Raw genomic sequence first — 144,179 nt, 5'->3', positions numbered from 1 at the left:
CTCTAACTTTCTTGGAATCTGCATATACTATATATTGGTTAAAAAAAAGAGATTTATAGTGACTTATGATAGTACAATGCTCTGTTCTGAAACCAACTTGTGTTTCCATACTCATGTGGAGTAGATAAGTTTTAAAACCAGTGTGTTGTTTCTTATATGATGGCTGCTTAAGTGCAGTTTAGTAATATGTCAACACATGCTGAAATCCCTAGTTTTGGTTTGGGTCGAGATATTTAACCTTGCTGTTTGGTTCAAGAAAATCAGGCATTTACGCATTCTGTTTGTTTACCTAAATGTTTTTTTATCCAACTGATGGTTCCTGAAGAGTTTAAGTTGAACAAGATTTTTAGATGAGTTTCAAAGTTGTTTGAATGGGATCTTTGTTAGCAAAGTGAACCTGCTGGTTTTTGCTAGTCTTCCTTGTTTAATTTAGGAATCAGTCTATTTTATTTGGTGTTTAGAGTAATTAGTAGCTTTTTATTGGGTTATAATATGTGCTTGAGTTTGATAGCTTCATTTGTGTGTTGCTATTACAGTGCTTTGTTATGTTTACTTTGACTAGTATACTTTGAGCCCAGGGTTTAATTGGTGTTGCTGGGCTGATAATGCTATGTTGATTTGAGTTCTGAATAGCATAGTTTTGTGTTAGCTTATCATGGTGCTTCTCTGCCATCCATGTATGTTCATCTTGACTTAGGACTCGTTAATATGGCATCACTTCTTTGAGTAGCATCTAAGTAGGTTTCTCCTGAGTTTTGTGTTAGTATTAAGGATCTGCTGCCTTGCATACCTCGAATGTCTACATGTTTGCATTATGAAAATATGTCCAGGCCGTGCATGCCCAATCATTATGCCTTATCACTTATTAATAATATAACCAGTGCTCCACGACTCCCCACTTAATCGTCTGTGGCTGTCTAAGTGTACAATACCCATCTAATAACTTCAAGGTCCACTGTATCTACTTGATTGACTACCTTGGTGACATAATACGATTCTGTGCTGCTCATTGTTTGTTGTATGGTCGATTGGTTGAAATATTTTCCATATACTTATAAGTGCTTTAATGCTGTTAAGGCAGTGAGGTTGTATACCTATGTATTCTTAAGGTTATTCATGAAAATACATTAATCGGGAGATTAGTTGGTCATTATGGATTAAGCTTGAACCCTCCCCGGTGTTAGCCATGCCTGGGATTCCTGGAAATCCCTTGGAACTTGTGCAACATTGGGAAGACGGGGGCAAAAACTTTCCAATATTAACCCTCTAAGCCTCCTTATGAATGTATATATGCAGTATACTCAAATATACATAGTATATGTACAAATCACCGATCTTTTTTTTGAATTTACATTATATATGTTTAGCTTTATTTATTGATTACGTACTAATCCCTTTTTTTCTTTCATTCTTATGCATGACACTCTCATACGAGTCCAAGGGACTCGTCTTCTCCCGCATTCGGAGTTGGGCTAAAGCCCAACGTGATCTCTCTCGTGTCAGCCCACTATCCGCAACACAGAAAAAAGGGCCAAAGCCCATGTGGCAGAAAGCCGACTGCAGCAATGTTAAGATGGGCTGAGCCCATTAAATTATATTTGCTCCTCTACTTTATTTTGTGCATTTAAATTTGTATCGTATGACTAACACTTTACTTTGTTTTGTTTTCTTAGCTTAGATGAACCTTAGCGGAATTAGTGGGGATAGTTTTAGTAACAATGGGTAGTTAATTTAAGGGAAAAACTAATAGTTAATTCTACCGCTTTCGTTCTCTGCTTTTTATTTTTTTTAAATTTTTTATAGTACCTATAATATTTACTTTTATTAAAACAATTGATTTTCAAGGGCGTGAAGCCGTGAACACAGATTTTGAATTAAGATGATGTTTTTATTCTTACTATCTTGGACATTTTAAAACGTTACTGATACGCAAATACGGACTCAAGTATATTTTATAAACAACTTTTCAAGTTTGAATCAATCACGCATATTTTTAGCTAAGCATAGTTAATAATAAAAAGGAGAAAGAAAACTCACGTCCTTTTGCATCATATTTATAAAAATAAATCTAGATTTTGTTTACATCGCTATATTCACATAACGTAATTTTATCCAAGGCTCCAATTGGCCGAATCTTTTTTTAAAAGCTATTACTTATACGTAATTCTTTATTTGAAATTCACGCAAGGCGTGGTGGAAATATTTTTATAAAATGATATTAAAATGTATGATTTTTGATACTCGGCCTTTTGAAAATAATTATTTCCTTATGCAAGTTTAGAAACACATTATATTGGCAAAGTCTTCTCTATTTTGAATTATGTATATGCATTTTACGAGATATCATTCTTAAAATTACTTATAAGATATTATTTATTATATTTTTCGATATTAACCTAAGTTTGGTCGGTAACCGTAATTAACGGATTCTAAAGGATGCCTAACCCCTTCCCTTTAGGATAATCAAGAGCCCTTACCTAGAATCGTATTAGTTAAGCGGACCATTAACGGAGGTTTAGTTTTAGCTTTACCTTAGTTAATAAATTAGGTGTCCTAATTCACCTCTAAAATTAATTAGGTGGCGATTCCTTAAGTTAAATAAATTTAGGAATCATCAATATATTGTACTCTACTTTGACCCGTTTAAAATGGGGTATAACATGTACCATAAGCAAATCCGTGGTAACTAGCATTTGGTGAGAAGGATCCACCTGCAGTGCTTGATGTGTTTGTGCCATGTCCATTTCTATCCCTGGGTGATGCAAGCTCAAGATTTAGAAAATCTGCATCCTTGGTTGTTGGCCGTCCAAGCTCTGCTTCAAAACCTTTTAGAAAGTGTTTTGCTCCAATTAGTTTCCTGTTAGATGCCTTAGCTGGATCGAATTTAGTACCAGACTGCAATGGCCCTTCCATCTTGAAGGTATTGGCCCTAGGCCTTTGTCATTGAATGCTTCACTTTCTGGCCATATTCCTGCATTTTGCGTGAATAAGTTATCTTAGAGTTGTGAAAATATATTAAGTGACTTTGTACTGCATTTGGCACTTTTTTACCAATACTATGCAATAATCTTTCCTTCTACTATACTAATTACTGTCTTTATGAATGCACTAATGAAAGGATTGTTTTTCCTTTTGACACCACATAAAGAATCAGGAAAAAATAAAGAAAGAGTAAAACCTGAATCAAGGACACCTATGATGATACCATCTCCCATGTTGGCTTGATGAAGGAGGTTTGTTGGAGGAGAAGATGTGGACAGGCCAAGGTGATCCTAACTTCTTGTTGTGTGCAACTTGTAAAAGTGATTTGGAACTACATGGAGCACATCAGGTAATTCTGCAACAGATCAACGAGGGGAATGCGTCACGAGAATGCAATTGAATTCATTGTTAATTAGCTTTTATGTGCCAATCAGAACCGAGACACCAAATTTAACCAACAACTATTTCATTCAGGGGCGGAGCTACAGTTATTTGCAGGTTCGGCAGAACCCAATAGCTTTGATCCAAACATTGTATTTCTGTTAAAGATCCACTCAATATGTATAAATAATTTATCAGAACCCAATATGCTGTCTTTTTTTGGAATCCAGAAGCCATAAACTTCAATTCCTGGCTCTCCCTATTGTTAGTTAACAAACTTTAAAAAATCCTACTTTAATATCTCGAGTAGAGAGATTGCAAAGTATTACAATTTACCTGCAATCTTTTGGGCTTGGGATTTCGTTAACTTGGCTGCAAAGCCGGAGAAACCATGTTTGTAACTATAGATGATTGAATCTCGTGCAGCTTCTTGACTTCATGAGGAGAAAACATAAAGTTGTGAAGGAGTAATTAATAGTCTGCATAAATTAGTTAGGAGTTTCAAGTATAGAGGAGACCAAAGAAAATCAATATGTTTATCTTTCTTAGTTACCTTTTCAGTACTGAAGTAAGTAATTGATGGTGAGCTGATGTTGCGAGTTCAACATCATTGTGTTTCCTTCTTCCCATATAAACGATATGAACCTACATTTAACAATTATTTCAGATATAAGTTTTAGAGCGAAACAAAATACTAATGTGTTTATAAATTAAATTGCAGAATAGAGTGTTCTAATATCTACTCACATTGCTATCAGCATTTGCTTGAATGCCTAAGAAGTCTGACCAGTTGAAGAGAAGGAGTAGAGCAGTGAAAGCCAATTTATATGGAAGAAAGTTGTTGATGCTCATTTTGTGCTATGTCAATGGTGTATAGGCTTAGTTAAAGTGAGGGATAATCTTTGCCATTGATCTCCACTATTTATGGCGATTCGATAGACGGAAACGAGCAATTTGGGATCTGAACATGACGTGTTCTTCTTGATGTCACGATCTAAAATATAGAGGCATCATGAAAAGTTAGCTCAATTATGCCTTGGGCAAGAACAAAAGTTAAAAAGCACGCAGCACAAAGAATATTATATTATCATCATTAGCAGGTGGTAATATATTACGTCCAATGAATTATAGGAGTAACCTGGGACTGAAGATATGCTGATTATGAAGAGCATTAAGTAATGTTTGGAATGTATCATGTTTGAATTATATCTATTAAACAGTAGAAATGACACCTAAGTAGTGGTGTCATTTCCATTAATTTTATAGCTGCTACTCGTGACTGGTTTTACTGGTGCAAATAGCTCTATTAAAGTCACTTGGGTATTTTTTTTTTCCAATAAAACTATCAATATTATGCCAATTATCCCAAAAAGTCACTCTGGCTGGAAATACCATTTCTCTCACCGGAATATTACATCGTTTCTTAACATCAATTCTTCTAGCTAGTATCAATGATCCTTCTGTTTCACTGAGATCAAAGCAGGCGAATCCTCAAGAAGTCCCAATTTTTCTTTTATCGAGCTTAAAGTCATGAAAGTTTCAGCTTATTTAAGTTTCTTAGTGGTCAGTAGTAACTTTCTTGAAAGAAAAGTAGGTCAAACAATTACATATGGAAAAGGTAGGTCCAACAAATTCCATTAAACGGAAATTTTGTAGGATTTTTAGTCTGATGTTCCCTCTTAAATTCAGCATTTGCCCAACTAATTTAAATCTCGGTTTGGCCCCTAAGACCTGAAATCTTCACTGCCTATCAAGTGCCACTGTCCCTCTGTATTTATTAAGTACTATACTTTTTGAAGAGTAAAAATAAATAGCTTATGTTGTAGCAGGATATCCCTAATACATTGATTTAAAATCTTGATAGGTTCTCTTTGATTTAATTTCTGACGATATAAGAATTTCACTTGAAGAGATCAAACAACAATCAAGTGGTGAAAAATATTAGATACATCATAGGATAGGATGATTTGGTGAAGGGTTACAATACAGCATTGTTCTCACTCATTGGAAGGCAAAGTTTACACTAGTTGGATAATGGCCGTGTTAAGCATGGACCCAATAACTCGTCAAAATGTAATTCAAAGTAAATAATCGATTCCACTTTACTTGGTCTAGTAATTAATCTACGTGACTGCACTATTGATATTTTATACGATTGTTCCTGTTTTTATATTTTTGGATCTCTGGGGTCATTGTAACGGAGATTCTTCTTTTTCTATAGGTTATAGTAAAGCGAAGATAAAAAGATTCATCTAGCATAGAAGCTCAATTGTGAGTCCACTGCTTCATACATAGATAACGAAAGTGCGTTGAGATAAATTAGCAAACTCTTGCATCCATCCTTAACTCTAGCCAACAAGTTTTGGGAACTCTGTTCTCACAGATATAGGGCTTCTTATTCGGTGCACCTCGTCAGTCCAAGTTAAACTCCAAAAATAATAGCCTGTGGTGTATTTGTGAGTGGTTGAAATGGTGAGAGTGAAAGAGATTTTCTTGGTGTTGGAGTTGAATATCAAAGTTTTAGGCTTTACTTTTATGGTAATGCCAGTGGAGACTCAATGATGGACTTATATTTGGAGTTCATTGGTCCGACGTTGGTGACGGTTCTGCTAATAGTAACTGTATATGTGAGACTTGGTATTGTTAAAGAAGGAAGATTGAAATCAAGAATCAAAGGCACTTTGAGTGCACAAGTAACATATCCGTTAATGATGCTACCGATGGCAGTAGTGTTATAGTCCATTGGGCACAAATAATTAAAAACATAGTCAGACTCTCCCATATCATAGACATGGCCAGGATCTTTCGCGCCATTTGCATTCACGAGTCCCCCATCGAAATCAAACGGATCGGCGATCTTATTCGTATTTCCCTCAGCTAGAATTGGTTCCCTAGAATGAGGGTACGTTTGCCATGCTGCATGCACAATATTCAGACTTATGGTAAGAAAATGTCATTGCTAAGACATGTTGATTTAGAAGGACCGAAAGATAAATAGAGTATATTGGATCTGCAAAGACCTGTTGTGACAAGTGCAGACTTGATAGCAACTGGAGTCCAGTGTGGATGCAGTGACTTGAGCAAGGCGACAATGCCAGAAATGTGTGGAGCTGCCATGGACGTTCCTGATTTAAACTCGTATGGAGTTTCTTCAGGAGGAATAGCAGCCAATATATTGACTCCCGGAGCTGCTATATCTGGCTGTAACATCAGATATTAACTTAGAAATATGATGCAATATTTAGAAAGTGCAAGTAGCACATATCAAGGATAAAATGAGATTAAATCTCTTGGAATGGTCTGGTCATGTCCAAGTCGATCTCCAAATGCATCGGTTTGTAGATGCAAAACCATGGTAAGGGTGTTGAAAGAGAACAAGGTAGACCTAAAATTACGTAGAAGGAAGTCAACTCAAAAGACCTACAATTTGTTGGAATTCACAGACTTTAAGAAAAAATACGGTACAATGTAGGAAAAATATCTGCATAGGTGATATCTATTAGTTGAGACTATGTTTTAGCAACATTAATTTGTTAGGTTTTTATGTTTTCTTGGAGTCTATTCATTTTATCTGTGATTTATATGCTAGTGAAAAGTATAGGAATCTTCTTGTACTATCACACAGTGAAGCCAACTTTTTTTTTTAAATAATTGTGGTGTTTGGGCCAACTTGCCTGCACCTCGACCACTGGCAATAGGTACCACGTAACTCTATCCACCAAGGTTAGGACAGATGGGAAGAAATCATCTAGTGTTTTTGACTCTGCTGGGTTATGAACCTGAGACCTCATGGTTCTCAATCCACTTCAATATTCACTAGGTCACACCCTTGAGTGAAACTAAACCCCAACTTAGTTGGAATTAAAGCATAGTTGTTGTATTTTTTTATTGATGCAGTATTAGAATTCATGAGTGCCACAATATGCGCGACTTGGTTATGCGCAAATAGTCATACCTTAAGCATGGCAGGGGCAATAGAATTGGGACCTCAAGATGAGAAGGATACAATATGTGTTGAAACAGGTTTTCCAACATGAGTTCTGGTAGGACTCAGCTTTATTTGTGAATTCCTGCATTATTTTTTAATGATAGTTTTAGGCACCAAACGAAGTGATTTAAGATTTCTCTTCTCTTAGCAAAAGGAAAAAGAATCAGATATGTTCGTCTACCTGGAATATATAATGTAATCGAGTAATTGAGCTCCAACATCAAAACTTACTCCAATACTGGGAAAGTCAAAAGCATAATAATTCAAGGTTCTGGTTGGATTCTTAACAACAATCAATCCCAAGCCGCTAACCGCCTGGACAATTTGTAGAGTTGTTCCTAATTCGAACTCATCTCCTTTAATTAGGAAGCAAAGCACCACTTTTCTAGCTGCCCATGTATCATTTGTATTTAAGGTATCGCAATATCTGCAAAATCCATGAATTCATGTAAATTTAGCTCGGCAATAAAGTTATAAACAAAAATCCCCAATGAAGACACAAAATTATCCCTAAAAATAGCATAATCAAGAAAAACAAGTTGTTGAATTAGGGGTTTGTTGATAAATTACAATATCTTATTAAGAATGTACCAATCATCTTCAAAATCAGAGCTTTCTGGATGTACGACGTTGATAAAACCAGTCTCCTATCCAGTAAACAGGGATTGACCCTACAGATACAAGTTAATTACAATTCCTTCTAGATGTTCATTTTATTTTCATTCTTAAGTATATTATCTTCAATTAAGAGAGAGAACTTACAACGAAAGTCCGGTTGTTGCCTAATGTAATGAGTGGGAAAGGACCTACCGATACTAGAAACTGCCACGGTTAGGATCCATGGTGCTGTGTTTTCTACTATTTATGGAATTGGCCAATCGTTTCCTCCCGAACAAACGATTGTGATTCCATTTATGATAGCATGGAAAGATGCAAAAGCAACGCCACTTCACATATCACCATCAGCGTACTGAGGTGTGTCTTTGCCAAGGGATAGTGATAAAATATCAACTCCATCACGAATTGCTTCATCAATAGCCTTTATTATATCAGCAAATAAACATGCTCCTGTAGGCCAGTCCCTACACACCTTGTGTGAAATTATAAAGTAGATTTTTTGGAACTACAAAAAATCCTAGATATTTAGTAATGATTCTAGAATAGCCTAGTATAGTATCTTGGATAAATATCTTGAAGAGATTTCTAGATAGTCTAGAGTATTGCAAGAAGATAAGGTTTGCTAGATTTTTCTTATATTATGTAACCATAACCAAAAGAAATTGCAGATTAACTAGTATTGATATACTCACTTTGGTAGCACCATTTGCATAAATTCCTAAAACGACGTCCGACAAGTTGAAGAGAAGGAGTAGAGCAGTGAAAGCCAAGTTATATCGAAGAAAGTGGTTGATGCTCATTTCTGGTGTTAAACAGAGGGCCATAGAACTAGTTTCAATGAACAACCTTCGACATCAATCACCGTTATTTATAGTAATTCTGATTCAGTAACTCATTTAGAGGGAAATATTCAGCAATAGCAGTATATTTGGTTTGGATTTGTGACATGTTTTGGATTTGAACATTTCACACTGTTAAGGGCGTTTCATCATTTAAAGCATGTATAAATTGAATAAATGAGTAATTTTTTCATTAACAGCACTAAACTTCTCTTATGCATAAGTATTAAACTCATATTTAGGTACTGAATACTTGGTTATTGAACTTATGATAATCAGTGTCTTATTTGAGTACGAAATGACACCAAATAAGATGGAAAATCAAACTTCCACATAAAGTTTGGGTAGTCCACAAAGTGAGCTTCACTATTCACCCCAATATCAAATGTTCAAGGGGCAAACTGATTGTGAATCATTGGGATGAATTTTTCTACAAGTCTTAACTAACATCCAAGTAAATAATTTTTACATTATCAGATCAGCTTCATCTTTTGTAGCAAATAACCTACCTTATTTTTTCAAGATTATTTACTTTTTAGGTAAGGTTACCTGTATATATCTTTTAGGTGACCTAATAGTGTAGTTTTTATTTTTTTGATGTATATAAGTTAAATTCTTTTCTATGTTTAATATTTTCTAGATCTTTATATGTGAAAACACAGGCAAAAAGGACGGCAGATGAAACCATGTGCGTTTTTGGTCCACTGCTGGGAAAATGAAAATAAAATCTTTTATTTTGTTTACTATTTCTTTAACTACATTTAAAAAAGAAGCCTTTTAATTTAAAGCACTTTAACTTTTGCGAAGCTCTATAATAGACTGATAGTCTGTGGACCAAACTTACGAGAAATTAGAAGTGCTTATCCTTTTTTTGAAAGTGATTCTTTTGGAAAGTCCGGTAGAAACGAATTCTTGTGAAAAGCTCCCTTTATTCCATTTTCTATGAATTGCCTCCGATTTTAAAAAGAACTTTTAAAACTTGTTGTCTAAACTAAGATATAAATATTTGTGTGATTATAAATTATGTCATAAGAATAAAATGAAAAAATTAAGGTTAAATTGTCGCAAAGATATAATAATATATCGTTTCTTTTGATAAGGGACTAAAAATATGTCACATATAATAGAACAGTGGAAATATATATACATCCTTTCATATGAAATAAAGAATTAGAGAAGTGTGTCCGTCAGCAGAACATGGAATTGAAACGTCATGCAATCGCAATCGAGAGAAGGAACAAAGCTTAGGATACTTCAAAATTTTGGGGGATTACAAAAAAAGTAATCCAACGTGAAGCACATTGTCTCAAGAATCAATTTGTCATAATTAAGTAGTTTATTACTAATGGTAAGTTTAAAATTCTCTTTCATCATATCATATACTCCCTCCGGATAAAAAAAAGTGTCCACTTAACTTTTTTTCTTGGATTAAAAAAAAAGTGTCCACTTATTAAATCAAGAAACAATTAACCTTATCTTTCCATATTTGCCCCTATTAAGTGTTATGTGATTAAATCGCAATGCCTATTTAATTAGGGGTAGTTTAGTCAATTTACACATATTTTTTTTCTTGGAGTGAGGAGTGCAAATGGCTAAGTGGGCTCTTGTTTTGATCCGGAGGGAGTGCTATACTAAAAGTGGGAAGTTCTTAAATTAAAAGTTGGATTACGAAAACACCCTTCAGAAGTTGAAAGACATTTACACCCCTTAAACTCAGTTTAATTCCTAACGATTTGGTATACAACTAAGTAAATTCAATAGAAAAAGAAACACAAAATAGTAACTATCCAACACGAAAGTAGATATATGTACATGATGCATGTAATTAGTCTTCAAAGTTAATGTTCACTTTTTATTAGCTACAACGCAAAATTCGTCACTAATTATTCACATTTTGTGACAAAAACTACATTTCGTGGTTAAATACGTAAGTCACATATTTTTAGTGACGAAACACTAAATTTCGTCGCAAAATTTTGTCCACAAAAGTTTCCCACCAAAAAATGAGTTGGCGCCATTTATTGTATCACATTAGCCACCAATTTTATGTTTTCAGTGACATGTTATTTTGTCGCTAATAATGTACCCAATTTGTGACAAACTATTATTTGTCTTAAAATTAGCTAAATTTTGGACATGTAAAAAGTTTCGTCACAAAAAGTATGTTCTTACAATAGCGACAAATTAGAGTTTGTAGTTAAATGTTGTAAGCTCTAGCTACAAAATTTTATGTTTAATTGTGACCTTAGTTTTTGTCACTAATAATATAAACAATTAGTGACGAACAATTTAATGTCTCTAATCAACATAGGACTTAGTGACAACAAATTTTTGTCACAAAATATGCAAAGTTTTAAATAGGGGCGATTCGCAATTTGCTGTTGGATGATTTAACTATTGGTGACGAAAAAAAAAATGTAGCTAAATATAAATGATCTTTGACAATGATTAGTTATGGTGACAAGTTATAGATGCTCATGTGTCTACTGAAAGCAAACATTTTCGCAAAAGCCATGATATTTATGAGAAAAGCAAAGCGGGACAAAGGAAGAAGGAATGAGATGATGTTCCAAGAAGAGAATTCAGCCAAATTTGGGCGTTTAAAATATGGTTACAATCATATTTAAATTTTGGCCACTTTATTGCAATTATAGTCAAATCTACTGAAATCAATTTCAAATACAATTTAAAATTTAATCAAATTGAAGTAGATTGAGAATAAATTAAAAATTAATTCATTAAGCTTCTTGAACTTGAACAATAGAAATATTTGCAAAAAATACACTAAATATAATAATTAAGTCGTATATATATAATTAGATATCTATTTTGAAATAATTTATTTTCAAATTACTAAATATTTATTACATTTTAGAAAATAATATGCATTTAATTATATAATCAAAATTAATACCTTAATTATTTAAAATATATATACATTAAATACTAGGGTATTTTGCCAAATGAAATGACAATATTACAAAAGATAATATAAAAATATTTTTGACTTTTATAAATAATTATTTTACTCCATTCAAAATTCAAGAAGCTTAACAAATTAATTTAAAATGGGTTGAGCCAAAATTGGATGTCAACACACACAGACACAATTACTGAAACTTTGTAGTTGAATAATTTAACTATTTGCTACAAAAATACTGATAGTTAAATATGAAATGAAATTTGGCTACACTTGTTTACGATTACAAGTGGCATTGACAAATATTTTTTCAAGCGCTCTCTATAGAAACAACAAGACAAAAATCATAGAATGATATGTTGATAACGCCGAGCTAAATTTTATGAAATAGCAAGTGTCAATGCAAACATAAAGTCTATTGTGAGTTGGGTCCTTGATTTCACAAAGAGAAATTATATGGAGAATGTCGACTTGCAAGCCTAGACTTTGCAAAGGTGCTAAATGTTTTGTGGTTTTCGATTAACCATTTACCACCAATCTAAAAATTGAAATAAACTTAAAAAAAATAAAGTGAAAGCACTAAAGGAAGAAATTAACCAGGTAGAATTTCAGATATATGATGACAAGACACTATAATTGTCAATAATTATACACGCTCGGAACATGTAAATACACATGATATTCAGACTTAGTCCAAAGATAACCATCACGCCTAAACACAAACGACACGCATGCATATAACGACACCGGCCTGTGGCTCGACTTGGCCGAATCCATGCTTTTAGCTCAAGGCTATGCGACATATGGGTAAATCCCCCTCATTTCTAGCCTCGTACAAGCCATGATCAGGTCTACCTCAACTTGTGTCAATTCCCTCTGACCAAGTTTTAAGGGATAAGACGCACATGCAACAATTTTCACAAATAACGGCCTTCGTGAGATCAGAAGAGCATACATCGACCCTAATAGGTAATTTAGTTTAACGGACTAACCAAATACCTACAAGTCAGCCGTGGAGTCCATGCACCTGGTAAACTATTAATACAAGACAAATGACTAGTTAGAGGGGCATCGGGCACTATCGTACATGAATACATTTTTCTTTCCTTGTATTACTATTTGTAAATTTACCAATACATTCATAAATCGTTGATAAATTGTGCCCTATGTTGAGGCCAATACTAGAGGTAGAAATAGGCCGAGTGGATGGGTTGGGATTGCTGGACTCGTACAGTGACATGGAGCAAAAGCAGAACATCTATTGTTGCTTGTGGTCGTTCTAGAACTGTTGGTGCCATCACGATATAAGTAATTAGGCCGTGACATTTAAAGACCTAAAACATTCGGTGAATTTGATCTTAGCCATTTTTCATAACATATCATATATCTTAACTTTAAACGAGAACACCCATAAATACTAACATAAACTCAATCCATCATATGTTTATATGAGGTCCAATCTAGACTGAATAAGTCACTTCACCATGTTAAATATCTTTTATTTTACTTAAACGATGTATTTTATACACACTATACTTACTTGTTTTTGACGATTTAGTGTTATTTTTAAATTGAATTCAATTTTTTGGCTTTACATAGTTCCTAAAAATAAAAAAAAAGGAGAACAGAGAAAAATTACAAAGAAATTTAATATGCCCTACCCAAATTCCCCCTCCCGCTCACCCAAATTCTCCCTCCCGCTTTCCCCCAAATACTAGTTCCCTCCAAATTCTATTTTTCCATTAAATCATATTCCCGCTCCCTAACCCTATTAACCTCGGATTCATTGCCCATTTCTCCTCACACGTTGTCGTTTCTCCCTCTCATTTCTTCAGCGAAACTGTTTATTTAGGTTTTAGTTTCGTTCTTTCGCTTTCTTTGTATCTCTATTACTTACATTGTTTTAATATCTTGTGAAGTATCCAACTGCGAAGTGCGACAATCAGAAGGCAACCCTATAATTGTTAGTCTCTCTCTCTCTCTCTCTTGTCTTTTTTATAGTTTTAATTCGGTGAATATTCAGTATTTCAGCCAATGAAATCAAACTAATTGGATATCATGTAACGCTGTCAGCTTAATTTTTGAGGAATAGGGAGTGATTAGAAGTAACAGAGTTGCAGTGAAACTCTCATGGTCTATTCAGACTTCTAGGCTTCATTCTCAGAATCCAATGCAGTGAAATCTAGTAAGTTTTTGGACGATCCTCTCTATTTTCCACTCATTTTTGCTACTGTGGGTTGTAAGTTAGAAACCTAGATTAGCCAAATTAGGGATTTTGCAATTTTTTTTGTTTCATATTATTGAAATTGTAAAGTGATAAAACAGTGTATCTTTGTCAAACCGTTGTACGAACTGGACAGCTAAAAGTACTACCTTGAACATTGTGATGCATAGTGCTTGATAGGTTGACCTTGGCTATAGAGCTCTGTTCAATTGTATTTATCTTCTACGCAAATCATGCACCTTGGTTGCTTGACTTTCTTCAAACTCTTTTGCCACTGCCTTAACTCTTTCTCTCTATAAAGAATTTACCTTAGATCCACAAAGAGAACCTTTAAGGTATGGTTAAAAGTTAATTATTTAACCAAAAGTTCATATTTTTTCCACTTTGTTATAATTCCTTGATTAAAAGTTTAGATTTTTTTTCACTTTAGTATGTTCCCTTTACTGTTTTTTTTTTTATGATTTATGTATTTTTTTTGTGGGATCGTATGAGTTAGTTGATCTATGGTTGTGGGGTTGTTTTATTTTGTTGATTTTGCAAATGGGTGTTCTTTTCTCAAGGGAAATGATTGTTTCTTGGATCAAACCGATGATTCTTCGATTAAAAGTTCAGATTTTTTTACTTCTATATGTTCCCTTTACTTTTTTTTTTTTGCTGATTTATGTATTTATAATTGGGGGATTTTCTTGTGGAATTTAATGATTCAGTTGATCTCTGGTTGTGAGGTTGTTTTATTTTTGTGATTATTCAAATGGGAATTTTTTCCTTGCGAGAAAATGGTTGTTTCTTGGATCAAATCAATTTGAGCTGAGGGTCTATCGGAAACAGCCTCCCTACCTTGGGGTAAGGTCTACATACACTTTACCCTCCCCAGACCCCACTTTGTGGGATTATACTGGGTATGTTGTTGTTGCTAATCATGTACCTTACTTTACTTTCTATTTTTGTCCACAAACCTCTGCAATCATAGACCTGTTGTAGTTGAAGTTGACACTGAATCTGGAGATGTGGTTTGATTCATTTTTGCTTCTCTTAAATGTTAACGTTCTGAAAGCCAATTTCATTGGTTATGAAGTCCACTGGATTATGCCATGATTAAAGAGTCACAAAGTTTTTACCACAAACAAATAAAGCTGTTCTACCGGAGTCTTGTAACTGATATGTTACATTCACGGTAAAAAAAAAACAAGGAGGCACATTTTGGTTAAGCATAACAAAGCACTACATCTTGAAGACTGACATGCCATAATGTACCAAGACCCTAGTGAACATTAAAACAAACTCTGAGGCATCTATTATATGAATTAGGATGTAATAATTGTCATGTGTAAGTTAGTTTAGACGTGCATATATACCTATCGAACTTACAAAAGTATTCAGCCTAAGTATAATTTTCTTGTAATCTGGATCATTTGATCTGTTGCAGGGAGGCAAGCATTGTACCTAGCATCCTTAATCCCTCCGATTGTAAGATTCTTGTCCATTATCCATCTTCAATTAGACATAATTTGCTAATTTCTTGGTTATCTGCTCCATGATCTTTTTTATTTTGTTACATCAACTAATTGTATTTGCACCAACATAGAAGTATCCATTTATTTATCGTCCGTGACCATAAATTTATCATCCACAAAGTCTTTGAAACTCAGACTTCACCAAAAGGTCTTTTCCCATAGGAGTTAGACTGAAGCAAATATATTGAGCTCAGTTAGATGCAAATTGTTGATGCAAATTTAATAAGGCCAAAGGAAGAACTACTGCAGCAAAATAATTGAAGCCAAGAAATTCATTCTCGTAGAATTTGGAGAAGGCTAGTTATACGTAGTGTAAGATAAAGATAATAGGCACCCAGTTGGATATTAAATTGTCTACTTATATCGTCTTACTGGAGATGAGTGTTTGGAAAAAATTATTTGACTCGAGATGTTTTGAGTTGGTTATTTTCAGTCTTTGTGATGTTATTGCGATTTTCTTCCACTCTGTTTCTCATGGGTAGATATTGTGTTCACATGAGTGTTGAGGTTTTTAAGTTTCCTTCTATTTTGCTTATATTTTTTAGTTTATTATTACAAAATGTGGTTCACACGATTGTTGAATTTTGGAGGAGATAGCACCTAATAATTACGGTAGCTTACTACTCAAAGAAATTACCAACTCTTTCAAAAAATCATTCTATATTAGTGAAGTTCTCATTTTCGTTATCTTTCAGTTTTGAGTTCTTCACATATAATTTTTATCTGTACTTTTATTTTTTTGTAATCTTTTGTTATGGTTCTATAATTTTTGTGCAAATGACATTTGATAGAGTTTCTCCCTTGAAGTATCTGGTTTGGTGTCAATACCTAGTTTCTCTAGTTCTTATTTTCGTTATGCTTGTTAAGTAGTAGAGGTTCATTACCTCATTAGGATTAGTAAGGTAAGGTTTAGCCCCCCCCCCCCTCCCCCCTTCCCCTTCCCCTTCCCCCTTTAACTCTTCTCTTTGAGGTTCGTTTTATTTATTAATAAAAAAACTAGCCCTAGGCACCCTGCCTAGCGGATTCACTTTAAAAAAATGTTATAGGAGAAATCCATATGTTGGATTTGTATTTTCTTCCATCCCTTTTTTGTGTTCCCTTAGATTGTGGTAAATTGTGTTTCCTGCATTCACTTCTCAGCTCAATTCTGTGGCTCAGCCTATGATGGTATTAAATATTCTTTGAGTATTTTAGTATGAAAAAGCTTTTAATCTGAGGTTTGAGGCTTTATCAATTCCTTTTTAAAAAAAATTATTTTTGTAAACTTTATTTAGCTTTGCTCTTTATTTCATGAAATAATCATATAGCTGATCGTTTTGATTAGTGGATTTTAAGCTAATTAATTAAGGTTTCTGATGTACTTTTGCCAAAAGAAAAAGCTTTTTAGTGAGATATCTTGGGATTCCGGATTTTATTTTGATTACACAATCAATTAAATTTCAAGATGTTACTCCTTTTGTTGGTCCTTCTATTTTTGAAATTTATCATGCATGTTTCTATCATTCTTTTTCCTGAAAAGCTATGATTTACTTTTATTAGATTGTCATTTATTTTAAATACATCCTCTTGGGAAACTACTTTACTGTTCGTCTTTTATGTTCTGATATGGTACATTCATGGTAAAAAGAAGCAAGGAGAAAACATTTCCTTATCTATCCATTTTTATATGATCTATGTATTTGTTTTGTATGTTATTGCATTCAAAAGTATCATTTGATCTTGTAGAAACTGTCACTGCATAGATGATGGTGGCTAGTAGTGTAGTCTTTTACTTTTTTAGTTTGCAATAAGATGGTTCTTGGACGTCTTTATTATGGGAATAATGCTGAATATCAAGAAAGCAAAACTTGGATGCTGTACCAGTCTTTGAAGGAACTAATATATGGAAATATTTCCTTAATTCCTTTGTGGTAGTCCTTGAGAATGTGTTGTAGTCAAAATCTCTTTACGGCACTGGTGGACCTTTTTAAAAGCCTCTCTGTTTCGTAATGTTAAAAAGTTGATTCTCTACCCTTGGTGCAAGACATTAATGTGCTTTGGCTGTTTCAGTGGTCTATTTATTAACATATCTTACTCTTCCGATAGTGGTTTTCCTTTGCCCAATTTAGACTTATGCTAGGCATACTTCAGCGACGGACGAAGTATGTAATTGTTGATTGGTTTTTACGCATTTTAGAGTACCAAAACAAAATCCCACTTACTCGATATGATTCAATTTTGACTACCTGGGTTCCTTACTTTGCCATTGATGAATAGAGAACATAAGTCACTATGAGCTTTCACACTTGAGTTATATGAAGTTGACTAAGGACGATCATTGTGAAATTCTATTTTCCTTCACAGAGATCGTACTTTTTAAAGTACTATGCAGTTATTCTGACATATGCATTCTTGATGAACGTAACGAAGCTGATTTAGGCTAGTTATTAAGTTACTAAGCTTGATTGGGTGTAGTTTAACTTTGCACCTTGGCCTAGTTATGATCCTTTCCTATTTCACTTTATTTACAAAAAAACAAAGGATAAATGGGGTTTTATTAACTGAATAGGTACTGAGATTACAAATTGAAGGGGGGGAAAAAGGAAGGTTTAATTGAAGTAAGAAATGATAAACATATTACTTGTTGCTGATTCTTTGAATTGCTGCATTCATCCCCGAATTTCTTTTACCATTGGCAGGTCACTTTCCACTATATGGGTAGTCTGGACGTCGTATTGACAACACATACCTACAAGGTTCTCCTGTAAACATTCGGATAGGCACTAAAGTATTGGTTCCAGGTGATCCTAAGAAAACACAAAGTCGTAACTTTTTTACCACTTCTTCAAAAAATAATTTGCAATAGGCAAAATGGATGCTTGCAGCCTTGCAGTTTTTGAGAAAGGAATTAGAGACATGAGACCCTGGGGGCAAAAAGAGGATAATCATACCTCCAGAACTAGGACCTCTGGTAAGTTTCTTTAAATTTCCTCCTAATTGAATTCTTTTATAATTAGTATCATCTGAAGTTGTTATGGAATAAAGATGATAAAGCTTAGTCACCTGTGTTTGTTTTGCAAGTCGATGCCTTGGTTCTTTGATGTTTTAAAGAATTGTTTGGATTTCATTTTTTTAAAACTTTATCTTCTTTTCTCTTTGTCAGTGAAATGAATGAATGAGATAATATACAATAATTACATGTAATTGCTCTTATAATTATTGTCATGTGTGATTCTAATGTGAGAAAGCCTACATAGGTTCCCTTAGTTGTTTTCATTAAAATATTGATGGAGTTTATGCTGCCAAGTAAAGTAGTTTGTGAATGTAAGCTTTGTGATGATATCCTAGGAATCCATTAACTTTCACTTATATTAAACTTGGAATGATAAGTTTTCAGTTGTAATATAGAAATTACTAACAGATATATACTCCACCATTTTTTTTAGATTTTAGATAGTATTTTCAATTGATTTTTTATATGAAATAAATGCAGATGCAATTGGAATCAAGTAAGTTCGCGGAAAATCCAGAAGAAAGATCAATGTTGTCTATGGAAACAAAAATGATATTAGAGATGCCAGTTGGTGATGGGAGGTCACTTATTGCAATTCCATAGCAAAGCTATCAAATGAGTTGAGAATAATTGCTCGAAATTTTCCTTCGCTTCAAACAAGTAGAAGGAACTCACACGAGAGGAGAAAGTACAATGATTAGATGGACATTGTATTTTTCAAAACAATCACATTTTTATCATAGAAGATATTAGTTAGTCACAAAATTGAATATATTTGCGACAAAACATAGTCTTTGTCCCTGGAATATTGCCTACTAATCTATAATATAATTCATTCTTTGACTACAATTTATATTTGAATTTATTACAATACTTTTTGTCACTAATCACAACAATATATAGTGACAATTTTTTTTTAGCAGAAATAATATTTTTAGCAACGAAATAATAGGTTCTAGCTACAAAATTGCATATAACTTCAGAGACAATTGAGATCGTCACTAATTAAACTAAAGTTTTAGTGACAAGCTAATTTCATCGGCATTGATAACATTTTTAGCGACGAAAACACTCTTTCAACTACAATTTTGATGTACTTTTTTGACAAATGAGTTTGTCACAAATACTACGCATTTGGGGACGAAAAATAATTTTGTAGCTAATATAATTTTATTTAGCGACGAAACACTAAGTTGTCTCCGTATACATTTAGCGACCCACGTTTAGGGACGAACAATGATGAATTTTTTTTTGGTCAAGAAAGATTTTTCGTGACGAAATATGATGGTGAAGTGACAAAATAATTTGTCACTGATAATCGAATTTGTTGTAGTGATACTTGATTTTTCAAATTTTTAAGTGAATTTTCATATTCCAAAACTACAATTCTTACCCTATAAATTCAAGTACTCTTCTAATACTATTTTCATAGAGACCTCTCTATTTATCCACAGAAAGATTCCTTATGCTACAATTCTTATGTGCAGAAGGCTAAAGGAGCTCTAAATCAGTGAAACAATGTCAAGACAGGAAGATCTGTGGCAAAAGCTGTGAGGTCTGCTTATGTGGTTGTGGGGATAGGTAACAATTCAATTACTCGAATGTCGGAGCTTGGCGTCTTAGTTTTTTCTTTATATCGTTGAAAAGTTGCTTTCGTCAATTTGCTTTCCAGGCTTTTAAATTTTTGTATGCTCAAATATTGACTATTTATTACATTAGGTTTTGTTTCAATTTGTCTTATCAAGAGAATAGGAAAAAAAAAAAAAAGACTTACTTTCTGTATATAATTCGTTGTTAGCCTTATGCCATTGAAGCTTGCTCATAGGAATGTGTTTTTTTTCTTCTTTTTGTTCTTTGTATTTGTAGTTCTTATTTTAAGAATTTGATCGAAGGGTTAGCAACAGAGATTGCGAGAGTGAGGAAGAAAGCGCTAGACTGCTATGGAATGGAGATTGCGAGAGGATGAAAGAGTGAAAGAAAAGTCAAATTTGCTCCAGCTTTAAATTTAATGAAACGGAAGCAGACATGTCGAAACTAAGCTCTTCTATATAATAGAAATGTGATGGTGGATAAAAATATCTTATTTTTTGGACACATTTTATTATAATTATCAGGAGGTCCAAAGGCCAAAGTAATAGGTTAATATACAAATGCTCGACATTTTATCATTCAAAATAATAATTATTTTTAGTAGATGAGTAATTCTATTTAAAATTAAGTGGAATTTAAAGAGTTTTCCATTTGCCCAGCTCATCGTTTTAATTCCTTTAAGCTTCCGACCATTGTGTAACTTTTCATTTTCTATGTCAAATTCTAGAAAATGCACTATAAAGAGTGATATACACCTTAAGTCACTTCAACTTCCCTAATCTTTATGTCAAATATCATTAAGTAATTTCTTTTTTTTTACCTTGAAAAATTCATTGCTAGGTGTCTTGCTAGTAGCTTTTATGCAACCGAAGGTACAGTCTCCTCTTTAGTGGTTGATGAGAAAGTATTTTTTATTGACTTTCAATTCTTATCTAATACAATAGTATTGCTTTTGTTTTCCTTATCAGAATTACTTAAAAGTAATTTGGAGCCATTTGGACATGATTTGAAGTAAAAGTTTTGTTTGGACATGCAATTTGAATTTCTTAAGTTGTATTTTTTTTATAGACATAAAAATCCCACAAGTTGTGAAAACCATCAAAACTTTCTCAGTTCTTATACAATCTTACTAAATGAGCAAGTCATAGTTTATAACAAAATTAATACGCTACTAGAAGACCTTTCTAAAAAATACAACATCAATTGATCAAACTTTAGTTCAATATAATGGAAAATTGAATATGAGTTGTAGTGTAACTACTCTTTAATATAATCCTCCCACATGGTTGGTAAGAGTAAATTTGTTATAAATATACTACCAACTTGTAGATATTTTAATATTTGATATAAATGGTTGGTAAATATGATTGGTAAATATATCTACCAATTTATGGATCTCTTTTTACAAAATATGAACTTATGAGTCAACTTTTGCATTTAAAAAATTTGAAATCATGATTTGGAATCGCAAATCATGCCTTTTTGTATGATTTGAGATTTCATATCATGAGATGGAATCGCATGTCCAAACGCTGATGAAATCGCATGTCCAAACGCCTACTTAGTAGTTGAGTCGGTCCTTGAGCAACAAAAAGGACTACTTTACTAATTCATGTTTTTAATTGTCTTTTTATTTTTGTGCAGGTTATGGCTATAAAAATTTCAACAATATTTACTCTTATATTCCTATCGTGGACATAATGAGATGAAAATCCATTACATATGGAAAAGGTTGGTCCAACAAAGTCCATTAAAAGGAAATTTTGTACAGTAGGATTTTTGGTGTGATGTTCCCTTTAAAATGCAGCATTTGCCCAACTAATTTAAATCTCGGTTTGGCCCCTAAGGCCTGAAATCTTCACTGACTATCAAGTGCCACTGTCCCTCTGTATTTATTAAGTACTATACTTTCGAAGAGTAAAATATATAGCTTATGTTGTAGCAGGATATCCCTAATCCATTGATTTAAAATCTTGATAGGTTCTCTTTGATTTAATTTCTGACGATATAAGAATTTCACTTGAAGAGATCAAACAACAATCAAGTGGTGAAAAATATTAGATACAGCATAGGAAATGATGATTTGGTGAAGGGTTACAATACATCATTGTTCTCACTCATTGAAAGGCAAAGTTTACACTAGTTGGATAATGGCCGTGTTAAGCATGGACCCAAGAACTCGTCAAAATGTAATTCAAAGTAAATAATCGATTCCACTTTACTTGGTCTAGTAATTAATCTACGTAACTGCACTATTGATATTTTATACGATTGTTCCTGTTTCTATATTTTTGGATCTCTGGAGTCATTGTAACGGAGATTCTTCTTTTTCTATGGGTTACAGTAAAGCGAAGATAAAAAGATTCATCTAGCATAGAAGCTCAATTGTGAGTCCACTGCTTCATACATATATAACGTAAGTGCATTGAGATAAATTAGCAAACTCTTGCATCCATCCTTAACTCTAGCCAGCAAGTTATTGGAACTCTGTTCTCATAGATATAGGGCTTCTTGCTCGGTGCACTCCGTCAGTCCAAGTTAAGCTCCCAAAATAATAGCCTGTGGTGTATCTGTGAGTGGTTGAAATGGTGAGAGCGAAAGAGATTTTCTTGGTGTTGGAGTTGAATATCAAAGTTTCAGGCTTTACTTTTATGGTAATGCCCAGTGGAGGCTCAATGATGGACTTATATTTGGAGCTCATTGGTCTGACGTTGGTGACGGTTCTGCTAATAGTAACTGTATCTTTGAGACTTGGTATTGTTAAAGAAGGAAGATTGAAATCAAGAATCGAAGGCATTTTGAGTGCACAAGTAACATATCCGTTAAAGATGCTACCGATGGCAGTAGTGTTATAGCCCATTGGGCACAAATAATTAAAAACATAGTCAGACTCTCCCATATCATAGACAAGGCCAGGATCTTTCGCGCCATTTGCATTCACGAGTCCCCCACCGAAATCAAACGGATCAACGATCTTTTTCGTATTTCCCTCAGCTAGAATTGGTTCCCCAGAATGAGGGTCCGTTTGCCATGCTGCATGCACAATATTCAGACTCGTACGGAGTTTCTTCAGGAGGAATAGTAGCCAATATATTGACTCCCGGAGCTGCTATATCTGGCTGTAACATCAAACATTAACTTAGAAATATGATGCAATATTTAGAAGGTGCAAGTAGTACATATCAAGGATAAAATGAGATTAAATCTCTTGGAATGGCCTGGTCATGTCCAAGTCGATCTCCAAATGCATCGGTCTGTAGATGCAAAACCATGGTGAGTGAGGTTGTTGAAAGAGAACAAGGTAGACCTAAAATTACGTAGAAGGAAGTCGTCTCAAAAGACCTACAATTTGTTGGAATTCACAGACTTTAAGAAAAAATACGGTACAATGTAGGAAAAATATCTACATAGATGATATCTATTAGTTGAGACTATGTTTTAGCAACATTAATTTGTTAGGTTTTTATGTTTTCTTGGATCTATTAGTCTTATCTGTGATTTATATGCTAGTGAAAAGTATAGGAAACTTCTTGTACTATCACATAGTGAAGCCAACTTTTTTTTTTTTTTTAAAATAACTGTGGTGTTTGGGTCAACTTGCCCGCACCTCGACCACTAGCAATAGGTACCACGTAACTCTATCTACCAAGGTTAGGACAGATAGGAAGAAATCATCTAGTGTTTTTTACTCTGCTGGGATATGAACCTGAGACCTCATGGTTCTCAATCCACTTCAATATTCACTAGGTCACACCCTTGAGTGAAACTAAACCCCAACTTAGTTGGAATTAAAGCATAGTTGTTGTATTTTTTTATTGATGCAGTATTAGAATTCATGAGTGCCACAATGTGCGCGACTTGGTTATGCGCAAATAGTCATACCTTAAGCACGGCAGGGGCAATAGAATTGGGACCTCGAGATGAGAAGGATGCAATATGTGTTGAAACAGGTTTTCCAACATGAGTTCTGGTAGGACTCAACTTTATTTGTGGCTTCCTGCATTATTTTTTAATGATAGTTTTAAGCACCAAACGAAGGCATTTAAGATTTCTCTTCTCTTAGCAAAAGGAAAAAGAATCATATATGTTCGTCTGCCTGGAATATCTAATGTAATCGAGTAATTGGGCTCCAACATCAAAACTTACTCTAATACTGGGAAAGTCAGAAGCATAATAATTCAGGGTTCTGGTTGGATTCTTAGCAACAATCAATCCCAAGCCGTCAACCTCTTGGAAAACTTGTAGAGTTGTTCCTAATTCGAACTCATCTCCTTTAACCAGGAAGCAAAGCATCACTTTTCTAGCTGCCCATGTATCATTTGTATTTAAGGTGTCGCAATATCTTCAAAATCCATGAATTCATGTAAATTTAGCTCAGCAATAAGGTTATAAACAAAAATCCCCAATGAAGACACAAAATTAGCCCTAAAAATAGCATAAACAAGAAAAACAAGTTGTTGAATTAGGGATTTGTTGATAATTTACAATATCTTATTAAGAACATACCGATCATCTTCAAAATCAGAGCTTTATGGATGTACGATGCTGATAAAACCAGTCTCCTTTCCCGTATACAGGGATTGACCCTACAAATGCAAATTAATTACAATTCCTTCTATATGTTCATTTTATTTTCCTTCTTAAGTATATTATCTTCAATTAAGAAAGAGAACTTACAGCGAAAGTCCGGTTGTTGCCTAATGTAATGAGTGGGAAAGGACCTATCGATACTAGAAGCTGCCACGGTTAGGATCCATGGTGATGTGTCTTCTACTGTTTGTGGAATTGGCCCATCGTTTCCTCCCGAACAAACGACTGTGATTCCATTTATGACAGCATGGAAAGATGCAAAAGCAACGCCACTGCGCATATCAACATCAGCGTACTGAGATGTGTCTGTGCCAAGGGATAGTGATAAAATATCAACTCCATCATGAATTGCTTCATCAATAGCCTTTATTATATCAGCAAAGAAACATGCTCCTGTAGGCCAGTCCCAACACACCTTGTACATAGCAAGCCTAGCCTTGGGTGCGCCACCCCTAACTGTACCATAAGCATGTCCGTGGTAACTGGCATTTGGTGTGAAGGAGCCACCTGCGGTGCTTGATGTGTGTGTGCCATGTCCATTTTTATCCCTTGGTGACACGAACCCATTCTTAAGAAAATTTGGATCCTTGATTATCGGCGGTCCAAGCTCTGCTTCTAAACCTTTTAAAAAGTATTTTGCTCCAATTAGTTCCTGTTACATGCCTTAGCTGGATCAAAGTTTTTACTAGACTGCAGTGGCCCTTCCATTTTGAAGGGATTGGCCCAAGGCCTTTGTCATTGAATGCTTCACATTCTGGCCATATTCCTGCATTTTGGGTGAGTAGGTATCTTAGAGTTTTGAAAACAAAACAAGTGACTTTGTACTGCATTTGGTACTTTGTACTAGAAATTCCTGTCTTTAGATGCATTAATGAAAGGATTAAAGAAGAGTTTCACCTATATCAAGGACACCTATGATGATACCATCTCCCATGTTGGCTTTATGAAGGAGGTTTTTTGGTGGAGAAAATGTGGACAGGCCAAGATAATTCCAGCTTCTTGTTGTGTGCAACTTGTATAAGTGATTCGGAACCACATGGACCACATCAGGTAACTCTGCAACAAATTCAATGAGGGGTAAGCTTAACTATAGTGTGAATCCAAGTACTTAACTATAGTGATAAATGTTAAGCTTTTATGCGCCAAATTTAATCAACAAATATGTCATCATCTTTAACCCTTTAAAAGTCCTACTTTAACTAGCTAGAATTAGAGAGGTTACAAAGTAGTACGATCATTTACCTGCAATCATTTTGGCTTGAGGTTTTGTTAACTTGGCTGCGAAGCCAGAGAAACCATGTTTGTAACTGTAGATGATTGAATCTCTTGCTGCTTCTGGACTTTAGCAGGAGAAAACATGAAGTTGTGAATTAAATTGTCTTGCACATATATTAATTAGGAGAAATCAATTTGTTGGTCTTTCCTTTCGTTACCTTCCAAGGACAAAAGTAAGTAATTGATGGTGAGCTGATGTTGTGAGTTGTGCATCATCATATTGCCTTCTTCCCATGTAAACAATATGAACATATATAGTAGTAGTATTTAACAATCATTTGTGATACCATTAGTTTTACCATGATGAACTAATTGCCTGAGATGTCATTAATATTATGTAACCATAACCAAAAGAAATTGCAGATTAACTAGTATTGATATACTCACTTTGGTTGCACCATTTGCATAAATTCCTAAAATGATGTCCAACAAGTTGAAGAGAAGGAGTAGAGCAATGAAAGCCAAGTAATATCGAACAAAGTGGTTGATGCTCATTTCTGGTATTAAACAGAGGACTATAGAACTAGTTTCAATGAACAACCTTTGACACCAGTCGCCGTTATTTATAGTAATATTCTGATTCAGTAATTCATTTAACAGCATGCTTGGTTTGGATTTGTGACATGTTTACCATTGGATCTGAACATTTCACACTGTTAAGGGCGTTTCTTCATTTAAAGCATGTATAAATTGAATAAATGAGTAACTTTTTCATTAACAGTACTAAACTTCTCTGATGCAGAAGTATTAAACTCATATTTAGGTACTGAATACTTGGTTATTGAACTTATGATAATCAATGTCTTATCTGAGTACGAAATGACACCAAATAAGATGGAAAATCAAACTTCCACATAAAGTTTGGGTAGTCCACAAAGTGAGCTTCACTATTCACCCCAATATCAAATGTTCAAGGGGCAAATTGATTGTGAAACATTGGGACGAATTTTTCTACAAGTCTTAACTAACATCCAAGTAAATAATTTTTATATTATCAGATCAGCTTCATCTTTTGTAGCAAATAACCTAACTTATTTTTTCAAGATTATTAACTTTTTAGGTAAGGTTACATCATACATGTATATATTTTTTAGGTGACCTAATAGTGTTTTTTTTTTTTTTTTTGGGTATATAAGTTAAATTCTTTTCTATGTTTAATATTTTCTAGATCTTTATATGTGAAAACACAGGCAAAAAGGACGGCAGATGAAGCCATGTGCGTTTTTGGTCCACAGATGGGAAAATGAAAATAGAATCTTTTGTTTTGTTTACTATTTCTTTAACTACATTTAAAAAAGAAGCCTGTTAATTTGAATCACTTTAACTTTTGCCAAGCTCTATAATAGACTGATAGTCTGTGGACCAAACTTACGAGAAATTAGAAGTGCTTATTCTTTCTTTGAAAGTGATTCTTTTGGAAAGTTCAGTAGAAAAGAATTCGTGTGACAAGCTCACTTTATTCCATTTTCTATGAATTGCCTCAGATTTTAAAAAGAACTTTTAAAATCTGTTGTCTAAACTAAGATATAAATATTTGTGTGATTATAAAATCATGTCATAAGAATAAAATGAAAAAATTAAGGTTAAATTGTCGCAAAGATATAATAATATATCATTTCTTTTGATAAGGGACTAAAAATATGTCACATATAATGGAACAGTGGAAATATATATGCATCCTTTCATATGAAAAAAACAATTAGAGAAGTGTGTCCGTGAGCAGAACATGGAATTGAAACGTCATGCAATCGCAATCGAGAGAAGGAACAAAGCTTAGGATACTTCCAAATTTTGGGGGATTACAAAAAAAGTAGTCTAACGTGAAACACATTGTCTCAAGAATAATAAATTTGTTTGTTGCACCTTCGGGTGTGGCTGAGTTGGTTTGAGGGGAGGCTTCCCTAAGGGAGGTCGCGGGATCGAACCACCCCTAATGCCTTCTCAGTCGAGCCTGTCGCACAGGGCTTGCCTAGTGCGGTTTACATCCCCTGTGGGGTTTGCAGGCTATTCCACAGTGGGGGGTTTACCCAGTGCGCACACAGTGCTCACCACAGAGTGCTCACCCGAAGGGCAGAGGCTGTGGCAGAGGGTGTAGCGGCTGCGGGTTTTCCTGGAGTTTCCAAAAAAAAAAAAAGAATAAATTTGTCATAATTAAGTAGTTTATTACTAATGGTAAGTTTAAAATTTTCTTTCATCATATCATATACTCCCTCAGGATAAAAAAAAGTGTCAATTTAGTTTTTTTTCTTGGATAAAAAAAGCGTCTACTTATTAAATCAAGAAACAATTAACCTTATCTTTCCATATTTGCCCCTATTAAGTGTTATGTGATTAAATCTCAATGCCTATTTAATTAGGGGTAGTTTAGTCAATTTACATATTTTTTTCTTGGACTGAGGAGTTTCTTAAGGGCATGCAAATGGCTAAGTGGACTCTTTTTTTTATTCGGATGGAGTGCTATACTAAAAGTGGGAAGCTCTTAAGTTAAAAGTTGGATTGCGAAAATGCCCTTCAGAAGTTGAAAGACATTTACATCCTTCAAACTCAATTTAATTCCTAAAGATTTGGTATACAACTAAGTAAATTCAATAGAAAAAGAAATACAAAATCATAACTATCCAACACGAAAGGAGATATATGTACATGATACATGTAATTAGTCTTCAAAGTTAATGTTCACGTTTTATCCTGTCAGTGTTTGTTTTAATACTTGATGTTTCAGATTTTTAAGTGCATTTTCATATTCCAAAACTGCAATTCTTACCCTACAAATTCAAGTACTCTTCTAATACTATTTTCATAGAGACCTCTCTGTTTATCTACAGAAAGGTTCCTTATGCTACAATTCTTGTGTGTAGAAGACTAAAGGAGCTCTAAATCAGTGAAACAATGTCAAGACAAAGAAGATCTGTGGCAAAAGCTGTGAGGTCTGCTTATGTGGTTGTGGGGATAGATAACAATTCAATTACTCGAATGTCGGAGCTTGGCGTCTTAGTGTTTTCCTTATATCGTTGAAAAGTTTCCTTCGTCAATTTGCTTTCCAGGCTTTTAAATTTTTGTATGCTCAATTATTGACTATTTATTACCTTAGGTTTTGTTTCAATTTACCTTATCAAAAGAATAGGGAATAAAAAAGACTTAAAGACTTTTATATAATTCGTTGTTAGCCTTATGCCATTGAAGCTTGCTCATAGGAATGTGTTTTTTTTTTCATTTTCTTTTTGTTCTTTGTATTTGTAGTTCACATTTTAAGAATTTGATTGAAGGGTTAGCAACGGAGATTGCGAAAGCGAGGAAGAAAGCACTAGAATGCTATGGAATGGAGATTGCGAAAGGATGAAAGAGGGGAAGAAAAGTCAAATTTGCTTCAGCTTTAAATTTAATGACACGGAAGCAGAAATGTCGAAACCTAAGCTCTTCTATATAATAAAAATGTGATGGTGAATAAAAATCTCTTATTTTTTGGACACATTTTATTATAATTATCAGGAGATCCAAAATATGCAATAATGTAGAGCCAGTCCTTTTTTTTTTTTTTTTTTTTTGAAATTATGGAATCTTCAAAGATATTGCCCTATAAAAATCTGATTCTTCACCTTGTGTTGTGTTGACACCCAATTTTGTCCCACCTTTCCTCCAAAATACCTATTTTTCACTTCTAATATTTTGGCCACTTTAAAAAAATAATTATTTACATTTTTTACTATAATTAGCTTTATTAATACTGGCATTTCATTATCCTGTCATTATCGTTTACTACCGTCATTACTACCATTATTATTATTATTATTATTATTATTATTATTATTATTATTATTATTATTATTATTATTTTGTTACTATTTTTTATTATTACTAGTATTATCAAATTATCATTTCAGCATTTTTTACCGTCTTACGCACACGCATCACATTTATCTTCGCATAATTAAATGACAGCATTTACTCACTGTTGAATTTCAAATATTATTGCATTGCTATCATGACGACATATAATTTATTATCCGAGTATTAATAATTGCACATTTTATATTAAGTAATTTAAATTGGTCTTTTATTTAAATGTAGTAGCCCAATCAACTCATACTATTTTCGGACCAATTCACAAACCAGTCCACATTTTAATTTACCAGCCCATTTTTTAATTCAGCCCAACCCATTTTAATGCCCAATCCACATTTCAAATACCAGCCCAATATTTCAAAACGGACTAGCCCAACCCAATACACTACCCGACCCGACCCACTACTATTAAAACCCTAAATCTCTCTCCTTTTTTTTTTCCTTTTTCCCGCTCCCTCTCTTCTCCTCCTTCCTCTTCCGCCGCGCACACCCCTCCCCCTTTTCCTCCTTCTTCTCCGCTTCCTCCACTTGTCCCTGTTCCCCGCTTGTCCCCCACTCTTCTCTCTCTCCCGCTCCTCCCTCTTTCTTCAACGCCAAAAGAGCAAAAAACCCTATAAATAGTGGTTAGTTGAATTGCAAAAGGCAGAGGTTTTTTGGAGTCACGAAATTCCCCAAGAATTAGAGCTGGAATAGAAAGCCCCCTTGAAATCAAGTTCCGAAACGAGTTTTCTTTTGTTTTCTTCGAAATCCCAAAAAATCTCTAAAATACAAGTCCTTTTAGCCGCGTAGAATTCCTTAAAATCAGTTTCTTTAGCAGCCGAAATCTTGTTCTAATATTGGGTCAAAATACTAGATCCAATTTGCATTTGTTTGTCTTGTCGTCGCTGTGAATTCGAGCACCGCGAGCTCGGATTTGATAATATTCGAGTGTGAATCGGAGACCCCGCGCCTCACTTCGCTGCACCCGAAGCAGGTAATTCCCCTTTTCATCTATTTTTGCATTTTTCTCGTTTCTTTAGTTGCTATGTGTTAGCTTAAATTTGCCATTTTTTTGTGATTAAGGATGTTCATGTGATGAGTTAATTAGCTAAATAATGTTTTTTTTTCGGTGTTAGTTCATTTTACTGTTTCTGTGTGATTTGTGTACGTAGTCTAAACATATGTATATGTGTTAGAATAGTTGGTCCGTGTTGAGTCGTATTCGTGTTCAATCTTGATTTTAGATTGAAAAGGAGTAAATATTATATGAATCAATTTAACTAGTAACTTAATTAGTGATTATGTGAACTAATTTAATAGTGGTGATTAGTTTGTTGTTGCATTCATTGGACAGTATACTATGTTTAGTCTGCTCGTATAAACATGCTTTAGAAGTCATTTGGTCTAGGCTGTTTATGCTTGGTGTGCACTATATATATTGTTCGTGTTCTAGTTAATCATGATTTACAGGTTGTTTTTGTTAGAATTGATTAAGTAGGCGGATTTAGATGTTGTTTGATCAAGCGAGCTAGTAAGGATTTCAATATGTTGTATTAAATGTTCAGGATGTCTGGCATAATACCATGGCTTCTTAAAGTTGATTATGTCATAGTTGCTGTGCTGATTGTTATTTCCCTTAGATAAGAGCTGATGGTATATTGTGCACCAAAGAGTCTGTTCATTTGTACCTAATTAATCTGTTACTTTTCTTAGAACAATAATAGCTTTGTCATAATCGGATGCTAATCTTTATCTCTTTTCCCCTTTCTCTTACATGTACACATCGGAGCAAACGGAGTCTTAATTCGGGACTTTATCAAAATAAAGTCTCAAGATGAGACTCGGCACACCCATCCATAGAGTCATCTCGTGTCGCAATTCTTAAATCACCTCGGGCAGGCGAAACTCGTCAGAGATCTCCTGCAACATTTTATTCTCTTTTTCTTATCATTCATTTCCTCTCATCCATCTTTATGATTGCTAATTTGTCTGTGTTTTGGATTGTGTGCAGTTTAAAATTAGGTGGAGAACCTACGATTCATGTAGGATTAGAAAGGGGTAGATTCTATCATTTAGGATTACCGCTCTGAACATTAAGTACTTAGTTTCACCATATAGAGTGCATCATTCACATAATAGTATTTTAAATTTTGTTAATTATAAGTTATCCTTTTTCTTTTTATTTTTTCAAGGCTATTTTCTTAAATTTTAAATCTTAATTAATTAACCTAAGTTTGGCCGGATAACCGTATTTAATGGATTCTAAAGGATGCCTAACCCCTTCCCTTTAGAATGATATAGAACCCTTACCCAGAATCACATTGGTTAAGCAGACCATTAACGGAGGTTTAGTTTTAACTTTACCTTAGTTAATGATTAGGTGTCCTAATTCACCGTAAAATCAATTAGGTGGCGACTCTTTAAACGAAGCAATATAGGAATCTCCAATATGTTATACTTCGTTTCAACCCGGTTAAAATGAGGTATAACAGCTTGGCGACTCCGCTGGGGATCTTCTAGGTTCTAACCATAACAAACTTAGGTTAATAATTAAATTGTTGGATGTTTAGTTGTTTTCTTTATGCTTGCTTTTATCGTTGCCTTGTTTGTTTCTTTTATGTTCTTTTAAGTATTTGCTTTATTATGAGAAATTTTCTGTGTAATAATATGTTACCGCTTTCTTTAAATTGGCATTCCGTTCATATTTCCTCCACTTTTGGAAAACTCACACTATCACACGTACACGCGAGGTGTGTTTTGCGCACCCGCAAATTTTTTTCGTAGAATCCAAATTTTAGGAGAGTTGGCGTATGCGCGAGGTGCCCGAGTAATGGGGACCGCGTAGCCTTCTCACTCGAGTAGTCCGCTCGGGAACCTTGTGTCTAGTAAGCCAAATCTCAGAAAACCTTAAGATAGAGCTTTGCCACCAATCTACTTAAGCCATGCATGCATAAGCCTTAGGTGGATCGGTCCTTGGTATCGACTCTGCAGTTAGGAAACCTACCAAAATGTTGACGGGTTTCATAACCCAACAACCATAAGCATATTGTATGTAACGTGATAATGATAGAAGGGTCGAAGCCTAAACATGACTTTTCAAGTTTGGAGAAAATCTTTAGTTTTTCCTTTTCTTTGTAGGATGGATTTCACCCCGCAGATCCCTAAAATCAAGATGGTTAGTGGTGTCCCAAGCAAGTTGAGCGTATGGTGGGAAGATTTAGATTTGGGTAGCAGACTGGCGGTCACAAGGATGATAAAGTTCCTCCCTTTGTTGTTTCAGATCACTCCGGACAAGCATATAATAAGGGCTTTACTCCAATTTTGGGACCCTGACCGAGTAGTGTTCAAATTTAAAGACTTCGAGCTAACACCCACACTAGAGGAGATAAGCTACTTTACAAACTTGAAATACCAAGGGAGGGGTCAGATTATCCCGCACAGTCAATCGGGGAAGAAATTTCTCCGCTATTTGGGTTTGAACCACACAAAGGAACTTCGGTGTTTCGAAAATAATTGGGTATCTCTGGATTATTTGTATGAGAGGTATGGGCTCCAGGATGGGTATAAATTGTTCAAAAAAGAATTTTCATGCACTCCCGCTCATTGGCAAGCTAGACGACCCGTCGTATTCGTTGTAGCCTTACTTGGGATCTTGGTATTCCCGCGTGAATACGGCCAGATCAGCACCTGCATTTGCTCTGTGGCTCGAGCACTTTTTGAAGGGGTTGATGGCGCGCAACTCGCTTTACTTCCAATGATTTTGGCAGAAATATTTCGGGCTTTAGGGAAATGTAGACGAGGGAAATCGAGTTTCTTTGAGGGTTGCAATATTCTCCTTCAGATGTGGGCAATGGAACACTTTTATCAGCGTCCGAATATGGCGGATATATGCTTAGGTGAGTCAAACATGATTACTAGTTTTTATGAAAGGATGAAAGCGTTCGTATCTCCAGTTGGCACTCGCGATTGGTATGGGTTCTTAGCTTCCCGCACTGGCAGTCAAATTCAATGGAAATATCCCTTGTTATCCCGTGCCACGGCTTACATAAGAGGAAAGAAAAATTATTACATTAAGCTTATTGGACTGAGGGGCCTCCAGCCATACGCCCCGGTGCGCGTACTTCGACAGTTTGGTATAGATCAAGTAATCCCTCTCCAAGCTGACATGAGCAGCTCTGAAATATCCTTTGGGCAGGATTTTAGAGTCCCTAAAGCTAGCTTAATCCTCGATGAATGGGTTAACATTAATCCCACAGACATTGGGGCTGGACCGGTAGAAAGTAGTCCAGAATATCGCGCATGGCTTCAAGAAGATTATGGTAGCATAGAGCCTAGCCCAGCAGGCGAATCGGGTTTTGAAGATAGAGTAAAAACGATCTGGATAAAACATGCTCGCTTAGGGACCATGGTTGTCACTCCTGAGATGTGGGATCAAATGACGAACATCATGCAATATTTCGGAAATATGGGAGCACAGTCTAACGGTGATGGAGCATCATCTTCAGCTCAGCCGCCAGCATAATCAAATTTAAGCCTAGTTTATGGATTGTCTTTGTATTTTGTTTACTTTGGAAGTACTCGCTGTTATTTTATCTAATGGCATTTGGCCTTTTATCTCCAAACTCGAATGGTTACAATTAAATGGCTTGGATCACTCTATCATAATCTCGAATATGTGGCGTTAGGCTTACCTCTGGCGCAAAAAAGAGGTCCCTTGCATGATAGGACGCGTTGATATGTTTTGCTATTCAATAAATGTTTGTCTGCTATATGCGTTTCGTTCGCTACACAATATATGTTGTTTCGACATGCAATATGTGTTTCTTTCAACGTTGTTTACTAAATTTTCACATTAATTTCGCAGCAAGAGTTTGCCCTGTACTAACGCAGTTTTCTTCATTTTTGAAGGTTTATTTTATTTCTTATTATCCCCCAGAGGTTGATTCGCGTTGACTGCGAACTGGCAGACCACCCATACTTCACAAGATCAAAAGCACGAACATCCGGCAATATGAATGATTCAGGGGCATCCGAACAAACCGGCTTGGGACTCGTCACTCTTCCAAGAGAGGAACCTGAGGCTTCAGGAGGGGGAAATGATGAGCTCATTGCTCAATTGTTACAGCAAATGGCCAACATGCAAACCGAAATTGAGCGACTGCGAAATCTCACCAACCTGTCCATCACCCTGAACGCTCCCCACCCTGAACAAAGAACAAACACGACAATTCCACCATCCTTTTCGCCTGTCGATTCACCCGCTCCACAGCCTTCTCCCTCAAACCCTCCGCTTTACACAGTCCATCCAAATACCTCCAATCCCCAACAAACTAACCAACAACAATCCACTTCCCAACAATCGAATCCACAACAGGCCATTCCACACCGGATCCACCCGCAACCCACCATCCCGCAACCAACTGTCCAACAGCAAACCATCCCGCAGCACGCCAACATACAACAAACTACTTCACAACCAAATGACCAGCAACAAGCCAACCTCCAGCAAATTAACTTCCAACAAACCAATTCACAACCTTTCGCTACTCCTTACATTCCTCAACCTGCAGTTACCCAAATTAACCCACATACCCAAAACTACCAAGCAGTTCACCATATACCATTGGCGCATATTGCCAGCCATAACACACAGTATGCGGCAGAAGCTCATCCTTTCACTACCCAGGCACAGGCCTTGCAACATCCAGAAGTTGACCCCTATAAAGAGTTGGAAAGGGAAGCTAGGGCAAGAGCGGACGAAGATGTGGCAAAGGAGCTTCGCAGTCTGAGGGAAGCAGTCAGGAACATCCAAACCAACAGGGGATGTGAAGGACTTGAATATGAAGATCTGTGCATTCACCCGGACATTGAGTTACCTGCTGGATATAAGGTGCCGAAGTTTGACATGTTCGACGGGAAGGGAAACCCTCGGGCTCATTTGAGATCATATTGCGATAAGCTTGTCGGAGTGGGTAAAAATCAAGCTATCAGAATGAAACTGTTTATAAGGAGCTTAACTAGAGAGGCACTCGATTGGTACACATACCAAGACCCGCAGAGGTGGCACAGTTGGGGAGATATGGCCCAGGAATTCATGGACAGATTCAGGTTCAACACTGAGACTATCCCGGACCGGTTTTATTTGATGAAGCTGGAGAGAAAATCAACAGAAACTTTCCGGGAATACGCTATGCGCTGGAGAGCAGAAGCGGCAAAAGTCCAGCCTCCAATGGCAGAGAGTGAAATGACGATGCTTTTCGTACAATCTCTAAAGGACCCCACATATTATGAGAGAATGTTAAGTGTCATTGGGCAGAAGTTTGCTGAAGTCATCAGGATGGGGGACTTCATAGAAGAAGGGATAAAAACAGGAAGAGTTACAAATCTTGCGGCCTTGCAGGCCACAAGTAAGGCCATTCAGGCGGACCCTACTAAGAAGAAGAGAGACGGAGTATCCCCGGTCATGGCCATCCAAGATCAAAGGCCCACCCCAAAATCAACCCGCCAATATTCTTCACCCCAGCCCTCGCACTACAGCCAGTACACCCAAATACCTCAGCCTTATTACCAACCCCCACCTACCCCCCTTCCGGTCTATCATACTCAACCAACATACTACTCACCCCGGTCACCTTCCTACCAAAACCCACCACAACACCGTCCAACCTACGCAACGCAACCCCAGTACCATTCACCAAACCGCCCACAAAACACCCCTAGACCACGCCCAAATGTCGAAAGAAGACCAACCAAAACTTACACACCATTAGCCGAACCTTTAGCCCAACTGTACGAGAGGCTGAAAATGGCAGGGATACTCCAACCGATTCAAGGAAGAACTCCTGATCCCATCCCGGGATGGTATGACGGGACTAAACATTGTGCATATCATTCAGGAATTGCAGGGCATGATACCGGAAGCTGCTTTGCTCTCAAGGATAGAGTTGAGACGTTGATCAAGGAAGGGGTCATACAGCTTAAGGAAGCTCCCCCGAACATAAACAACAATCCGCTGCCGAATCACGGCGATGCAAATGTGCATATGATCACCCTTGATGAAGATTGCAATCTGGAGGGGACTATCGTACCAATTAAAGAAAGGGAGGAGGTTGAATCGTCGGCTTGTGTTGCTCCAATAATCACGGTTCAAAAGAGGGCCCCATTCGAAGTGCTCACCCTAAGGCCCAGGATCACAGCTTTTGTTGCCCCAACACCTTCTCGCAACACCAAAGCAGTCCCCTGGGATTATCAATCTAGTGAAAGAGATAAAGGGAAAGGAAGAGTAGTCGTGGAAGCCGTTGCCACCGGAATGACTAGGTCTGGACGGTGCTATGCCCCCGAAGAGATAGCACGAGGGGCGTCAAGCAAGGAAAATGGTCCGAAGAAGGCCGTTGCAGAAGCTGAAGTCGAAGAATTCTGGAGAAAGATGCCAACGAAGGAATATTCTGTTGTAGAACAATTGAAGAAAACACCAGCTCAAATTTCCTTATTCGCATTATTGATGAGTTCCGAAGCTCATAGGAGCGCCCTAGTGAAAATACTGAACGAAGCCTACGTTCCGGCCGAGACTTCCAGTGAGAGATTATCGGCTATGGTAGGGGAGATCCTTGAGGCCCACCGGGTCTCTTTTCATAACGACGAGCTGCCACCTGAAGGTTTGGGGCATAACAAAGCATTGAACATCACCATCAAATGCAGGGATAAGTTCATCTCCAAAGTATTGGTCGACGGAGGCTCTGCTGTGAATATATGTCCTGTTGCCACTCTACGAGCATTAGGGATAGACGTCGGGAAACTCCGCGACAGTCAAGTCAGTGTCAAAGGATTTGATGGAGCCCAAAGAGATGTTGTTGGAGAGATCGATTTGTTTATGGAGATTGGGCCTGTGGAGTTCATTGTGAAGTTCCAAGTGATGGACATATCTACTTGTTACAACCTGCTGATCGGGAGACCATGGATCCACATGGCTGGCGCGGTTCCTTCCACTTTGCATCAGAGCCTGAAGTTTGTGTGGAATCACCAAGAAATAGTGATCCACGGAGAAGGCAACAATTCTTTATACCCGGAATGTTCAATTCCTCCTATTCAAAGTATGGAAAGGCTAGACGGATCGGTTTTTCATATTAAGGAGAATGTGTGCGCTGCTCAAGCGAAGAGAATGGAATTGCCACAAGTACTTATGATGGTGGCGTGGGAGATGCTGAAGAATGGCTTCCGACCCGGTCAAGGCCTTGGTCCGAACTTGAATGGAATTGTGGAACCAATTCAACTGCCTGGGCACAAGCATACTTTCGGTCTCGGATATGAGCCCACCCCCGAAGAGATTGCTTCGGCTAGTCTCAAAAGAAGAAGTGACATTCCCTTGCCAAAGCCTGTTCCTTGCCTGAATCAGTCATTTCTTAAGGCTTCCGCTGCCCAAGCACCAGAGGAAACGCTTGAAGACAACCTCCTGGAAAGTTTTAAACACTTATTCATCATCGAAGAAGAAACTGAATGCAGTATGGTTTCGGATAGGTATTCTGAAGACCCGACTATCCGGGGTGCAGAGCCAGGATGTCGTTTGAACAATTGGATTTGTAATCCGCCCCCGTTCCTCCGGGAGTCTTGGTAGACTAATTGTATTCAGCATTTGATGAAACAGACACGATTTGAAATTGAGGCTTGAATCGTGTCTATGCTTTTGTTATTTTTGCCTCTAAACTTTGAAGTTCAAATGCAGTTTTCAAGCCATGCTTTTATTTATATTTTTTCCGTCTTTGCTTAATTAATTTTCTTTTATTTTTTCAGCAATCAAATTAACAAATCTGCCGATACTGTGAATGTGACACATAATGAAACAAGCAAGCCCGTAGGAAATGCCGAGCAAGATTCTGAAGAATATGAAGGAGATATGCAACCCGAGGGATTAACTAAGGATTTTGAGTATTTTGAAAATAAGCCGAAATCAAATTTGGATGAAACGGAAATTATAAATTTGAGTAATTCAAAAATCATGATGGAAGTGAGAATCAGTGTCCATTTGACCCCGTCCCAGAGAGAAGAATTGATCAAACTCCTGAAGGAATATATAGATGTGTTCGCTTGGTCTTACGATGATATGCCCGGATTGAGCACTGACATTGTTTCGCATAATTTGTCTCTTGATCCATCATGTCCTCCGATAAAGCAAAAGAAAAGAAACATTAAATCAGACTTGAGCTTAAAAATCAAGGAAGAGATCTCCAAGCAGTTTGATGCCAAGGTCATTCAAACTACGATGTACCCCACTTGGCTAGCCAATATCGTTCCCGTGCCAAAGAAGGATGGCAAGGTTAGGGTATGCGTAGATTATCGGGATCTCAACAGAGCCAGTCCGAAAGATGACTTTCCCCTTCCAAATATCCATATGCTCATTGATAATTGTGCAAAGCATGAGTTGCAGTCTTTCGTTGACTGCTACGCGGGATATCACCAAATCCTGATGGACGAGGAAGATGCAGAGAAAACAGCATTCATCACACCTTGGGGGGTATATTATTATCGGGTGATGCCTTTCGGGCTCAAAAACGCAGGGGCCACGTACATGAGAGCCATGACCACCATCTTCCATGATATGATCCATAAAGAGATTGAAGTCTATGTGGATGATATCATCATCAAGTCGCGAAAGAGCTCAGACCATCTGACGGATTTGAGAAAGTTCTTCGACAGGTTGAGGCGATACAATCTGAAGTTGAACCCCGCAAAATGTGCATTCGGTGTTCCTGCAGGGAAGTTGTTGGGTTTTATTGTGAGCAGAAGGGGCATAGAGTTAGACCCCTCGAAGATAAAGGCCATTCAGGAGTTGCCTGCCCCAAAGAGTCGGAAAGATGTGATGAGTTTCCTCGGGCGTCTCAACTACATCAATCGATTTATAGCGCAATCAACGGTGATATGCGAACCAATAATTAAGTTATTGAGGAAGGACGCTCCTACCAAATGGACTGAAAATTGCCAAAGAGCCTTTGACAAAATCAAAGAATATTTGTCTAGCCCGCCTGTTTTGGTGCCTCCAGAAGCTGGAAGACCTTTGCTATTGTATTTGTCCGTATCGGAGAACGCGTTTGGATGTGTATTAGGTCAACATGACGAAACAGGAAGGAAAGAGCGAGCAATATATTACTTGAGCAAAAAGTTCACACCTTACGAGGCACGGTATACGTTATTGGAACGCACCTGTTGTGCTTTGACTTGGGTTGCACAGAAGTTGAGACATTATTTGTCTGCATATACTACTTACCTCATCTCAAGGATGGACCCACTCAAGTACATCTTCCAGAAGCCTATGCCTACGGGGAAGCTAGCTAAGTGGCAAATGTTGTTGAGCGAGTTTGATATTGTGTATGTTACTCAAAAGGCTGTCAAAGGGCAGGCGATAGCTGATCATCTTGCAGAAAATCCTGTGGGCGAGGAATACATACCCCTTAAAACCTATTTCCCGGATGAAGAAGTGTTGTTCATCGGGGAAGATATCGCAGAAGAGTACCCAGGGTGGAGACTGTTTTTCGATGGGGCGGCAAATGCTAAAGGGGTCGGCATTGGAGCAATTTTGATTTCAGAGTCAGGCCAGCACTATCCCATTTCAGCCAAAATCAAGTTCCCGTGTACCAATAATATGGCAGAATATGAGGCTTGTATTCTTGGCCTCAGAATGGCCGCTGATATGCATATACAGGAACTTTTGGTTATAGGCGATTCAGACTTACTGGTTCATCAAGTGCGAGGCGAATGTACCACTAAGAACGGGAAAATACTGCCATACTTGCATTGCGTGAAAGATCTATGTAAGAGATTCCTCAGGGTGGAATTCAAACACGTTCCAAGGACACAGAACGAGTTCGCTGATGCTTTGGCCACTCTGTCCTCTATGATCCAACACCCGGACAAGAATCGCATAGATCCTATCAAGATAAATGTGCACGATCAACAGGCATATTGCTTCTATGTGGACGAAGAGCCTGATGGAGAACCTTGGTACTATGACATTAACAAATATCTTAAGACAGGAGACTATCCGGAAGGCATAACCAGTGTTCAGAAGAAAACGCTTCGGAGATTAGCAAACCATTTCTTCCTAAGTGGAGAAATCCTGTATAGGAGGACTCCGGATTTAGGATTATTAAGATGTGTTGATGCTAAAGAAGCGGCTCGATTGATTGAAGAAGTGCATGGCGGTACATGTGGGCCTCATATGAATGGCTTTAATCTAGCCAAGAAAATCCTTCGCGCAGGCTATTTCTGGATGACTATGGAATCAGATTGTATCCATTTTGTGCAGAAATGTCATCGATGTCAGATTCATGGTGATTTGATTCGGGTTCCGCCAAATGAATTAAATGTGACAAGTTCTCCGTGGCCTTTCGCAGCTTGGGGTATGGATGTCATTGGTCCTATCGAGCCAGCCGCGTCGAATGGACACAGGTTCATTTTGGTAGCCATTGATTATTTCACAAAGTGGGTGGAAGCATCTTCGCACAAGTCGGTAACAAAGAAAGTGGTAGCAGATTTCGTTCGGAGCAACATTATTTGCCGATTCGGAATCCCAGAGTCAATTATAACAGATAATGGAGCTAATCTTAACAGTGATCTAATGCGGGAGATTTGCGAGACATTTAAGATTACTCATCGCAATTCCACTCCTTATCGCCCTCAGATGAATGGGGCAGTCGAAGCAGCCAACAAAAACATCAAAAGAATACTGAGGAAGATGATCGATAATTACAGGCATTGGCACGAAAAACTGCCGTTAGCTCTCCTCGGTTATCACACTACTGTGAGAACTTCAACGGGGGCAGCACCTTATCTTTTGGTCTATGGGACAGAGGCGGTGTTACCTGCTGAGGTAGAAATACCATCTTTGAGAATCATCCAAGAAGCTGAGTTAAGTGACGCTAAGTGGATGCAGAATCGATACGAACAATTGATGCTCATTGACGGAAAGAGATTGAATGCCGTTTGTCATGGACAGCTTTATCAGAATAGAATGGCCAAAGCTTTCAACAAGAAGGTAAGACCGAGGCAATTCAAAACAGGGCAATTGGTACTGAAACGCATATTCCCATGTCAAGATGAAGCCAAAGGAAAATTTGCACCTAACTGGCAGGGACATTATATGGTTCATCGGGTATTGACTGGAGGAGCATTAATCCTAGCAGAAATGGATGGCGAAATTTGGCCGAAAGCTATCAACGCAGATGCCGTCAAGAGATATTATATTTAGAAACCTTCTTTTATTTGCATGAAATATTCTTCAACACTTTTCCATGTAATAGCACTACTCTCCCGTAGCGGGACGCATGACAAACCTATATCGGGTTAGGTCTTTAAGATAGAATTTCTCTCAAATTTTATTTTTTCTTGTATTATGAACTACGCCTGACCTGATTCCCATGGGGGATACGTAGGCGGGCATAGGCCTCGGTCACATCACTTCAAAATTCCAATTTTATTTCCGCTTGTAATTTGAACTACGCTCGACCTGATTCCCCTAGTGGGATACGTAGGCAGCCTATGTAGGCTCGGTCTCGCCATTTTGAAAAGATAAACATCCCTTGCACCCGAAACTGGGACAATTTTTTTTAAAAAGGGATCGCCGCAAGATAACATCGACTAGACTCGGGAGAATATTGTTCAACAGAGTCGTCGGGCAGAAGAAAACTTCGGAAAAAGGGCATTCGCTTTGTTTCACAATGTGTCACAGTTCCGAGTTCAGCAGAAATTATTTATCACCATACGTACGTTTTACTATGTCTAGTTTCGAAATAATGCGATTCTAATCAGACTGTTTACTAGTCGGCCAAGACCCAGAATGAGCGGGGATTACAAGTTCAGACGGAGTTGAAGGCATAAAGCGCCAAGAGCCAGATCCCCAAGTCAACGCGAATCAACCCCCTCCCCAAACTTACAAAATTTTCTTTGGATGCAGGTTGCCAAGTTGCAGGAGCGAAATAGGCACGACCTTGAAATGATGGCGCGTCAAACGGTTTGAGCATTCTTCTATCAATTATGTCTTCAAATATAAATAACTTTCGGCGATCACAATAAGCTAATCTTGCAAATTATTTTCTTCAAATATATATCAACGCACAAATATTTTGTATTGCCTTCGAATACATTGCTTTTATTTTTGCCACTGCGTGTGCTTGCAGCCGCATTGCACTGCACCTGCATTAATCACCGTTTTTCGTATGATGCATGGGCTGCGCACCGCCCTTTGCATCGCTTTCATATATTTACTGGGCCATGCACCGCCCTTTTAAATTTCTGCATAAGGCCATGCACCGCCTTTCATATGATGCATGAGCTGCGCACCGCTCTTTGCATCGCTTTCATATATTTACTGGGCCATGCACCGCCCTTTTAAATTTCTGCATAAGGCCATGCACCGCCTTTCATATGATGCATGGGCTGCGCACCGCCCTTCGCACGTTTTCATATTTACTGGGCCATGCACCGCCCCTTTAAATTTCTGCATAAGGCCATGCACCGCCTTTCATATGATGCATGGGCTGCGCACCGCCCTTTGCATCGCTTTCATATATTTACTGGGCCATGCACCGCCCTTTTAAATTTCTGCATAAGGCCATGCACCGCCTTTCTTATGATGCATGAGCTGCGCACCGCTCTTTGCATCGCTTTCATATATTTACTGGGCCATGCACCGCCCTTTTAAATTTCTGCATAAGGCCATGCACCGCCTTTCATATGATGCATGGGCTGCGCACCGCCCTTTGCATCGCTTTCATATATTTACTGGGCCATGCACCGCCCTTTTAAATTTCTGCATAAGGCCATGCACCGCCTTTCATATGATGCATGAGCTGCGCACCGCTCTTTGCATCGCTTTCATATATTTACTGGGCCATGCACCGCCCTTTTAAATTTCTGCATAAGGCCATGCACCGCCTTTCATATGATGCATGAGCTGCGCACCGCTCCTCGCATCGCTTTCATATTGCCTGGGCCATGCACCGCCCTTTTAAATTTCAGCATAAGGCCATGCACCGCCTTTCATATGATGCATGGGCTGCGCACCGCCCTTCGCACGTTTTCATATTTACTGGGCCATGCACCGCCCTTTTAAATTTCTGCATAAGGCCATGCACCGCCTTTCATATGATGCATGGGCTGCGCACCGCCCTTTGCATCGCTTGCATATATTTACTGGGCCATGCACCGCCCTTTTAAATTTCTGCATAAGGCCATGCACCGCCTTTCATATGATGCATGAGCTGCGCACCGCTCTTCGCATCGCTTTCATATTTACTGGGCCATGCACCGCCCTTTTAAATTTCTGCATAAGGCCATGCACCGCCTTTCATATGATGCATGGGCTGCGCACCGCCCTTTGCATCGCTTTCATATTTACTGGGCCATGCACCGCCCTTTTAAATTTCTGCATAAGGCCATGCACCGCCTTTCATATGATGCATGAGCTGCGCACCGCTCTTCACATCGCTTTTATATTGCCTGGGCCATGCACCGCCCTTTTAAATTTCAGCATAAGGCCATGCACCGCCTTTCATATGATGCATGGGCTGCGCACCGCCCTTCGCATCGCTTTCATATATTGCCTGGGCCATGCACCACCCTTTTAAAATTTCTGCATAAGGCTGAACACCGACTTTCATATATCACATGAGCCATGCACCGCCCTTTTTAAATTTTTGCATAAGACATCGCACCGCACCGCACCTGCCCTGTCTTGTTATTATTTTATTAATGCCCTGCATATGCTCGCAGCCGCATTGCACCGCACTTGCATCGCTGTATTTCAATATTTACTCTTACTGACTATTTTCGTCTAGTTTTTAGTTTCGCAGGAGCTTTAGCGCAACGTGGAACTATTTCTTCGGCAGCGAACTGGGGCAATACGTCGGGAAGGACAAGCAGACTTCTCGACAAAGGTCAAAGATCTACCTCGAACACTCGGCTCCAAATCCAAATCTCCCGTTCACATTCCAGCACAATCAATTTTCAGGTTTCTATCACAATACCCAGTGTCATCATAATTCGACACTGGGACAATATTTATTTTTTGCGAAGATTCGCATCAAATCGTGAGTTACCAGTCATAGGTGTCGTAGTCTTCCCAGAACTACACACGGCCTGATTCTCGTGCAACCCGGGATATGTAGGCGATTCAGAGACCAGAGTTCGGCCGTAATTTTCTTTACCCTTAGTCCTCCACAATCCTTTAGCCGGGACAAAATAGGCTACTAAGTCAACGTCTTTGCCCGAAAATTCTTTCATCATTGTCAGGCAAAGAGGGACAAGTTTGTTGACACCCAATTTTGTCCCGCCTCTCCCCCGAAATATCTATTAATACTTCTAGTGTTTTGAGAAATTAAAAAATATGCATTTAAATTTTACTATAATTATTAGTCTTTTATTAACACCCACGTTTTATTATTCCGCTGCAGTTATTATTATTATTATAATTATAATAATAATAATAATAATAATTATTATTATTATTATTACTATTATTATTATTATTATTGTTATTATTATTCTTAAATTATCATTTTATTACTAATTGTCATTAATTATTATTTCTTGTTATTTCCATTATTATTATTACTATTATTATTATTATTATTAATTACTAATCATTATTATCAGCGTTATTTTGTTATCAATTATTAATCATCATTATCATCGTTATTTTATTATTAATTATTATCATTGTTTTATCAATAATTGTTATTTATTATTATTATTATCATTATTATCTTATTATTATCACTATTATTGTTATTATTATTTTATTAACATTTTGCCACTATCAATAATTGTTATTTATTATTATTATTTTATTATTAATTATTATCATCTTTATTATTAATAATTATTATCATTTTTAATTATCAATATTTGTTATTACTATTATTATTATATCTATTATTATTTTTTTATCACCATTATCATCAATATTATCATTATTACCATTATCATTATTTGTTATTAGCAGTATTACTATCGCTATTTATTTGCTGCTATTATTTAGTATTATTCAAACTTGCATTTCTCAACGTTTCTACCAACTTCCGCATACGCATCGCATTTACTTCGCACATTTTAATGATAGCGTTTGTTATTAAATATTATTGCACGGTCATTTGCGACATCATATAATTTTTACCCGGGTCTTTTACAATTACACATTTTTCGTACTAGGTGATATTCTGGTACCCTTGGTACATCGTTAATCAAAATGGGTCTTTTATTCAAATTTAGAGGCCAAACTATTTCTTGCACTCAGTCCGTATTTTGACTTACCGGACCCCAAATCAAAGTCCGATTAACTCCTAATATTTGTTGGACTAGACCACGTTTTTATCCCATTTTTTTAGACCAGTACATGTTTTAATTCACTAGTCCATCCTTTTAGAACCCAGTCTAAAATTGACCCGGTCCACGGATGGACCGGGTCCGATACATTTTTCATCAAAATAAGGGTTTCCCCTCATTTTTTCCGCCTTCCGCCTCTTCTTCTTCCTTTCTCCTCTTTCCCTTCACCCCCCAAAAAACCCTAGCCGCCTCTTCTCCTTTCCCGCCTCTCCGCCGACGCTCCCACTTCCCCCTTTCACTCCTTCTTCTCCGCTCCCCACCATGCCCTGTTCCCCACTCACCCTTGTCCCCACTTTTATCTCTCTCCCGCTCCTCCTTCCCTTTTTCAGCACAAAAAAAAAACAAAAAAAAAAACCTATAAAGGAGAGGGAGAACGAGGAGGAGGAGGAGGCACAGCAACGAACCAAAACCCTCAAAAAAGGAACAAATTTTCAGTGGTCAAAATCCTCAAAAAAAATCAAAAAAATCGGAAAAACCCCCAAAAAGAAATCATTAAGCCCTCATCTCTATCACAAGAAATTCCCCAGAAAGCATTAAGATCGTAGTCGTTACAACGTTCCACATCGATTTAAAATAGGCAATTGATCTTCTGTTTTTTTTCTTTCTTTCTTTTTGTATTGCATCGAATTCGAGAACACCCAAGTTTGATTCGAGTTTGGGTCGAAGGAGATTCGGAGTGTTCGCGGATAGATCGACTCCCCCGTACCCATTTCGCTGCACCAGAAACAGGTGATTCTCCCTTTCCCCTTCACATTTTCTTATGTTTTTTTATTTTTTTTTATTTTTTCTGTGCTGTTTGCTCTGGTTTTTGTCAAGGGTAATGAATAACTGTATCAGTGTTTACTTGGATATAGTTTTCTTTTTGCATAGGTTCGTATAGGTTTAAATTTACTCAGTTACTTTATCCTTAATGTGTGTTGATATGTGTTTATTTGAATATCAGATTGGAAGTGATGATTTGTTGGTATGAACACAACAATGTTCGAGTATTGCCTAGCCGATATTCGAACCGTTGTTTAGCTGTCTACCCACCTTTCGGATAATAATATTAGTTTGCCTGCATTATATGTTAGTTCAGTTTAGGATCTGTTTTGAATGCTCCTGGTTAATGTTTGAGTTTACTTTATACTTATAACCGACCTTAGCTCAAGTTTGTGCAGCATGCTTGTGTTAGTTTGATCTGCCTATTTTAAGCATGAAGATTCAGCCTGTCAATTGATTATGTTTGGTCCAGTTTGGTGCTTTTGGTTTAAACTACTTATATGTTGGTCTTTGCAAGCATGTTCATGTTAGATTTGAATTATTCAAGCATGACAGTTAGCTTATTGAGTGCACTTAAGTGTTAGTTTAGTTTGATTGGCCAAGATAGATGCTTATTCAGTTTGGCTCCTGGGTTGGGTTGATCAGTCCAGTCAAGCATATTCATGTGATAGTTCAGCTTGTTAAGTTGAACCTGTTTAAGCATAAAGTTTAGGTAGTTGAGTTGATAATAATGGCATGGTCAAGACATTGTTATTCCCAAATCTTGTTGTTTTAGTCCAGCCTCTTTTTTCCCTTGTCATCTGGGCATGTGATTTAATTTCTACTGTGTTAGATGTAATTCTTAGTTTAGTTCAAATAGGATAGTGACTCTACAAAGGATTTGAGTATGATACCATTGAAAATCTAAACCTGTTAAAATCATGTTCTTATTTTTGTTGAGGTTAAATCCTGTTCAAATGTGTAAACTCTTGCTTCCCAAAACATTGCTTGATAAACTGATGTGATGCATGAGTATGTTTGTAGCAGCTAGGGCATAATTAAGTCTCAATTGGGCTAAGAGTGACCTGAGGTTCTTGTTTGTTTTGTTTGTGTTATCATGCTTGATCCTTTGCATCTGGCTCTTTCTATTTATATTTGTTCATCCAGAATTAATTATAAAAATAGGATCCCAGCATGGTGTATATCCAGCAGTCACCCCTTGTTTAGTTCTTGTGGTCATTTGTTTGGCTGGTTTTCCCCATACTGTGATTGCTGCCTTTGCCTGAAAATTCAAATTGTTGATCTTGTCGTATGAAACATGATCCAGTCCAGACCCACTCATATAATCCTATTGTGACCCTCATATAAGCTAACATATTTATCATTTTTTTTCATCCCATTCCTGAACATGATACTGCCTATATATAATATGTGCAAAGATGTCAAAAGGGGATCCTGAACTCATCATGACCATTTACTGCTTTTGCTATTAATTTTACAGCATGGCTGTTTCTGCTCAATTCAGCTGAGATTATTGCCTCTTTGTGACTTGAAATTATCAAATCTATTAATGACCATCTTAAGTATATGTGTCATAGACTAATTCCTTAAAATATCTGCCTAAATAACATGTTTGCTAGATTCTACGTTTGAATTATATCACGAGTGTTCGGGCTGGACTACCTGTCACTGCCCGCTGTCCCCCTCTCTATGACATAAAAAATGCTACGGGTTCTGTTTGTTCGCCTATGTAAGTAACAAAAATTGAAATATAAACTGGTAGTTGTCCTTACGTTTGATTAAAATACATGATGTGCAGTTGTTTGAAGTTTCTGTCTATGTCATGAGGATTGCCTATTTGTATATGTGTGGTGGTTAATCTGTGTAGGCATGGATTATCCTTAAGTATACGTGATATATTCATAATTTATGACGTTGTTTGAATTCATATTCTATGTTTAACCCATTGATCGTATACTAATCTTTCTTTCATTCTTTTTCGCATGAACCTCGCATACGAGTCCAAAGACTCGTCTCTCTCTCCGCTTTCGATGTCGGGCTAAAAACCCAACTGGATCCCTTCTCTGTCCAGCTCCCTACCTACAGCACAAAAAAAATAAATAAAAAAAAAATCATTATTCTGGGCCAGGCCCAGTTCCAACAGCCGCAGCAGCAGCCCAGTAATAAAAGTATCCGCTGGGCCGAAGCCCAGCAGTAGCCAACAGCGAACAACAATCTCAAAATGGGTCTAGCCCATTTAAATTATATATTCATCTGTTTATATTTGTGTATTTAATTTGTATCGTATGACTAACTTTTTTTTGTGTTATTTTCTTAATTTAGATGAACTTTAGATGAATTAGTGAACTAGTTTTAGTTATGGGTAGTCAACTTAAGAAAGAACTAGCAATCAATTTCATAAATTATCCTCTTCTCTTCATGTTTTTGTTTGAAATAATCAATTTTGCAAAAAAAAAATGACGTGACCATATATTAAAGGATTCACATATTATTATCTTGAGAATTTTGAAACATCATTAACAGGCAAATAGAAACTAAAAAGAATATTTTGTACTTCTAAAATACGAAGCCAATCAATACATCATCGTTTAGTTTGTTTTAAATATTTGTTAAGGCATTACGCAAACCCGCATTTTCTTTTTGCTTTTACATTTCATGCGAGTTTTTATTTTAATCAGCATCATTATTTAAAATTTTTGCAACATTTATAAGTTTATTTTATATGGCATTTGCAGTTTCCTTTTATGCGAATTATTATATTTTCTACAAATTTCATTCTAAATGACACCTTTTTTAATCTTAACAACATTTCTAAATTTTATGGCATTTGAAGTCTTCTTTTATACAAATTATTATCTTCTTTTCCATAAGTTTTATTAGTATTTTATTTTAAATCTTAGCGACATTTATAAACTTCTATTTCAAATAGCATTCTAAAATCTCCTCTTATGTGGAATTACTAGTCCCATTTTAACAACCTTATTACTTGAAGTCCTTTTTATAAAATGACATTTAAAATCCTTTTTTGCATAAATGGCTATATTTTGCAAGTCTTATCTGCACAAGCTATTTTCTTAAAATTGAAATACTATATCCAACATTGATTAATTAACCCAAGTTTGGTCGGATAACCGTAAGTTAACGGATTCTAAAGGATGCCTAACCCCTTCCCTTTAGGATAATATAGAACCCTTATCTAGAATTACACTGGTTAAGCAGACCATTAACAGAGGTTTAGCTTTAGCTTTACCTTAGTTAATATCTAGGTGTCCTAATTCACCGTAAAATCAATTAGGTGGCGACTCCTTAAAACAAAGCAATATAGGAATCACCAATATGTTGTACTCCGCTTCAACTCCCGGGTTAAAATGGGGTATAACATGTTGCTCCTCCAACCGCTCCAAATCTCTTATTCTTTCACCTTGTCTTCTTCCTAATGAATCACCATAAGTCATTATCGCAATCATCAAGGACGTGCCTGCAGATTTTTAAGCAAAATTGCATTAGTCTGGTCTCCACGCCAGAAATTGCAAGCATGTTCCTGACGATTGCAATGATGGGCAAACCCGAGTAAAGGCATAAAAACATGACCCATTTTGATAATAAGCTTGAATTGGGTGATTAAGAATGTAAAAATCCCTAGCTTCTATAGCGGAGTAGAAGTGATTATCGGGTTTCTACAAAATTCTTAGACTTTCTTGTCTCCCGTTTTTTCTATTAACATTGGCGTGGGATCTTTTCTATTTTGTTTTTATCTTGATATTTTCTCTTGCCTAGTTGGTAAACTAACGATTCTGTATGTATTTTAAATATCTTGTTGTTTGGATCTTCATGCATTTCATCAACTTTTCTGGTAGCTTAGAAATATGTTTGTCTTTTAACGTTTGTCCATTTTCTTTTCCCGGGTAACAACGGAATGGAATAAATGATACTAACTATTCAAGTACAGCGTGCTTCTGATTAGCTTGAATTTTTTTTAATCTTTGTGGACACAACCATTCCAAAACGAATTCATCAAAATTTAATTCGATTTAAAGAATGCTCCGTTCCCGTGTACTTGGTCTAGTATTTTAGTCTACTGCTGATAATTTATACCAGTTTCTGTAGTTCTGGACTTCAATTTTTAACTCACTGTAAGGGAGATTCTTCTTTTGCTACAGGTTATAGTAAAGGGAGGATAATTATAAAATGTCTTATCATGCATAGAAGCTCAGAAGAGAATCCCCTGGTACATACATAGTTTACATAAGTACGTTGAAATAAATAATTTATCATAAATTAGCAAACTCTTGCATCCATCCTTTACTCTAGCCAACAGGTTCTGGGAACTCGGTTCTCACAGATATAGGGCTTCTTACTTGGTGCACCCTGTCAGTCCAAGTTAAGCTCCCGAAATAATAGCCTGTGGTGTATTTGTGAGTGGTTGAAATTGTGAGAGTAAAAGAGATTTTCTCGGTGTTGGAGTTGAATATCAAAGTTTCAGGCTTTACTTTTATGGTAATGCCCAGTGGAGGCTCAACGATGGCCTTATATTTGGAGTTCACTGGTCCGACGTTAGTGATTGTTCTTCTAATACTAACTGTTTTCTTGAGACTAGGAATGTTTACAGAAGGAAGATTAACATCAAGAATCGAGGGCCTTTTGATTGGACAAGATGCAGCTTTATCAATGAGTACACTGATGGCACTATTGTTATAGCCCATTGAGCACAAATAAAGAATGTAGTCAAAAGTTCCCATATCATAGACCAGGCCGGGATCTTTTGCACCATTTGCGTTCACGATTCCACCACCGAAATCAAACAGATCAGCAATCTTATTTGGATTGCCCTCAGATACAATTGGTTCCCCAGAATGTGGGTCGGTTATCAATGCTGCATGCACATAATTAATTCAAGCATTAGAATTTCCAAGACAAATTGATACGGAAACTTGTTGGAGAAATGGGACTTTTCTAAAGACCTGTTGTAACAAGTGCAGACTTGATAGCAGCTGGAGACCAATGTGGGTGCAGTGACTTGAGCAAGGCGACAATGCCGGAAATGTGAGGAGCTGCCATAGACGTTCCTGATTCGAATCCGTATGGAGTTTCTTCAGGAGAAATGGCAGCCAATATAGTGACTCCGGGAGCTGCTATATCCGGCTGTAACATCCCACATTTACTTAGAAATGTGATGCGATATTAGAATTAATGAGTGCCACATAGTGTGCGAGATGCGTAATAAAGTCATACCTTAAGTATGGTTGGCGCAACAGAATTAGGACCTCGGGATGAGAAGGACGCAAGATGTGTTGAAACAGGTTTCCCAACATGAGTTCGGGTAGGACTTAGCTTTACTTGTGGTTTCCTGCATTATTTTTTACAATGGTTTTAAGCACCTAGCGAAGTGATTGGAGATTATATCAATAGCAAAAAGGAAAAGAATCTAAAGTTTTCGTTTACCTGGAGTATCTAATGTAATCGAGTATTTGAGCTCCAACATCAGTACTTACTCCAATACTTGGAAAGTCAGAAGCTAAATAATCCAGCGTTCCAGTTGGGTTCTTAGCAATAATTAATCCCAAGCCTCCAACCTCCTGGACAACTTGTGGAGTTGATTGCAAATCTAACTCATCCCCTTTAACAAGGAAGCAAAGCACTACTTTTCCAGCCGCCCACGTATCATTTGTATTCAACTTGTCGCAAAAGCTTCAAAATCCGTAAACTTAAGCTAGTTTAGCTTGCAACAAAAAAATTAGTATAAAAAAAGATCTTTGAAGAGACATAATTGTCCCTTCAAATGGCATAAAATAACAAGAAAATAGGGCTGTTTGATTTGGATATTTGTTGGTGAATTACAGTATCTTATTAGGAACATACCGTTTACTTTCAAGATCAGAGCTTTCTGGATGTGCGATACTGATAAAACCAGTCTTCTTTCCAGTATACAGGGATTGACCCTACAGATAATAATGTCAGTTATAACAAATTAATTACAAAATTCTTTTAAGTTATTGTTTTTTTTTTTTTTTCTTTACAAATATGTTAAATTAAGTAAGAGAACTTACAACAAAAGTCCGATTGTTGCCTAATGTAATGAGTGTCGGAAAGGACCTATCAATACTAGAAGCTGCCACAGTTAGGATCCATGGTGATGTATTCTCTACGGTTTGAGGATATGGTCCTTCGTTTCCTCCCGAACAAACAACTGTAATTCCATTCATGACAACATGGAAGGATGCAAAAGCAGTGTTACTTCGCATATCTACATCAGCATACTGAGGTGTTTCTGCGCCAAGGGATAGGGATAAAATATCAACTCCATCATGAATTGCTTCATCAATAGCCATCATTATATCAGCAGTGGTACATGGTCCATTCAACCAATTCCAACACACCTTGTACATAGCAATCCGAGCCTTAAGTGCACCACCCCTAACTGTACCATAAGCAAGTCCATGGTAACTAGCATTTGGTGAGAAGGATCCACCTGCAGTGCTTGATGTATGTGTGCCATGTCCATTTCTATCCCTTGGTGACGCGAGCTCAAGATTTAGAAAATCTGGATCCTTGGTTGCTGGCCGTCCAAGCTCTGCTTCAAAACCTTTTAGAAAGTATTTTGCTCCAATTAGTTTCTTGTTACATGCCTTAGCTGGATCAAATTTAGTACCAGACTGACAATGGCCCTTCCATCTTGAAGGTATTGGCCCTAGGCCTTTGTCATTGAATGCTTCACTTTCTGGCCATATTCCTGCATTTTGCGTGAGTAGGTTATCTTAGAGTTGTGAAAACATAATAAGTGACTTTGTACTGCATTTGGTACATTTTTACCAATACTATGCAATAATCTTTCCTTCTATTATACTAAATTACCGTCTTTATGAATGCACTAATGAAAGGATTGTTTTTCCTTTTGACCGCACATAAAGAATCAAGAAAAAATAAAGAAAGAGTTTCACCTGTATCAAGGACACCTATGATGATACCATCTCCCATGTTGGCTTGATGAAGGAGGTTTGTTGGAGGAGCAGATGTGGACAGGCCAAGGTAATCCCAACTTCTTGTTGTGTGCAACTTGTAAAAGTGATTCGGAACTACATGGAGCACATTAGGTAATTCTGCAACAGATCAACAAGGGGAATGCGTCACGAGAATGCAATTGAATTCATTGTTAATTAGCTTTTATGTGCCAATCGGAACCGAGACACCAAATTTAACCAACAACTATTTCATTCAGGGGCGGAGCTACAGTTATTTGCAGGTTCGGCAGAACCTCGTAACTTTGATCCAAACCCTGTATTTCTGTTAAAGATCCACTCAATATGTATAAATAATTTATCAGAATCCAATAGGCTGTCCTTTTTTGGAATCCAGAAGCCATAAACTTCAATTCCTGGCTCTATCTATTGTTATTTAACAAACTTTCAAAAGTCCTACTTTAATAACTCGTGTAGAGAGATTGCAAAGTACTACAATTTACCTGCAATCTTTTGGGCTTGGGATTTCGTTAACTTGGCTGCAAAGCCGGAGAAACCATGTTTGTAACTATAGATGATTGAATCTCGTGCAGCTTCTTGACTTCATCAGGAGAAAACATAAAGTTATGAAGGAGCAATTAATAGTCTGCATAAATTAGTTAGGAGTTTCAAGTATAGAGGAGACCAAAAAAAATCAATATGTTTGTCTTTCCTTAGTTACCTTCCCAGTATTGAAGTAAGTAATTGAGGTGAGCTGATGTTGCGAGTTCAACATCATCGTGTTTCCTACCTCCCATATAAACGATGTGAACCTACATTTAACAATTATTTCAGATATAAGTTTTACAGTGAAGCAAAATACTAATGTGTTTATAAATTAAATTGCAGAATAGAGTGTTCTAATATCTACTCACATTGCTTTCAGTATTTGCTTGAATTCCTAAGAAGTCTGAAAAGTTGAAGAGAAGGAGTAGAGCAGTGAAAGCCAATTTAGATGGAAAAAAGTGGTTGATGCTCATTTTGTGCTATGTCAATGGTGTATAAGCCCAGTTAAAGAGGGGGATAATCTTTGCCATTGATCTCCAATATTTATAGCGATTCGATAGACGGAAACGAGCAATTTGGGATCTGAGCATGACGTGTTCTTCTTGATGTTACGATCTAAAAGACAGAGGCATCATGAAAGTTAGCTCAATTATGCCTTGGTAATATAATACGTCCAATGAATTAGAGGAGTGACATGGGGCTGACGATATGCTGATTATGAAGAGCATTAAGTAATGTTGGGAATGTATCATGTTTGAATTATATCTATTAAACAGTAGAAAAGACACCTAAGTATTGGTGTCATTTCCATTAATTTTATAGCTGCAACTCGTGACTGGTTTTACTGGTGCAAATAGCTCTATTAAAGTCACTTCTGTATTTGTTTTTCCAACAAAACTATCAATATTGTGCCAATTATCCCAAAAAGTCACTCTGGCTGGAAATACCATTTCTCTCACCGGAATATTACATCGTTTCTTAACATCAATATGTCAATTATCCTTCTGTTTCACTGAGATCAAAGCGGGACCGAATCCTCAAGAAGTCCCAATTTTTCTTGTATCGAGCTTAAAGTCATGAATGTTTCAGCTTATTTAAGTTTCTTAGTGGTTAGTACTCAGTAGTAAATGTTTCAGCTTATTTAAATTTCTTAGTGGTCAATAGTAGCTTTTCTAAAAGAAAAGTAGGTTTAACAATTACATATGGAAAAGGTTGGTCCAACAAAGTCCATTTAAAGGAAATTTTGTACAGTAGGATTTTTAGTGTGATGTTCCCTTTTAAATGCAGCATTTGCCCAACTAATTTAAATCTCGGTTTGGCCCCTAAGACCTGAAATCTTCACTGACTATCAAGTGCCACTGTCCCTCTGTATTTATTAAGTACTATACTTTTGAAGAGTAAAATAAATAGCTTATGTTGTAGCAGGATATCCCTAATTTAGATCTTTATATGTGAAAACACAGGCAAAAAGGACGGCAGATGAAACCATGTGCGTTTTTGGTCCACTGATGGGCAAATGAAAATAAAATCTTTTATTTTGTTTACTATTTCTTTAGCTACATTTAAAAAAGAAGCCTTTTAATTTAAAGTACTTTAACTTTTGCCAAACTCTATAATAGACTGATAGTGTGTGGACCAAACTTACGAGAAATTAGAAGTGCTTATCAACTGGTAAGAGGCGTATGAAAGGAGCCAAAGGTTCCGCGTTCGAATCCCGAGGGGCGCGCTGCAGCGTGATGTATTGCACATAAATCGAACGGGCTGTACCTTGGCATAGACAGTTCCTTAGCAGGGGGGCAACCCGCAGTCAAGACTGTGGATCCTCAAAAAAAAAGGCGCCTTATTTTTGAGGATCCACAGTCTTGACTGCGGGTTGCCCCCCTGCTAAGGAACTGTCTATGCCAAGGTACAACCCGTTCGATTTATGTGCAATACATCACGCTGCAGCGCGCCCCTCGGGATTCGAACGCGGAACCTTTGGCTCCTTTCATACGCCTCTTACCAATTGAGCTTCCTTTCTTTGAAAATGATTCTTTTGGAAAGTCCAGTACAAAAGAATTCGTGTGACAAGCTCCCTTTATTCCATTTTCTATGAATTGCCTCAGATTTTAAAAAGAACTTTTAAAATCTGTTGTCTAAGCTAAGATATAAATATTTGTGTGATTATAAAATCATGTCATAAGAATAAAATGAAAAAATTAAGGTTAAATTGCCGCAAAGATATAATAATATATCATTTCTTTTGATAAGGGACTAAGAGCCTGTTTGGATGGGCTTAAAATAAGCAGCTTATAAGCCAAAAAGAAATAAGTTGGGTAAGCTAACTTATTTTTTTTTTTGCTCATAAGCTGTTTTCAGCTTATAAGCTGCTTTAGATAAGCTAAGCCAAATTGGCCCAATTATTTTTTTGGTTTATTTTATGCACAAAATGACTTTAAGCTGACCAGCTAAACACTCAAAAAAGCTGAAAACAGTTTATAAGCAACTTATAAGCCAATCCAAACGGGCTCTAAAAATATGTCACATATAATAGAATAGTGGAAATATATATGCATCCTTTCATATGAAAAAAACAATTAGAGAAGTGTGTCCGTGAGCAGAACATGGAATTGAAACGTCATGCAATCGCAATCGAGAGAAGGAACAAAGCTTAGGATACTTCCAAATTTTGGGGGATTACAAAAAAAAGTAGTCTAACGTGAAACACATTGTCTCAAGAATCAATTTGTCATAATTAAGTAGTTTATTACTAATGGTAAGTTTAAAATTCTCTTTCATCATATCATATACTTCCTCCGGATAAAAAAAAAAGTGTCCACTTAACTTTTTTTCTTGGATAAAAAAAGCGTCTACTTATTAAATCAAAAAAACAATTAACCTTATCTTTCCATATTTGCCCCTATTAAGTGTTATGTGATCAAATCTCAATGCCTATTTAACTAGGGGTAGTTTAGTCAATTTACATATTTTTTTCTTGGAGTGAGGAGTTTCTTAAGGGCTTGCAAATGGCTAAGTGAACTCTTTTTTTGATTCGGAGGGACTGCTATACCAAAAGTAGGAAGCTCTTAAGTTAAAAGTTGAATTACGAAAATGCCATTCAGAAGTTGAAAGACATTTACATCTTTCAAACTCAATTTAATTCCTAAAGATTTCGTATACAACTAAGTAAATTCAATAGAAAAAGAAATACAAAATCGTAACTATCCAACACGAAAGGAGATATATGTACATGATGCGTGTAATTAGTCTTCAAAGTTAATGTTCACGTTTTATCCTGTCAGTGTTTGTTTTAATACTTGATCTTTCAGATTTTTAAGTGAATTTTCATATTCCAAAACTGCAATTCTTACCCTATAAACTCAAGTACTCTTCTAATACTATTTTCATAGAGACCTCTCAATTTATCTACAGAAAGATTCCTTATGCAACAATTCTTGTGTGTAGAAGACTAAAGGAGCTCTAAATCAGTGAAACAATGTCAAGACAAAGAAGATCTGCGGCAAAAGCTGTGAGGTCTGCCTATGTGGTTGTGGGGATAGATAACAATTCAATTACTCGAATGTCGGAGCTTGGCGTCTTAGTGTTTTCCTTATATCGTTGAAAAGTTGCCTTCGTCAATTTGCTTTCCAGGCTTTTAAATTTTTGTATGCTCAATTATTGACTATTTATTACATTAGGTTTTTTTTTTTTTTTCAATTTACCTTATCAAAAGAATAGGGAAAAAAAAGACTTAAGACTTTCTGTATATAATTCGTTGTTAGCCTTATGCCATTGAAGCTTGCTCATAGGAATGTGTTGTTTTTTTTTTTTTTTTTTTTTTTTTTGTTCTTTGTATTTGTAGTTCACATTTTAAGAATTTGATTGAAGGGTTAGCAACTGAGATTGCGAGAGTGAGGAAGAAAGCGTTAGAATGCTATGGAATGGAGATTGCGAGAGGATGAAAGAGTGAAAGAAAAGTCAAATTTGTTTCAGCTTTAAATTTAATGACACGGAAGCAAACATGTCGAAACTAAGCTCTTCTATATAATAGAAATGTGATGGTGGATAAAAATATCTTATTTTTTAACACATTTTATTATAATTATCTCAGGAGGTTCAAAGGCCAAAGAAATAGGTTAATATACAAATGCTCGATATTTTATCATTCAAAATAATAATTATTTTTAGTAGATGAGTAATTCTATTTAAAATTAATTGAAATCTAAAGAGTTTTCCATTTGCCTAGCTCATCGTTTTAATTCCTTTAAGCTTCCGACCATTGTGTAACTTTTCATTTTCTATGTCAAATTCTAGAAAATGCACTATAAAGAGTGATATACACCTTAAGTCACTTCAACTTCCCTAATCTTTATGTCAAATATCATTAAGTAATTTCTTTTTTTACCTTGAAAAATTCATTGCTAGGTGTCTTGCTAGTAGCTTTTATGCAACCGAAGGTACAGTCTCCTCTTTAGTGGTTGATGAGAGTAATTTTTATCGACTTTCAATTCTTATCTAATACAATAGTATTGTTTTTGTTTTCCTTATCAGAACTACTTAAAAGTAATTTGGAGCCATTTGGACATGATTTGAAGTAGAAGGTTTGTTTGGACATGATTTGAAGTAGAAGGTTTGTTTGGACATGCAATTTGAATTTCTTAAGTTGTATTTTTTTTGTAGACATAAAAATCCCACAAGTTATAAAACCATCATAACTTTCCAGTTCTTATACAATCTTACTAAATGAGCAAGTCATAGTTCATAACAAAATTAATACGCTAGTAGAAGACCTTTCTAAAAAATATAACATTAATTGATCAAACTTTAGTTCAATGTAATGGAAAATTGAACATAAGTTGTAGTGTAACTACTCTTTAATGTAATCCTCACACATGGCTGGTAAGAGTAAATTTGTTATAAATATACTGTCAACTTGTAGATCTTTTAATATTTGATATAAATGGTTGGTAAACATGATTGGTAAATATATCTACTAATTTATGGATCTCTTTTTATAAAATATAAACTTATGAGTCAACTTTTGCATTTAAAAAAATTGAAATCATGATTTGGAATATCAAATCATGTCTTTTTGGATGATTTGAGATTTTATCTCATGAGATGAAATCGCATGTCCAAACTCCTACTTAGTAGTTGAGTCGGTCCTTGAGCAACAAAAAGGACTACATTACCAATTCATGTTTTTAGTTGTCTATTTATTCTTGTGCAGGTTATGGCTATAAAAATTTCAACAATATTTAGTCTTATATTCCTATTGTGGACTTGATGAGACGAAAATCTACATATCATTTTTCTTAATCCAATTGACATATATGGCTTGAACACTTTAAACATAAAATTCTACCGCATTTTATATCATTTTAAAAGATTCTTACTATTAGCATGATATGTGTCCGAATACTAGTTGCTTTAATAAAAGTTTAGTGGGTGGTACCTCATTGCAATGTGAGTCATCCACATTATTCTTCCTCCATTATTAGTATGTGGTGCCCAATGTGGCGGGGCAATGTGAGTGATTATTGATTAACTTGAAGTTCACACTGTTATATATCTAGGGGTACCCCATGCAGCAATATGAGTGATCATCTTTTGACAATGTTGTATCTTTCTATCATCATTACTTTCCAAAAGATCATTGGTCTTATCTTTGCTTTTTTATTAGCTTGCAAATGTTCTACCACATGTTGTCTAACTTTTCTCCCCGCAAAAACATGAGATTTTGTTCGACTTTCAATGTAACTTGTGGGAGGGGGAATAAAGGGTTTAGCTGAATTCGGACGTATCAAAATGACTTGAATCAATAATAATAAGAATTTACACGGGATGACATTCCTAAAAGCCGGTGTCTAATTTATATCTTTATTAAGAAAAGTTGAGCAAAAAAAGACTTCCGCCAGAATTTCTTATCCTCCGTCTTTCTCTTCTCTTTCCCTGCTTCTTCTTCTCATCTTTTTCTCCTTCCGTAGTTTATTTGTGCATTATATTGAGTGGGTAATGTTCCATTCAGCTTATATTGTCTATTCTTAATAATTTAAATTCTTTTGGTTGGAGCAAATTGAAGACCCCATTGCTGGGTTTGTTGAGCTTCGAAAAAAAAATTAATTTTTGAAGAAGACAAAGTGGGTCTATTAATTTTTGAAGATTTAAGTTGAATCTAACTACTGGAAAATGTTTGGATTGCTATTAGAAAGTTGTATATCAAATTCGAAGTCATCCGGATCAATTTTGAAATTAAAACGAGTTGGTGAATTTTTGCACAACATGTTATATATGATGATAACCTGGGTAGTCACAAATTCTGATAGATTACAAGGATTTCAGCATACTAATACGAAATCTTGGCAATCAGTAGAATTTTGCTTAGACCTCCTAAAGATTTTTTTTTAAAAAGCAAATTCACTAGGCGAGGTGACTAGAGCTAGTTTTTTTTATTTATATAATAAGCGAAACTCAAAGAAAAAAGTACAAGCAAAGGGGGCTAGGCCTTACCTTACTAATCTTATTAAGGCGAAAAAACTTCTACAAATTAACATGCGTGTAAATATAAGAAGAAGAAAGAGCTAAATATTCTATAATCATCATAGAGTTTACAACATACTTTAAGACTCTATGATGATATTATAAATGATAATAATTAAATAGTAAAAAACCAAAATAAGCAATAACGAAGAGCCAGTCCTTTTTTTTTTTTTTTGAAATTATGGAATCTTCAAAGATGTTGCCCTATAAAAATCTGATTCTTCACCTTGTGTTGCTCCTCCAACCGCTCCAAATCTTTTATTCTGTCACCTTGTCTTCTTCCTAATGAATCATCATAAGTCATTATCGCAATCATCAAGGACGTGCTTGCAGATTTTTAAGCAAAATTGCATTAGTCTGGTCTCCACGCCAGAAATTACAAGCACGTTCCTGACGATTGCAATGATGGGCAAACCCGAATAAAGGCTTAAAAACATGACCCATTTTGATAATAAGCTTGAATTGGGTGATTAAGAATGTAAAAATCCCTAGCTTCTATAGCGGAGTAGAAAGTGGTTATCGGGTTTCTACAAAATTCTTAGACTTTCTTGTCTCCCGTTTTTTCTATTAACATTGGCGTGGGATCTTTTCTATTTTGTTTTTATCTTGATATTTTCTCTTGCCTAGTTGGTAAACTAACAATTCTGTATGTATTTTAAATATCGTGTTGTTTGGATCTTCATGCATTTCATCAACTTTTCTGGTAGCTTAGAAATATGTTTGTCTTTTAACCAAAAAAAAAAAAAAAAGATGTTTGTCCATTTTATTTTCCCGGGTAACAACGGAATGGAATAAATGATACTAACTATTCAAGTACAACGTGCTTCTGATTAGCTTGAATTTTTTTTTAATCTTTGTGGACACAGCCATTCCAAAACGAATTCATCAAAATTTAATTCTATTTAAAGAATGATCCGTTCCCCTTTACTTGGTCTAGTATTTTAGTCTACTACTGATAATTTATACCAGTTTCTGTAGTTCTGGACTTCAATTTTTAACTCACTGTAAGGGAGATTCTTCTTTTGCTATAGTTATAGTAAAGGGAGGATAATTATAAAAAGTCTTATTATGCATAGAAGCTCAAAAGAGAATCCCCTGGTACATACATAGATTACATAAGTACGTTGAGATAAATAATTTATCATAAATTAGCAAACTCTTGCATCCATCCTTTACTCTAGCCAACAAGTTCTGGGAACTCGGTTCTCACAGATATAGGGCTTCTTACTTGGTGCACCCTGTCAATCCAAGTTAAGCTCCCGAAATAATAGCCTGTGGTGTATTTGTGAGTGGTTGAAATTGTGAGAGTGAAAGAGATTTTCTCGGTGTTGGAGTTGAATATCAAAGTTTCAAGCTTTACTTTTATGGTAATGCCCAGTGGAGGCTCAATGATGGCCTTATATTTGGAGTTCACTGGTCCGACGTTAGTGATTGCTCTTCTAATACTAACTGTTTTCTTGAGACTAGGTATGGTTACAGAAGGAAGATTAACATTAAGAATGGAAGGCCTTTTGATTGGACAAGATGTAGCTTGATCAATGAGTACACTAATGGCCTTATTGTTATAGCCCATTGAGCACAAATTAAGAATGTAGTCAAAGGTTCCCATATCATAGACCAGGCCGGGATCTTTTGCACCATTTGCGTTCACGATTCCACCACCGAAATCAAATGGATCAGCAATCTTATTTGGATTGCCCTCAGATACAATTGGTTCTAGAATGTGGGTCGGTTATCAATGCTGCATGCACATAATTAATTCAAGCATTAGAATTTCCAAGACAAATTGATACGGAAACTTGTTGGACAAATGGGATTTTTCTAAAGGCCTGTTGTAACAAGTGCAGACTTGATAGCAGCTGGAGACCAATGTGGGTGCAGTGACCTGAGCAAGGCGACAATGCCTGAAATGTGAGGATCTGCCATAGACGTTCCTGATTCCAATTCGTATGGAGTTTCTTCAGGAGGAATGGCAGCCAATATATTGACTCCGGGAGCTGCTATATCCGGTTACAACATCCCACATTTACTTAGAAATGTGATGCGATATTAGAATTAATGAGTGCCACATAGTGTGCGAGATGCGTAATAAAGCCATACCTTAAGTATGGTAGGCGCAACAGAATTAGGACCTCGAGATGAGAAGGACGCAAGATGTGTTGAAACAGGTTTCCCAACATGAGTTCGGGTGGGATTTAGCTTTACTTGTGGTTTCCTGTATTATTTTTTAACAATGGTTTTAAGCACTAAACGAAGTGATTTGAGATTTATCTATAGCAAAAAGGAAAAGAATCTAAAGTTTTCGTTTACCTACAGTATCTAATGTAATCGAGTATTTGAGCTCTAACATCAGTACTTACTCCAATACTTGGAAAGTCAGAAGCGAAATAATCTAGGGCTCTGGTTGGGTTCTTAGCAACAATTAATCCCAAGCCTCTAACCTCCTGGACAACTTGTCGAGTTGATGGAAAATCGAACTTCATTCCCTTTATCAAGGAAGCAAAGCACTACTTTTCCAGCCGTCCACGTATCATTTGTATTCAAGTTGTCGCAAAAACTTCAAATTCTGTGAACTTAAGCTATTTTAGCTTGCAACAATAAAATTAATATAAAAAATATCTTTGAAGACACATAATTATCCCTTCAAATGGCATAAAATAACAAGAAAAATAGGGCTGTTTGATTTGGATATTTATTGATGAATTACAGTATCTTATTAGGAACATACCGTTTACTTTCAAGATCAGAGCTTTCTGGATGTGCGATGCTAATAAAACCAGTCTTCTTTCCAGTATACAGGGATTGACCCTACAGATAATAATGTCAGTTATAACAAATTAATTACAAAATTCTTTTAACTTATTGTTTTTTTTTTTCAAATATGTTAAATTAAGTAAGAGAGCTTACAACAAAAGTCCGATTGTTTCCTAATGTAATGAGTGTCGGAAAGGACTTATCAATACTAGAAGTTGCCGCAGTTAAGATCCATGGTGATGTATTCTCTACAGTTTGAGGATATGGTCATTCGTTTCCTCCTGAACAAACAACTGTAATTCCATTCATGACAGCATGGAAGGATGCAAAAGCAATGTCACTTCGCATATCTACATCAGCATACTGAGGTGTTTCTAAGCCAATGGATAGGGATAAAATATCAGCTCCATCATAAATTGCGTCATCAATAGCCATCATTATATCAGCAGAGGAACATACTACAGCTGTAAGCTAACACACCTTGTACTTAGCAATCCGTGCCTTATGTGCACCACCCCTAACTGTACCATAAGCAAGTCCATGGTAACTTGCATTTGATGGTGAGAAGGATCCACCTGCGGTGCTTGATATGTGTGTGCCATGTCCATTTTTATCCCTTGGTGAAATGAACTCAAGAAAATTTGGATCCTTGATTAGCGGCTGTCCAAGCTCTGCTTCATAACTTTTTAAAAAGTATTTTGCTCCAATTAGTTTCCTGTTACATGCCTTAGCTGCATCAAATTTAGTACCAGACTGACAGTGGCCCTTCCATCTTGAAGGTATTGGCCCTAGGCCTTTGTTATTGAATGCTTCACTTTCTGGCCATATTCCTGCATTTTGCGTGAGTAGTTTATCTTAGAGTTGTGAAAACATAATAAGTGACTTTGTACTGCATTTGGTACATTTTTACCAATACTAAATTACCGTCTTTATGAATGCACTAATGAAAGGATTATTTTTCCTTTTGACCGTACATAAAGAATCAAGAAAAAATAAAGAAAGAGTTTCACCTGTATCAAGGACACCTATGATGATACCATCTCCCATGTTGGCTTGATGAAGGAGGTTTGTTGGAGGAGCAGATGTGGACAGGCCAAGGCAAATTACACCTATTAATGGCGTAAAGCGGACGTTGTCAAATATAGTAACCCAACAAGGTTGGGGTCGAATCCCACAGGGAATATGGAGAGAAAAGAGTACTAATCGTATGCGATACCAGTCTTTAAATGCTTGACTGCCCTTTTCTTTATCAACAAATCTTTCAAGTATTTGGCAAATCCCGGCATCTCCTGGAATGCGTCTAGGAATGGAACAGTCATTGACAACCCCTTCAATTGGTCGTAGAATCGTTGGCACTTGGCATCCTCCGTTCTTTTCATCAATCTTTGTGGGAACGGAGGAGGAGACTTATAATTTTGAGTCAAGGGTTTGATTGCCCCCGTGACCTTACTCTTTTGAAAGCTTTCTCCGGTGGCTTTTTCAACACTTGGCTCCTCGTCACCCTTTTGAACACTAGGGTGTGCTTCCTTCTCATTTTCCATAACAATAGGCACTTCAACTGGTGCCTCTATTTCTTCCTCGACCTCTTCTTCAATAATCTCATCAATAGTCGGCTTGACACTGATAGGTTCAACCACTTTCTGTTTTACCGCATCAAGGATCTTTCCGCTTCTAGTGGAAATAGCTTTGCATGATGCAATGTGATCGCCTCCACTACTCCTTAGGTTCGGAACTGTGTCGCTAGGAAGGCCCCCTCTTTGAGGTGGGTGTTGCTCACTAGAGAGATCTCTCATTTGTGACTCAAGTTTATGTATCGAAGCGGTGTGAGAGCCTACCACTTCGGTCAAATTTTCCATCTTCTTGTCACTCTTTTGCTGGTTGTCCAATATATTTTCAAGCATAGATTCCATCCGAGAGGTTCCTTGATCATTGGAAGGACTTTCTCACCAATTCTGAGAGTTTGACGTACGGCCTTTTGGTGGAACATAGGCATTTGAATTCCGATTACCATAATTGTTATTGTTGTAATCCCTTCTGTTTGAACCACCATATTCATTTCGACCATACTGATTGCTTTGTTGTTGGGGTCTCCATGACTTTTGATAACCCCCTTGAGGGTGATCGATATAATTTTCATCCTCACGTTGTGGCTACCCCTCTAGATAAGCTTCTTCCGAGACTTGGTACATTCCTGGAGTATGAGGTGGCATTTCTTCGACAATATTCACACTCTTAGCCTCTTTCTCCGTAAGCCTCTTTGATAATAAATCCACGGTGGTTTGCAATTGAGCGAAAGCATGATCTCGCTCATGATTTTATTTGGCCTCCGCGTCAATAGAGGGACTACCATAAGATAGGATTTCACTATCACTAGAATTCCAAGCTTGGTTGTGGGTAGTAAGCTTATCGAGCAACCTGGTGATGTTGACAAATGATTTGTCCATGAAGCATCCCCCAGCTGCAGTGTTGACAGCAATTTGATTCATGGTATCTAACCCCTTATAGAATTTCTCGGTGAGGATAGCATCCGGAAATCCATGAGTCGGAGATTGAGTTAGATAATATTTGAAACGCTCCCATGCTGCATATAGTTGTTCCTCGGAAGTTGTTTGAACTCAAAGATCTTGTCCCTAAGCTCAGCCTTTTTGCTTGGTGGAAACCACTTTTTCATGAATATATTGGCTAACTCGTTCCAGATATGAATAGTATTGCTGGGGAGCTTTTCATACCATTCCCTTGCTTGGCCAGCCAAGGAATATTTGAAAACCCGTAACCGCAGTGCATCAACAGGAACAACACCTTGAGATTGTTGAGAACATACATGCACGAAATTCTTCAGGTGTCGAAGTGGACAGTCCTCCGAAGAATTTCGGAAATAGCCTTCAAGTTTCAATAGCTGATAGATAGAACTATCAATTTTGAAATTAGCATTTTCCGTTCTAGGAGGAACTACAGCAGAAGCATAATCAGCTTCATCGATGAATTCCGCAAATACATTCTCATCCTCCTCTTCTTCTGGTGCAGGATGGTTCACTTGGATTCCCCCTTGGTTTCGTTGATTGCGATGGGGTCTCCCTGCCATATTCACCTGGTTCACTAAAACAGCAAACGAGGTGTGATGGAATAGAAAAAGTTTTTAAGAACAGTACACAACAATTACTAATTTCTAAACCGTATTCCCCGGTAACGGCGCCAAAATTTGATACGCTCAAATTACACCTATTAATGGCGTAAAGCGGACGTTGTCAAATATAGTAACCCAACAAGGTTGGGGTCGAATCCCACAGGGAATATGGAGAGAAAAGAGTACTAATCGTATGCGATACCAGTCTTTAAATGCTTTAATCCTATTCCGGATAGTTTGAATTGATTGTTGAATAATGTAACTGAATACTTTGACTTAAAATGTAATTAATGTGAGAGAGAGACTAAGGTTGTGTTCCCCAATTTGATTAGGTATTATGCTTCAGGTTCAATGTGATATACTTCTAATGGTTGTTCTATGAATATGCACTTGGTCTCTTAAAGACTTATTCTTATTCCTAAGTTAGTCTATTAAACGAGGGTTAACGCCTCGAGTCATTGTTATTCAATCTTACCAATATTGACTCTCTTTCCCAAGAAAAGTCAATATAATGGCTTCGGCTAATGCTTGCAATCATTACCCTACGTTACAACTCAAAGATAGAATAAATAACGACAACCATTATGCATATATCAATAATAGAAACCCATTCACATAATACCCATCATGGGATTCACAACCTTTGAATTGAAATTAGCTACTCATAATGTTTGTTGACAGAAAAAGCTTAAAGATTAACATAACACACTTACAATGAAAATATAAGTGGTTTGACAGTGAAGTTGTTGCCTTAAATGCTCCAACCACTTCTAAGATTAAAGACCTAGGGTTTGTGCCTCTAAAAGTAATCTGAATAATGAATTAAAACCCTACATTAAGTATTTATAGAGCCAAAAATCGCGCCAAATTTCTGGACAAAACTACCCTTACGCCGCATCGTAACGGACAGTAACCTGTGTTACGGTCCGTCCTTCAGTTCGTCATTTGTCAGCTTTGATGTTACGGCCACCATGCGACGGCTTGTAACCTGTGTTACGGTCCGTCCTTCTGAGGCGTAACTTGTGAATTTACTTGGCAACTCTCTGGAAATTTGGCTGATGTTACGGTGATATGTTACGGACCGTAACATGAGTTACGGACCGTAACACTACACTGTAACACTGATGGTTTCATTGAAAACTTTCTGAAAATTTAGCTGATGTTACGGTGATATGCTACGGACCGTAACATGAGTTACGGACCGTAACACCACACCGTAACACTGATGGTTGCAATGAAAACTTTCTGGAAATTTAGGCCCTGTTACGGTTCAATGGTACGAACCGTAACATGAGTTACGGATCACGTTACGGTCCGTAACATGAGTGACGGACCGTCATTTAGCTCCAATTTGTCCGTTTTTCAACTTTCCATCTCATTTCCGATCCTTAGTTAATCAACCCTATAAAACACAAAAATATCATAAGAAACAATGTAAAAACACTTAAAAACAAGCAACACTTGTAGTTACAAGGCATAAAATGTGCCAAAATTCACGGCACATCAACACCCCCAACTTAAGCTTTTGCTTGTCCTCAAGCAACTACAACAACACTCGCTACTAACACACGACATCTTAGCAAAATAAGAATGACTACGGTGGTTTTGGCATGTGTTTCTAGCACGGATTCTTCAATTCAAGAAAACTATTTAGGCTCTTATCCATCTCCTATTTGTGACACAAGACGCACATTTCAGAAAAATTGCAATTCACTATGCAACCTTAATTAATGACACAATCGTAGTACGGGGGCCTCTATGCACATGAATTTCAACTTCCGGAAAGCCAGTTACTTCGAAACCTACAATCCTTACGCCCTCACATAGACCAAAGAATGTCCCAACGCATATTTACGACATAAATGGGACAAAAGACTAAAGAGACAGAAGAACACTCACACTCACAAAGAAATTTGCATACCATGCGTGCACATACCATAGGCTTGCCTTTATTTTCCATGCATTCAACTTTGAACAATTTGATCGTGATCACATTAGGACTTTTTAGGCTTGTAACATTGGCTTAGGGACGGGTAAGATGAATATTTGGGTATCGGTGACTCACTTTCCTCGACACTTCTTTTTGACTTCATTCACCATTCTTCTTATCATTTCCAACCCTCCATCTTTAGAGTGGATTTATTTAGAACTTATATACCTCTATATCTATTTTTTTTTGTATATACATACATATATATATCCACGCTGAATTATGTCCCTTTATATTCGTGATCACCCCCAACAGGCCTTTGGCCTCATTTTTCGCATCTTTGACTTATCACCCCCAAATTAGGCTTTTAGCCTCATTTTCCGCATTTTTGACTTGTCACCCCCAACTTAGGATTTTAGCCTCATTTGTCATTCTTCCGTGTCAAGGAGGGACTTGGTGCCAAATGGGTTTATTCACAGAAGGGAAAGAGGTTAGTTCATGGTTAATCGAAGAAAAAGTCTATAGGCTCAAAAATGGGAGACTAGGGATCATTTTCTGTACTGGCCAGGCTCATTTAAGATACTTTGGGGTTAATACAAAGAAAGCCTAAAATCACTTCACAATCAAATTCTCCTTAGAATTCACGCACGACCAACCGGGCAAGTTCTAGATTGCAAGCATCATATGCAAATAAAAGCTAAAAACTCACAACACAATGGCATAAGGATTGTTTAAATACTCCGACTTCATTTCCGTTTGAAGATTTCACATGCATAAACACCCTTTCTTTGCAATGTCATTAAAAGAACCATACATGCCAATATCAACAACTCATTTTTAATGTACATCACAAATTATTTTTCGGAGGGATATCATTGAACTTGTAAGTCATCATTACTTTACTTCTATATTAAACATCCTAAACATGCTAGGTTCAACATACACATAGTATTCTTCGGGAATAGAAACACATAGCAAAGAACAGCCGAAGAACGTCCTAACACATACTTGCTAATAAAAACAATACCAATAAAACAAAACAATAACAATTGTCTTAAACACATGCTTACTATCACAAATTTGGGATAAAATACCCACCAAAACAAAAACAATATCCAGTATACTAAAACAGCAATCCCAATAACAAATCAGCAATTACCGACACCCCCAACTTAAAAGCATGCATTGCCCTCAAGGCATTAATATAACGCATTAAAAGAACGGAGGGCCTCCCTGGAGCGCATTAGGCGCTCGGATCTGCAGCAGTGGGTGGGGGAGAAGTATGGTGAGCCGACTCAATGGGCTGGGCTGAGCTAGAAGTAGCTCCTGCGGTGTCAGGAGTCAGCCGGGACTCTTGGCAGAGCCTTTTCAAAGTACGCCGCTCTTCCTCCTCATTCTGTGGGTGCAAATCAGTAAATGGATCAAGGTTCTGGATAATGGGGTCGAGGTTTTCATCATCTGGCGATGCTCTGCTCCGTTTCCCATTGGCCAAAGAGGGATATCCTCTTCCAACTCCTCGTCGTGCTGTTCCTCAACCGTGTCCTCGTTGTCATCATCCCCTAGTAGGCTCTGAACCGGCTGGTATAGGCTCTGTACCAACTCCGTGTGTACTTTAGGAAGCTGGTCTGTCGCCACAGCCACTTCCTGGGCCTTCAATTTCTGCACATCATCCTTGGCAGACCGCAACTCACTCCGAATAGCGCCCAATTCCATAGCAGGGTGTGTCCTAGTCAGCTCAGTCATCCTGCTCTCAATACCATCTATCCGGGAGTGGATTTGTAGGTGGTCCGCAGCCATTTGTTCTTTTATCGGTCGCAGCGCTGCATCAATAACCCTTTTTGTGTATAATTTTAGCTCAGTCATGATCTGCTTGACCTGCCTATCTGTGCGATCCGCTTGCAGGACCACTGCCCCAAAATTTTCCCGATTGAATATCATTTTTCTCGCAAGCTCGGGTGGGACTCCTGGTATTGGCTGAGCTGGTGCTGGGCTTGCTCCAGTGGAAGAGGTAGGGCCACCCGAAGTAGGCGCGGCTGGAGCTGGCATGGGCTGTGTAGCATACGCAGCCGGTGGAGCCTCAGAATCTGTGGGCTGACCCGCAGCAGCTTCCTCAGCACCCATGATAGCCAAGGGTATAACATCTGACCCCATAGGCCCCTCCGGCACCTCAGAAGACGATGCAGAGGGCACTGAAACCTGACTCAACACATCATCTTTCCCCTTTGTGATGTCATAAATATGGCTGGCAATCATACTGTGATCGATATGGGGTAGGGGTTCTGGTTCTGTACGCAAGCATAGTAGCGTAAGCAGACATGGATGAATGAGGGAAGTGGCCGGCTGAGTGGCTCTCTCTCGGAGATCTTCAGCTATCAGTCGTCTGAAGTTGATCTTATACCTCGACATTATGGCAGCCACAAGAACAGCCCTGTCTGGAGTCAAATAATTATCTGATTGGGTAGGACGGATGCGGAACAGAACAATCTGCTACCAAAACTTTGCCTCTGGCGTTAGGGTGTTTTTCCAAATCCGCGTGGTGGCTGACAACTTTGGCACTATGGCCCATTCAGGATCTGTCGTCCGTGCAATAACTGAAGCTACCCATTTTCGGATGGGGATTGTATCCTTCTGTTCAATTTTGTATGCAAACTCCCCTTCTTCCGCTGCTGTAGGCTCTATATAATCTTCCCCGAATAGTGTTTTATTTATGGCCGACGGAGAGACATCTATCTTTTTTTTTCCAGAATAATACCTCACTCATTGCCGGCACTTGAGTTGCTCGCTGCCCTTTCTTCACTGCTTTGAATACAGCAGCCCCATACGAAGCGTAGAATTCCCTAACAAAAACCGGGATGTAGGACCTCACGGGGTTTTTCAAAAACTCCAGCTTATGGAATCGGATAGTATCACGAATGGCCGTATATCCTTCTTGACCATCGAAAATGACGTTCCATTCCTCGGAAATACTCCGCCTTGGGTCCGTCCCCTCATTCTTTACCAGCTCACACCCCTTGTTGTACAAATCTTCAGATCCTTCCACAGAAAACCGGAGGGCCTGCTCATACATAGTCTGCATTCGAATGTCGGTTTCTCGCCTTTCCTGCTCGCGCTCTTCCGCAGCAGGCTGTCTAATGGGTGGTTGAGGTCAGTGTGTTGGTGTGACAGCCCGCTGGGGTTCACTTTGGCTCGACGAACTCGACGAGCTCGATTCTCTCGACTCCTCAGCCGAGGAGGAACTTTCTGATTGTGGGTCTGGCTGGCTGGGTGCGACTGGTGGGGGTGGCTTTCTAGGTGCGACTGGCCTCTTTGTAGGCCTGGCGTCCTTTATTAGATCGTCATCGCGCAGCCGTGAGGTTACTTTGCTTGCAGCACGACCTTTTCCTTTTTTCGCGACTTTAGGTGAAGCCTTCTTTGATCGTCGTGGTTTACCCATACCTGTGGAAGGCAAAGTTAGATATGATGTATGAGAAGTTGTTCAATTAGACACCTTATGACTTCAAGTTAAGGACTTTAATTAGTCCTGGCACCGTAACACAGTCGACGGACCGTCGTTGGTGTTACGGGCCGTATCTTCAACCGTAACTCAAATGGTTCAATTAAGCAAAGGGACCGTAACACATTCGACGAACCGTCATATGTGTTACAGTTCGTAACATGGAAGCGTAACACGACTGAAATTTCCAGAAAGTTTACTGGAAATTTGAGAGGTGTTACGGTTCGATGTTACGGACCGTCACTTGTGTTACGGTCCGTAACATCCCACCGTAACATCAGCCAAATTTCCAGAATGTTGTCATGGGAATTCTCGGTGTTACGGTGCGATGTTACGGTCCGTAACACACGTTACGGTCCGTAACACAGAATGACGGGCAACAGATGAACAAACACATTGCTTGGCCAAAATTTCTCGTTTTAAGCACGAGGCCAAGATTTTCGACTTAATGATCTATGGGTATGGTATAAAACAACATTTTACCCCCTCACATATCTCGGGTTACTCAGACTTCACCCAGTTTTACCAAAATTTTCATTGAGGACTTTTATCAAACAGTTGGTGGGGAAACCGATTTAATAATTTCACGAATGAAACTTTCGATCGGAATGCCCTCCGACTCAGTGGGAAACAACATGGTTGTGCCCACGAGTCTCTTAAACAACACACATACCAATCCCCGCCCCCAACAATTACGAAATCCCGCTCAATTTTTCAATGGGGATTCAAACCCATTCCACACATTCAAAACATAACTTACAAATCATTGCATATGAATTTAGTCATGAGAGATGCAATCTTGTTGATACATTATCGAAGAAAAAAGAATCAAGACATGGGTATACCTGATAGTTGTCGATGCTGAGATGAAACTTGAATTTACGCAACGATTATGACAAGAGATATAGCAATTGTTGGGAAAGAAATATGAGGGGGGTGGAAGATGAAGAGAAGGGAGAATGAAGAGAGAAGATAGGATTTATGAGGGAGAGGGAATTGAAAAACGTGTGAAGAAACCTTTTAATTTGAAATGGGAACCGTCGGGTAATGTATTTAAACATTTCCGATAGTTACGTTACCTGTTACGGACCGTATCATGAGATACGGGCCGTATCTTGTGTTACGGTCCATCAAACGACCCCGTTTCACTTATTCATTAATGACCTAGCAGTGCAATCGACGGACCGTAACTCGTGTTACGGTCCGTATCACCTGACGTAACACAGGTTACGGGCCGTCGCATGGTGGCCGTAATATGTTCGAAATTTCCAGTGAATGCCCAGATTTTCCTTAAAGTTACTGTGCTACGTTACAGACCGTATCCTGTGAGACGGTCTGTAATGTGGATTGTAACACCTTTTCTCAACCTTCAGTGATTTCTGGATTTTCTTTTCTCGTATTACACTACATGATACGGACCGTAACCTGAGTTACGGGACGTAACGTGGAGCGTCTCGTCTGGGAAAACTCAGCAGCTATTTGGCCTCTTCGGTTCTCAAAATCCTACCACATTAGCACATCAAAAACACAAAAGAAAACAAATGAAATACAAAATTTAAACTACTTATAAAGCGGTAAATATGGGTTGCCTCCCACACAGCGCTTGGTTTAACGTCACAGCTTGACGTGATACCTCATTGGATGCTAAGGTCCGGTGCCATGTTTTAACCGGTGAGCATCAACAATTTTGTCACCATCAACCATCCAATAGTAGTGCTTAACCCGATGACCATTGACTCTGAAGGTACGCGTCCCGTCATCAGACTTTAACTCCATTGACCCATTGGGTGACAGACTCACCAAAGTGAAAGGGCCGGACCACTTCGATTTTAACTTTCCCGGAAAGAGTTTCAACCTCGAATTGAACAGCAACACCGAATCACCCGGTTGAAAATCTCGCTTCAGAAGTTTGACATCATGATAGTGTTTCATCCTTTCCTTGTACAAACTAGCACTCTCATAGGCATGATGCCAAAACTCATCCATTTCATTCATTTGAAACAACCGCAGCTTGGTTGCTTCGTCCCAATTCATGTTTAATTTTTTTAATGCCCACAAAGCCTTGTGTTCGAGTTCAACAGGTAAATGAAAAGCTTTACCGAATACCAGCCGATAAGGGAAAGTACCAATGGGTGTCTTGGAAGCTGTTCTATAAGCCCAAAGAGCGTCATCAAGCTTAGATGACCAATCAGTTCGGTTTGCATTAACCGTCTTTGCTAAAATGCTCTTAATATCCCGATTTGAGACTTCAACTTGCCCACTAGTTTGGGGGTGGTAAGGAGTTGCCACCCTGTGCTGCACTCCATACTTCTCTAAGAGATTAGCGAAATGCTTGTTGCAAAAGTGAGTGCCACCATCACTAATGATTGCCCATGGAGTGCCAAACCTTGTGAATATGTTCCTTTTGAGAAAGTTGGTGACACTCTTGCCATCATTGTTGGGCAATGCTACAGCTTCAACCCACTTGGACACATAGTCAACCGTGACAAGGATGTATCGCATACCACGAGAACTTACAAAGGGGCCCATAAAGTCGACGCCCCACACATTAAACAGTTCAACCTCCATGACAAAATTCATGGGCATTTCGTGCTTCCTCCCAATTGATCCTTGGCGTTGACATTGGTCACAAGATTTCACCATTAAATTAGCATCATGATAAATGGTGGGCCAATAATAGCCACATTCAAGCACTTTGGCTGTTGTGCGGTTCCCACTGTGATGATCGCCCACGGGGGAGTCGTGGCACGCCTTCAAGATGTCCATGGTCTCAGATTCAGCCACACATCGCCGAATGATGTTGTCGGCACAAGTGCGGAATAAATAGGGCTCATCCCAATAGTATTGACGACTATCTCTCAAGAATTTCTTCTTTTGGTAAGCTTTGACATCGTCAGGGATAGGACCTGTGATGTGGCGTGATTTTACGCCAAATCGATGCTTTTTGACTATAAGTTTTACTTTTTTTTAAGCAAGCCTATGTGATTTTACGTGGTTTTTAGTGTTTTTCAGGTGAAGGAACAGATTCGGCACAATCACAGTTGAAGTGCAAAACCAGGTCGTAAATTGAAGTTTACGGTCCGTATTCTACAATACGGGTCGAATTCCATGGTCGTATTAAAGGATCTCAGCAACAGAGAGTCAAGCTGCAAAGATGGTGGTTTACGAGCTGAGTTTACGGACCGTATTGCAGTTTACGGTCCGTATTCCATCACGTATTTAATCATTCAAGCACCTGGCAGAAAGGCTGAGTTTTGACAAAGTGAAAGACGAGCATGCAGTTTACGGACCGTAAATCACTTTACGGTCCGTATTTCAAAAGAGGCAGCTGAAGGACGACTGAGTCGTAAATTGACTTTACGGTCCGTAAACTGGTTTACGGACCGTATTTCAACATGACGGGACTGAAGTGCAAAATCTGTAACTTATGTGTTTCCAAAACCTTTAAATAGTCATTGTAGGGTTTTTAATAGACGGCATTCAATATATTTTTGTCTCTTGACTTAGAACATTAAATTCTCTCTAGTTTTTGAAGTTTCAAACATCAATTCAAGTATTGTCAATTCCATTTTCATTCGAAAGTAAGAAATTATGAATTCTTCAATTTCGTATTTCTTGTTCTTTGTCATGAGTAACTAAATTCCCTTACTAGGGTTGTGAACCCAATGATGGGTGTTTTGTGATTGGGATTGTGATTGATATACACATAATGGATTGTTAGGGTTTAATTATTCTTCATTCTTCATTCATAATTAATGGTTGCAAACATTGATTAAAGCCATAAACCCTAAATTTATTTGGAAAAATAATTAGGGTTGGTAAGAATAATTAACAAGAACTCAAAGCTTTAAACTTTGTTTAATAAATTCAACTAGGGATAAGAGGAATTTACTTGGCATGATTAATCGTTCTTCATAATCACTTTCTTATATTTGGGAAAATCATAGAAAGATATAATCTTTATTTATTGGGAAATAGTAGAGATTCACATAGAGATTAAGTGCATTCATATAATGATCCATGACAAGTATATCAAGATCAATACCCATGATCATACGCTCTATCTGTCGGGGACACAACTTTAGTTTCTTTTACCATAAATATTCACCAAAGCAATAGTTTAGCAACTAGTCATAGACAAACCAACTTTTACACAAATTATCGGATTAAGACATTAGACCTAGAACTTAGCATCTACGACTTTGGTACCCTTTTCACACCATATTCCCTGTGGGATTCGACCCCAACCTTGTTGGGTTACTATATTTGACAACGTCCGCGTTATACAATTTATAGGTGTAATTTGAGCGTATCAAATTTTGGCGCCGTTGCCGGGGAATACGGTTTTGAAATTACTAAATAGTGTTTGCTTTGATTAAAGTCTTTTGCTTATTCCATCACACCTTGTTTGCCACTCTGTGTAAACCAGGTGATCATGAATCAAAATCAGCAGAATCAGCGTGCGGGTAATCAGGTGAATCGGTTGAACAATCAAACGGATGAATCTGATGATGAGAATATTTTTGCTGAACTGGTTCAAGAGGAGGACTATGCATCTGCTATTGTTCAACCTCGAGTTGGAGCGGCTACTGTGAAAATTGACTCATCTCTTTACCAGCTGCTGAAACTTGAAGGGTACTTTTGGAACTCTACCGAGAATGACCCTTAACGTCATTTGCAAAATTTTGTGGATGTGTGTGCTAATCACATCCAGAACAATGTTCCACAAGATGCTATTCGGTTGAGTCTATTCAAGTATTCCTTAGCTGGAGAGGCAAGAACATGGTTCGAGAAGCTGCCCCGAAATTCAATTACTTCATGGGCAGAGATGGTTACTGTCTTTCTTAAAAAGTGGTATCCTCCTAGTAAGAAGCCTGAGATTCGAGATAAGATATATGAATTCAAGCAGCGACCGGGGGAACAACTATATGAAGCCTGGGAGAGGTTCAAAGATTATCTGCAGAAGATCCCAAATCATGGTTTTCCGGAAAATATATTGATGGAGAAGTTCTACCGAGGGTTAGATCCAGTGACACAGTCAGTGGCCAACAATGCGGCTGATGGGTGTTTTATGAACAAGACCTTCCGACGAGTGACCATAATACTCAACAAGTTGACAACTCATAATCAGGCTTGGCACTCGAACAATGCTGATGTGGTACCATATGGTAGTGCTATGCTCCAGAATATAGTGAAGGAGAATCAGGATACCCAGCAAACTTTGGCAGAACTTGCAATAAATATTTCCTTGCTGACGAAGAAGTTTGACGAGTCTCAAATTAAGAAGGTAAATGTTTGTGAAGAAGATGCAGTTTTGCCAAAAGGGGTGTACCATGCTCAAGATGGTCAGTTCCTTGATGGGCCACCTATGCAGGTTGAAGATGGTAACTATGTTAATAACTCCCAAGGGGGTTATCAACAACAGAATTACCAAGGTGGCTATCAAAATCAGAATCAGAATCAATGGAGACCTCTGCAAGGTCAAGGTGCTTACAACAACGCTGAGAACTACAACAATAACTATGGTGGTGCGAACCAAGGGAGCTACAACAATAACAACAATTTTGGGAACAAGAGTTCCAATACTTATATACCACCGAAAGGGCAATCATCGGAGCAAGGTAGTTCAAAAGTTGAAGCAATACTTGAGAAGATTATGGCAAATCAATCAAAGTCAGAGAGGACTTTATCTAGGTTGACAGAAACAGTGGGTTCTCATACAGCGGCTATTCAGAAGCTTGAGTCGCAGATGAGGGATATTTCTAGAGAGCAGCACCCTCCTAAAAAGGGAGGACTTCCAAGCGACACCATCCCAAATCCGAAGAATGGGGGAGGCGGTTTAAACAATGTGTTTGCCATTACTACCAGAAGTGGTAAACAATACAGGGAGCTGCTGAGGAGGTAATTGATCTTGAGCCGATAGATGAAGAGAATGAGGTGCAGCCTGAAGCACCTATTATTGCTGATGAGATCCATGCTGACAAGAAGGTAGCTGATATTCCAGAGAAGATTAAGAAAGCTGATAACACGAGCAAGCAGGCTGTAAAAGGGGCTCTCCACCCTTTGACACAGCTCTTCAAATCTAAACCTCCCTTTCCTCAGAGGTTGGTAAAGAAACAGGAAGATGCTAAATTTGAGAAGTTTTATGATCAGCTGAAGCAGTTATCGCTGAATTTTCCTTTCTTGGAAGCTGTCAAGGAGATGCCGGGTTTTGCAAAGTATTTGAAGGATTTGCTGACCAAGAAGAAAACGGTGCAGCATGACACCGTGAGTTTGACTCACACCGTGAGTTCCATCATTTCAACCACAACTGTGCAGAAAAAGGGAGATCCTGGGGCGTTCACCATTCCTTGTTCTATCGGGCACCATGCTTTTGCCCGTGCTTTGTGTGATAATTGGGCGAGTATAAATTTGATGCCCCTTGCTATATATAAACAATCAGGTTTGGGGATGCCAAGGCCGACTATGATGAGATTGCAAATGGCTGATAGGTCTGTCAAAAGACCTGTCGGGGTGGTTGATGATGTCATTGTGCGGGTTGGTGATTTTATGTTACCCGCTGATTTCGTGATTCTTGACCGTGCTGTTGATCGGTACATTCCTATCATTCTGGGTAGACCTTTTCTTGCTACAGGGAGGGCTCTGATGGATTCTGAGAAAAATGAAATAAAGTTCCGAGTCAACAATAAAGAAGTGACCTTTCAGGCTAGCAAAGGGATGAAGTTACCAAGTGCTTACGAGAGTATTTCGGTAATTGATTCATTTGATGTTGTTGATGAAGCAGTAGAGTTCAAGATGGAAGAAGAGAGTTTGGGTGAGGCTTTGGCTGGTATTCTGATGAATTTCGATGCTGAAGACATGGAAGACTATGAGGAGACAATTAATTCACTTGTTGGGCTGGGCTCATACACGTACCACCCAAAGAAGCTGAGTCTTGATCTGGAAAATAGAACAACTCCTCCAGCAAAACCTTCGATCATTGAGCCACCTAAGTTGGAGCTTAAGCAGCTCCCATCACACCTGAAATATGAGTTCCTTGGTCCGAACAATACATTACCGGTGATCGTTTCAGCCTTATTGACTGAAGAGCAGATTTTGCAACTTTTGGAGGTATTGAGGGAGTATAGGCGCGCTATTGGTTGGACCATAGCAGATATTTGAGGTATCCCATCTGGGATCTGTGAACACAAAATTCAGTTGGAGGAAGGCAGCAAACCAAGTGTAGAGCATCAGAGGCGACTAAACGAGAATATGCAAGAGGTCGTCAAGAAAGAAATCATAAAATAGTTAGATGCGGGCGTGGTTTACCCGATTGCTGATAGTAAATGGGTGAGTCCGGTCCAATGTGTTCCTAAGAAGGGCGGCATCACTGTTGTGCCGAATGCAAAGAATGAGTTGATCCCGACCAGAACTGTCACCGGGTGGAGAGTTTGCATGGATTATCGCAAGCTCAATACAACCACTTGCAAAGATCATTTTCCCATGCCCTTCATTGATCAGATGCTTGACAGGTTAGCAGGGCGTTATTAATATTGTTTTCTTGATGGTTATTCGGGCTACAATCAGATCAACATCGCCTTGGAGGATCAGGAGAAAACCACCTTTACTTGTCCTTATGGGACATTTGCGTTCAGCCGGATGCCGTTTGGTTTGTGTAATGCACCAGCCACTTTTCAGAGGTGCATGATGTCAATCTTCTTTGACATGGTAGAGGATTTCTTGGAGGTGTTCATGGATGATTTTTCTGTGGTGGGTGATTCGTTTGAAGACTGTCTTGGCCATCTGGGTCAAGTGCTAAAAAGGTGTGAGGAGACAAATCTGGTGCTAAACTGGGAGAAATGCCATTTTATGGTGAAGGAAGGAATCGTCCTCGGTCACAAAATCTCTGAAAAGGGAATCGAGGTCGATCAAGCAAAAATTGATGTGATCTCCAAACTTCCTCCACCTATCTCAGTCAAAAGTGTCCGAAGTTTCCTTGGGAATGCCGGGTTTTACAGGCGCTTCATCAAAGATTTCTCCAAAGTTGCCAATCCTTTGTGCAAGCTTCTTGAAAAAGAGGCTAAATTTGTGTTTGATGAGAAGTGCCAGAAGGCATTTGAGGAATTAAAGGAGCGTCTCACTACTGTTCCTATCATTGTTGCTCCTGACTGGTCCCTACCATTTGAACTGATGTGTGATGCTAGTGGCTTTGCAATAGGTGCTGTGCTTGGGCAGAGGCACAATAAAATTATGCACCCGATTTATTATGCTAGCAGAACGCTGAATGCTGCACAGATGAACTACACCGTGACGAAGCAAGAGCTGCTTGCCATTGTGTTTGCCTTCAAAAAATTTTGGGCCTACTTGTTGGGGTCCAAAGTCGTGGTTTATACTGATCATACAGCCTTGAGATACCTCATGGCAAAGAAGGAAGCAAAGCCGCGACTAATCAGATGGGTGCTATTGCTGCAAGAGTTCGATTTTGAGGTAAAAGACTGAAAGGACACTGAAAACCAGGTTGCTGACCATCTCTCTCGGTTTGAAGAAGCTGGGAGACCTTCTGATGAGTTTGATATTGATGATGCTTTTCCAGATGAAAGGGTGTTGGCGGTGTCGATGGAGGTAGCACCATGGTATGCTGATATTGCCAATTATTTGGTAACAGGTATAGTTCCCGATGATATCAAAACTTACCAAAAGAAGAAATTCTTGCGGGATGCTCGGCAGTACTATTGGGACGAGCCTTATTTGTTCCGAACATGCGCTGATAACATCATTCGGCGTTGTGTTTCGGAAAATGAAGTGATGGCAATTCTAAAGGCATGCCATGACTCTCCTGTTGGGGGTCATCATAGTGGAAACCGGACTGCAGCCAAGGTACTTGAGTGCGGCTATTACTGGCCGACTATTTTTCATGATGCTAATCTTTTGGTGCGGTCCTGTGATCAATGTCAAAGGCAAGGGAATATCGGCAGAAGGCAAGAGATGCCTATGAATTTTGTTATGGAGGTGGAAGTGTTTGATGTCTGGGCATTGACTTTATGGGACCTTTTGTGAGTTCTGGTGGAATGAAATACATCTTGGTGGCTGTGGATTATGTGTCAAAATAGGTAGAAGCAGTGGATTTACCCAATAATGAGGCCAAGAGTGTTATGGGGTTCCTTAAGAAGAACATATTTACTCGTTTTGGTACTCCGAGGGCGATAATCAGCGATGGTGGATCCCACTTTTGCAATAAAGCGTTCGCGGGACTGATGGAGAAGTATGGTGTAAAGCATAGGGTGGCAACACCTTATCACCCTCAGACAAGTGGACAGGTTGAAGTGTCCAACAGGGAGATCAAAAGTATTCTAGCAAAGACAGTGAATGCTAATAGAATTGATTGGGCCCGCAAGCTTGATGAAGCTCTATGGGCGTACCGAACTGCTTTCAAGACTCCAATTGGGACTTCACCCTTCAAGTTTGTGTTCGGGAAAGCTTGTCACTTGCTGGTTGAACTTGAACACAAAGCTATGGGGGCGCTGAAGAAGCTGAACATGGATTGGGAGGAAGCAACCAAGCTACGGTTGTTCCAATTAAATGAGATGGATGAATTTCGGTATTAGGCATATGAGAGTGCAGCCCTCTATAAAGAAAGGATGAAGCAATACCATGACAAGAAGATTCTGAAGCGAGAGTTCTACAAGGGCGACTCTGTATTACTGTTTAACTCTCGGCTGAAGTTGCTACCGGGTAAGCTTAAATCCAGGTGGTCTGGTCCATTTGAGGTGGTAGGTGCCTCACCCCATGGCGCATTGATGTCCGGAGATGGTACTCGGACATTTAAGGTGAATGGGCAGCTATTGAAGCACTACCACGGCATGGTTTCGGAGGAGAGGGTTGTTGATCGTTACAGATTGAAACACCTCGGAACGAACAATGATCTGGTATACCAAGATAAGGAGTGATTGGTCACCACCGTCGTGCAGCGACGTTAAATCAAGTGCTTCTTCGGAGGCAACCCAAGTGTAATGTTTACTTCTCTCTGTTGTTTTATTTTACATATAGGATAATGGTTGTTTTGGTGCAGGGATATATCACAGAAAAAGTCTGCTGAATAGCAGGTACGTTCAGTTGTAAGACACTGTTTCTCAGCATTGCAAAATACGCCTGAAGTTTACGGACTGTATTTCACAATACGGCCCGTAAACCAGGGCGTATTTAACAATGTGACTAAACAGTGAGCATTGTAATGAAGATGCTAGTTTACGATCATGGAGGACGGACCGTATTCCACAATACGGTCCGTAAACCTGATCGTAAACTAACATGAAGCATTGCAGTGTTCTGCCCTCATCAACCACTCTAAATACGGGTCGTAAAATAGTTTACGGACCGTATTTAGAGATAAAAAAAATAAAAAATAAAAATAAAAAACAATAACGCAGCACTTTAAATATAATAGGCGATTGAAATCAAAGGGTAGAGACCAGTCACGTAAATTCCCTCCATTAAAAACACAACTCTAACGATTTCCCCCCATTAATTCCCCCTCCATCTTCACGTCTTCCTCTTCACCCTTCTACACCGCACGATCCCCCACTCCAAAACCCTTCATCTTCCATCATCCTACACCACCATAAATACCAACTCACACCCACCAACTTACCCATCTCACCAAAAATCTCTGCCCTAAGGTTGAAATTGTTTGTGCTTCAAGCTGTGTTTCTCTTAAATTCCCTGTTGCCTATGATCAGTTGGTTCCTCATCAACAAGGTATGATTGATTTTCCCCTCTCTTCTTTTATGTCTGTGAACTTGAACTTGGTGGTAAGTGTTTGATTGGGCTGGGTCTGTGAAATTAAGTGCTGATACCTTGGTTAATGATCTTGTGGGGGATAAATATGTTTAATTCTTTCAAATTTCTGGTGGATCATTGTTAATTAAACCCAAATGGGTTGGAGGGCATTCCATACTTCAAAATTCAAAATTTGAAGTTTTTGGTATGTCCACCAATGGCTTGACTCTGCGAGAATTTTGACAATTGGTAGAAAATGGGTGAAGTCTGAGTAACCTAAGCCCCGAACACAATGTGAAACCACAATGTGCAATGAAATGTTGAAATCAAAAAGTGTCTGTCTGTGGTGCGTAATACGACCACGCTTTACGGACCGTATTACAAATTACGGTCCGTATTTAAGCTTTAATGAAGTGACAGAGTGTTATCAAGAAAACTGCCCAGTTTACGATCACACTTTATGGACCGTAAACCAGTTTACGGTCCGTCTTTTGTGTTTACGACCACAAACAGAACATGTATTCTGTGCACAGTCATATACTCTTATCTTTGGTCGATTGTTCCATGGTAACTAATATGTGGTGTCTTTTGCAAGAATGGGTCAGAAAAGAAAATCAACGAGAGCGGGGGCCCACAGCACGAGCAAGAAAAAAAGAGCGCGCTCGGATTCAAGGTTGAGAAATGAACCTTCCACTTCGGAAGGGGAACAATCAGGATCCGAAGACGCCGAGGTTATACCGCCACCAAAAGTCCGGGGGGCCCCCACCCAAGACACAATGGCAACCACATCAACCTTGCCCTCCCCCATGACTCCATCAAAGTCCGCGTCGGAAGCCTCCTAGTCTGAAGAGGGGGACTCTGACTCGGAAGCATCAAGCAGGGGGGTGGCCACCCAGACTCCACCAGAGAGTGACTCAGCAGGGCCTAGTGAGGGCAGTGATCCGGTTGATAGTACGCCGCCTAAGGGGCGTAAGCTGGTCGTCAGGACCAAACAATTGGATGAAGAAAAACTGCGGTTCTCGGTAAAGGGGTCAAAGGAGTTTTATGACCAAGGGATGGCCGAGACTGAGAATGGTGGGCAGCCGTCGAGGAATATATTTGAAGAATGGCGGCTGATTTTCGATGGTATTTCAGCCCACCCACAGCTGGATGATACCAACAAAAGTTACAAATTAGATGCATTCACTCATGAGCCCGGAGAGTATGCTCCGCATATTGTGCGGGAGTTCTATGCATCCTATGGGGCCGTCTTGAAGTCGATGAAAAAGTCGAGTCTTGCTTGGCATCAGATCCCAATGCTGGAAAATGTGACGGTCAGGAACTCCCTGGTTGATATTTCCTCCACGGCCATCAATAGGGTCCTGTTCGGAGATGATTTTGTGGCTCCTACTGATCTGAGCCTATTCCTGGACAAACGAGAAAGGAAGGACAAGAAATCTGTCCGAGAATGGACTGCGGAGATTATAACATTGGAGCCACACGAGCAAAAATGGACCACTGATGGGAAAGTCAAAATCACTAAAAACTGTTTGTCCACAAAGGCTAAATTTTGGTGGACCTTGCTGCGGTACAGGATTACCCCTACACAGGCAGATAATACCCTTTCCACAAATTAGGCAGTCACTATTGCATCTTTCATGTCACGGTACCCGATGGATATTGGGGAACTGATAGCTGAGGAGCTGCATGTCCGGGCACATAAGCCCAACCAGAACATGGTGTTTCCGTGCCTTATCACGGCGTTGTGTCGACGGGCAAGGATAACGCCACTTCCAGATTGGGATGGTACCATTACAGCTGCACATGTATGGGATTGGAGGAAAAACAAGGCGGTAAGCAAAAAGGACCGGGAGGCAGATCAGTCCGGTGATGACGACGACACTCAGCTCGAGTTGAGTCCGAGCCGTGCTTATGTGACTGATCCGGTAGGGTCCGAGTTTGGTGCATCTACTACCGGGCTTGAGGATGCCACAACGGGTGTTCCGGATGCTATCCATACACATGATGCTGTAGCCACACTAGGTATTTCTGAAGCAAGACCTCCACCACCACCTCAGGCCATACAGGGTCCTCCTTCGGGGTCCGCTACAGTTGCTGCGACAGCTGAGCCTGCTGATCCAGAGCTGGGGTTGCTGGACTTCAGGCCGTCGAACTATAGTCAGATTGCAATCAAAGCAGTGCGACCCAAAGGCAAGTAGACAAAATCTTGCAACAATTCCGGCCGAAGGTGGTGAAAATAGTACAGCAGCTAGTTATTGAGGCAACCACAGAGATCCGTGCGGATTTTGAGAGAAAGCACGAGGTGTATCAGGCTAGACTTGACAGCTTTGAAGCGAGATTGTTGACTCGAGAGCAGACCGCACCCTGTGGGGAGTCTAGTTCTTGGAGGAGTGAGTTGGAGAAGCTGAAAAAGGAGCTTGAATCACTTAAGGGGCAAGGGATGATAGCCGCACCAGCACCACGTCCCATTTTGCCTACTACGTTTAAGGTGCTGGATTTGCTTGATTCGGAGGAAGAGACGGAGGAGGTCGAACCGTCTGTTCGCAGTACTAAAAAAAGGGTCCTTGACTCATCTGAGGACCCGGTGGAGTTGGCTGGGAGAGTAAAGAGGACTGAAAAGAAGGACCTGCTGCAGGCGATCTTTCAGTCACTAGTCGAGACGCAGCGCCAACCAGGAGAGTCCTCCAGTCACCCGCCGGATGCGGCGGGCCAGTCATGAGGTGCCCACAGCACCAAGGTACCATTTCTTTTCCCTCGTTCTTATAATTGAAGCACTGAGACAGTGCTTGATCCTTAAGTTGGGGGGTGGGACTAATTGATAGTAGAGTAGTGTAAATATGTGTTTAGGAACCCCCTCGGCTTTTCTTTGCCAGAGTTCTTTTCCTGAGGGGTTTTATTTTGTTGAAACTGGAATGTTTAGGATGTTTCTTAGGTTGAGTAGAATAATTTTGACTTATTTGGTGTTACTTTGGAACTGATGGCATGTGTTGTGGTTTGTTGAAAATTTTGGACCCCTCAGAAATTTTGAATAATGCATACTTAGAACAGTTATTGTCTGACATGATTGATTCTTTATATGATATTGTGATTATTGGGGTATTGTGTGTGATGAATGACTACTTAGGAGGTCACAAGTGAAAAAAATAAAAAAAAATGATTATCCTTATGTCGATGTGTGTGTGAGTTGTTAGTTTTATTCTGTTTACGCATGTATAATCTAGAACTTTCCTGGTTGGTCTTGTTTAAATCTGAATGTTAGTTTGGTTGTGAAATGATCTTAGGCTTTCTTTGTGTAAATAAGTCACTTTGCCTAAATAAGCCTCACCAAAAGCTGAAAATATCACTAGTCTTCCCTTTTTGAGCCTTTTTGACCTTTTTCTTGGCTAGCCGAATGAAACCTCACCCGTTGTGAAATTTATTCATCTTCGCACCCGTTCCCTCCTTGATGCTACTAGTTAGATGAGGCAAACCGCCTAAGTTGGGGGTAAACTAAATGTGAAGTAGATGTTGAGAACAAAGGTTGGGGGTGGTGGAATTTGCTTGTAGAAAGTCGATGTGGTAGCTGATACTAAAAAAAAATAAAAAATAAAAAATTCATAATCAGAAAATTAAAACACAAAAGGAATAGCTAGTTGGATAGGAATAAAACCACACCGAGGTCGAAAACGAAAAAAAAAGGGGGGGTTGGAAAAGAAAAGAGGCGAATCAAGGTAAAGAGTTGTTGTAGTGTCAAGAAGGGTGAGTCACTAATACCCAAAAAGTATCCTACCCATCCCTAAGCCTACATTACAAGCCGAAACAAGTCCTAATGTGATCACAACCGAGCAAACCTAGGATGAGAACATAGAAAATAAGGGCAAGCCTATGGTATCTGCATGTGTAGATATGAATTCTTTGTGAGTGTTGAGTGTTTTTCTCTTCTCCTTCATCTTCGTCCCATTCTTGTCGTATATATGTGTGTTGGGACATTCTTTGGTCTATGTGAGGGCATAAGGGTGAGAATTGAACAAAATAAAGTGACCGCCGAAAGTAGCATTTGTGTGCATCATACTATGCTCGATAACGTAATGTCATGTGTTGAAGCTTCATTGTTAGTCATAATGTTCTTAAGTTGTGTAGATTGCTTTACAATAGACAGTTGGGGTGGTCAGTTGAAAGAAAACTTGCATGCCAGAAGTTCCAAGTCAAAACCGATGTAGACATCGTTATTCTATGATATCTAAGTGTTAGATTGAGTCGTTGTGTGGTATGGCCTGCTTGAGCACAAGAAAATACTTTAAGTTGGGGGTATTGATGTGGCGTGATTTTACGCCAAAATCGATGCTTTTTGACTATAAGTTTTACTTGTTTTTAAGCAAGCCTATGTGATTTTATGTGGTTTTTAGTGTTTTTCAGGTGAAGGAACAGATTCGGCACAATCACAGTTGAAGTGCAAAATCAGGTCGTAAATTGAAGTTTACGGTCCGTATTCTACAATACGGGCCGTATTCCATGGTCGTATTAAAGGATCTCAGCAACAGAGAGTCAAGCTGCAAAGATGGTGGTTTACGAGCTGAGTTTACGGACCGTATTGCAGTTTACGGTCCGTATTCCATCACGTATTTAATCATTCAAGCACCTGGCAGAAAGGCTGAGTTTTGACAAAGTGAAAGACGAGCATGCAGTTTACGGACCGTAAATCACTTTACGGTCCGTATTTCAAAAGAGGCAGCTGAAGGACGACTGAGTCGTAAATTGACTTTACGGTCCGTAAACTGGTTTACGGATCGTATTTCAACATGACGGGACTGAAGTGCAAAATCTGTAACTTATGTGTTTCCAAAACCTTTAAATAGTCATTGTAGGGTTTTTAATAGACGACATTCAATATATTTTTGTCTCTTGACTTAGAACATTAAATTCTCTCTAGTTTTTGAAGTTTCAAACATCAATTCAAGTATTGTCAATTCCTTTTTCATTCCAAAGTAAGAAATTATGAATTCTTCAATTTCGTATTTCTTGTTCTTTGTCATGAGTAACTAAATTCCCTTACTAGGGTTGTGAACCCAATGATGGGTGTTTTGTGATTGGGATTGTGATTGATATACACATAATGGATTGTTAGGGTTTAATTATTCTTCATTCTTCATTCATAATTAATGGTTGCAAACATTGATTAAAGCCATAAACCCTATATATATTTGGAAAAATAATTAGGGTTGGTAAGAATAATTAACAAGAACTCAAAGCTTTAAACTTTGTTTAATAAATTCAATTAGGGATAAGAGGAATTTACTTGGCATGATTAATCGTTCTTCATAATCACTTTCTTATATTTGGGAAAATCATAGAAAGATATAATCTTTATTTATTGGGAAATAGTAGAGATTCACATAGAGATTAAGTGCATTCATATAATGATCCATGACAAGTATATCAAGATCAATACCCATGATCATACGCTCTATCTGTCGGGGACACAACCTTAGTTTCTTTTACCATAAATATTCACCAAAGCAATAGTTTAGCAACTAGTCATAGACAAACCAACTTTTACACAAATTATCGGATTAAGACATTAGACCTAGAACTTAGCATTTACGACTTTGGTACCCTTTTCACACCATATTCCCTGTGGGATTCGACCCCAACCTTGTTGGGTTACTATATTTGACAACGTCCGCGTTATACCATTTATAGGTGTAATTTGAGCGTATCAACCTGTCACCAAAAAGTTGGCGATGCCTACATACCAAGGGGCAACATCACAAGTTACAGCCAAGAGCCTCTCATCCGGGAAAACATCATTCAACTCAAGATTTCCACTTGGTCTCCCAGCTTCCTCAAGTCGAGATAGATGATCCGCAACTTGGTTTTCACAACCCCTTCGATCTTTGACTTCAAAGTCAAACTCTTGCAATAACAAGACCCAACGAATCAACCTTGGTTTGGCATCCTTCTTTGTCATCAAGTATCTCAAAGCTGCATGATCTGTATGAACAACCACTTTAGATCCAAGTAGATAAGCCCGGAACTTCTCAAACGCATAGACAATGGCTAGAAGTTCTTGCTCGGTGACCGTGTAATTCATTTGAGCTCCATTGAGGGTCTTGGTAGCATAATAAATTGGGTGCATGATTTTGTTGTGCCTTTTCCCAAGCACCGCACCAATAGCAAATCCGCTTGCATCACACATGAGCTCAAACGACATTGACCAATCCGGAGATACAATAATTGGAGTAGATGTGAGCATTTCCTTCAGCTCATTAAACGCCTTAAGGCATTTCTCATCAAATGCAAACTTAGCTTCTTTTTCAAAGAGCTTACACATCGGGGTGGCGATCTTGGAGAAATCCTTGATGAATCGCCGATAGAAACCGGCATGTCCCAAGAAACTGCGAACCCCCTTTACAGAGATTGGTGGAGGGAGTTTGGCTATTACATCAACTTTTGCTCGATCTACCTCAATGCCCTTTTCGGAGATCTTATGGCCCAAGACAATCCCTTTTGTCACCATGAAATGACATTTCTCCCAATTAAGTACAAGGTTGGTTTCCTCGCATCGCTTCAATACCTTGCCTAGATTGGCAAGACACTCATCAAAGGAATCACCAACAATAGAAAAATCATCCATGAATACTTCCAAGAAATCTTCCACCATATCTGAGAAAATAGACATCATACACCGTTGGAAAGTAGCTGGGGCATTACATAAGCCGAAAGGCATGCGGCTAAACGCAAAAGTGCCATAAGGACAGGTGAAAGTGGTCTTTTCCTAGTCCTCTAATGCAATGTTAATTTGATTGTACCCTGAGTACCCATCCAAAAAGCAGTAATACGCTCTTCCAGCTAGCCGATCAAGCATTTGATCAATAAAAGGCATAGGGAAGTGGTCTTTACACGTTGCGGTGTTCAGCTTTCGGTAGTCCATACACACTCTCCATTCGGTAACTGTCCATGTAGGAATCAGCTCATTCTTGGAGTTAAGAACAACGGTAATGCCTCCCTTCTTTGGCACACATTGTACCGGACTAACCCATGGACTGTTTGCAATTGGGTATACAACACCCGCATCTAACCATTTGATTATCTCTTTCTTGACCACTTCTTGCATAGGAGGGTTTAGCCTCCTTTGATGCTCAACACTGGATGAACTATCCTCCTCAAGCTCAATTCTATGTTCGCAAATACCCGAGGGAATTCCCCTAATATCTGTAATAGTCCACCCGATGGATCTGCGATACACCCGCAATACTTCAAGCACCTTTTGAGTTTGATCCTCATTCAGCAAAGATGAAAGAATAACCGGTAAAGTATTATCTGGGCAAGGAAAAGCATACTTCAAATGAGAAGGAAGTAGCTTGAGCTTAAGTTTTGGAGGCTCAATAATCGAAGGCTTAGCTGGAGGAGTGGTTCTTTTATCAAGATCGAGAGATAATTTCTTCGGCTTATAAGAATACGAACCCCGACCAATGAGAGAATTAACTGTTTCGATATATCCCATCATGTCATCCTCCTCAAAGTTCACCAAAATAGCTGAAAGTGCCTCATCGAAGTGCTCCTCTTCTAGCTGATGCTCCACCGCTTCGTCTATCTCATCGAATGAATCGATGACGGAAATGCTTTCATAAGAACTAGGCAACTTTAACCCTTTGCTAGCTTGGAAGGTTACTTCTTCATCATTGACCCAGAATTTTATTTCATTCCTTTCCGAGTCTATTAAGGTTCTTCCGGTAGCAAGAAATAGACTCCCCAAAAATAATTGGGACTTCTTTGTCAACCGCACAATTAAGGATGACAAAATATGCCGGTAATAAGAATTTCCCCACTCTAACAAGGATATCATCAACAACCCCCACCGGTCTTTTGATTGTTCTGTCGGCCATTTGGAGACGCATGCTTGTTGGTTTAGGTGTTCCCAACCCGGATTGCTTATATATGGCTAGTGGCATCAAATTAATACTAGCTCCATTGTCACATAAAGCATGGGCAAAATTATGATGACCGATGGTGCAAGGGATCGTGAAAGCCCCAGGATCTCCCTTCTTCTCAACATTTGATGACGAAATAATAGAACTCACACGGTGGGTGACTCCAACTGTATCATGCTTGACTCCCCCATTAGCATTTTCCATTTTAGGAGGAACTACAGCAGAAGCATAATCAGCTTCGTCGATGAATTCCGCAAATACATTCTCATCCTCCTCTTCTTCTGGTGCAGGATGGTTCACTTGGATTCCCCCTTGGTTTCCTTGATTGCGATGGGGTCTCCCTGCCATATTCACCTGGTTCACTAAAACAGCAAACGAGGTGTGATGGAATAGAAAAAGTTTTAAAGAACAGTACACAACAATTACTAATTTCTAAACCGTATTCCTCGGCAACGGCGCCAAAATTTGATACGCTCAAATTACACCTATTAATGGCGTAAAGCGGACGTTGTCAAATATAGTAACCCAACAAGGTTGGGGTCTAATTCCACAGGGAATAGAGAGAGAAAAGAGTACTAATCATGTGCGATACCAGTCTTTAAATGCTTTAATCCTATTCCGGATAGTTTGAATTGATTGTTGAATAATGTAACTGAATACTTTGACTTAAAATGTAATTAATGTGAGAGAGAGACTAAGGTTGTGTTCCCCAATTTGATTAGATATTATGCTTCAGGTTTCAATGTGATATACTTCTAATGGTTGTTCTATGAATATGCACTTGGTCTCTTAAAGACTTCTTAATGTTTCCCAACAGTTAAGCAGTATTTTCTCTTTATGATTATTCTGAATATAAAAGAGTTACAATCGAAGAGCGACCAATAATGCCAATTTAGACTTATTCTTATTCCTAAGTTAGTCTATTAAACGAGGGTTAACGCCTCGAGTCATTGTTATTCAATCTTACCAATATTGACTCTCTTTCCCAAGAAAAGTCAATATAATGGCTTCGGCTAATGCTTGCAATCATTACCCTACGTTACAACTCAAAGATAGAATAAATAACGACAACCATTATGCATATATCAATAATAGAAACCCATTCACATAATACCCATCATGGGATTCACAACCTTAGAATTGAAATTAGCTACTCATAATGTTTGTTGACAGAAAAAGCTTAAAGATTAACATAACACACTTACAATGAAAATACAAGTGGTTTGAGAGTGAAGTTGTTGCCTTAAATTCTCCAACCACTTCTAAGATTAAAGACCTAGGGTTTGTGCCTCTAAAAGAAATCTGAATAATGAATTAAAACCCTACATTAAGTATTTATAGAGCCAAAAATCGCGCTAAGTTTCTGGACAAAAATGCCCTTACGCTGCATCATTACGGACCGTAACCTGTGTTACGGTCCGTCCTTCAGTTCGTCATTTGTCAGCTTTGATGTTACGACCACCATGCGACGGCCCGTAACCTGTGTTACGGTCCGTCCTTCTGAGGCGTAACTTGTGAATTTACTTGGCAACTCTCTGGAAATTTGGCTGATGTTACGGTGATATGTTACGGACCGTAACATGAGTTACAGATCGTAACACTACACCGTAACACTGATGGTTTCATTGAAAACTTTCTGGAAATTTAGCTGATGTTACGGTGATATGTTACGGACCGTAACATGAGTTACGGACCGTAACACCACACCATAACACTGATGGTTACAATGAAAACTTTCTGGAAATTTAGGCCCTGCTACGGTTCAATGGTACGAACCGTAACATGAGTTACGGATCACGTTACGGTCCGTAACATAAGTTACGGACCGTCATTTAGCTCCAATTGTCCATTTTTCAGCTTTCCATCTCACTTCCGATCCTTAGCTAATCAACCCTATAAAACACAAAAATATCATAAGAAACAATGTAAAAACACTTTAAAACAAGCAACACTTCTAGTTACAAAGGCATAAAATGTGCCAAAATTCACGGCACATCAGTGTGCCATGTCCATTTTTATCTCTTGGTGAAATGAACTCAAGAAAATTTGGATCCTTGATTAGCGGCTGTCCAAGCTATGCTTCATAACCTTTTAAAAATTATTTTGCTCCAATTAGTTTCCTATTACATGCCTTAGCTGCATCGAATTTAGTACCGGGCTGACAATGGCCCTTCCATCTTGAAGGTATTGGCCCTAGGCCTTTGTCATTGAATGCTTCACTTTCTGGCCATATTCCTGCATTTGGTAGATTTTTACCAATACTATGCAATAATCTTTCCTTCTACTATACTAAATTACTGTCTTTATGATTGCACTAATGAAAGGATTGTTTTTCCTTTTGACCGCACATAAAGAATCAGGAAAAAATAAAGAAAGATAAAACCTGTATCAAGGACACCTATGATGATACCATCTCCCATGTTGGCTTGATGAAGGAGGTTTGTTGGAGGAGCAGATGTGCACAGGCCAAGGTAATCCCAACTTCTTGTTGTGTGCAACTTGTAAAAGTGATTCGGAACTACATGGAGCACATCAGGTAATTCTGCAGCAGATCAACAAAGGGAATGCGTCACGAGAATGCAATTGAATTCAGTGTTAATTAACTTTTATGTGCCAATCGAAACCGAGACACCAAATTTAACCAATAACTATTTCATTCAGGGGCGGAGCTATAGTTATTTGCAGGTTCGGCAGAACCAGTAGCTTTGATCCAAATCCTGTATTTATGTTAAAGATATGCTCTATATGTACAAATAATTTATCAGAACCCAATAGGATGTCCTTTTTGGAATCCAGAAGCCATAAACTTCAATTCCTGGCTCTCCCTTTTGTTATTAACAAACTTTCAAAAGTCCTACTTTAATAACTCGAGTAAAGAGATTGCAAAGTACTACAATTTACCTTCAATCTTTTGGGCTTGGGATTTCGTTAACTTGGCTGCAAAGTCGGAGAAACCATGTTTGTAACTATAGATGATTGAATCTCGTGCAACTTCTTGACTTCATCAAGAGAAAACATAAAGTTGCGAAGGAGTAATTAATAGGCTGCACATATTAGTTAGGATTTTCAAGTATAGAGGAGGCCAAAGAAAATCAATATGTTTATCTTTCCTTAGTTACCTTCCCAGTACTGAAGTAAGTAATTGATGGCGAGCTGATGTTGCGAGTTCAACATCATCGTGTTTCCTTCTTCCCATATAAATGATATGAACCTACATTTAACAATTACTTCAGATATAAGTTTTATAGTGAAACAAAATACTAATGTGTTTATAAATTAAATTGCAGAATAGAGTGTTCTAATATCTACTCACATTACAACGGCGTTTTCTCACCGCCACCTTCTCTATCCGTAAATCACCTGAAACCACCATACCAAACACCCTTTGGCTACCATAAAACCACCACCATCTCCACTGTCCCTTCACCTTTAAACCTCCCACTGCTCCGTCACCCCCTAATTCACCATCCCAAACCCCGACTGAAAAGCTTAAAATAAGTAGCCTCGCTCTCGCTCTCTAACTATGGGTAATTAATTTTCTTTACTCTCTCTTTGAAAAAGCGCAAACGTGCCGGAATGGCTAAAGGCCGACAGACAAAGGGAGTAGTTGAACTATCAGAAGCAAAGACGAAGCCAGTGAATATGCTACTAACATAGAAAAAGGAGCTAGCGGCGGCGCAGGCTAGCAAAGCAACAGGAGAAACACCCAGTGTGATGCGGGGGTCGCCCACAATGACCACTGCTGTCATCACTTCCGACCCCAAAGGGGATTTAGTGAATGCACAACCACCACCATCTGACGCGAGGAACAAAACCCCAATACTAGTACCTCCAACGGAACAATGTGTTGCACTGCAAGAAGCTGATTCTTCAGGTGCGGGGAAAGAACTTGAAAATCCCATAGTGATAGATGTGGTGCAGCAAACGCAAAAGGTGCAAAGAACCTGGGCGACTCTCTTTGAAGGAAATAAGATGGCCATGAAAGGTATGGAGTTTTAATTTTTCCACCTACTATTAAAGATGGTGTGAAAGTGGTACAACTGGATAAGGCGGATTTCGCAAAAGAGGTTGAGCTCTAGAAGTCGGCAACGATTCTGTAAGTAATTGGGGCTTCTCCCACCATAGCTGCTATAGGTAGATTCATTGAGAGCCAGAAGAAATTCGAACACAAGCCTACCATTTACTATCATAATGAAGGCTATTTTGTTCTTAGATTCCATAGAGTGAATGACAGGGATGATATTCTATACTCAGGGCCTCATATGATCAGTAATAAGCCAGCTATACCTAAACCATGGAGTGCTTCATTCAATTTCAAGGATGAGGTTCTAAAGGTCATACCATTATGGGTGAAATTCCCAAATCTACCTCTAACATGTTAGAGCACGAGTGCATTGAGTCGCATTGCGAGCAGTCTAGGTACTCCAGTTTGTGCTGATGATTGCACTACCAGAATAGAAAGAATATCGTATGTTCGGGTCTTTGTGGAAATTGATGTTACTGTTCCTTTACCTAATGTGATCAAGGTACTGGACCCGCTTGGTAACACGTTTGACCAGAAGGTTCAGTATTATTGGAAGCCCCAATATTTTCCCACTTGTTGCCAAATTGGTCACCTCTGCCCGGCTAAGCAGATTACTCGTCCCTGCCAAACATAAGGCTCCAGCACAGAAGAAGCAAGTCCCCCCACGAGATGAGACAGTATCACAACAATGGAAGAACAAAGGTAGGCAGCCAGTTGAGGTGCCTAGACCTCAAAAAAGGCCTGAAGCGGAGGAGAATAAGAACATGGCATTGGGTACAGCTGAGATGACTAAACAGAGGCAGGAAGGTGAGGGATGGAAACAAGCATTAGGGAAGACAAAATCAAAGGGTCATGTGTTGTCCCCCCCTGTGGAGAGGGTAGACACTACTAATGGATTCGAACCTCTAACTGATAATCCATTGTAACAAATGATCCTGGCTGCCTTTGCAATGGCTGAACATGGACAGTGCAGTAAGGTGATAGGTTTGCATAGCCCCAACTACCACTCTATTTCCAAATAAAAATTGCATCATGGAATGTGAGAGGATTCAATAAGCTTCATAAGCATAAAGAGTTTATTAGAGTAATGAATAAGGAACAATTCGATGTTATAGTAATAGTGGAACATAGAGTTACTAGACAAAAGGCCATTCAAATAATTAAGAGGGTGGTTCCTGGATGGAAATGGCACAATAACTATGTTAGGAATGATAGGGGATGAATCTGGATACTTTGGAATCCAGGAGTGGTTGACGTTACAATTCTGCATATAGATGCACAACTAATTAACTGTCTCATTAAGGGACAAACTAGAGGGACACAAATGGAATTTACTGTTGTGTATGGACTCCACACTATTACTAAAAGACGAGGATTATGGGCTGGACTGGAAAGTTTAAATGCTAATGTGAATCATCCCTGGCTAATTATGGGTGATTTCAATGTTGTTCGTAAAGGAGAGGATAGATATAATGGTAGCCAGGTGGTCGATGCTGAAGTTAAAGACTTTGAAGAATTTTTGCTGAACACAGGAGCCACAGAACTGAAATCTACTGGGAGATTCTATACTAGGACCAACAATCATGTCCTGAGTAGAATTGATAGGGCTTTAGTGAATCCTTTGTGGATGACAACTTGGCCACATCTTAAAGTTGCAGTTAAGGATCCTTACTTTTCAGACCACTTTATGTGTCACGGTGGAAGAACAAGCTGGGAAGCACCCTAAGCCGTTTAAGTTTCTAATTCATTTGACTAAACATATAGATTTTATTCCAGTAGTGGATAGGGCATGGGCATCACTAGTTCAGGGAAGTCCCATGGATAAGGTTTGGAAGAAACTCAAAGTAATGAAGGGTGGGATGAAGACTCTTAATGCTAAGGAATTTTCCAACGTGGAAAATAGGACACATGAACTCAGGCACCAATTGGAAGTTGTCCAAACACAACTCAGGTATCAGTACTCTGACCCTGCTCTTTATGCACTTGAAAAGGAGATCAAAGTGGGATTGGAAAAATGGCTTAATATTAAAGAAATCATCCTATGACAGAAATCATGGGTACAGTATTTCTTTGCCTCTATGAAGCAGCGGGTAAGTTAGAACCATATTAGAAGTCTTGTATCAGGAACTGGTGAGTTGATACAATCAAATAATGAGGTTGTTGACCAAATAATTGCTTTTTACAAGACATTACTTGGTACTAGTGCTGAGGAACTCCCTGTTATACACCCTACTGCGATGGCTAGTGGCCCTATACTGAATAGGACCCAACAGTTGCAATTGATATGCCCAATTAGTAAGGAGGAAATTGGGCAAGCCTTGAAAAGTATTGATGACCTCAAAGCCCCTGGTTGCGATGGATTCAATGCTCATTTCTTCAAACAAGCCTGGCCATCTATTGGAGAAGAAGTAACTGAAGCAGTGAAAGATTTCTTTGCGACCTCAAGAATGTTTAGAGCAATTAACTACACCTCTGTCACATTGACCCCGAAAGTTCAAAATCCCACTACAGTGAAGGAATTCAGACCTATCTCTTGCTGCACCATGCTTTATAAGTTGATATCTAAGGTACTCACTAGACGACTTCAACTTGTAATGGATTGCCTTATTGATAGCAGTCAGTCTGCTTTTGTCCCTGGGAGGGTGATTACTGACAATATCTTGCTAAGCCATGAGCTTGTTAAAGGATATGGAAGGAAAGGAATCTCTTCAAGGTGTATGCTCAAAATTGATATGCAAAAGGCATATGATTCAGTGGAGTGGGCTTTCTTAAAACAAATTCTCACAGCTCTGAACTTCCCTGCTAAGATTGTTGATTGGATAACGACTTGTGTACAGACTGTGTCCTATTCTATATTTATCAATGAACAACCTACAAAGCCTTTTGAAGCCAAGAAAGGACTGAGGCAAGGTGACCCTCTCTCTCCATTTCTTTTTGTAATGGCGATGGAGTACCTTAGTAGATTGCTTAAACAGCTTGAACACAACCCTCAATTCAAATATCATCCTAAGTGTGGCAAGATGAAACTCATTCACTTAGGCTTTGCAGATGACCTCCTGTTATTTTGCAAAGGAGAACCACAATCTGTTCAGTTGCTGTTTGATAAGTTTCAGAACTTTTCAAAAGCATCAGGGTTGGTTGCAAATTTAAGTAAAAGCTCTATGTATTATGGTGGTCTCTCAAGTGAGAAGGAGCAAGAACTTATTAATCTATTGGGGTTCAGCAAAGGTGAACTTCCATTTAGATACTTAGGGGTTCCCCTAAGTACTAAGAGGGTATCTATAGTCCAATGTCAACCATTACTGGAGAAAATGTTGGGTAGAATTAAATCATGGACAACTAGATTTTTGTCATATGCAGGTAGAGCGCAACTGATAAAATCTGTCTTGTTCTCTATCCAAGTCTTCTGGCCACAAGTTTTTGTCTTACCTAAGAAGGTTATAAAGACTATTGAAGCAATATGCAGAACTTTCTTGTGGACTGGAGGCACTGAACTTTCCAAAATAGCATTATTGGCGTTGGATCGAGTATGTTCTCCGAGAGTTGCTGGTGGTCTAAATATATTGGATGTGGAAACCTGGAACAAGGTTGCAATTAGCAAGCTCCTATGGAATACATGTACTAAAAAGGATAAATTGTGGGTTAAGTGGATTCATTCTTACTATAGGAATAGGGATCTGCTGAGAGATGTGCCAAAACAGGCCTCATGGATCATTCAAAAGATCCTTAAGGCTACTAAATACTTTGCACAAGCTGGATATGGTATGGATGACATCTCAAATATACTAAGTTTCTCAACTAAACAGTTTTATGCACAATTGAGAGGGCAATTCCAGAAGATGTCATGGAGGAAATTTGGTATACAACAATGGTGGCCTACCTAGATGGATTTTTATCTTGCGATTGGCTGCACTAGGCAGACTACAAACTAGAGATAGACTGTTTAAATGGGGTATCACTACAGACCAGATCTGCCCCGTGTGCGACAAAGAGCCAGAAAGCCTTAATCACCTGTTTTTTGTATGTGAGGTATCCGCTGAAATTTGGCAGAAGCTACTGAATTGGATTGCATTCGGAAGAACTGGGATGGGCAGAATTGAATGCAAAAAGTCGAAACCCACAAGCTGAAGTTTATAGAATGATGTTGGCTGCTGCAGTGTATTATGTTTGGAGGGAAAGGAATGCTTGTGTGTTTCAAAGTCAAAGACAGAGTCCTCAGGCTATCATTAAACTTATCATCCAGGACATTCATGCAAGAGCTACAAAGCAGGCTAGAATTGCACTATGGTTGGAGGACCACAACTTCTCTCCTAGCTAGAACCTAGTATGTATTGATGTAATAGGTGCTGGTTTTGGTTCTTTTGTCTTTTTGTTCCAAAGGATACTTAGCTAAAGGTAACTGTGGGGGCTTATGTCCAACTAATTACCTTCTTTCACTGATTTGTAATGATCACTTTTGGTAATGAAAATGATTAGTTACCAAAAATATATATATATATATCTACTCACATTGCTTTCAGCATTTGCTTGAATTCCTAAGAAGTCTGACAAGTTGAAGAGGATGAGTAGAGCAGTGAAAGCCAATTTATATGGAAGAAAGTGGTTGATGCTCATTTTGTGCTATGTCAATGGTGTATAGACCTAGTTAAAGAGAGGGATAATCTTTGCCATTGATCTCCACTATTTATAGCGATTCGATAGACGGAAACGAGCAATTTGGGATCTGTGCATGACGTGTTCCTCTTGATGTCACGATCTAAAAGATAGAGGCATCATGAAAAGTTAGCTCAATTATGCCTCGGTCAAGAACAAAAGTTAAAAAGCACGCAACACAAAGAATATTATATTATCATCATTAGCAGGTGGTAATATAATATGTGCCATGAATTATAGTGTTAGGTCCAAGGTTGCATATATTAATTTTGATGATAACAAACCAACATAATTATTAATAAAAGAACATTTACCTATGGTAAATTTATTTTTGGTACAGGTTTATTTGATGAAGAAGGACTTGGTGAAGATCTAATCAAATATGGAAAATAAGATATTACGAGATGGAATTGCGAAAGAAGATATGGAAGAAAAATACTTACACAAATCAAGGTGCAAGAATTATGCAAAGAATATTTACTTCGATCCTATGGAAAGAAAATATTCTACGAAAGGAAAAGATCAAGATCAATTTGTTGCTCAAGGAAGATCCAAAATCTATGGAGTATCAAGAAGTCTCAAGTTCACAAAAGAGTCCATATTCAAAGTGATTAAAGTCCAAATTCAAGAAGACAAATGCGATTACATTCTAATCAAGATCCACGGTGAATGAAGAGGATCTTGAAATTTTCTTGGGTTGCCTAAATAAAAGCTCATAGTTGTTCAAGCCAGAAAAAGAGTTCGGAGAAATTGATGGAAAGAATATTAGTTATTTTGGAAAGATGAAAGGGAGGAAATATTCAAATTTGAATTTGAATATACTTGCTACATTTATATGGAAGATATTATTGAATACTTATTGGAAGGAGATAGCATGAATTATTCGAGAAACAAATCTGCTATGTTAAGCAGGGAATATTATAGCATCAGCCCTATTATGGAGAATATTTATTATGTGATATGAGAGATCTCTGTCTATTAATTACGGCTTGAATTAATTACAATTCAAAAAGTAAAGCTGAAGGTAGCAGTAACAATTAAGTTACTATATTTTTAGAAGGAAGACTTTTGATTGAAGATGTCAAGGGAGTCATATTTAAATATGGAAAAGAAGATTCAGGCAAAGAGGGTATCAAGGAAATGAAAGGATTCATATTTAATGGCTACGTGGACAAGAAAAGAAATAGTGATCACTTACTATTTTCTTATTCTTTGGGATTTACCTTACCAAGAATTGAGGACTTAATTGATTAAACAAGGAAGATCCATTACTGCTCAATCAAGGAAAAAGAATCTTCAAGGAGCCATACTGACTTACACAATTATGGAGAGCACGTACATCAAGGCAAGTAGATGATACAATGTGCACACAAAAAAGGAAAAGTTCAAGAAAATCTTCAAAGAGGATATTTGGCTACAACGGTCACACACCACTGTTTTGTGCAGAGCAATGACTAGAAGACCAAGTATAAAAGCAAAGACATCTGTAACAATTAGAGTACGCAGTTGCAACAACCTTCTCAAGCTATTTGCTCTACTTTTCATAAGCATTGTAATCCTGAGTTACTTACTGTGTAAACAAAAAAGAGAGGAGAGATATAGTATAGTTGGTGAGGCTTTGTATTGAGAGGTTATGTCATTGTTCGTTTCTTTAGTGAACGAGTGAAAACTAAACAGTCATTATCGGTGAGCAAGTGAAAAATCAACTTTGTGCGTTGTTGGTGAGCGTGTCAAAACCAACCCTTGTTCGTTTTGGGTGAGCGAGTGAAAACTAACCTTGTGAACATTGGTGGTGAACGAGGAAAACCAAAGGCTGTACTCAACTCAAACTACAAAGAGTTTAAAGAGATAACATCCTTGCAACCCAAGGGGACTGGATTATGATACCACATTGGTTCCGAACCAGTATAAAAATTCCTGGTGTCATTTATTTTAGGGAAAAGGGTCAAATATACCCTTCTACTTTGTTTTATTAGTTAAATATACCCCCTGTTAGTGAAAGTTAATAAAAATACCCCTGGCGTCTTCAAATTTCACACTTATGCCCCTATTTGGATGGAAATCGCCAAATCCCCTCAAATTACCCAATTTCAAAAAAATTACCCACTTTTTTTGACCCGTCCCGCCTGACCCGCCTATCATCACCATCGAGCTCTAGCTTCATCTTCTTCCATGGAGAAAGAAATATAAAAGTAAGAACACACCCAAATGATAAAATCCCAAAACTCACCTCAAATTTCATTTTTAAATCCAACTCCAAATCTTTGTGCATCCAATACTAGGAGTCTATCAAGGACAAGTTGACTTATAATATAGTTACAGCCAAATCTTGGTGCAGCCAATCAGGTGACTTATAATATAATTACATGAAATATATTGATAAGCCCTAATTGGTGACAAATATGGTAACCAGACTACCTTCAAAGATTAAAATTCACTGGTAGCGTGAACAAAATTACTCTGAGGCTAGTATAGCTGTGAATTGTGATTCTTTAATTCATTGCTTTGGTGATTAATAAAGAATATTAGTTACCAAAAAATTATGTTATCAATATATATAACTGAAACTTTATAAATTATCTGTAATTATAGTAACCTAATTACTCCAATTTATACATAGAATTATACTCTTTACTTAATTGGCCGCCAACCCTATATATGTCACTGCACTATGAAACTATCCACAAATTAATTCAGCTACAATTTATTTCTTTAAAATTTACTAGAAAATGACTGAATATCCCACATTTAGTGTTCATAATAATAATGGCAAGGTCCTGCTCCAACTAACAATTAATTGATGAATGCCATATAGCCACATATAAGTTTGGTTGACTGATATTTACAAAAAAATCATATTTCCACCGGTTTTTTCTCGCAACTTGTCAGAAATTTAATAAACCTACATACATTCTTGCACACAAACTTAAAATAAATACACACACAAGTTCAAGTACTGGCTGCATTTGGAGTTGAATTTAAAGATTAAATTTGAGGTGAGTCTTGGGATTTTATTATTTGGGTGTATTCTTGTTTTTTTTCTTTTTTTCTACATGGAATAAGATGAAGCTAGAGCTTGATGATGATGATAAGCGGGTCGGGCGGGGTGGGTCAACAAAAAAAGTGGGTAAGTTTTTTGAAATTAGGTAATTTGAGAGGATTTGGGGTTTTCCATCCAAATAGGGGCATAAGTGTGAAGTTTGAAGACGGCAAGGGTATTTTTATCAACTTTCACTAACGAAGGGTATATTTAACTAAAAAAAACAGAGTAGAGGGATATATTTGACCCTTTTCCCTTTATTTTATTACTCTCATATTATAATCCGCACCCTTACTATTTGTTGTGGTTTATACTTGTGCAAATCGAAGGACTAGTAATTTTATGCAGGTTGTCTCGCTATCAGTTGACTGGAACTAAACAGTAGTCGACTGAGACCAAGCAGTAGTCGGCTATATTTTTAATAGGCTAACACTTGTACTTTCAATTGGTATCAGAGCCTCGTCTCACATTTTTGTTTTTGCTTAACAGCAAGTAAGGAGAGATCCATGGCAGGGCATCAAATTACTGAAGCCATATGTCAAGAGGGACACTCAACAAGCAGGCCACCTTACTTCAATAGTTTATACTATAGTCAGTGGAAGGCCAGAATGAAGATCTATGTTCAATCAAAAGATTATAGAGCCTGGCTAGTTATTAAGAATGGGCCGAGGCCTATTCCGAATAATACTGATGGAAAGAAGGTTGAAAAAGAGACATCCATATTTGACTACACAAAAGAACAGTTGGATATTATGCAAACAAATGCTAGAGCAATGTACATGCTCTATTGTGCTCTTGGTGAAGAAGAATATGAGAAAATATTCGCTTGCAAAACTGCTAAAGAAATATGGGACATATTGGAAGCTATCCATGAGGGCACCGTAAAAAATAAGGAATATCAAGAAAACTTGGATAAGGCATCCAACAACGTTAAAAGGAAAAGAAGAAAGAAACAGAGAGCTCAATCCATCCAGAATCAAGAGGTCCAACAAAGAGAGAACATACACTGCTACGAATGTGGTAAACTTGGTCATATTAAGTTAAAGTGTCCTAACAACAACGAGAAGAAGAATTCCAGAACTTTAACTTAGAGCGACAAGGATGAATTTGATAAAGAGAGTAATCACAGAGAAATGGTCCTCATGTGCTTCCAGGAAGGAAAAGAAATCAACAAAAATCACAGAACCTCTTCTTCGAGTGACGAGGAAGAAACCGACGAGGTATGTCTTACTCCTATCATGACTTGTAATAATTGTGATGATTTGCAAGAAACTCTAGATCTAGCTTTGAAAGATTTGCAAAGAATTCTTTGTGCATTCAAGAAAGTTCAACGAGAAAAGAAAGACTTGGATATTCGACTTAAGGAATGTCAGACTAAATATGACTTACTTCAAAAAGAAAATTCTGAGTTGCACAAGCAAATGAAGACTTTGCACAAATCTTCAAGTCACCACTTTGATCAATGGAAGTCGACTCATCTCCTTAAGAACTACCAGTTAACTGAAAAGGGATCCACTAGTAGATGCCTACTTCAACCAAGTTAAATCAGGTAAGGTTCAAGTCGACTAATAAGGAAACTGCAGGTGAACACTCTTATTCTCATATTACATGTCATTACCGTGGTAATTCTGGACATAAAGCATTTACATGAAATTATGCTAGAAATCATGTAAGATCTAAATATGTTTGGAGACCCAAACACTTACATGCATCTCAAACTGCACAATTTACTAACCACGAAGGACCCAAAAACACTTGGGTACCAAAAGAAAACTAATTTGTTTTGCAAGAATTCCTTGAGTCTAGCCATAAACAGAATGTTTCATATTTGCATAGAGGCTGATCAAGGAACAACATATGCTCCAAAGTTCGTATGTATTCTACAATAATGAAGGAGCTAGAACATATGATGGTAAAGCTAAAATGATTAGTATTATTGAAGTTTATTCAAGTTTTTCTACTCCATGAGGTGATGTATATCGAGCTATTGATTTAAGCTCAGTCTGGTAGTAGTCAACTGTAGATGGTTTGAGTCGATTAATTGCATCATGCTACTATTTTGTTTATAACGGTTATAACATTGACCTAGAGATTTTGAATAACTGGAATACATGGCTTGCACTTTTTTAATCTAAATCATGTCATAAGTTAATAGAATTAGCAAGCATGCAATATTTATTGATCTCATACATGTTTGATTCATATATATGTGGCCCTAAGATTATCCTTGAAGGAATCACATGTATGATATTTTGTATCTTGGTAAGAGTACTAACGCCTCATTCAAAGCCCAAAAATTTTGTATAACTTAGGCCTTCATAACCTCTTCATATGAACATATTCAAAATATTGAAGGCAAGAGGTATGTATTTTTACTATTCATAATTATTAATGAACGCTTCATATGAGATATGAAAAGGAAGAAAAATCACTTGTTGATTATTCTCATCTCTTTGGTTGCAAATGTCTATCGTCATAGTAAGGACCAAGTGGTAAAATTCATGGTATATTCAGTAATCTTTACTACTTATGATTCTTATGGCTTTTAGACAATTAGTTATAAAGATCTTTATGCACGTTCTCTTTAGACTAATGTTTGTTGAAGTGAATGAAGAGCGTACTCTGGACAACAAGCAATCGATTGATATGAATATGTATGTACAAACTTAACAAGAGATGGAGCATTGAAATAAATGAAAGATTCCAGCAATGCAGGAATAGTTGAATGCAAAGGGAGGAAATAACTTATGGGAACTTATAGCCAAGGAAAATGAGATACACTTATGGATATTGCAGATGAACTTGATCAAAATGGTAAGGTTAAACCTACAGCCCAATGTTTCACAACAAGAAGAATTTCATGAGATTTTACAAGGTATTCGAACTTGAGATGATTACGAGGGTGAGTTAACATTCTTCTTTAAGTTTCAAATAATGCAAAGGTAGATGAAAGGTTCTTCAACGAAGCCAAGTATTCAACAGGATTACTCAGGAGATTGTGTATGGAAAATTCATTGTACATGAATACTCTAGTAAGCTTATCCTATCTCTCTTGCAAAGAAGAACATCGGTAAGTACACTGATACACTCAAATTACACCTATTAATGGTATAACGCGAACGTTGTCAAATATAATAACCCAACAAGGTTGGGGTCGAATCCCACAGAGAATATGGTGTGAAAAGTTTACTAAACAAGTATTATACTAATAGTGTGGTCCTTGTGTATTCCAGAAAAGGGTTTTATAATTGACTTGGTGTGTGGACTAATTTAAAGTGACTGGAAATTTAAAGTTGTAAATATATGGGTAAAAAGAACCAAGGTTGTGTCCCCGTCAGATAAAGTGTATGATCATGGGTCTCAATCTTGATATACTTCTAATGGACTGTTTGTATGGATGCACTTAACCTTTATGTGAATCTAAACTATTTCCCAATAAGAAAAAAATATTTCTTTCTATGCTTTTTCCAAAGATAAGAAGGTATGTATGAAGAACGATTAATTATGCCAAGTAAATTGTTCTTATTCCTAAGTGAATTTATTAAACAAGGTTTAAAGCCCTGAGTTCTTGTTATTTGTTCTTACCTAACCCTAGCTATTTTCCCAAATAAACTGAAGTTTATGGCGTGAGCTAATGTTTGCAACCACTAACTATAAGATGAATACGAAGAACAAATAAACCCTAACAATCCATTATGCGTATATCTTTCACGATACCCAATCACAAAACAACCATCCTTGGGTTCACAACCTTAGTAAAGGTGTTTAGCTACTCATGGCAACAAGAAAATAATAAAAGATTGAAGATAGCATAATTGATTTATTGTATTGAACTTATGAATAAAACTTGAAAGTAATGAATGTAATTGTATGGAAATCTTCAAAAGCAATAACGACTCAAAAGTAATTACTACAAGTCTAAAACTCCAGATGTCTGAAAAATAAAGCCTAAACAGGTATTGTAAGAAATATTTTCCTTGAATCCTTTCATTACTTGAATTGGTATATATACAAAATAGGAGAATAATATTCTAACCTAAAATAGGAGATTACACAATATACAAAATATTTCTAACCTAAAATAGTAGACTACAAAATATTCTAATTAATATTTACATAATCTATCACACCCCCGCAGTCGAAACGGGAGGTTTACGAACGCTGAGACTGTCCCGAAAATCTTCAAATAAGACTTGTGGTAGTCTTTTGGTGAAAATATTGGCAATCTGATAGCGGGAAGGAACATGAAAGACACGAACCTGTCCGCGCGCAACCTTCTCACGAACAAAGTGAATGTCCATTTCAACGTGTTTGGTGCGCTGATGTTGCACCGGATTTCCCGAAAGATAAATGGCACTCACATTGTCACAATATACCATAGTAGCCTTATGAATAGGAAAATGTAATTCCAACAGAAGATCGCGAAGCCAGCAGGACTCGAAGACAACATTAGCAACCCCCCTATACTCCGCCTCACCACTCGAACGACAGAGGGTAGGTTGGCGTTTCGAAGACCACGATATCAAGTTATCCCCAAGAAAGACACAGTAACCAGACGTTGACCGACGTGTGTCAGGGCAGCCCCCCCAATCCGCATCAGTGTAGGAAAGAAGGTCCGTAACTGAGGACAGATAAATATGCAAACCATACTCAAGTGTACCCTGAATGTAACGGATGATACGCTTAAGTGCATGCATATGAACCTGTCGCGGTGTATACATGTGTAAGCATACCTGTTGAACAGCATAAGAGATATCCGGCCTCGTGAAAGTAAGATACTGAAGGGCACCAACGAGACTGCGATAGTGAGTCGGGTCATCATAAGGAGCACCCGATGTGCCGCTCACCTTCGATTTAGTATCAACCGGAGTAGAAGTAGCCTTACAAGAAGACACCCCATCTCGATCAATGATTTTTTCGGCATACTTGCGTTGCGAAAGAAACATGCCATCCTTATATCGAGTGACATGAATGCCAAGGAAATAATTCAAAGGACGCAGATCCTTCATAGCAAATTCCGAGGCAAGGAGAGCCATAATGGAGCATCGGAGAGAATCTGAGGAAGCAGTAAGAATAATATCATCAACATAAAGTGGCATGTATGCCATATCGGACCCTTTTTTGTAGATGAACAAAGAATTGTCAGATCTGCTGTTTGAAAAAACAAGAGAAGAGACATAATCTGCAAAACGCTTGTACCATGCTCTCGGGGCCTGCTTAAGCCCATATAAGGACTTACGGAGTAAACATACATAATCCGAATGAGTAGGATCTCTGAAACCCAGAGGTTGATGCATATACATTGTTTCCTTGAGCTCACCGTGTAAGAAAGCATTCTTGACATCTAGCTGATGAATAGGCCACTTCTTTGATAGGGAAAGACTGAGAACGGTACGGATCGTAGCCGGCTTGACCACTGGACTGAAGGTCTCACCACAATCAATGCCAACCTGTTGAGTCTTACCATCACCTATAAGACGGGCTTTATGCCTCTCAAAGTCACCATTAGATTTTTCTTTATGAGTGAAAATCCACATAGAACGAATAACATTCACATTAGGTGGACGGGGCACCAACTCCCACGTTTTATTTTTAATAAGAGCATCAAATTCATCATCCATAGCCATTTTCCAATTCGGGTCGCGAAGGGCGGTCACAGGGTTACGAGGGAGAGGGGATTTCGTAACCATGGTATTCAAGTTAAACGTGCATTTTAGCTTAAAAATACCATGCTGACTCCGGGTCACTATTCGGGACGGATTGGTAGAAGGGAGAGGCTGGGGTGACGGTGGGAGGGGACTGCCAGCGGAGGGGAGAGGGGCAGCGAGCTGGGTCACGGTGGGAAGGGACTGGGCAGCGGGCTGCTGGGTCACGGTTGGAGGGGACTGAGCAGCGGGATGGGTCACGGTGGGAGGGGACTAGGCAGTGGGTTGGGTCACGGTGAGAGGGGGGGTAGATGAAGCCAAGTGATGCAACCACAATGGGGAAATCCCATCGTCCAAAAAATCATAAGTAATAGAAGTGGGAGAATGTAAATTGGAAAAGGGGAAGACATTCTCATCAAAAATCACGTGACGAGAAATAATGATTTTATGGGACGATAAATCATAACACTTACACCCTCTGTGATTCGTAGGATACCCTAAAAAGACACACGATGTAGACCGGGCTTGCAATTTGTGGATAGTCAGAGAAGGAAAGAGGGGATAGCATAAACACCCAGAAACCTGAAGATGAGAGTAAGATGGCTTTCTTTGGTATAACACTTGAAGAGAAGAAACGTGACCTAATAATTTACTTGGTAAAATATTAAGAAGATATGTTGCCGTTTGTAAGGCGTGATGCCAGAACGAAGGAGGGAGAGAAGCATGAGCAAGAAGAGTCCGAGTGATATTATTGATAGAACGAATGTTTCTTTCGGCTTTCCCATTTTGTGAAGACGTATGTGGACAAGAAAGACGAAATGACATCCCATTAGACTCACAAAATTTCCCGAATTGACCATTATCATATTCCCCCCATTATCACATTGGACATTTTTAATATGATGTTCAAATTGAGTATGAATGTGGGTTTTTAAAGCTAAGAATTTCGGATAAACATTGGATTTCTTAGCCAAAGGAAAAGTCCATAAAAACTTCGAAAAATCATCCATAAAAAAAACATAATATCGATGACCCAATGAACTTAACACGGGAGAGGTCCACAAATCACTATGAATAATATCAAATGGCATCAAAGTTTCGGAAATAGAAGAATCAAATGGCAACTTAATGTGTTTACCAAGAATGCAAGAACGACAAATACTAGAAAGACTAGATTTATTACATTCAATGCTTTTATTGACCCTAAGACATTCTAAGATAGAACTTCCCGGATGACCCAAGCGAGCATGACAAAAAGGAGAAGACAACGCCGTAAAGGTTGAAGGAGTGGTGGTTGGATATTTGATGGTGGTGACCAGATAAAGATCTCCCCGGCTATCACACCGCATTAGTGGCATCCCCGTCTGAAAATCCTTCACAGAAAATCCATATGGATCAAAATCAACAGACACAGAATTATCGGTAGTAAACTTCCGGACTGAGATTAAATTTTTAATGAGTTTAGGAGCATATAAGACATTTCGTAAGGATAAAGGGGGGTTTGGGGGAGGCAAACTAGTATGACCACAACCATGAGTTGGAATCGAATGACCATTTCCCACAACAATACCATTATTTTGATTGCTTAAATTAAAATAAGACGAGAGATTACCGTCCGAGGATGTCATATGAGAAGTGGCCCCGGTGTCCATGTACCAATTTTGATCGGGCGGGTTCAAGGACATCGTGTACATTGCGGACTCAATGTCGGTTAGAACATACGACCCGGGAGAAGCCACTGCCGCCATGTAGAGCTGTTGAGCTGGAGGAGGGCCCAAAATACCTTGCTGTCGTGGCGGGACTGGCGGCGGACGAGCCCAAGAGGTTGTCGGGTACGGGCAGGGGGGAGGAGCTGCCCAGCGGGGCTGGGGGACCCACTGCCAGTAGCCAAACTGCTGCTGACCGGCGCTGCTTCGGGCAGAATTACCGCAGCCACCGGTGATTTTTCCACTGCTTGAGTCGCGGCCCGAGCCCCCCTTACGGCCAGTTGCAGAATTTTGGCCGCGAGAAATTTTTGATTTCCCTCGGCGTGAGTTTGTGTTGTCCGAGGGGAGTGGCGCGTCGTCGACCGAGGATACCATAGCCGAACCAGACCCGTGAGACACCATAGCCGCAAGTTCACATTCTTCCAAAACAAGGGAAGACCGAGCCTCAGTGAATGGGGGGAGCGGCTTTGCATGGCGAATTTGTGTCCCAACCCCTTTGTACACTTCAGTGTGACCCGAGACCAGTTGAAGGACAAAGCGGCTATTCGTCACTGGAGCCCCGAATGTTTTCAGTTGATCGGTAAGGCTCTTGAGATGTTGACAATAGGCGGAGGCATTGGGAAAATCCTCCATACGAGTCGTCGTGAATTCTTGTTCGAGAGTCACCGCACGAGAAGTTTGATGATCTTGAAAGATATCACGCAAGCGATCCCAAGAGTCCATGGCAGTAGCGTCTGGCTCGATGATAGTGTTTAACATATCATTCGAAATTTTCGAATAAATCCATTGAAGCACGGTGGCGTCAATGATGGTCCATAATTCAACTTCCTCATCAGTTTTGGGAGCCGGCTTCTCCTTACATTTGAGTGGAGGAATGATGTGATGAAGGACCTTGTGAGAACGAGCATGAATTTTGAAAAGCTCTGCCCATGTACCGTATTGTGAGTTTTCCATATTAAGAGTAACAGAGATGTGATTCTTGATATTGGAGACCGCGAGGGTCGGGTGGAACGTGGGCTTAGCCGGGGTGGTAGGTGCGTCAGCCATGGGAAAAAAAGAGAAGGGGGCGACGGCTTAGGGAGGAAAAATAGGGATATAGGGTGTAGCGGAAGGAGGAAGAAGAAAGAAACCCTAATCTGATACCATGTAAGAAATATTTTCCTTGAATCCTTTCATTACTTGAATTGGTTTATATACAAAATAGGAGAATAATATTCTAACCTAAAATAGGAGATTACACAATATACAAAATATTTCTAACCTAAAACGTAGACTACAAAATATTCTAATTAATATTTACATAATCTATCAAGTATTTATACAAGTCAAAACTCGGAATAATCAATCCCAGTCCTGTTCCATCTCGGCTTGCACTTCGACGGGTCGTCTTTGCACTTCGACGGTCGTCGACATGCTCGACGACCAACTTGACGATCTGAGTATACTTTTATCACTCTGCAGGAACTCCACCGTCGAAGCACTTCGACGGACCGTCGATCATGTCGACGGTGCAAGTTGACGATCTGACGATGATCTGATGAATTGTCACTTCGCAGGAACTTATCGACGAGGAAACTTGACGGGCCGTCGAGCATGTTGACGGTCCGTCCTTATGCTTATCAGAACATACTGTTTCTTTTCCTCGTTTTTTCGCTTTCCAAGCATTCTAACTTCAAAATACCTGCACAACACACAAAACACATCAAACTAACACAAACTTGCTCGAAAACAAGTAAAAATAGAGTTAAAAAGCGTTAGATGTGCTAAAATTCCCGGCACATCAACACCCCCAACTTAAAGTCTTTGCTTGTCCTCAAGCAAGTCAACTAACAGACTCAATCTACAAATGTGTCGATATCACAAAGCAAAGCGGTCTATAGTGGTTGTGGCAATTAACTTCTGGCACATCAAGTGTATCACAATAACTCTCCCCCCAATAAAAACAAAACCAATCAAGGACTCGTTACAACTAACCATGAGGCTTCAATTTATGACATCTAGTTATCACAAAAACCATCGCGCACACGAATCAAGACTCATGGGAAACCAGTCTCTTAAAAAAATCTAATGCCCACACAAAGACCAAAGAATGTCCCAACATAGGAATGTGTTTTTTTTTTCTTTTTGTTCTTTGTATTTGTAGTTTACATTTTAAGAATTTGATTGAAGGGTTAGCAACGGAGATTGCGAAAGTGAGGAAGAAAGCACTAGAATGCTGTGGAATGGAGATTGCGAATGGATGAAAGAGGGGAAGAAAAGTCAAATTTGCTTCAGCTTTAAATTTAATGACACGGAAGCAGAAATGTCGAAACCTAAGCTCTTCTATATAATAAAAATGTGATGGTGGATAAAAATCTCTTATTTTTTGGACACATTTTATTATAATTATCAGGAGATCCAAAGGCCAAAGTAATAGGTTGATATACAAACGCTCGACATTTTATCATTCAAAAAAAAAAAAATTAGTAGATGAGTAATTCTATTTAAAATTAATTGGAATCTAAAGAGTTTTCCATTTGCCTAGCTCATCGTTTTAATTCCTTTAAGCTTTCGGCCATTGTGTAACTTTTCATTTTCTATGTCAAATTCTATAAAATGCACAATAAAGAGTGAAATACAACTTAAGTCACTTCAACTTCCCTAATCTTTATGTCAAATATCATTAAGTAATTTCTTTTTTTCCTTGAAAAATTCATTGCTAGGTGTCTTGCTAGTAGCTTTTATGAAACCGAAGGTACAGTCTCCTCTTTAGTGGTTGATGAGAAAGTATTTTTTATCGACTTTCAATTCTTATCTAATACAGTAGTATTGTTTTTGTTTTCCTTATCAGAACTACTTAAAAATACTTTGGACCCATTTGGACATGATTTGAAGTAGAAGTTTTGTTTAGACATGTAATTTGGATTTCTTAAGTTGTATTTTTTTATAAACATAAAAACCCCACAAGTTGTGAAAACCATCAAAACTTTTCCAATTCTTATACAATCTTACTAAATGAGCAAGTCATAGTTCATAACAAAATTAATACGCTACTAGAAGACCTTTCTAAAAAATACAACATCAATTGATTAAACTTTAGCTCAATATAATGGAAAATTGAACATGAGTTGTAGTGTAATTATTCTTTAATATAATCCTCCCACATGGTTAGTAAGAGGTATTTTGTTATAAATACACTATCAAATTGCAGATTTTTTAATATTTGATATAAATGGTTGATAAACATGATTGGTAAATATATCTACCAATTTATGGATCTCTTTTTACAAAATATAAACTTATGGGTCAACTTTTGTATTTAAAAAATTTAAAATCATGATTTGGAATTTTAAATCATACCTTTTTGGATGATTTGAGATTTCATCTCATGAGATGAAATCGCATGTCCAAACGCCTACTTAGTAGTTGAGTCGGTCCTTGAGCAACAAAAAGGACTACTTTACTAATTCATGTTTTTAGTTGGCTATTTATTCTTGTGCAGGCTATGGCTATAAAAATTTCAACAATATTTACTCTTATATTCCTATCGTGGACTTAATGAGATGAAAATCTACATATCACTTTTCTTAATCCAATTGACATATATGGCTTGAACACTTAAAACATAAAATTCTACTTCATTTTATATCATTTTAGAAGGTTCTTACTATTAGCATGATATTGTTGCACGTGTCCGAATACTAGTTGCTTTAATAAAAGTTTAGTGGGTGGTACCCAGAGGCGAATCCAGGATTTTAAGAGGATGGATTCACCATTTTAAATAAAATTTAAAAAATAAAAGGAAGTGCATTTAGTTGGGCTCGATTCCGCGACCTTAAGGGATTAAACCTGGCGCTTAACCAGTACTGCTCTACTCAGTCTAGTTTGATCATGTGTTTCTTCGGTTAATATTAGATATATTTTAAGAATTATATACATAATATACTGAGTTTAGTCGGGTGATCATGTGTTTACGTGACTCATTTTTTATGCCTAAATTCACCCTACTGGTACGTCATTGCAATGTGGGTCATCCACATTATTCTTCCTCCATTATTAGTATGTGGTGCCCAATGTGGCGGGGCAATGCGAGTGATTATTGGTTAACTTGAAGTTCACACTGCTATATGTCCACGGGTACCCCATGCAGCAATATGAGTTATCATCTTTTGACAATGTTGTATCTTTCTACCATCATTACTTTACGAAAGATCATTGGTCTTATCTAGGGTGGCAAATGGGTCATTTGGGCTATAGTTGAGCAGGTTAAGATGGGCTGAACTTATAGATGGGTCAAAGCCTAACCCTGCTCAAAGCTTGCTTTGGGCTATGATGGGCTGGGTCAAGATGGGCTAAATAAAGGATCATAACCCAACCCGCTCAACTTAACCCACATTTTCAACATTTTGAGAAACTAAAAATATCGATATTCTTTGATTGCAAATATTCTCTCGCTCATGCTTTTCCAAATAAACGGTGTTTTGAAAAAATCAACGTTAAATACTTTTTGGATATAAAAAAAAAAACTCAAACGTATGCTTTTACCCAAAATTATAAAGATATTCATTGTAAATATTTCCTCATAAGTAGGGGTGGGCGTTCGGTATTCGGTTCGGTGTTTTCAAAATTCGGGTTCGGTAATCGGTAATTGAAAGTAGATACCAAATACCGAATCAATAAAGTTCGATTCGATTCAGTAAATTTCGGTACGGTATTCGGGATTTGCCATTTAAGAGCGCAACTATTAACAATAAAGCATCATTTACTTCAGGAGACATGACTACAAACTCAAGGCAATTAATTAGTACTACAGTACTAGTTTGTTACTGTGTGAAGAGAATAGGTATCTGTTGCTGCTATTTTAATTTTAAATTTGATCAGACACAAACAAAATGATAGTTCCAAACTAGCTTAATAAACATAAGTTAGAGCTACAGTGATGAACATTTTTTCATACGTATGTATATCAGTAATGAAATTAAATGGGTATTGTATGCTATCTAGTCTTGTATTCTTGTGAGGCTAACAGCATAGATGAGGTGAACCTAAAATATTGCCTTGCCTGGGCAGAGTATGGAGTGAAGTTCATAATTTCACAGGTATAGAAAAGGCGTGTCATTCAATAATTCTTAGAGGTTAGTCTCAAAGTGCTTACGGTCCAACACTAATTCACACGGAGCAAATCCAAAAATATTTTTTCAAAAAAATTAAAAATAAACATTTTTAAAAATAAAAATAATTACAAAAATAAATTTAAATAATAATTAAAAAAGAAGTTAATAATGTTTTGTTTTGTAGCTTTTATATATATGCATAGAGGATAATTGATGGGTCAGTTTGGGCTCAGTTGATGGGCCAGTTTGGGCTGATAATTTGTGATGGATCAACTTGGGCTAGCCCAAGTCAGCCCATCTTCAAAATCACTCTAGCCCAAACCCATTAAAACTTGGGCAGGTTAGGCGGATCAAATGGGTTTGAGCTAGTTTTGTCACCCCTAGTCTTATCTTTCCTTTTTTATTAGCTAGCAAATGTTCTACCACATGTTGTCTAACTTTTCTCTCCCCTAAAAAACACGAGGTTTTGTTCGAGTTTCAACGTAACTAGAGGAGGAGAGAATCAATAATAATAAGAATTTACACGGGATGACTTTCTTAAAAGTCTATATCTAACTTTTAGTTTTATTAAGAAAAGTTGAGCAAAAAAAGACTTCCGCCAGAATTTCTCATCCTCCACCTTTCTCTTCTTTTTCCCTGCTTCTTCTTCTGTTCTTTTTCTCCTTCCGTTGTTTATTTGTGCATTATATTGAGTGGGTAATGTTCCATTCAGCTTATATTGTCTATTCTTAATAATTTAAATTCTTTTGGTTGGAGCAAATTGAAGACCCCATTGCTGGGTTTTGTTGAGCTTCGAAAAAAATAATTAATTTTTGAAGAAGACAAAGTGGGTCTAGTAATTTTTGAAGATTTAAGTTGAATCCAACTACTGGAAAATGTTTGGATTGCTATCAGAAAGTTGTATATCAAATTCGAAGTCATCCATATCAATTTTGAAATAAAAACAAGTTGGTGAATTTCTACACAACATGTTATATATGATGATAACCTGGATAGCCACAAATTCTGATAGATTACCAAGATTTCAGCGAACTAATACGAAATCTTGGTGATTAGCATAATTTTGCTTAGAAATCCTCATGATTTTTTTTTTTAAAAACAAATCCATTAGGCGAGGTAACTAGAGCTAGTTTATTTATATATATAATAAGCGAAACTCAAAGAAAAACGTATAAGTAAGGAGGGTTAGGCCTTACCTTACTAATCTTATTAAGGCGAAAAACACTTCTACTAGTTAACATGCGTGTAAAAATAAGAAGAAGAAATCATCATAGAGTTTACAACACACTCTAAGACTTTATGATGATATTATAAATGATAATACTTAAATAGTGAAAAACTAAAATAAGCAATAATGTAGAGCCATACCTTGTTTCTTTGAAATTTTGAACTCTTCAGGGAGATGTTGCCCTATAAAAATCTGATTTTTCACCTTGTGTTGCTCCTCCAACCACTCCAAATCTCTTATTCTTCACCTTGTCATCTTCCTAATGAATCACCATAAGTCATTATTGCAATCGTCAAGGACGTGCTTGCAGGTTTTTAAGCAAAATTGCATTAGTCTGGTCTCCACGCTAGAAACTGGAAGCACGTTCCTGACGATTGCAATGATGGGCAAACCCGGGTAAAGGCTTAAAAACATGACCCATTTTGATAATAAGCTTGAATTGGGTGATTAAGAATGTAAAAATCCCTAGCTTCGATAGCCGGTGGAAACTAGCTATAGGGTGCAATTTCTACAAAATTCTTAGACTTTCTTGTCTCCGTTTTTTCTATTAACATGTATTGACGATCTTTTCTATTTTGTTTTTATCTTGATATTTTCTCTTGCCTAGTTGGTAAACTAACGATTTTGTATGTATTTTGAATATCTTGCTGTTTGGATCTTCATGCATTTCATCACCTTTGCTGTTTGGATCTTCATGCATTTCATCAACTTTGCTGGTAGCTTAGATATATGTTTGTCTTTTAGCCGGAAAAAAAAAAAGACGTTTGTCCATTTTCTTTTCCCGGGTAACAAAGGAATGGGATAAATGATACTAACTATCCAAGTACAACATGCTTCTGATTAGCTTGAATTTTTTAAAATCTTTGTGGACACAGCCATTCCAAAATGAATTCATCAAAATTTAATTCTATTTAAAGAATGCTCTGTTCCCCTTTACTTGGTCTAGTATTTTAGTCTACTACTGATAATTATACCAGTTTCTGTAGTTCTGGACTTCAATTTTTAACTCATTGTAAGGGAGATTCTTCTTTTGCTCCAGGTTATAGTAAAGGGAGGATAAAAAGTCTTATTTTGCATAAAAGCTCAGTTAAGAATCCCCTGGTACATATTTTGATTACATAAGTACATTGAGACAAATAATTTATCATAAATTAGGAAAATTTTGCATCCATCCTTTACTCTAACCAACAAGTTCTGGGAACTCGGTTCTCACAGATATAGGGCTTCTTACTTGGTGCACCCCGTCAGTCCAAGTTAAGCTCCCAAAATAATAGTCCATGGTATATTTGTGAGTGGTAAAGATGGTGAGATTGAAAGAGACTTTCTCGGTGCTGGAGTTGAATATCAAAGTTTTAGGCTTTACTTTTATGGTAATGCCCAGTGGAGGCTCAATGATGGCCTTGTATTTGGAGTTCATTGGTCCGACGTTGGTGACGGTTCTGCTAATAGTAAGTGTATTTTTGAGACTTGGTATTGTTAAAGAAGGAAGATTGAAATCAAGAATCAAAGGCATTTTTTGTGCACAAGTAACATATCCATTAACGATGCTACCGATGACACTAGTGTTATAGCCCATTGGGCACAAATAATTAAAAACATAGTCAGACTCTCCCATATCATAGACAAGGCCAGGATCTTTCGCGCCATTTGCATTCACGAGTCCCCCACCGAAATCAAACGGATCAGCAATCTTATTCGTATTTCCCTTAGCTAGAATTGGTTCCCCAGAATGAGGGTCCGTTTTCCATGCTACATGCACAATATTCAGACTTATGGTAAGAAAATGGTATTGCTAAGATATGTTGATTTAGAAGGACCAAAAGATAAATAGAGCATGTATGGAGCTGCCATGGACGTTCCTGATATAAACTCGTACGAAGTTTCTTCAGGAGGAATAGCAGCCAATATATTGACTCCCGGAGCTGCTATATCTGGCTGTAACATCAGACATTAACTTAGAAATATGATGCAATATTTAGAAGGTGCAAGTAGCACATATCAAGGATAAAATGAGATTCAATCTATTGGAATGGTCTGGGCATGTCCAAGTCGATCTCCAAATGCATCGGTCTGTAAATGGAAAATCATGGTGAGTGAAGGCGTTGAAAGGGAACGAGGTAGACCTAAAATTACGTAGAATGAACTCGTCTCGAAAGACCTACAATTTGTTGGAATTCACACAGACTTAGAAAAAAATATGGTAGAATGCAGGAAAAGTATCTGTATAGGTAATACCATTAGTTGAGACTGTATTTTAGCCACATTAATTTGTTAGGTCTTTATGTTTTCTTGGAGTGCTTTAGTGCTATTTGTGATTTATTTGCTAGTGAAAAGTATAGAAAACTTCTTGTACTTTCACATAGTGAAGCCAAATTTTTTTTTCAATAACTGTGGTGTTTGGGCCAGCTTACCTGCACCTCGACCACTAGCAATAGGTACCGCGTAACTCTATCCACTAAGGTTAGGACCGATGAGAAGAAATTCTAATGTTTTTTACTCTGCTAGGACATGAACCTGAGACCTCATGGTTCTCAATCCACTTCAATATTCACTAGGTCACACCCTTGAGTGCAACTGAACCCCTTCTTACTTGGAATTAAAGCATAGTTGTTGTATTTTTTATTGATGCAGTATTAGAATTCATGAGTGCCACAATGTGTGCGACTTGGTTATGCGCAAATAGTCATACCTTAAGTATGGCAGGGGCAACAGAGTTGGGACCTCGAGATGAGAAGGATGCAATATGTGTTGAAACAGGTTTTCCAACATGAGTTCTGGTAGGACTCAGCTTTATTTTGTGGCTTCATGCATTATTTTTTAATGATAGTTTTAAGCACCAAACAAAGTGATTTAAGATTTCTCCTCTTAGCAAAAGGAAAAAGAATCGGATATGTTCGTCTACCTGAAATATCTAATGTAATCGAGTAATTGAGCTCCAACATCAAAACTTACTCCAACACTGGGAAAGTCAGAAGCATAATAATCCAGCATTCTGGTTGGATTCTTAGCAACAATCAATCCCAAGCCACCAACCTCCTGGACAACTTGTAGACCTGTTGCTAATTCGAACTCATCTCCTTTAACCAGGAAGCAAAGCACCACTTTTCCAGCTGCCCATGTATCATTTGTATTTAAGGTGTCACAATACCTTCAAAATCCATGAATTCACGTTATTTTAGCTCGGCAATAAATTTAGAAACAACAATCCCTATGAACACCAAAATTAGCCCTAAAAATGGCAAAAACAAAAAAAAACAAGTTGTTTAATTAGGGATTTGTTGATGAAATACAATATCTTATTAAGAACATACCGATCATATTCAAAATCAAAGCTCTCTGGATGTATGATGCTGATAAAACCAGTCTCCTTTCCAGTATACAGGGAATGACCCTACAGATACAAATTAATTACAATCCCTTCTAGATGTTTGTTTTATTTTCCTTCTTAAGTATATTATCTTCAATTAAGAAAGAGAACTTACAGCGAAAGTCCGGTTGTTGCATAATGTAATGATTGTGTGGGAAAGGACCTATTGATACTAGAAGTTGCCACAGTTAGGATCCATGGTGTTGTGTCTTTTACTGTTCAGGGAATGGGCCCATCGTTTCCTCCCGAACAAACGACTGTAATTCCATTTATGACAGCATGGAAAGATGCAAAAGCAACGCCACTGAGCATATCAACATTACCATACTGAGGTGTGTTTGTGCCAAGGGATAGTGATAAAATATCAAATCCATCATGAATTGCTTCATCAATAGCCTTTATCATATCAGCAAAGCTACAATATCCTTTAGTAGGACAGTCCCAATACACCTTGTACATAGCAAGCCAAGCCTTGGGTGCGCCACCCCTAACTGTACCATAAGCAAGTCCGTGGTAACTGGCATTTGGTGCGAAGTAGCCACCTGCGGTGCTTGATGTGTGTGTGTCATGTCCATTTTTATCCCTTGGTGACGCGAACTCATTCTTAAGAAAATTTGGATCCTTGATTATCGGTCGTCCGAGCTCTGCTTCTAAACCTTTTAAAAAGTATTTTGCGCCAATTAGTTTCCTGTTACATGCCTTAGTTGGATCAAAGTTTTTACTAGACTGACAGTGGCCCTTCCATTTTGAAGGGATTGGCCCAAGGCCTTTGTCATTGAATGCTTCACATTCTGGCCATATTCCTGCATTTTGGGTGAGTAGGTATCTTAGTGTTTTGAAAACATAACAAGTGACTTTGTACTGCATTTGGTACTTTCTACTAGAAATTCCTGTCTTTATGAATGCATTAAGAAAGGATTAAAGAAAAAGTTTCACCTGTATCAAGGACACCTATGATGATACCATCTCCCATGTTGGCTTCATCAAGGACGTTTGTTGGTGGAGAAAATGTGGACAGGCCAAGGTAATCCCAGCTTCTTGTTGTGTGCAACTTGTATAAGTGATTCGGAACCACATGGACCACATCAGATAACTCTGCAACAAATTCAATGAGGGGTAAGCTTAACTATAGTGTAAATCACTGAATCCAAGTACTTAACTATAGTAATTACTGTTAAGCTTTTATACGCCAAATTTAACCAACAATCATGTCATCATCTTTAACCTTTTCAAAGTCCTACGTTAACTAGCTAGAATTAGAGAGGTTATAAAGTAGTACAATAATTTACCTGCAATATTTTTGGCTTGAGATTTTGTTAACGTGGCTACGAAGCCAGAGAAACCATGTTTGTAACTGTAGATGATTGAATCTCTTGCTGCTTCTGGACTTTAGCAGGAGAAAACATGAAGTTGGAACTAGATTGTCTTGCACATATATTAATTAGGAGAAATCAATGTGTTGGTCTTTTCTTAGTTACCTTCCAAGGGCAGAAGTAAGTAATTGATGGTGAGCTGATGTTGTGAGTTCTGCATCATCATGTTGCTTTCTTCCCATGTACACAATATGAACCTATACATTTAACAGTCATTTGTGTTCCCATTAGTTTTACCATGATGAACTAATTGCCTGAGATGTCATTAACATTATGTAACCATAACCAAAAGAAATTGCAGATTAACTAGTATTGATATACTCACTTTGGTTGCACCATTTGCATAAATTCCTAAAACGACGTCCAACAAATTGAAGAGAAGGAGTAGAGCAGTGAAACCTAAGTTACATGGAAGAAAGTGATTGATGCTCATTTTCTGGTATTAAACGGTGGACTATAGAACAACCTTTGACACCAGTCTCCATTATTTATAGTAATTCTGATTCGAAATATTCCGCTATAGCAGTATGCTTGGTTTGGATTTGACATGTTTGACTAGTGGATTTGAATATTTCACATTGCTAAGGACGTTTCATCATTTAAAGCATGTATTAAATTGAATAAATGAGTAATTTTTTCATTAACAGTACTAAATTTCTCTCATGCATTGCGTGAGTATTAAACTCATATTTAGTTACTGAATACTTGGTTATTGAACGTATGATAATCAGTATCTTCTATGCGTACCAAATGACACCAAATAAGATGGAAAATCAAACTTCCACACCCAGTGGCGAATTCAGGATTTTCACTCAGGGGGTTCGAAAAAACAACAAAAGCTAAATATAAGACATAATGTTGTCCCTCGGAATCGAACCTAGGATGCTAAAGACAATTTTGAACAACCTAGACCACTTCAAGGGGTTCAAATGTTAATATATGTACACAAACACAGAAAATCTACCATATATATACAATGCAATTTTTTGCCGAGGGTGTTCGGGTGAACACCCTCACCTCCACTTAAATCCGCCCCTGTCCACACCAAGTTTGGGTAGTCCACAAGGTGAGCTTCGCTATTCACGCCAATATCAAATGTTCAAGGAGCAAACTGATTGTGAATCATTGGGATGAATTTTTCTACAAGTCTAACTAATATCCAAGTAAATAATTTTAACATTATCAGATCAGCTTTATCTGTTGTAGCAAATAACCTACCTTATTTTTTCAAGATTATTCACCTTTTAGGTATGGTTACCTGTATATATCTTTTAGGTGACCTGATAGTATTTTTTTTTTACACGGTTGGTGTATATAAGTTAAATTCTTTTCTATGTTTAATATTTTCAAGATTTTATCTTTATACGTGAAAACACAGTAAAAAAGGACGGCAGATGTGAATGGGAAAATGAAAATAAAATCTTTTATTTTGTTTACTATTTCTTTAACTACATTTAAAAAAGAAGCCTTTTAACTTAAAGCTCTTTAACTTTTGACAAGCTCTATAATAGTCTCGGGACCAAACTTACGAGAAATTTGAAGTGCTTATCCTTTCTTTGAAAGTGATTCTTTTGGAAGGTCCAGTAGAAAAGAATTAGTGTGAAAAGCTCCCTTCATTCCATTTTCTATGACTTGCCTCAAATTTTGAAAACAACTTTTAAAACTTGTTGTCTAAACTGAGATATAAATATTTTTGTGATTATAAAATCATGTCATAAGAAAAAAATGAAAAAATTAAAGTTAAATTGTCGCAAATATATAATAATGTATCATTTCTTTTGATAAGGGACTAAAAATATGTCACATATAATAGAACAGTGGAAATATATATTCATCCTTTCATATTGAAAAAAAGGATTAGAGAAGTATGTCCGTAAGCAGAACATGGAATTGAAACGTCATGCAATCGCAATAGAGAGAAGGAACAAAGCTTAGGATACTTTTGTATGGGGGTAAAAGTTTACCCCGGGCCGGTCACGAGACCAGATACCCACTATGACCGCAGGGACTATCCAGCTGACTTCCGTTCTCACTAACTCGCGTCGCGTCAACAGTCCTCGATCAGAGTGCGGCAACAAATGTGCACGTTAGAGTGGCAGAAAGGTAACATCACTAGTACTATGGGGTTTGAAAAGTTGAGGATTGACTTATATTAACATTTGCTTAGCGGACAAGGAAGGCATCTTCTTCCTCCTCCTCATACTCTTGTAACACCACTTTCTCTCTGAGAACAAGCAATATGAGTGCTGACACCGAATTTTAGCTCATCATGCTTAAAAATAACGTCTCAGGGAGTCCTGATTGCTTAAAAACACAAAACAACACTTTTTACACATTTTTGCATTATTTAGCAATTTATTGATAATTATTCTTAATTGCGCAAATATTAGGATTTTTATCAATTTCTTGTCACTTAAATTAATTTCAGTAATCATTGTTTTTTTTTTCACAACAAGCACATACACAACACTGCAATTTTATTGCAATAAGTAATCATTTGTTTTACAACACAATACATTTTTCAAGTAGCAATCACAGTTTTACTTACATTTTTTAATTGCATACTAATACTTACATTTTTTATGTATATTAGTTATATTTAATACAGTCTGTCAGTACAGAAAATCCAGAAGAATTTATGACAACCACAGTTAATTCAGAGATATCTCAAAATTCTCTATGTGTAAAATTAAATTCTCACCTACCCCCCAATCTGAACTTTTTCACTTTTTTTGCGCGGATTGCCCTTCATTTGGGGTGGTCTTTAATTTTGCCCTTCACCTAATTCTGGATTCAAATCCCAATTCAATAAAAAAAAATCGTAAGCCAGATGTTTGGATTCGCATTCAAAACTCCGTCTTAAGACAGAGTTTTGAAGCTAAAATTCTGCTTTGCGAATCCAAAACTCTACCTTGTGAATTTTAAAAAAAAAATTATTGAGCAGAATTTTGAACAAGAAATTAAGGAATTTTAAGTGAAGCGCAATCCTGCAAATTGCCTATTTTTTCATCACTCTTTTTCTCCACGGTTCCGCATGTTTTCTACTTTTGACCTTTTCTTATTTTCCCTCAATTCATGGGATTTTATTTTGACATTGGGGAAGATTTGCTATACACTTTTGGATCTCTACTTGACATTTTTTATTCACTTTATTGTTCTTACTGACTTACTCTTAGATATTTTTTAATTGTTAAACACTTTGCATGCATATATTTGGACAAAGTCATTTAGTTAATCAACTGGTTTTCACACCTTTGCTCTTCTTCCTCCCACGGCACCGCTTCACCATTTTCCTTCTTTATCCAAAGTAGGGGTTCCTGTCGAGGTCGCCGGTTGTTTTTCTCAAAATTCATTTTTCTTTCTTAAGCCTCGCTCTTTATCTTTTTTATATTTGCTGCAAGTTTTTACATTTTAGCTTTATTTCTTTAGTATGAATAAAGTTGTCTATGTATCTACTCTGTTTTTTTCTCAGTATATATTTACTTTTTGTGTCTCTTTTTTCTAATGAAAAATGAATCAGATCCAATGGATGGTGAATGTGGTTTCAAAATCATTTCTTGTTTTATCTTTCTCTACCCGAGGCAAATCTATTCTCCTTTCTACATAGTATCTCCACTTTTTATTTTTATTCCTTGAAATTCTTGATTCTTTTTGTGTATTTAATTCTTTAGAGATTCCTCTTCGTGGGTTTTGTATTAGGTGAAAACTTAGGTTATAGCTATTGAGTAGATAGGTGCATATTGTCGGCAACAAAGAATTCAAGGCCAAGGAAAAAATAACCGTTGATTTTTGAGGCCTTTATTTTTAAAAGACGGATATACATTAATTTTATGAAGGATGTTGTCCCAAAAAAAATCATATATTTTGTAGTCATTTTTTGTCAAAGGTTCGCATTTTATTTATTTCTATTTTACCTTTTTCTACTAACATATTAGTCTGTTTTTTCTATTTTCGTGGTACCCTTTTAAGTGGATTCATTTCTTTTTTTGGATTGGACATGCTTAAGATATGCCCTGTTTACCTGTTTCGTACTTCCCATCCTTAAATGCATACGAAACTTGCAAGTATATTATATTGGATATTTATTTTGGGGTGCTGGGCGGGGATTATTTATTTACTTGCCCACTTATTATTTATCATAGCTAATATTATTTATAGCTATCATATTTGGTTAGAGTCTTAATTTACTCTCTTAGCACACTTTAGTAAATAACTACGGTGACCTATTTCAATATTTAGATTTTTTAGATTGTGCTTCATAATTAATTAATTAATTAATTAATTAGGTGTATATACTTGGCTAATAAATCAGTTGGTTTACTTTGGCTACTTTGGGTTAAATAAAATTGGACTTAGAATAACTTCATGTACATTCCTTATATCTTTTCATTTACTCAAGTCAATTAATTTGTAGATAATTTTTAGATTAATTCTTATTCATATCACATATATTTCTTTTACTCTCTTTGCATTCAAAAGCATCATTCAATGTTAAAAAAAAAAAAAAAAAAAAACTTTCATATCATATACGTTGAAAGCTAAAATTGTTAGTCACTTTAATCGTTGGTTCTATTTACTTCGAAATAATTATTTTCATACTATATCTGTTCCTTAATTAATATCTTTTTTGTTAGCTACTTATTCATTATAAATTTTCTTTCATCCTTAAAGCTTTCTTTATATATTTTATTTAAATAGTAAATTGTATTCTTTATTATTTAGAACTTAAAATTCTTCAAACTTTAATTACCAATATATATATTTATTACTTCTTTTTTCACCCAAATGCTCTTTTACATAATTTACTTATTGGTATTATAATACTTGTTTTATACGTATGCAAATATTTGTAACCTTTATTATATAAAAATTTATGTTAGTTGCTCTTTTATTGAATTTCTCTTTATATTTTTTGTGAATATATATAATAATCAATCATTTCTGCATATCTCTTGAATAGTTAAAATGGTTTAGCCGGGAATCATATTTTGTGGATTCTGAAGGACGCTTAATATCTTCCCTTTGGAATAATTTGAACCCTTACCTAAAATCTTTTTTTTTTTTATTAGTTACTCATTTATCCACAAATATGTTTAAACTTGCTGGTAGTTGCATTTGCGGATTTCGTGGGGTGCTTAACACCTTTTTCGAGGAATTATCAAAGACCTTAACTTTTCTCTGGGTTTTAAAAATAAGGTTTCGTAATTTCTTTTCAAAGAATGATTTCCAAATTCCATAAAAATTAGGTGGCAACATTGTTTTCACACAAATAGCCAAGTTATGGATGTTCTTACCGCAAGGTAAAAGATGGATCGCAACAGCAAGATTATTACTTTCTTACTTTTTAGCTACTTGAATCTTTTTGTATTGTCTTTGTTGCTTATTAAAACTCTGTTCGCGATCAAACCTACTCTGGACCGAGCTCATAAAAGAGCTCTCAGGGTTGGATAAATCTGACTTGTCTTCAAACCCTATAAATACAAATCTCTAACTGGTTTTCTAATTGAATCTGTGTTCAACGGAAAACAGTTTGCGCCGTCAGTGGGGATAGACAACTGTGGTGTTGTCCTAACCCAGAGCAAAAGATCTTAAAAACCTCGCTTGGGACTTGGAGTTGTTCTTTCAAAAGAAAACACTTAACTGTGCCTGAAACAGCTAACAACACGTCAGGGAGTAGTGTTTACAGTGGGAACGAGAGACCCGCAAAGCTTGCAGTCGAAAAACCAACAGAACCCTAACAGGGAAAGCAACTTGGAGTTGGACGAACAGGTAGAGAGGGAGGAAATAACACCAACCCCCAGAGGAGGTCCATAACAAGACCCCAGCTGAGAGAATCCATCCTGACCATTCGGCAGAAAGTAGGGAGAGGCTTCCTCAGGGACCCTTTCTGGAAAAAGAAAAAGACGCCCTTATCCCAGATTAGAGAGAATGTACAAAACGGAGGATCCCCCATCGGCAGTAACTCTAGCAGCAGTCCTAGAGTCAAATAGCACCATGGTGGAGCACATGGAAAAGCTCATAAATACCATGGCCAGAGGAGTGCCAATTGGTCGCCCTACAGAGAACCCTGAGGTTATTCAGGCACATGAAACCCTCGGGTTGAACGAAGAACAGGATGAACCAGAGCTAATCAAATAGAGTATAGACTTAGCGAGGATTTCCAAGCTAGAAAAGGAACTCCACGACTGGATGAGTCAAATACCCGGGCCTCCCTATCTTGAAAGGAGTAGGAATGAGGAAATACGAAAAAAATTCTATACAAGCACAGTGCGACTAACGTACTCATCCCAAAGAAGTTCAAAATGCTGGATATACCCAAATGTGACAGGACCACAGAATCGAAAAGGCACATAACGATCTTTGAAGCGGCCGTCAGTGGGCATGACCTCAAGCAGCACGAGATCAAATTACTTATGCTAAAAAATTCCATTACACGCTCATTAAAGGAGCACTTTCTTGGTATAATCTTTTGCTTAAAAATTCTATTGACTCTTTTGCTGCTCTTGCAAATACTTTCGTGAAAGCTCATGCTGGGGCTCGAAGAGTCGAGACACACCAGGAGGACATCTTTATGGGAGAGGATGCTGCAGCCCGTTATACCAGAAGATTGGGTTGCCGCAGCGTTTGCGGATGGTTTGAATGTCGATGATTGAGAGGCATCAAGAAAATTGAGAGAAATTTTGAGTGAGTTCCCGACCAAATCCTAGAATGAGGTAAATAATAGATACACGACCAAGGTGAGAATAGAGGACAACCTCAGAATCGGCACCCGGATAGAAGTAAGAAATAAGCCATAAGAGACGCTAGCAAATGTCCTTCTCATCAGGCAAAGGATGGATTGGTATGAGCCGTATGCGGCTCGCAAGAGTCCAAAGACCGCAGTATGATCATGGCCAACCCAGGAAAGATAGGGAGATTCCATCAAGAAAGACATCATATGATTTGGGGCCCCCGAGTGTGGCATCGTATAGTTTTAATATGAAAGTTGGGGAACTGGTCATGGCAATGAAAAAGATTAATGAAGCAAAGTTTCTAGAGGCAACGTAATCTAACCCAACAGGCGTAACGTAGAGTTGTGGTATGAGTTTCATACACTTCTGGGCACTCAATTGGAGATTGTAAACACCTGCACTACGAGTAGTGGACTTGTTGCGGAAGGGGTACCTGAAAGAATTCTTAAGCAACCAATCTAAATACACTCGAGAAAAAGAGATCGGGACTTCCAATAGACAGCAGATGCCTCCGAACACGATAAATATGATATTCGAACCCTTTAATTTGGTAATAGGGAGACCGTGGTTGCATGGCATGAAGGCAGCCCCTCTACCGTCCAACTATTCATAAAATTCCCAACCCCTTAGGGGATAGCTGAAGTCTAGGGAGATCCCGAGCCTAGTCAGAAATATACCTATTTTCTGATGATTGTAGGAAATGATCAAGGAGAAGATGGTTGCTAGAAAATACAGAACACCGACCTCGAAGCTCAGCCCGTTGCCGGATTTGAAGAAAAACAGGCAAAAGACTCACCTAATGGGGATTCGCAAGAGAGGATACCGAAAAGATTTGTTGTGCCGGAAGAAGCAGACGTGGGAAGTATCACAATAGAAGATCTTGAACTCACTCTTGTTATCCAGACCTACCAAAAGAACTAGTATACCTGGGCTCAGGCCTAGGGTACGAGTTTGGGAGGAAATTGCTTAAATTTTTAACGCCTAATGTGAGTAGCTTCACTTGGTTGGTTTTAGATGTTGCAGGTGTCCCTTCAAAATTATCCACCCATAAGTTTAGTATGAACCCGAGACGTTAACCAATTAAGCAGAAAAGGCGCCCGGTGTCAGCAGAGCGCAGTCAATTCGTTAAGGATGAGGTATCTCGGCTCATCGAACGGGGAGTGGTAAAAGAGGTAAAATACCCCGATTGGTTGGTTAATGTGGTGGTACTCCCTAAAAAACTTGATGGCTTTCGAATGCATTTAGATTTGAAAAATTTAAATAAAACATGCCCGAGGAACTCGTACCCTATGCCCCGCCTAGACAAAGTGGTTGATTCAGTGGTCGGGCACGAGTTGCTCAGCTTCCTGGACGTATTCTCAGGGTTAGACCAAATTTGATTTGACCCAGCGGACCAGAAAAAGATTTTGTTAATCACGAACCACGGGACTTACCGCTATAACGTCATGCCCTTTGGTTTGAAAAATGCGGGTGCTAGCTTTTATTAACTAGCCCATCTGATGTTTCGACATTAGATAGGCCGGAGTGTTGAAATTTATCTGGATGATATAATTGTTAAATCCCTGGAAACAGAGGAACACATAAGACATTTTCAAGAAGCATGCGATATCCTTCAGGCCCACAACCTGAAGTTGAATCCAGAAAAATGCGTCATTAGTGTGAGCTTAATTGTGTCCCACAGGGGGATCGAGGCCAACCCAGATCACATTCGAGCCATTGAATAGATATCGAAAATCCTTGATAGCGCCAGAAAAGTGTAGCAATTAACTGGGAGAGTGGCCTCGCGAGGGAGGTTCATATCAAGGTTGTCTGAATGCTGCCAGAAGTTCTTCGGTGTGAAGAAAAAGAAATAGGATTTCGAATGGACACCGAAATGTCAGCAGGCTTTGAGAGACTTGAAAAAAAAACTTATCAAATCCACCCCTTCTCGTGAGACCGGAGGAAGGAGAACCCTTACTGATCTATTTGGCAGTTTCTAAAACAACGGTAAGTGTTATGCTCCTCCGCGAGGAAAAAGGTACAAATCCACTATTTATTATACCATCAAGGCCTTATCTGAGGCCGAACTACGTTACCCACATCTCGAAAAGCTAGCCCTGGCCCTAGTGGTCGCGACCTGAGAGCTAAGGCCATACTTCCAGTGCCATCCGATCTATGTGTTAAAAATTTTCCATTTGAGGAATATCTTGCACAAACGTAAGATTTCGGGCAGGTTAGCAAGTTGGTCAATTGAAGTGTGTGCGTATGATATCATTCATTGATATCAAGTCACAAGCCTTAGCGAATTTTTTGGCTGATTACAGTCCGGGCATGATGCTCAAAAGAAAGCTCTCTAAGAATCCGAGGTCACTTCCAAAGAATGGGTCCTGTATATAAATAGGGCCTGAACACAAAAGGCATGGGATTGGGAATTTCCTTGACCGCTCCTTCAGAGGCCACGGTCAAGCAAGCCATTAAATGTCTACCTTTATTGGAATTGGTGAGAGGGCTGGGGTCTGAAAATGTGGAACTGAAAAGTGACTCTCAGCTGATCATAAACTAGATCCTTGGCAAATACGATGCCAAAGATGATTGGATACAGGAGTATTTGAACAAAGTAGTAATGTTCATGTCTCGCTTCCAATGGTGGAAAGCTACTCATATTCCTTGAGAAATGAACCCACAAGCTAATGCCTTGGCGAATGGGATCATCGACCAAAACAACCGAGGAAGGGTCGGATTCCATTGTCCATCTACTGCACTCCGTCCTAGACCTGGGTTTGTACAAAGTGAACATTACTAGCCTGACATAGTACTGGCGGAACGACATCATGAACTACCTGCAGAATGGGTCTCTCCCTGAAGATGCCAAAGTCGCACGAGCTATAAGAGTCAAAGCTGCACGGTATTGCATAGATAAAGGGGATATGTATCGGAGGTCGTACCTCGCCCCCCTGGCTAAATGTCTGGGGCCAACGGAAGCAAAATATGTGATAAGAGAAATACACAAAAGAAGTTGTGGGAATCATTTCGGGCACGAATCTCTGGTCTGGAAGATAATAAGGGCAGGATACTATTGGTCATGGATGGGCGAAGACACAAAAGCTTTCATCCAAAGATATGAAAAATGTTAAGGACACTCTCCTATGATACACCGGCCTGCAGAATTGCTCCAGTCGGTAATAGCCTCGTGGCCTTTCTTGAAATGGGGAATGGATATCATGGGACCAATGTCGAGTACGGTAGGAAATGTCAAGTTCCTGCTGGTGATGGCATATTACTTTTCAAAATGGGTAGAAGCGAAGGAATATAAAAAAATTCGATAAAAGCAGGTGATAGATTTCATTTGGGATCATATCATATGCAGGTTCGGGGTGCTGAAGGAAATCACGTGCGATAATAACCCTCAGTTCATGGGGGGCAAAGATCACCAAGTTCATGGAAGGGTTAAAAAATCTAGCGAACAGCCTCCTCCCCATATCACCCGTGCGTTAATGGGCAGGTAGAGTCCACCAACAAAATCTTGGTCCAAAATATAGAAAAGAAATTGAAGGATGCGAAAGGAAGATGGCCAGAGAAATTGCTCGATGTATTGTGGGCAAACAGAATAATGACTAAAACCAGCACCGGGGAAACTCCATTCTCCCTAGTTTATGGGGTAGAAGCCTTGATACCTGTAGAAATCGGAGAACCCAGCATCAGGTACACCCAAACAGCAGAGGAATCCAATGAGGAAGTAATAGCAATTAATCTAGACCTAGTAGAAGAGCGCAGGGAGATTGCACTCATATAAATGGTAGCATAGAAATAGATGGTTAAAATATATTTCACCAGAAAGACTAACTTGAGACACTTCAAGGTCGGGGATTATGTCCTCCGAAAGGTCACCCTCGCAATCTGGGACGTCAACGCAGGAAAACTGGGACCTAACTAGGAAGGCTCGTACCAGATAGTAGGGATTGTAGGCAAGGATCCTATCGGATTAAGGACGAGCACGGGAAAAGAATTGAAAAATAGCTGGAAGGTTAGCCACCTCAAGAGACTTTATCTCTAAAGAAGGCTTCAGATATGATCTCGGAATATATATCTTGAATTAACTTGCTTCTCCACATTCACAGGGGCCACCCCTAGAAGAACATGTTTTTATCAAACCTGGGATGCACTTCACACTCTTTTCCTTGATCGAGGTTTTGTCTTAAATGGATTTTACTAGCAAGGTTTTAACGAGGCAACTGTCCAGAAGCATATCGCACTTAGCTAGTGGTGGGATCCTTGGGAAGTTGGCCAGACACCAAACACCCGATACTCGAATCCTCGGCACCGTGTATTATCGTGGAGAGATGAGAGAACACAACTGGATCAATGATCAAGACTCCCGAAATAGACTTTCCCGAAGACACACACACATGGGCTAGGACTATCAACGAGTAGCGAGTTTGCCCAACTTTCTTTCTTTTGAATGTCTTACGGGAACTCTGTAAAAGCCCTAAAAAGGCTCATGTACTGATAGATTGGCCAGCTTATCCCAGATTCAGGAATGGAATAAGGATCCTCACTTATTTCTCAGTTATTGTCATCAAATGCATCATAAAAAAATGTTCAGGGCAAAATCTAACTCAGAAGCCTCATGGCCCCGCAAAACTGCTTTGAACACACAACACAGCCTTAGAGCCTCAGAGCGTGCAGGTTCCATGAACCTTTGTGCCATTAAACGTAAGGGTGGGCAAGGTACGGTATTTGAAACTTCGGTACAATAATTTCGATTTTCGCTTTTCTAAAAATACTATACCATTACCGTACCAAATTAATTTGGTATGGTTCGGTATTTTAAAATTCGATTTCGATATTTTACGGTACGGTAAATCGGTACCATAGTTTGGATGACTTGGACATACATATACTCATATCATGCAGAATCATGGCTTCCGCTGCTTAAGAAACGTCTCAATTATTATGTACTAAACACCTTGAACATATAAAAATATTCAAAAAAAAGTACAAGCAATCCCCTTTATAAATCAAATACACAAAAAAATATTTAAATCAAGATAGAATGGTTAAAATTCCAACGTTTAAACAATTAGTTTTCTCATAATACTAGTTTATATATTTATTAGTATTATAATACTAAGATATATGAACTGTATATGTAATTATATACTTCGGTATGGTATTCGATATTTTGATATTTTTTTTATGAATATCGAATACCGTACCGAACCAAACTTTTTTAAAAACTGCATACTAAATAGCATAATACCAAAATTGCGGTGTAAAACATTTCGATTTCGGTATGGTAATCGGTATCTTACATACCATGCCCACCTCTAATTAAATGAGGTCGAGATGTCCTTCTCATCAGCATCAAAATCAAAAGGCCATCCTTTATTGCTAATCGAATGATTAATTCCAGATTGCAAAAAATGTTTCGAGAAGTGACATTCCCAGATTGAGTTAAGAATGTTAACCTCAAACACTAAATGCAAAAAGAAAAAGGCGTACATCAATCAACATCTCTTAACTTAAACATTGACACCCGGATATGAGCATTGTTTCGGTAGACAGGCTTAGCGGTCACGCCTTGATGGTTAAGTGTTAAAAATAAAAGGCCAACAAGTCATTTCCACGATTGTTGCAAGAAAAGTGCATGTCAAAGCGTGAAAATAAAATTAAAACTCATAAACAAAGCGAACGATCTTCATATATTAAAAAAACGTAACAGTAAGTGAGCCTAAAAGCCCAGGACATCGACATTCAAGAGGGCACGAGGGCCCTAGCATCCGACAAAAATAAAACAAAACATAGTCAAACCGGCACGCGGGTTGAAAATATCCAACAAAGGCACAGTGACCTACAAAACATGAACAAAATATTTAAACGGCTCAGAGGTTGTAATACCTAATAAAGGCACAAGGGCCTGCAAAACATGAGCATGGGCTAAGCTAGGGGAGGAACATCTTCACCGCCTGAAGAACTGGTAGACGCATTCAAGGATCTATGCAATTCATCCAACGCTATTTCCACAGCCGCTACGTCCACCTCTGCATCTAACAGGACCGAGAAAATATCTGTGATACGACCCTTATTGATCCCATGGAGAACATCAGCCCGAGGTTTCAAAACAACGAAGTCCTCGGTATGGTTAGAAGCTTTCTTATTAGATACCTGATGAAGTTGTAGCCGGTTGAGACGACCTCGAAGATGCGCCTGAGAAGCATCCAACACCTGCACTCGGTCCCGAGTAGCTGCTCTTTCTGCTTCGGCATGTGCTATCTTTCCTTAAAGCTCCTGATGAGCGGCGGTAAGAGTCTGAAGGACATCATTGCGATCGGCCAAAACCCTTCTAGCTTCCCGCCTCTCTGCTAAGATAGTAGCCTGGCGAGTCGCGAGCCCCAATAATTTCGCTCGCAGATGCAAATTCTCGGCCTTCAGCCTCTCCCATTCTCCGGATGAGAAAGGGGGCATACCTTTGACCCACTAGAGGGTGGAAGAAGCACTGGCATGACCCTGTTCGAGAAAAATAAGGGTAACAAACATACCTTGATGAAACGTAATAAAGAGCCTTGTGAAAAACGTAATTGAAGGGATAACCCAGCTAGATCAGAAAATGACGCCTCCATGTCCGGGTGAAACCCATTAGTAGATGGTAGCGGGACCGAGGGACTAGCACCGTAATCACTGGATGTGCCCTCAGCACGTCCAGGAGTAACGTACTCTAGGCGGGCCACCTCGGCAGCAACACACGGTTCCCTAATGCCCTCCTTGTTCGTTGTTCCCGCTTCACCTTTATCCAGATTGATTACCCATTGTATAGCGTATTGCCTATACTGGAAAAGTCTGTGACTAGTCCTCATTCGGGAGCTTGTGCCCCCTGAGGTAGAAGCGACTGGATCACCAGAGGGCCTACGCTTGTGAGAACCTGAGGCCGCGGCCGTAGCCAGTGCAATATTTTTTTGGGCTTCCTCTCGAGAAGAGGCTCTCTGAGATGATGATCCCCAGGGAGCAAGGCTTGAAAAAGAAAAACTTACCATAATATAAGAAGAGTAAGGCGGAGGCGAAAAGGAGATAAAAGTTCTTCTTAGCATACCATGGTTTTTGCCCCTCCAGCTGTTGGCAGAGATGCTCCTTTAGGTCCTCTCGACCTCAGGGGACGCGTGTAAGCTAGTCATCACCTATCCAAAACCGTCGGGAATGTAGTGACCGGGGCCGCTGCAAAAGAACCGGATAAGATTTAAGAGCGGGACTTGTCAAAATAGAAAAGGGGTGGAATAAGTATTAAGATAGAACACATACGGGCAGGGTTCTAGCGCTACGAAAACGGATCCGAAGAAGCACGATGCAGGAGGTCAATATGGATCATCAGGATTCAATCATACCAACCGCGATTGAAGTCGTCTTTAGCATTGGTGATTTGGCCTCGAGAACCTCAGGAGACCATATGAATCATTCCTCCCCAGAACATGCGAGGAGAATACATGTGGAGTAAATGGTTCAGAGTAAAAGGGAACCCGGCTAATTCAGCAAGTTGCTGCATACAAAGAAATATTCTCCAAACTTGGGGCGCCAATTACGTGATACAGATTTGGTAACGACGACAAAATGCCTCGATCACCTCACGGACGGGCAACAAAAAGCCGATAGTGAAAGGGTAGGTATAGATCATCGACATATCGTTGGCATGATGGGCTATTTTTGCATTCTCAGATGCTGTCAAGATATCGACTTCTGGCCCCCACTGGCAGTCAAGACGAACTTCGGGGAGGGAAGCATAAAAAATCATAAAGAGTATCTGCATAACTGACCCTAATTGTTGGATGAAGGGGAAGTCCTTCGAGAAATTTAGGACTGGAGGGATGATATCGGCAGTGTTCGACTCCAAATAGATTTCATGGGTGTCAGTCCCTTGGTTAGAAGGGGCATTGAAGGCCCTGTCTAAAGGTTCTTCGGATATAGTGAGGGCTAAACAATGGGAAGAAGACTATGGGGAAGACATAGTTTTTTGTTCGAAGTTTCAAGGGAAGAAAAGATGAAAGTGGGAATCAAATGGCAAAGATATGAAGCAAAGAGTGATATCAGAAAAGATTGCATGAAGATTTAGTGGGCACATGAATGATTTTAATAGGGGAAATTGTAATCATTAGCCTCGATTTGCGAAGGGGCATGTCCACTCCTGTAACCGCCAATCGCTGCCTTTGAAGTGGTGCTGCCTTTGAAGTGAATAGGTGTATTCACTGCTGCCCTAATAACATGTCAAATCATGGGAAGAGTTGTGACGTTTCGCTAGTTTCCCGCGCTGGATTTGAAAAAGAGCGGACTCTTCCATTTCCCAGGCTCATGTTATGAAGGGCTAGGAAAGTAGGGGACTATATGTATGGTGGTAAAAGTTTATTCGGGCCCGGTCACAAGATCGGATACTCACTATGACTGCAAGGACTATCCAGCTGTCTTTCATTCCCACTAACTCGCGTTACGCAATCGTCCTCGATCAGAGTGCCACAATAAGTGTGCTCATTGGGGTGGCAGAAAGTTCACATCACCCGTACTATAGGGTTTGAAAAGTTGAGGATTGGCTTATATTAACATTAGCTTAGAGGAGAAGGAATACATCTTCTTCCTCTTTCTCATACTCTTGTAACACCACTCTCTCTCTAAGAACAAGTAATATACACGATATTATTACTTTCTTACTTTTTAGCTACTTGAATCTTTATGCATTTTCTTTGTTGCTTATTAAAACTATATCCGCAATCAAACCTACTCTAGGCCGGGCTCATAAAAGAGTTCTCGAGGTTGGATACGTCTCACTTGTATTCAAATCCTATAAACACAAATCTCTAACTAGTTTGTTGAACTAATTCTTTTTCATTGGAAAACAAATTCCAAATTTTGGGGAATTACAAAAAAAGGAGTCCAACATGAAACATATTGTCTCAAGAATCAATTTGTCATAATTAAGTAGTTTATTACTAATGGTAAGTTTAAAATTCTCATTCATCACATACTTTACTAAAAGTGCGAAGCTCTTAAGTTAAAAGTTAGATTACGAAAATGCCCTTCAGAAGTTGAGAGACATTTACACCCTTTAAACTCAATTTAATTCCTAAAGATTTGGTATACAACTGAGTAAATTCAATAGAAAAAGAAATACAAAATAGTAACTATCCAACACAAAAATAGATATATGTACATGATGCATGTAATTAATCTTCAAAGTTAATGTTCACGTTTTATCCTTTCAGTGTTTGTTTTAATACTTGATCTTTCAGATTTTTAAGTGAATCTTCATATTCCAAAACTGCAATTCTTGCCCTATAAATTCAATTCTTCTAATACTATTTTCATAGAGGCCTCTCTACTTATCCACAAAAAGATTCCTTATGCTACAATTCTTGGGTGTAGAAGACTAAAGGAGCTCTAAATCAGTGAAACAATGTCAAGACAAGATGATCTGTGGCAAAATCTATGAGGCCTGCTTATGTGGTTATAGGGATAGATAACAATTCAATTACTCGAATGTCGGAGTTTGGCATCTTAGTTTTTTCCTTATTTGCAGAGATTAGGATATGATAAGACCTCTCTACTTATATCGTTGAAAAGTTTCTTTCGTCACTTTGCTTTCCAGGCTTTTAAATTTTTGTATGCTCAAAAATAGACTATGTATTACATTAGGTTTTGTTTCAATTTGCCTTGTCAAGAGAAAAGGAAAAACAAAGACTTAGACTTTCTGTATATTCGTTGTTAGGCTTATGCCATTGAAGCTTTGCTCATAGGAATGTTTTTTTTTCTCCTTTTTGTTCTTTGTATTTGTAGTTCACATTTTAAGAATTCGGTAGAAGGGTTAGCAAACAGATATTGCGAGAGTGAGAAAGAAAGTGCTAGACTGCTATGGTATGGAGATTGTGATAGGATGAAAGAGTGGTAGAAAAGACAAATTTGCCTCATCTTTAAATTTAATGACACGAAAGCAGACAAGTCCAACCTAAACTATTCTATAAAATAGAAATGTGATGGTGGATAAAAATCTCTTATCTTTTGGACACATTTTATTATAATTATCAGGAGATCCAAAGGCTAAAGTAATAGGTTTATATACAAACACTCGACATTTTATCATTGAAAAAAATATTTTTTTTTTAGTACATGAGTAATTCTATTTAAAATTAATTGGAAACTAAAGAGTTTTCCATTTGCCTAGCTCATCGTTTTAACTCCTTTAAGCTTCAAACCATTGAGTAACTTTTCATTTTCTATGTCAAATTCTATAAAATGCACTATAAAGAGTGATATACACTTTAAGTCACTTTAACTTCCCTAATCTTTATGTCAAATATCATTATGTAATTTCTTTTTTTGTTACTTGAAAAATTCATTGGTTGGTGTCTTGCTATCACAACTTCTCTACAACTGAAGGTACAGTCTCCTTTTTGATAGTTGATGAGAAAGTATTTTTTATCGACTTTCAATTCTTATCTAATACAGTAGTATTGTTTTTGTTTTCCTTATCAAAACTACTTAAAAGTAATTTGGAGCCGTTTGGACATGATTTGAAATCATGAGATAAAATCATGATGACTTGAAGTTGAAGTTTTGTTTGGACATGCAATTTGGATTTCTTAATTTATATTTTTTTTATACACATAAAAACCCCGCAAGTTGTGAAAGTGTCACATTTCAAACAGACGTGAGTGGCACCCACACTAGTCCTATAGTGGGCGAACCAATTCCTTAACCCATTATCAAGCCAATTCCAATTACTTAAACTAATTAATAGACATTGCTCCCAAATAATGGAATAAAATGTGTGACAATAAAATAAACTAAATAGCAAGTGCAGGAATCTAGCTATTACGTCCCCAAAATCTGAAAGTCACCGTACAAGGACTCTAACCAACAATGTCTAAAAAAAGAGATACTGTCTAAAAATAAACATAATGTCTGGGATGAAAATAGACATTTGAAATAAAGAAAGATCTTCAGGCGGCATGACACGGATAGGAGCTCACCCTCTAATCTTGGTAACAAATAACCTCAACTAGATGCGAGGCCTGGAAGACGTTTCTGGCTCAAAATATGCACTCACAGAAAAAGTGTAGGTCAGTACAAACAACACGTACTGGTAGGTATCATAGGCCGACTAAAATTAGTATTATAAATACATACATAAAATAAATGAAATATGCAGACAGGCACAACAAACATGAATCACAATAAATATTCTCAAGTAATCCTCTGTCAGAATCAATCATCAATTGTCAACAATGAAACACCAACACACCAGCCGAAAGTAGTAAAATAAACAGTAACGTTTCCAGCTCTGTCACATATCTGTACACACATGCTAAATGTTATTGTTTTCCCTTAATAGCCATGACCTGCAAGGGACCCATGGTGTCCATGTACCACTTGTTCCGGAAATAACCTCGAACCACAAGCTCACAACTAGGCTACATCGTCACCCCCTGTCAAATGTGCCTTAATAGATGTATATGTTCCATCTCAAAATCTCATCAATAATGCCTCATAGTCGAATCACAATGAATAACCAAAGAATACATATCAAGCCATAAACAATGCAGTACAATCATAGTAACACAAGTCATAACAAGACTCACCAATAACTTTGCTCAACCATAGCATAATTATACAGCTATCTCAATCAATCAGGGAAGGGAATATATGAACACCTTCCTTTCAACAGGCTCAAGAATACAATTCAAGTTTATTAATTTCAACAATGGAGAAGCATTTCACATAATTTAGTCATACAACTAACAACGATCACTCAACTCCAAGTCCGAAGACCTAGACATGCTTTCTCCCATAAATTATATGATATATATAATCAACTAATCAATGTCTAACTCAAGTAAACTGTAACCTACCTCAGAACAGATTTGAGCAATGGAATCACTTCGCAACAATCTTTCCCTTTCGCAATGCCTCAGAACGTTCAAAGTATAGAAATTATAATAATAAGTAAATGGAGTGTTAACTCACTTTATGGGTTCTATAATCAATTCAACCCTACAAATATGGTTTTAGCCAAAGTTCTCATTTTTATTGGAACCCTAGGTCTCAACAACTAATTACCATCATTGAATAACCAATTCTCATGCTATGAAGTGATAATCTCTACTCATAGGTGATTAAACAACAATAAACAATAATAAACAATAACTCATTAGTATTCTAGGGTTTCATGAACTTAGGTGTGCTAACCTTTCAATTCTTCCCCAAACTAGCCGTTATTTAGTGCTAGGAGTCAATACGATTAAAGAACTAACGAGATTAATGGTGGAAAGTTACCTTGTTAGAGAGTATTGACCTTGCCTTAGAAAATTCGCCTCAACGGTTCTTGGAAACCTTTTTTGGAGTTATGTGAGGAGTTGGGTCTAAATAAGGTATTTAGTTCAGGTTTCTGACTTAATGAGGACCGCTGCAGCGAAAACCTCCTTCGCTACAGCGGGCCTTTGAAATTCCAACCTTTCGCTGCAGCGAGGCCTATCCTCGCTGCAGCGGTCTCGTGGTAGCAGAAATCATTTCGCTGCAGTGATGAATTTTAGGTAGTGAGCACGAAATTTTCTATATTTTGCCTCTCAAAATCATTCTAAGGCCCTATGAACACAAGCCAACAACAAACGAAGTTAAAAACACATCACATAGTCACTTATAAGTCACAAAACACAATATTAAACACACCCCAATTTATTTAGGTCCACTCATTCCTAACCTCGGGAAAGTACTAGCAAGGGTAGAATGGTAAAATTACACATAACAACCAAGCGGGTTCTTACAGAAAGCCATCAAAAATTTTCCAGTTCTTATATAATCTTACCAAATGAGCAAGTCATAATTTATAACAAAATTAATACACTACTAGAAGACCTTTCTAAAAAATATAACATCAATTGATCAAACTGTAGTTCAATATAATGAAAAATTGAACATGAGTTATAGTGTAAGTACTATTTAATATAATCGTCACACATGGTTGGTAAGAGTAAATTTGTTATAAATATACTACCAACTTGTAGATCTTTTAATATTTGATATAAATACATGAATGGTAAATATATCTACCAATTTATGGATCTATTTTTGCAAAATATTAACTTATGGGTTAACTTTTGCATTTAAAATTTTTGAAATCATGATTTGGAATCCCAAATCATGCCTTTTTGGATGATTTGAGATTTCATCTCATGAGATGAAATTGCATGTCCAAGCGCCTACTTGGTAGTTGAGTCGGTCCTTGAGCGACAAAAAGGACTACTTTATTAATTCATGTTTTTAGTTTTTTATTTATTCTTGTGCAGGTTATGGCTATGAAAATTTCAACAATATTTACTCTTATATTCCTATCCCGGACTTAATGAGATGAAAATCTACGTATCACTTTTCTTAATCCAATTGACATATACGGCTTGAACACTTAAAACATAAAATTCTACCTCATTTTATATCATTTTAAGAGGTTCTTACTATTAGCATGATATTCTTGCACGTGTCCCGATACCAATTACTTTAATAAAAGTTTACGGGGTGGTACCGATTTGCCCAACCGGCCTGTTACTGGTTAAAACACCGGCAATAGTGGTAGTTATCAGTTAATCGGGTTCAAAATTAAAAATCGTACCCGGCCGAGTACAGCCCCTAAAACCGGGTATCCGGTTAAAAAAAAAAAATCTTAGGTATATACATATTATAGTATTTCTTAGTATATTGTAGGTATATTTATATATGTTATATAAGTTTATAACTAAAGTTTATATATTTACTAACTAACAACATATATATATATATGCTTAAGTTATATGTATCATAAATTAAGTTTATATATTTACTAACTAAAAACTTATAAATTTTATAAAATTCTAGATTGTTTTTTTTTTCTAAGGCTATAACTTTCTATTTTATAACTCAAGGTCAAGTATATATATATAATATAACATAAGTAGCTAAGCATATTTATATATGTTATGTATATTATTTATATATAAATATACTTATATATATACACTATGTTTAAATTATTTCTAAGTTTATAAGTTAAGTTACTATATAACTTAAGTTTTTTTTTTCTAAGTTTATAAATTTCTATTTTATAACTCAAGTATGTATATATTATAAGTAGCTAAGCATGTAAGTTAAGTTTTTTCTAAGTTTATAACTTAAGTATATTTATACTAGATATACCTAAAATATACTAAGAATATACTTACAATATAATTATGCTTAAGTTATAAAATAGAAATTTAAAAAAAAAAACTTAGAAAAAACTTAACTTATATGCTTAGCTACTTAGAAATATATATATATATATATATATATATATATATATATATATATATATATATATATATATGTGTGTGTGTGTGTGTGTGTGTGTGTGTGTGTGTGTGTGTGTTTAAGTTATATGTATTATAACTTAAGTGATTTTTCCAAGTATATAACTTTCTATTTTTTAACTTAAGTAGATGTGTTATAAAACTAAGCTAAAAGAGTAACAATAGTAAAGGATGAAAACAATAGAAATAGAGAGACAAGAAAGGAGAGATTTCTTATTCATCCAAATGTGTTCAAGTCACTTCAATATGAAAACTTATGCCTCTATTTATAGTGCTACATATAGGCATACAAAAGGGTAACAATAAACATCTCATTTAATATATGAGATAATGGAAGAACCATTAAGATGGTGGAAGATAATGGAAGAACCATTAAGATGGTGGGAGAAAATGGAAGAACCATTAAGATGGTGGAAGATAATGGAAGAGGCATTATATTTGTGTAGTGGACATCCATACTCTATATTTCATAACACTCCCCCTTGGATGTCCATTGATAGATAATATGCCTCGTTAAAACCTTACTAGAAAAAATCCAGTGGGAAAAATTCTAGTGAAGGAAAAAGAGTACATATTTCTAATAATATACATTTTGGTTGCCTCATTAAAAACCTTACAAGAATAACCCAGTGGGACAAAACCTTGTATGGAAAAAAGAGTACAACATGTATTAACTCCCCCTGATGAGAACTTCAGTCCAAATATTTGAGTCTTCGCATTCCAATCTTGTGCACCATCTTCTCGAAAGTTGCGGTTGGTAGAGACTTGGTGAACAAATCAGCCATATTATCACTTGAACGAATCTGTTGTACGTTGATATCACCATTCTTTTGGAGCTCGTGTGTGAAGAACAACTTTGGTGAAATGTGCTTTGTCCTATCTCCTTTTATGAATCCTCCTTTCAATTGGGCAATGCATGCTGCATTATCTTCATATAAGATTGTGGGTATTTTATCACATTTCAAATGTTATATCCCGTATTTTTGAACGTCGGATTAATTGTAAGCTGAGGTGGGGCCCACACGTCAAGATTTTTTTTGGGACATGTGACAAATTATATGAATCGCATATGTGAAGTTAAACACAACTCAAAAGGACCCTTGGGCCAAATCAAAGTGGAAGTCCTCCAAACGAACATTTTTAAGAAAACGTTTTCGGGTGACCTGACTTTGGAGGGCAAAAACGGTATTATAAGTTTGGAATTTGGAAAAATACCAAGAAATATAAGTTGTAGATAATTGAATTAGATTTCCAACCATAGGTCGTGGGTTACCAGGTGACGTCGGTACAAGGAGATATGGACATTTTAAGGTCGAAAGGTTAGTGGGCTAAGCCCAACTCGGGACCAACCGGGTAGGCCCAAAAAAAAATGAAATGAAAAACAAATTAAGGCCCAATATATAGAGGGTTGTCCGGACATCTTATGGCCCAGGCCCACAATTTTAATAATTTTCCATGTGCCAAATTAATATAAGGGGCCATATATGCATCATTTATCCATTAGAAACTTCAAGAACTAAAACAAAACAAGAAGAGCAAAAAAAATGAAGAGCAATTTCGGCCATAGCTAGGGGAATTTCACCCCTCAAAATCTTCCTCCAAAAATTATTATCTTGTGGTTTTCCTATTAAATTAAGGGTCCTTTACAACTTGGTGTAATTATTTTGGAAGATAAGGAGCTTGGTTCCTCAATTTGACAACTTGTTCAAGTGAAGAAGATAGGAGAAAAAGGTAAGAATTTATCCCTTTTTATTATGCTATGAAGGTTTGTTTGTGCTGTAGTATGTGGAAATGAGTAGAAATTATGGAAATATGAAAGTTTGCAAAGTGGGTGTGTGAGAGTGCATGTGGCCGTGTGTGTATATATGTTGTATACATATATGAGTTGAATTTTATGTTGTATTCTAGTTGTGGTTATGGTGAAAATTATATTGGGAATGAAAGTTGAATGAATTTTGGTTGAAGTTGGAATGTAGAAGATTATGTCACTTTAGAATGAATTTGTGATATTATGGAAATGAAGTTGTTAAGATGTGAATTATGATTATGGTTGATGAAATTGGAAGATGGAAATATGTTATGGATATGTAGGTTGAATATTAGAAGTTTTGGATGAATTATGACTTTGGTGGAAAGT

General features: G+C 37.9%; 1 protein-coding gene, 1 long non-coding RNA gene, 3 other non-coding genes and 5 pseudogenes across 8 annotated transcripts; 3 read left to right on the top strand and 7 right to left on the bottom strand.

Moving 5' to 3' along the window:
• Positions 1 to 2,413: 2,413 nt before the first annotated feature.
• On the bottom strand, positions 2,414 to 5,166 carry LOC132634094 (subtilisin-like protease SBT3.6). Of its 2 annotated transcripts, XR_009580039.1 has the most exons (4): positions 3,917 to 5,164; positions 3,700 to 3,797; positions 3,179 to 3,337; positions 2,414 to 2,971 (listed from the first exon to the last, which is right to left on the bottom strand). XR_009580039.1 is itself a non-coding variant. In XM_060350396.1 (3 exons), the coding sequence occupies exons 1-3, from the start codon at positions 3,991 to 3,993 to the stop codon at positions 3,273 to 3,275; spliced, it is 240 nt and encodes a 79-aa protein (XP_060206379.1). In that variant the 5' UTR covers positions 3,994 to 5,166; the 3' UTR covers positions 3,002 to 3,272. The 2 variants fall into 2 exon arrangements, 1 of the variants encoding a protein (XP_060206379.1); XM_060350396.1 differs by lacking the exon at positions 2,414 to 2,971 and having other exon boundaries at positions 3,002 to 3,337; positions 3,917 to 5,166.
• A 545-nt stretch (positions 5,167 to 5,711) lies between these two features.
• Positions 5,712 to 8,793, bottom strand: LOC132631249 (subtilisin-like protease SBT3.4; annotated as a pseudogene).
• A 4,574-nt stretch (positions 8,794 to 13,367) lies between these two features.
• Positions 13,368 to 20,697, top strand: LOC132632181 (uncharacterized). 3 transcript variants are annotated; one of them, XR_009579275.1, is made up of 8 exons: positions 13,368 to 13,691; positions 13,802 to 13,913; positions 14,726 to 14,795; positions 15,379 to 15,419; positions 18,145 to 18,246; positions 18,331 to 18,416; positions 18,939 to 20,039; positions 20,325 to 20,697. It is a non-coding gene; the product is annotated as an uncharacterized LOC132632181 (long non-coding RNA). The 3 variants fall into 3 exon arrangements; XR_009579272.1 differs by lacking the exon at positions 14,726 to 14,795 and having other exon boundaries at positions 13,372 to 13,691; positions 20,325 to 20,689; XR_009579273.1 differs by lacking the exon at positions 14,726 to 14,795 and having other exon boundaries at positions 13,372 to 13,691; positions 20,351 to 20,688.
• Positions 16,621 to 16,687, top strand: LOC132634536 (small nucleolar RNA Z267). Its single transcript, XR_009580254.1, has one exon. It is a non-coding gene; the product is annotated as a small nucleolar RNA Z267 (small nucleolar RNA).
• Positions 20,698 to 22,114: 1,417 nt separating the features above from the next.
• Positions 22,115 to 27,390, bottom strand: LOC132632180 (subtilisin-like protease SBT3.4; annotated as a pseudogene).
• Positions 27,391 to 50,878: 23,488 nt separating this feature from the next.
• LOC132632179 (subtilisin-like protease SBT3.4) lies at positions 50,879 to 55,117 on the bottom strand (annotated as a pseudogene).
• A 5,793-nt stretch (positions 55,118 to 60,910) lies between these two features.
• On the bottom strand, positions 60,911 to 99,678 carry LOC132632177 (subtilisin-like protease SBT3.6; annotated as a pseudogene).
• LOC132634417 (small nucleolar RNA R71) lies at positions 66,176 to 66,281 on the top strand. Its single transcript, XR_009580143.1, has one exon. It is a non-coding gene; the product is annotated as a small nucleolar RNA R71 (small nucleolar RNA).
• LOC132634448 (small nucleolar RNA R71) lies at positions 77,068 to 77,173 on the bottom strand. Its single transcript, XR_009580171.1, has one exon. It is a non-coding gene; the product is annotated as a small nucleolar RNA R71 (small nucleolar RNA).
• Positions 99,679 to 117,424: 17,746 nt separating the features above from the next.
• LOC132632174 (subtilisin-like protease SBT3.4) lies at positions 117,425 to 121,709 on the bottom strand (annotated as a pseudogene).
• Positions 121,710 to 144,179: the final 22,470 nt, after the last annotated feature.

Source organism: Lycium barbarum, chromosome 3, assembly GCF_019175385.1.
Source record: "Lycium barbarum isolate Lr01 chromosome 3, ASM1917538v2, whole genome shotgun sequence".
NCBI lineage: Eukaryota > Viridiplantae > Streptophyta > Magnoliopsida > Solanales > Solanaceae > Lycium > Lycium barbarum.
The sequence above is the reverse complement of the archived record's forward strand: the minus strand, read 5'-3'. Positions and strand labels throughout refer to the sequence as shown.

Coding starts and splice junctions, on each gene's coding strand:
- LOC132634094 (XM_060350396.1), bottom strand. CDS start 3,993: ATGGGAAGAAGGAAACACAATGATGTTGAACTCGCAACATCAGCTCAC. Junction 3,798..3,916: donor CTTACTTCAGTACTGAAAAG/GTAACTAAGAAA, acceptor CTCCTCATGAAG/TCAAGAAGCTGCACGAGATT. Junction 3,338..3,699: donor CCAAGCCCAAAAGATTGCAG/GTAAATTGTAAT, acceptor GATCTGTTGCAG/AATTACCTGATGTGCTCCAT.